Source organism: Vicia villosa, linkage group LG2 (genome assembly GCF_029867415.1).
Source record: "Vicia villosa cultivar HV-30 ecotype Madison, WI linkage group LG2, Vvil1.0, whole genome shotgun sequence".
Lineage (NCBI taxonomy): Eukaryota > Viridiplantae > Streptophyta > Magnoliopsida > Fabales > Fabaceae > Vicia > Vicia villosa.
The window spans coordinates 207,666,268-207,804,927 of NC_081181.1; the positions used below are offsets into that span (position 1 = coordinate 207,666,268).

At 32.9% G+C, this 138,660-nt stretch overlaps 5 protein-coding genes, 2 long non-coding RNA genes, 2 other non-coding genes and 1 pseudogene across 10 annotated transcripts; 7 read left to right on the forward strand and 3 right to left on the reverse strand.

The window, feature by feature from the left end:
- Positions 1-2,360: 2,360 nt before the first annotated feature.
- On the reverse strand, positions 2,361-2,448 carry TRNAY-GUA (transfer RNA tyrosine (anticodon GUA)). Its single transcript is given in 2 exon segments — positions 2,361-2,396; positions 2,412-2,448. It is a non-coding gene; the product is annotated as a tRNA-Tyr (tRNA).
- Positions 2,449-25,566: 23,118 nt separating this feature from the next.
- Positions 25,567-27,299, forward strand: LOC131648068 (scarecrow-like protein 32). The gene has a single exon (XM_058917860.1). It carries the CDS (start codon positions 25,692-25,694, stop codon positions 27,054-27,056), a length of 1,365 nt encoding a protein of 454 aa, XP_058773843.1. The 5' UTR covers positions 25,567-25,691; the 3' UTR covers positions 27,057-27,299.
- A 577-nt stretch (positions 27,300-27,876) lies between these two features.
- TRNAY-GUA (transfer RNA tyrosine (anticodon GUA)) lies at positions 27,877-27,965 on the reverse strand. Its single transcript is given in 2 exon segments — positions 27,877-27,912; positions 27,929-27,965. It is a non-coding gene; the product is annotated as a tRNA-Tyr (tRNA).
- A 27,172-nt stretch (positions 27,966-55,137) lies between these two features.
- LOC131648069 (probable terpene synthase 11) lies at positions 55,138-61,300 on the forward strand. Its single transcript, XM_058917861.1, has 6 exons — positions 55,138-55,306; positions 59,262-59,526; positions 59,673-60,267; positions 60,371-60,509; positions 60,606-60,854; positions 60,930-61,300. The coding sequence occupies exons 1-6, from the start codon at positions 55,142-55,144 to the stop codon at positions 61,221-61,223; spliced, it is 1,707 nt and encodes a 568-aa protein (XP_058773844.1). The 5' UTR covers positions 55,138-55,141; the 3' UTR covers positions 61,224-61,300.
- A 6,003-nt stretch (positions 61,301-67,303) lies between these two features.
- Positions 67,304-68,839, forward strand: LOC131651181 (uncharacterized). The gene is made up of 3 exons (XM_058920846.1): positions 67,304-67,363; positions 67,466-68,496; positions 68,647-68,839. Exons 1-3 carry the CDS (start codon positions 67,304-67,306, stop codon positions 68,837-68,839), a joined length of 1,284 nt encoding a protein of 427 aa, XP_058776829.1.
- An 8,922-nt stretch (positions 68,840-77,761) lies between these two features.
- On the forward strand, positions 77,762-79,847 carry LOC131653721 (probable terpene synthase 11; annotated as a pseudogene).
- A 7,647-nt stretch (positions 79,848-87,494) lies between these two features.
- On the forward strand, positions 87,495-89,901 carry LOC131653718 (probable terpene synthase 11). Its single transcript, XM_058923990.1, has 7 exons — positions 87,495-87,686; positions 87,804-88,068; positions 88,167-88,542; positions 88,633-88,851; positions 88,920-89,058; positions 89,145-89,393; positions 89,476-89,901. Exons 1-7 carry the CDS (start codon positions 87,495-87,497, stop codon positions 89,767-89,769), a joined length of 1,734 nt encoding a protein of 577 aa, XP_058779973.1. The 3' UTR covers positions 89,770-89,901.
- A 113-nt stretch (positions 89,902-90,014) lies between these two features.
- Positions 90,015-91,076, reverse strand: LOC131653722 (uncharacterized). The gene is made up of 3 exons (XR_009299134.1): positions 90,919-91,076; positions 90,502-90,807; positions 90,015-90,406 (listed from the first exon to the last, which is right to left on the reverse strand). It is a non-coding gene; the product is annotated as an uncharacterized LOC131653722 (long non-coding RNA).
- A 30,280-nt stretch (positions 91,077-121,356) lies between these two features.
- On the forward strand, positions 121,357-123,857 carry LOC131653719 (probable terpene synthase 11). 2 transcript variants are annotated; one of them, XM_058923991.1, is made up of 7 exons: positions 121,357-121,631; positions 121,708-121,972; positions 122,075-122,450; positions 122,540-122,758; positions 122,826-122,964; positions 123,046-123,294; positions 123,370-123,857. In XM_058923991.1, exons 1-7 carry the CDS (start codon positions 121,467-121,469, stop codon positions 123,661-123,663), a joined length of 1,707 nt encoding a protein of 568 aa, XP_058779974.1. In that variant the 5' UTR covers positions 121,357-121,466; the 3' UTR covers positions 123,664-123,857. The 2 variants fall into 2 exon arrangements, with proteins under 2 accessions (XP_058779974.1, XP_058779975.1); XM_058923992.1 differs by having other exon boundaries at positions 121,492-121,631; positions 121,715-121,972; positions 123,370-123,856.
- A 9,850-nt stretch (positions 123,858-133,707) lies between these two features.
- On the forward strand, positions 133,708-135,933 carry LOC131648070 (uncharacterized). Its single transcript, XR_009298041.1, has 5 exons — positions 133,708-134,005; positions 134,217-134,310; positions 134,498-134,557; positions 134,638-134,862; positions 134,990-135,933. It is a non-coding gene; the product is annotated as an uncharacterized LOC131648070 (long non-coding RNA).
- Positions 135,934-138,660: the final 2,727 nt, after the last annotated feature.

Genomic DNA, 138,660 nt, shown 5'->3' on the forward strand with positions numbered 1-138,660 from the left:
CGGATATTCGTACAATTCCCTGAAGTTTTAGATAATTATTTATAGTTTATAATATTAAGCTTTCATTTTATGTTAATACTGTGTTTTAGTTATGATTTTGTAGGTTTTAGCCAATTTTGGGGAAGTTTGGAGCTTGTTTTGAGCTTGACAAGAGAGTGCCTGGCAGAAGTTAGCGCGCGTCGCGCGGAGATGTGGGCGCGTCGCGCCCTGGGCAAGATATTTTGGAGCTTCAAAGCAGAGAGTTGCGCGCGTCACGCGCATGGGCGGTTTAAATTTCTTAAGTGTAATGGCGCGAAGCGCGCTGGAGGGCGCGACGCGCCCTGGACAGAAAATGGTTTTACTATATAAAGAGTAATTCTGATTTTTGGAAGGTGGACATTTATTCTTAAGAGCTCATAAACCCTAATCACTGTAGCAAACTAATAGTTGAAGATTGGAAGCTTTGATCGTCGATTAATCGCCTTTGATGCTTGTTGATCTTCATCCTTTACTTCTTGAGCAAGCTACCATTCTCATGGATAGCTAAATCTCTTTTGTATCAAGATAAGATGTAATCTTCCTAGCTTTTTGTATGTGTTCTTGTGAATATATTATGTATGAACAAGTGATGATCAATATAGATGGTTTAGTTTGTTTATTAAAGCTTTTTCTTTGGTATAAGTGTTTGAGACATCAATATTTGTATCTAGATCTAACTTTATCATCTATCAAACTATAAATTGCAGACATGGATTTAGCGTTTGATGTTTACTTAGTATCGGTTTTAAAACGTTATTTGTATTGTTTAAAGGATGGAGAAATCGTCGGTTAAACAATACGGTAAATCTAACTATATCATTGCGGACACGGATGATATAGGCATCGATACGTAATTATGTTGATCGTTACCATGTTCATATACGTATATTTATAAGGAGACATACAAATTTAGGTCGATGAAATCGAATCTTGATACATTTTCTTTAACTTAGAACTTTCATTAATTTACTCTTTGCTACTAAAAGAATTGAATGATCTTTTGCAAACCTAAAACTAAAGTAACATTAACTCAAGACAAAATAGGCTATAGAACGGCGGTGATATCGCAATAATCCCTGTGGATACGATAATAACGAAAAGTACACCACAATACTCTTTCAACATTAATCTCCCGGGATCATTAAAAATTAAAGTAATGAACATGAAGAAATATAATCTAGAAGAATCAAGAAAACAAGAGTTGTTAAACCTTATTGACTTGACTTCACAATATGTACCTTAGAGGATGATGCGATAAACCTCCAAGAAGATAGGTTGTCTTTGAATCTTGACTTATATGGTAGGAGGCCATAAATGAAGACATATATTCTCCTGAATCTAAAAAAACTTGGCACTTAGTAGACTCTCATAATGGATGCAAACCTATAGGTAGGTAGTAAATATACTTTGAAAAAGAAACTAAAGTATGATAGATCCGTTGAGAAATACAATGCTTTCATTGTAGCCAAATGATTTAGAAAACAATAAAATATAGATTTATTTGATGCCTTTTCATATATTAGAGGAATAACATCCATTAAGAAACTCATTTCACTTAATGTTGTTTAAAGCATAGATGTACATCAAATAGAAATTAAAATTTCTATTTTGAAAGGTGATTTTGAGAAAGAAATCTATAAGGAACGACCTAGAGGCTTTTTGGTTCATTGAAAGGAAATTAAGGTCTGTAAGTTGGATAAGTATTTATGGGGTCTTAAACAATGACATGAAAAGTTTGACAATCTGGTTATCTTAAATGAGTTTATAGTGAATGAAAGTGACAAATGTATTTACGATAAGTTTGAAAATAAAATTCGCATTATCATGTGTTTCTATATAGACGACTTACTTATCTTTAGTTCAAACATTAATATAGTAAATAATTTGAAATCATTATTGTGTAACAAATTTGATATGAAAGACCTCAAAAAAGTGAGTATAATCCTTTGTGTATAAGAAAGGTAGTTTGATATGCAGTACTATGGATGGAAATACCAAACAACAATTATATTTTGGTTTATATAGAGGTTATAATGATAAGACATATATTATTACATGAATGAAATTTAATATATACCCATTTATTCCTATAAAGGGCTCCAAATTTCATAGGTCACATATTTTTTTTGTGTAAAAACAAGATAAGAAAAATAATTTTAGGCTTAGAAATTATTTTCTTAAAAATTATTACAAAAATCCGACCTATTGGATTCAAACCTAATTCCTATAAAAGGGTCCAAATTTCATAGATCACATCTTCTGTGATTATTTTGTGTGTAAAAACAAGATAAGAAAAATAATTTTGGGCTTAGAAATTATATTCTTAAAAATTATTACAAAAATCCGACCTACCGGATTCGAACCAGTGACCTAAGGATTACTGGGGTTGCCCACTACAGTCCTCCGCTCTACCAACTGAGCTAAGGTCGGTTGGTGATAACAACATATGTTTTTCTGAAGATTACTTAATTATATTTGATTAAAACATTAATATTATAAATAATATGAAATTTTGGTTGTGTGACAACTTTTATATGAAGGACCTCAAAGAAGTAAGTATAGTCTTTGGTAAAAGAAAAGTAGTTTGATATTTAGTACTATGGATGAAAAGACATAACAAAAATTATATTTTAGTTTATATAAAGGTGATAATGATAAGTCATAAATTATTAGATGAATTCAATTTAATGCATATCCATTTATTCTAGTAAAAAGGTCCAGATTTCATAGGTCTTTTCATCTGTGGATTTTGTTTTGTGAAAACAAATAAGATAAGACAAAATATTTTGGCCTTGAAAAATATTTTATAAAATTTAGGGTTAAATATGCCAGAGGTCCCTATAAAAAAGCGACCCTGCAATTTTAGTCCCTCTAAAAATTTTCTTTAATAAATGATCCTCACAAACTTTTCCATCCCCAACATTGGTCCCTCCCGTTAGTTTCCACTAACGGAGGGTGACGTGACACGCCACGTGGAAGACAAATTGGCAAAAATCTGAAAACATATGAAATTGCGGGGGTTTTAAACCTCTACTAAACAAACAAAAAAAACAAAAATATTGGTTCTGAAATTTTCTCAAACACCTTGCAAGCATGTTCAGAACTAAGATTTTTGGGAAACACACTCAATTATGTGAAACTGCATCACCCACCAACATCTTACATTAACCAAACCTGCAAAACTCTATTGAACCGACCTGCAAAGCACATCAGTGAACAACACATATTCTCTAACTCAGCTTCACACCTTTGGCATAACTCACAAAATATAAACACATTTGCAAATACAACCACACAACTTGTAATGACATCACCAATCCACACAAGTTCACTCCGACGCGGAATAATTCGTATCGCAACAAATGGATCATGTACCTTACATTCATCTTCAATCCATCACAGATCCGTAATCACAACAGCTTCATACATCACTTATTACTTCTTCAAAAGATCCTTCAAGTTCTACGCATCATGCAACAACATCAACACAAAATTTTTAAACTTAAGCAATAACTCAACACCGATTAACATGTATATCTGATTCACAAAGCACCGTCACGAGCTACATTGTCCAAGCAGCTACACCTTCAGCAAATCACATCATCATCATCATCTTCTACGCAACAACGTCAACACCGCACCACAAACCACAATGGATTCACAACAAATGCAACACATCTACTTCAACTCAACAATTGCTAGCAACACACAACATTCATTCAACTCAACCGATCTACAATTTTGATGCAAGTAAAGCAAGCAAAAAACAGAGAGAGACAAATTGCCTGAGATTCCTTCAAGGTCATCATTGCTGGAGCCTTACCAGAGTTTCATTATGTGCGCTTCAAGGTTATATTTCTTCAGTTTGTGCTTAATAACATGATAATATTTTCTGTACGTTTCAATAGTGTGTGTTGCTCATGTTTAACATTTAGAACAATATTTTGAATCTTTGGTTGATTGAGTTTTGAATTTGTTGATTGTGTATAATGGTGGATGTCATTTTTGTTCAAGAAGTAATGTTGAGAGTTGAGGGGAGAATGTTTTTTAGATGTATGTATGAACAAAGGGAGTTTCTTGGTTTTGCACGAGAATTTAGGAGAAGTAGGTGGATTTTAGGTTAAAGCAAAGACGAGATTAGGGACAAATAGAAATTTGAAACAGAAGTGTGGAATAGAAAGTAAAAGAGTTTGAAAAGCTGTGAGAATTGGATATTGGATGAAGGTGTGTTGTTCACTGATGTAAGTTTTTTCAAACACACACTCAATGCAAAATCTTGCTTGCAAGGTGTTTGAGAAAAGTCATGAACCAAGATTTTTGTTTTTTTTGGGTTATTTTAGAGGAGGTTTAAAACCCCCGCAATTTCATATGTTTTCAGATTTTTGCTAATCTGTCTTCCACGTGGTGTGCCACGTCAGCCTCCGTTAGTGGAAACTAACGGGAGGGACCAATGTTGGGGACGGAAAAGTTTGTGAGGATCATTTACTAAAGAAAATTTTTAGAGGGACTAAAATTGCAGGGTCGCATATTTATAGGGACTAAAAACATAATTAACACTAAAATTTATTACAATAATCTGACCTATTAGATTCAAACCAAGGACATAGGAATCATTGGGGTTACACACTACAATCCTTCATTGTCAAAATAGCTGCAACATCCACAAGCGATCCACCTCGAGCACAAAAGCGAAGCCTCTATAGTCGAGGGTATGAGAAGGTGATAAAGAAGGAGTAAGGGCCGCCAAAGGAGAGAGGGTAGAAGAAGAAATCCTAGTACTTGTCATAGCCAAAATACCTTGAGCATCTGCAAGGTTGTAGAACATGTTCAACTTTCTTATTTTATCCATGCTATATGGAAAATGAAATCAAGCATGTCCAAAAACAAGCATGAAGATTATTCTCGCACCAAAAACAAGCATGAAATCACGCATGTCCAACTTGCTTATATATGCAAAATATTTAACTTTTTAAATTTATATATATTATATAATATATAATTATATAATTTTACATAAAAAATATTAATGTACCTAGAAAATGAAGAGTCACTAGTGGATCATTTTATTTTTATGTTTTACTGTATAATGTATTGTTTCACTACCCAAGTACTCAACCCTAGAAAAGTGCACTCAATACATACAATGTACACACCGTCTCCTTATTTTCTTTTCTCAATTATCTTTATCTCCTCCATTCATTTTCTCCTCTGTTCCCATCATCATTACAACAACCATTCTCCTTTGCTCATTATGCTTATGATAATTACTTTTCAAATTCACTTTACTTCCATTAGTAACATGTTTTTAATTCAATTAATAAATTAGTAGTTATGAATTTGACACACTCACATATATTCAACCACTTCCGCGAAACGACAATGGTACCGTGGTAGTAAATTAGCAGAAGCAAGGTAGCAACAAGTTCTTTTAATATTTTTTTTTTTACAGAAAAATATTTGCAACGACAAGTGTTTTTTTTTTTCTTATTGATGCAAGATGTATTTTTATTTTTAAAAAAGAAAGATGCAAAATATGTGTTTTTTAAATTAAAAAAAAATAACGAAATACTAGTGTCATAGTTTTGATTGAAAAGTATAAATTTTTTTTAAGATTGGATCTTCGTGGATCACTGTGAGGATGGGGAAGATATTCCCCCGTGCCAGGAATTGGGGACGGGGATGGGGAATATATTTGGGGGCGGGACGGAGTACAGGGAAGCGTCTTTCGAACATTTTCTGCCCCGTTGACATCCCTACTTAGGCTCCTATTAAACCACTTACGTTTTTTTAAAAGAATGTATCGATACATAGAATCTTGGTTTTGAAACATAAAGCCTTTCAAAGTATGTTTCAATACCAACATATGCATGGTTGGGACCACATATTCATTTTTGCAAAATTTTCCGAATTGCGGAAAACTTAGTTAATCCTTTGACAAAAATATTAGTTAGAAAGAAATTTCAAAACACATTCAAAAGGGTGAGACTATTGTCACTTGATCAATGAATCACTCATAATGATAACTGACTAAAAATACTTGAGAATCCAAGAATTAGGTGCAATCTATAATTAGGGATGTCAACGAGATAGAGAATGTTTGAAGGATGCTTCCCCGCTCACTGCCCCAACCCAAATTTATTCCTCATCCCCATCTCCAATCCCCGCCACAGGGAAATATTTGCCTCTATCCCAATCCCCACAGAGATCCACAGAGATCAGATCTTAAGAAATTTTGTATACTTTCCGATCAAAACTATGAGTATTTCATTATTTTTTCCTTTTAAAAAAAAACATATATTTTGCATCTTTAGTTTTTTAAAAATAAAAGTACATATATGAAAAACACAGTTATTAGGTGTGAGTGTGGCAAATCCATAACTACTAATTTATTAATTGAATGAAAAACATGTTACTAATGAACGTAAAGTGAATTTGAAGAGTAATTACCATAAGCACAATGAACAAAGGAAAATGGTTGTTGTGATGATGAGAATAGAGGAAATGATGAATGAATGAGACAAATATAATTGAGAAAATAAAAAGAGAAGATAATGTGTAGATTCTATGTATTGGGTGCACTTTTCTAATACATTAATATTTTTTATGTAAAATTATATAATTATATGTTATATAATATAAAATACAAAAGTTAAATAATATGATCGGAGTCGGGGAATCCATGGGGTGGAGGTTACTTTCTCAATTCCCGCCCAAAGTGTCATCGGGAGAATTTTTCCCTCCATCCCCATCCTCACAGGAGAAAAATTCCCAAATTCGATGCTCCAAACAGATAATTTCAACATAGATCACCATTAATAGATGCAAATTGACAACCATATGTATAATAAAAGTTAAGAAATTATATGAAAATGAATATGCTATTAAGTATGATTTAAGAAGAGGTTAGAGGTTGAGGTAATATATATGGTGTCCCAACCTCGACACAAATCACCCTTGCTATTACACAATCAATTTTTCAAAGTAGCACGTGCCAACTCAACTCTCTTGGTGGTTGTATTCCCAAGGTGTCGGACCTTATCCGTCCATGCATAAACAAACTTCTCCTTCACCTTGTCAAGAATGGTGCTTTCAACGTATTTCAATAAATCGGGATATTTTTCACATATTTTCCGAAATTGCAATACGGCATCGACATATAATTCTTTTGTCGACGAACTTGCAATACGAGCTCATGCATCCATTATTTGGTCAACGACCACTTCGGGCTTCACCGGTTTCCCACCTTCGGTCTTTACTTGTTTCGTCCTCACAACGGGTTTAACCTTACTTCTCACATTACATGATATGTGATATCGACAAAGTAATGCATCAGAAGAAGGAAATACCTTTGAAACCGCATTCATCAAAGTGGGGTCGCGGTCCGTAATAATCGCCTTAGGCATCTCAACTTGTTTCTTCAAAAGTAGGCGACACACCTCCAATGCCCACCTAAAATTATCTTCTTTTTCACACTCCAAAAAAGTAAAACCAACGGTAAATGTCTTCTCGGTGGATGTAACACCGACCATCTCAAATTATGAGAGTCGATACTTGTTGGTCTTGTAGGTAGAATCAAGAAGGAGCACTGTCAGGAAAGTGTTGAACAACTTTATTGAATCCGGATAAGTCCAAAAAATATCTCAGACCATAACCTCGTCATCGCAAGTTCTGTACTGCGACACACATTTGTTAGCATCCAACATTTTCAACAATTGTTGCATCTCACTCATATCTCCCCTAGTCGCCTTATTATTGCGGTACCGTTGATTATACACTTGCCTTATATTCGATACGTTGTCGGGTTCCTTCCTTTTCAATGTGGCAAGTATATTTTTCGGTTGGACAAGATTCAAGGACATGTCTTTAATAGATGTCATCTCTTCCAAATTGAGCACGCGAACACTAGGATGTCCTTGTAATTTTGCGCACAAATCATGGTTATGCAAACCACAAATAACAGAGAATCTCCACTTCTTGCTAGCCAACATGTAACAACGGATTCTAAATGGACAGTCACATTTTCTAGTACTCATGTCGTCTCTGTTAAAATTCTTTAGAGGAGGATGGTATTTCCCGCTTGTTTCGCACATCATTGTTACAAACGGGTTTCTTCTTGCCATACCAATATCCGATCTTCCTATTACCATACCAAAACCAAGGTTAGTTGCATTTTTATGATTCCATGTTAGCATACTTTCACGATCATCAAAGTCTTGCTTGCTGTAAGTTCTATGTTTTAGGATTCTTAATTTTTGTAAAACAAATAATAATAGCAGCAATATGTATCATAGGATGTAAAACTTGTAAACAGAAAACAGGAATAAAACACAACAGGTACAACAAGAAGATGTCCTATGAGATGTTGGAACATGTTCTGGAATAACATGTTCTATGGAATAACTGTTAACATCGCACCTGTTGAGCTGGATTAATGAGATTCAGTTTCAATTTAACAGATGTAGAATATTTTCTGAATATTATATATATATCATATATGGCGTTATATATTTAAAAGGTCTGAAGAATCAATCAGAATATTTGAAAATTATATAATTTCTAAATATGGAGATATTTTTGGAAACTAAAAGATTGAAGACCTTGTTTGTAGCAGAAGTTACTGCTATACTGTAACAACAAATTAGATATGATTGAAGGCCCAAATCCAGTTGGGTATAGGTTATAAATAGAAGGGTTTGTAACCTAGAAAGTAAGCCAGCCGAAATATATCAAGATGTAATCATCAGGGCTAGGTTAAGTGAACCTCCCAGGTTGTGGGAAGGTCACCGTAATCCTTGAAGCCTGTAGGCAAGAGGAGTACGTATTGTTCTTGGAGGAAGCTTTGAAGTAACTCCAAGTTGTTGTTCATAGTCAAGAGTCTTGGCTAGGGATTATCATGGAAGTGTGTCTTCCAAACTGTTTGTTTGTGTAATCAGAATGTTGGTGATTAGGTCGTTGTTATAGTTCCTGAGATGGAAACCTGTGCAACATCGCTGAGGTGATTGGAAGTGGGATGGGGATATTCCATATCTAGAGAGGATCTTGGTAGAAGAGTCATTTGGTAGAGATTAAGTGAAGGGTTGTAAACGGAGGAGTTTAACTATGAATTAATACTTCTTGTAAAAAAAAAACTATGAATTAATACTGCTGATAGTGGACTTCATTCCTGACTTGGTATGCCCCTAGAGTAGGTGTGTTTTTCACCGAACTGGGTCAACAATTACTGGTGTCATTTATCTTTCAGTTTGGCATAAATCTATGTATATACCTTGCTAATGTTTCTTGACAGATCAAATGTCTCGACATCTCCCAAGACATTTGGGTCTGTTACACCAGAATTTCACTTGCTACTAAAGTCACCTCCGACATCTACCATCTTTGCGACTATTCCATAAACACTCGTACAAACATCGACAAAAAGAGCTAATTCGCTTGAAGTATTATCGGGGTGCACCATACCTATTTGCAAACAATTGCCAAAATAACACAGAATTACAAAACTGCTGGAAAAAACAACTCAGGGATTATTTTGTAGATGCACCTACGTAAGTGTTCTTCCTCAACACATGCCGTAGATGCATCTACGGAAGCAACATAACTTTTTTTCACAAAAATTAGTTGCATAATGAGAACAATGTAGTGGTTGAAGATGAATATTTACCTAAAATTCAAACTCCTCCTGCTCCCTTCGATTTGTTGCACCAAAAAGTTTGAGTCTTGGAGTGAAATAAGGTATTGATGATGTGGGATTTTTAGGGTGTGAAATATGGAGAGTTTGAAGAAATGAAACAATGGGAGAGTGATCATGCTGGTTCAAACTATATCAGACACTTTCGTATATGCATCTACAAAATAATGTGGCGCTAAGCCATTCCGTAGATGCACCTACGGGAAAGTCCTTGAATTGATTTTATGTGTATTTTTCCCCATATATACTAGTTAATTATACTTCTGTAAATGTACCTACGGAAGAAGTTAATTTTTTGGATAAAAGAGTGCATCTACGCAAGCAGGAGGCAAAAATGGAATTTCACACGGTTTGTAAGAGATCTATGGGGTGCATTGATATATATATATATATATATATATATATATATATATATATATATATATATATATATGGGGACGTATCAAATGAGAACTTTGGGTATTATGAGAACTGAGAACTTTTAATAATAACCGTACGATTTAAAATCAATGATCAAATATGCATTTATGTGATATGTATTTAAGACAGAATCTATCTATTAATTATTGTCTCTTAAAATTTGAGTGAAATCTGAGGCATTGATTTTAAATCATACGATTATTATTAAAAGTTCTCAGTTCTCATTATAGCCAAAGTTCTCATTTGATACGTCCCTATATATATATATATATATATATATATATATATATATATATATATATATATATATATATTTTATATATATATTAAATTTATATATATGACCGTAAATTTAATTTGACTCTAAATATTGACCGTTAAAAGAATAGATCAAACGGTCATATAAATTTTTTTTTAAAGCAAAATAAATTGGTTATATATAATTTTATTACTTTGACACCTTGGCATATATGAGGAGGGATGAACCAATGATGAATTCAATAATTAATATTTATTCTTCCAATATCTCATAATAAAATGTTCTTACTACCGATATTGTTAAAAGAAATATTGTGAGCTATATAAACCGTCACTTTATTTCTGAACAAAACGATATGGACTTAAAGTGATAAATAAAACCCACTTAGACCATGTGCAATGGGTCTGTTGAGTTTGAACTCAACATGCAAAATCCCCTCCAATGGGTGTTGAGAGAGGTGTTGAGTGTGTGCTGGAAGAGAGAGGTGTTGAGAAAACTTAACACAATTGAGGCTGACGCAGGAGACACGTGACAGCAGATGAATGGCTGAGTGAAAAATAAAAATAAATTTTAAATAAGAATATGAAAATAAAAAGTGGTGGGGTAGGGTGTTGAGTGAAAAACCATTGGAGAGGGTAAAAGTTGAATGAGTGTTGAGTTATTAGGTGGAAGAAAGAGAAAATGATGTGGAGTGTTGAGAGTTGAAAAAGTGGGTGTTGAGTGTTGAAACCATTGTACATGGTCTTATGTTGGTGCACAATGAATAAAGATGGTGACAAAGAGAATAATAGAATAACGACCCAAAAGAGATGAGAGAATAAATGTTGTATTCTACTATTAATGATAGCTATTACAAGACTATTTATAAGAAAAGAAAATCTTGCCACATAAGCCTTAAAACAGTAAACTTAGTGAACAAGTCTAAGGTACAAACAGTACAGTACTACAAAAATACTAAAGTACCCTTACTACTAAACAGCTAAGCTAATGGGACCCAGATAACATCTTCTGGTCAATACTATCTTCTGAGTAACCATCAAAAGATCAGTCCATCTTCTGAATATTGAATTACTCTTCAATACCATCCCTTAATTCATATTCTTCACTCAAAGCTGACAACGCCAATTCCATCCCTCAAGAGCAGAAATTGATCCGTCTTGATCGCCTTTGTCAGAACATCTGCCACTTGCTTCTGAGTGCTACAGTGCACAACTTCTAATGTTCCATTCTGGACTTGGCTTCTCAAGAAATGATACTTAGTCTCAATATGCTTGCTTCTTCCGTGTAACACCGGATTCTTGGCAAGATTGATTGCAGACTTGTTATCAATCATCAGCTTCAGAGGCTTCTTCACCCTAATCTCTAGGTCTTCTAATAGATTCAGAAGCCACACACCTTGACATGCAGCTACAGCGCCTGCGATGTACTCAGCTTCACAGGTTGATAGAGCAACAACAGGTTGCTTCTTGGAACTCCAAGAGATAGGGCCTCCCAGAAACATGAACAAATATCCAGAAGTACTCCTTCTATCAACTCTGTCTCCACACCAATCAGAATCAGAATAACTCAATAACTCTGATTCTTCCTTTCTCCCAGAAGGAAACAATATGCCAAACTTCAGAGTTCCCTTGACATATCTCAAGACTCTGACAGCAGCTTGGTAATGGGACCACTTAGGTTTACTCATGAACCTACTAACCAATCCAACTGCATAGCATATATCAGGCCTGGTATTACACAAATACCTTAGAGAACCAACCAGCTGGTTGAATACCGTAGCATCAACATCTTCACCTTCAAAATCAGAGTCCAACTTCTGATTCACTTCTGACGGTGTAACAACAGCTTTGTAATTCTCCAACTTGAATTTCTTCAGAAGTTCTAACTCATACTTCAACTGATGCAGAATGATACCATATTCTGAGTACAGAATCTCCATCCCTAGAAAATATGACATTTTCCCAAGGTCTGTAATCTCAAACTCATTCATCAGCACCTTCTTGAACTTCATCAGATCTTCTGGACAACTCCCCGTAAGCAATATGTCATCAACATAAAGACACAACAGAATCATGTTGCTTCCAGAATGTTGCACATAAACTCCATATTCCATCTCACACTTCTGAAACCCTTGCTTCTTGAAAAATGAATCAATTTTCAAATTCCAAGCTCTGGGCGCTTGCTTCAATCCATACAGAGCTTTGTGTAATTTGTACACCATCCCTTCCTTATTCTTTTTCACAAAACCAGGGGGTTGTGACACGTATACCTCCTCTTGTAATAGACCGTTCAGAAATGCAGACTTTACATCCAGATGCATCAAGGACCAACCTCTGTTCGCAGCTAACGCAATCACCAGTCTGATTGTTTCATGTCTAGCTACAGGAGCAAACACCTCAAAGTAATCTAGTCTAGGTTTCTGAAGAAAACCTCTAGCCACTAGCCTTGCTTTGTGTTTACCAACTAATCCATCTGGCTTCAGCTTTACTTTGAAAACCCATCTGACGCTGATGGCTTTCTTCTTCTTTGGAAGTTCTGTCAGCTTCCAAGTTTTGTTTCTTTCTATAGCCTCAAGTTCTTCTTTCATGGCATTCAGCCAGACCTTCTTCTTGAGCGCTTCTTCTATACTCACTGGTTCAGAATCTACTAACATGGCGCACTGAATGACCTCTCCTTCTGAGTCAACTTCTGTGTCTTGCAACATGTCAAAATCTGCAAACCTTCTTGGTATAGTTCTGACTCTTTGTGGTCGCTGAGCTACTTCAGAGTCAGCTACTCCAGAGTCACCCCCTCCATGATCATCTCCAGAAGCTTGTCCTCCAGACCCTATGTCTTCAGAGTTTTCCCTTCCAGAATTATGACTACCACCAGACTCTGGATCATCATCAATATCTGGATCAGAATCAGATTCTCCATCTGACTCATCTTCAGAAGATGCTTCATCTTCTGACTCCTCTTCAGAAGATTCTTCATCTTCTGCCTCTAACTTTTCTTCAAAAGTTATCTCTACATCAGAAGTTGGTTGAGACTCTCTCCAATCCCAAACTTCTGATTCCTTCACAATGACGTCTCTGCTGACTTCAACTTTGTTAGTTTCTGGACAATAGAGCTTGTATGCACCTGTACTGTGATACCCCACTAATAACATCACTTTGCTCCTATCATCCAGCTTCTTCCTTCTAGCTTCTGGAACGTGTTTGTAACACACAGAACCAAAAACCTTCAGATGACTAACACTCTGCTTCTCCTTAGTCCACTTCTCTAAAGGAACAATTTCCTTCAGCCTCTTCGTTGGACACCTGTTGAGCACATATGCTGCAGTAGCAACAGCTTCTCCCCATAGATTATGAGGAAGCTTCTTCTCTTTTAGCATACTTCTCGTCATATCAATCAAAGTACGGTTTCTACGTTCAGCAAGACCATTGTGTTGAGGAGTATAGGGAGCAGTAACTTCATGCTCAATCCCATTATCATCACAGAACTTCTGGAATTCTGTAGAGTTATACTCGCCTCCACCATCCGTTCTGAGAATCTTTATCTTCTGACCACTCTGCTTTTCAGCCTTCACCTTGAACTTCTGGAATTCTGTAAACACCTCATTCTTAAACCTAATGAGAGTTACCCACGTCATTCTTGTGAACTCATCCACAAAAGACACAAAATACCTATTTCCTCCAAGTGAAGGTTCTGGAAATGGTCCACACACATCAGAGTGCACTACTCCCAGAGCATGCTTTGCTCTTGGAGCAACTTCTGATACAAATGGCAATCTGGGTTGTTTGCCTTTCATGCATACCTCACATGACTTCTCAGGCTTTACAATCTTAGGAATGCCACGTACGAGCTCCTTAGAACTTAGATGCCCCAGACTTCTATAGTTCAAGTGCCTCAACCTCTTGTGCCACAACTTACTATCACCTTCTGAGCCTTCAGCACTCAGACACTCTGTTTCAGCTGTTTCTACATTCACCTTGAATGTTCTGTTGGTTCCCTGTTCAGATTGGATAATCAACTTCTGATTGGAATCATACAACTTCAAGAGGTTGTTCTTCATAACAACTGAGAAACCTTTCTCAATGAGCTGACCCACACTCATCAGATTGCTTCTGATTCCAGGAACATACCAAACATCCTTGATTAGAACAGTCTTTCCATTCTTCACTTTGGCTTTGACATTTCCCATACCTTCTGCATATAGGTACTTATCATCAGCACATCTGATCTTTGTCCTCCTTTCAGAGTCAAAGTCTATCAGCCATTGTTTGTTTCCAGTCAAGTGATTTGAACACCCAGTGTCCATATACCACCATTCTGACGAACATCTCTTGTCTGACTCTGAAGCCATCAATAGCACAGTTTCATCATCTGATCCTCCTCTGGCTATATTTGCTTCTTCTGATCTCCTTCCTTTGTTTGCCAAATAGTCTCTAGCAAAATGGCCAAACTGTTTGCAACAGTAACATTGAACTTTCTTCTTATCCTTTCCCTTCTGATATCTCTTCTCATCAGAAGTTGAGGCTTCCTTCTGGAATCTATCACCACGTCTATGCTTCTGGTCCTTCTTGACAAAAAAAGCCTTCAGAGCTTGCTCAACTTCTCTCTCAGAAGTTCTCTCAGTCAGACGCAACTCTTTTGCTTCTAAACTGCTTTGCAACTCTTCTATTCTCATGGTTTCCAGATCTTTAGAATGTTCAATGGATACAACAATATAATCAAATTGAGGAGTAAGTGACCTCAATATCTTCTCTATGATTACTTGTTCAGAAAGAGTTTCTCCACAAGCCTTCATCTCATTAGTGATCACAATCACTCTAGAGATATACTCAGAGACTTTCTCATTGTTCTTCATGTTGAGATTCTCATATTGCTTTCTCAGGGATTGAAGCTTCACCTTCTTCACTGATACGTCACCACCGTAACACCTGACCAGTATATCCCACGCCTCCTTTGACGTCATAGAATCAGCAATCTTCTCAAACACATTCACATCCACACACTGATGGATGAAGAACAACGCCTTTTGGTCTATCTTCTTCGTCTCTCTGCGCTTCTCTTTGTTCTTCCGTTGCATCCGCTGCAACCGGAATATATCCTCCAGTGACAAGATCTAGAACATCTTGAGCACCAAGTAATACACGCATTTGAATCATCCATCTATTCCAGTTTTTACCATCAAGAACTGGAAGTTTGGTATTCAAGTTGCTTCCACTCATCTTTAAACTTGTGCAGACAAAAACAGATTTCACTCACACTCACACAGTGTTTCCCAACCCACAAACAATCAAGAAAAATGTGATTCAACACAACTTTGTTTCCCAGAAACAAAATCAATCATACAGTCACACAAACTCACGTTCACTCGTGTTTCCCTGTGTTTGGAACCGGAGCTCTAGATACCAATTGTTGGTGCACAATGAATAAAGATGGTGACAAAGAGAATAATAGAATAACGGCGCAAAAGAGATGAGAGAATAAATGTTGTATTCTACTATTAATGATAGCTATTACAAGGCTATTTATAAGAAAAGAAAATCTTGCCACATAAGCCCTAAAACAGCAAACTTAGTGAACAAGTCTAAGGTACAAACAGTACAGTACTACAAAAATACTAAAGTACCCTTACTACTAAACAGCTAAGCTAATGGGACCCAGATAACATCTTCTGGTCAATACTATCTTCTGAGTAACCATCAGAAGATCAGTCCATCTTCTGAATATTGAATTACTCTTCAATATTTTACACTACTAATGTTCTTTGAATGTGCAGTTCCATAGTCCCAAAAAAGAAGCTATCAAATGAATTATAGCTTTGGTATATGATTTCTATCTATCTAAAGTATGCCGTAAAACTGGGGAGTTTGAAAAAATTTCAAAATCTTTTAATAATGATTTCATTTGGTTTTTGATTATTCCAAAAGAAGAAGCTGGAGAGTAGAGCTTTGTGAGGCAGCTTCCCTTTCTGGGTTCGTACTAGCCATGCTTATACACATCATTGATGAATCCAATAATTAATATTTAGTTTTTAAATGCTGTTAGTGGATGGTTGTTACTACTAGCTCGCCTGAATGCTGTTAGTGAAGTGTGTACATGTGGATGCTATTAAGGCTAACTTATGGTGTAACCTGCATATATTCTTTTCTTAATATGAGACATGAGGATTTATGAAAGGTAGCAGTCGGTAGTAACCATTAAATTAAGAAGGATAATGTCAACCTTCTTGTTTTCCTTAGGAACAAACTCCTTTTGCAATAGCATCCTTTCACAAGCTTGGTAATCCCACATCACTTTTGTTAGAAATAATACAAGTGTTCATAAATTTGATTAACACTTAAGCTAATCTATTATTTATATTGGGCCTTTAAGGGATTAGAGTTTTGTAATAGTGGGATCAATTGTTGTGGGCTTTGGCTTGGTATTACTAAATTTTTTTAGCACTAGAAACTTTAGTTTTTTAATAAAAAAATTTAATTTAAAATTGATACGTCATCCTCTCCAAGAGACTTGGTTTGATTCACTATCTTTATAGTCAGTTTTGACTAAGTATATTGTGACCATTGAATATAGATAGATTTGACTGAGTTTGCACTTCTCAAAATCTCTCCCATATTTTTTCATCCAATCTTATATTTTTGTAACAGTCAAATGACACGATCCGTTCAGATTTTTCATCTGCCCACTTCTCAAATCGCACCAAAACAGCAAAACTCACATTTTTTTTCTCTCCTCATTCTCTTTTGTTCTTTGAGTTTTCACTTTTCATAACCTTTTGTTTTTCAATTCAGTTTGTTTAGGTTTTCAAGTATTTCTTTATTGCCTTTAAAAATACTAATTTTTTTTTGAAGAAAAGTTTCTTTTAGGGTCTGTTTGTTACTATGGAAGTTGTGAAGAGAGAGTTATTGAAGAGAGAAATACAAGAGAAATGTTTAACTTCTATTGCTTGGAATGCAGAGAAATTGAGAAGAAAGGAACAGTAATTGCTTTCATTTCCATTATTATCCATTTTCATTAACCCTATACAATAGTCATAATATTTTATAATCACTCTTAATTTTTCAAACAAAACTAATAGTTTAATTATTTAAATCTCTTAAAATTAAATTTATATAATTAATTAAATAATTAAACATATTAATAATATAATTTCTTTTGATTATAATTATAATATAATTTATTAATTAAAATCAAATAAAAATTAAATTGGTTTGTAAAAGTCCTTTTTTTATTTAAGGGCATATTTGTACTTTCACAAATAATTAACACTTCTTTCTTCTCTATTTCTCTTCTTTCTACTCTATACCAAACAATATATCAAATCTACTCTATTTCTCATCTCTTTCTCTCTTTTCATACTATTTCTTACCTTTTTCTCTCTTCTCATACTCTCTTCACAACCAAACATACCCTTAGAGAAATCTCTTTAGAGTTTTTTCCAAAAATTTCTCTTATAAAAAAAATTATCAAAGAATCTCTTAGAGCATATCTAACCGTGAACTTATTTTTAAATTTTTTATGAGATCTATTAAGCCACGTCAATTTGAAGCAACTCAATTAATTTTTTACTTAAATGTTACAACTCCTCCGAAAACTCATATTGGGTCCCACAATTTTACTTTATAAATTAATATTTTATTTATATTAAATTTTATTTTAATTTAAAATATTAATTTAAATGGTCACAATTTATAAATTAAATTATTAAATTTTAAAATAATTAATACAAAATTTTCAAAAATAATTAATACAATTATATTATTACATTTGAAATTGTTAAATTATTAAATTATTAAATTTTATTCATTTTAATACATATTTATGTTAACCGTACTGTTGTTTCAAAGACAAATTTGTTGTTTCAACAAGCATCGAAATGCCACCCTAGAAGTAGTGAAATGGTAATTTTATGGAAAATAAATTTGCCATGCTGGCGAATTAGGCTATAAAACCACCGCTGGAGCTGCTCTTAGTACCATATTTGATGGTGTATTCCAGAACCCCATCTACAATGCAATAGATTTCTTTACCGTAATACTGAATTATATTATCTTAAAATTTTTGTGGTTGGTAGTTTATTTACACAATTTTAGATTGTATAAAAAAATATCTTAAAAAGAGCTATCTAATATGAAACCTTTTTAGTAATCTCTTTGATGATATAAATTATTATTATTTTGAAAAGAAAAAAATATGTATTGACTTTAAAATAGTTTTATACTGTCAACCAATCACCACTATATATTATGTCAAATTATCTTGATATTTTTAAGTTAATTGTATAACATGACTATGAAACACTGTAAAAGAAATCAATAGGAAATGGGGAAACCTTTTGATTGAATGTAAAGATCAATCTCTAAGGAACAGAGGGATTGATTACAAGATGTGAAAATGAAAGAATTCAGAGGGAGAAAGTAATTGAACTCAACAATTCACATACCTAGAAAATGACCCCTAATTCTCTATAAGAAGATTCAAGATGTCAAGAATTCCTTCAGTGTGGTGTTGGTCTTGCGAATTCTGTTGCTTTTACGCACTCCCTGTAAACCCGGTTGCATTACAACAGCATTTCTCTCACGTATTTCTTGTGGGTCCCTCAGCTCTGCTGACTCAGCACCTTCTAGCCCCTTATTTTTTTATTTTCCTCATTACAATACCACCCCCTTTAAAGGCAACCTTGTCCTCAAGGTTGAAAGTTGGGAAATTGACTTGTATATCCTCCAGTACTTCCCATGTAGCCTCTTCAGTAGTCATATTAGTCCATTGGATAATAACTTGTGATATCTTCGTTTCCCCTTGTTGTATCACGCGTGCATCTAGGACTGCAGCTGGTAGTATAATAGGCCCCATCTCTGTCATGGTTAAAGGTAAGGGCATGTACTGTTCAGTGGTCCCTCCCTTGAAGGGTTTTAACTGTGACACATGAAAGACTGAATGAATTTTAGCTTCCTTTGGTAATTGTAATTTATAAGCTACTGCTCCCACCTTACCTATTATCATGAAAGGCCCAAAAAAACGCATTCCAAGCTTTTGGTTTTTTCTTAAAGCAGCAGATTGCTGTCTATAAGGCTGCAACCTTACTAGTACCAACTCTCCCACCTTGAACTCTATGTCTCTTCTTTTCTTATCTGCTTGGTTCTTCATGTATACTTGAGCCTTTTCCAAATTGATTTTCAGTTGTTGTAAAATGTTGTCCCTTTCTATCAATTGTTCTTGTACTGATATGGGGTCCGTAGACTGATGTCTATAACGAGTAACAGAGGGAGGGTCTCTCCCATATAATGCCTTAAATGGAGTCATGCCAATACTTGTATGGTGAGCTGTGTTATACCAATATTCAGCCCAAGTTAGAGCCTTATACCATGCCTTAGGATTCTCAAAAGTAAAGCATCTTAAAAACATCTCTAAACATTTATTTAGCACTTCAGATTGCCCATCTGACTGTGGATGATATGCTGAGCTCATTGCCAGTGTTGTACCTTGTAGTTCAAATAGCCTTTTCCAGAAATTGCTAGTAAACACCTTGTCTCTATCAGAAACAATGGACTTTGGTATGCCATGTAGTTTTGCTATTTGACTGAAGAATGCCTCTGCAACAATCTTGCTACTATAATCACTTTTTAGTGGAATAAAGTGAGCATATTTGGTCAGCCTATCAATAACCACCATAATAGTGGTATACCCAGCTGAAGGTGGTAATCCTGTGATGAAGTCCATGGCAATATCTTCCCAAACCTGAGTTGGAATGGGTAAGGGTTGTAGCAACCCAGCAGGTAAACTATGAGAAGTTTTGGCTTGCTGGCATATGACACATTTTTGCACAAATTCTTCAATATTTTTTTCATGTTGTGCCAAAAATATTGATAAGTAACCCTCGCCATGGTTCTAGCATTTCCTGAATGTCCTCCAATAGGAGAGCTATGGTTTTCCTTTAAAATCTTTTGGATCAATTCAGAATTTTCAGGAATCACTAGTCTATCTTTCCAGTACAGTAACCCATCTTTAGTGGTGTAATGAGGCTTCATTTGGGGTTGCTTAGTACACAACGCTATCAGTTCTTGCATCTTACCATTCTTCTGAATTTCTTCCAATAATTGTTGCATGAATTGTGTTTTGGGCTCCGACCACGACAACATAAACATTCTGGACAATGAATCTACAGCAATGTTATCTTTTCCCGGCTTGTATTCAATCACAAAATCATATCCCAAAAACTTGTGCAACCATTGTTGTTGTTCAGGTGTTTGTAAGCTCTGATCCAACAAGCTTTTCAGACTTTTTTGATCTGTCCTGATGGTGAATCTACTACCCAGCAAGTAGTGTCTAAACTTCGCTATAGCTTCAGACATAGCCAACATTTCTCTGAAATAGGCTGACTTCTTTTGATTTCTTGGCGCTAATTTCTTTGAAAAAAACGCTATGGGATGGCCATTTTGGTGGAGGACTGCACCTATTCCAATCCCTGATGCATCTGTCTCCAAAATGAAGGGTTGTTCAAAATTTGGCAGCGCTAGAACAGGGGCAGAAGTGACAGCCTGTTGCAATTCCTCAAAAGCTGTTTGTGTTGTCTCATTCCAACAAAAGGAGTCCTTCCTTAACAAGTCAGTTAAAGGTGCTGCTATCTTAGCATAAGACTTAACAAATCTTCTATAATACCCTGTCAAACCTAGAAACCCTCTTAATTGTTTCAGGTTAGTAGGTTTTGGCCACTTAAGAACTGCTTGTACTTTTGTTTGTTCCATCGTTACACCTTTTCCCGATACCACATGTCCCAAATACTCTATTTCTTCCACTCCAAAAGCACATTTAGACAGTTTTACATACAACACATTCTGTTGTAATATTTGTAACACCGATTCCAAGTGAATGAGGTGATCCTTCCAAGTAGCACTATATACTAGTATATCATCAAAAAATACTAATACATACTTTCTCAAGGCTTGTTGAAAAATATCGTTCATAAGAGATTGGAAGGTTGCTGGTGCATTAGTGAGTCCGAATGGCATCACTAGCCATTCATAGTGACCATGGTGAGTTCTAAAAGCAGTCTTGTACCTGTCTTCTGGGTGGACCAAAATCTGATGGTACCCCGATCGCAAATCCAGGTTTGAAAAGTACTTAGCACCAAATAACTCATCTAATAGTTCATCCACAGTAGGCATCGGAAAACTGTCTTTCACAGTTATAGCATTCAAGGCTCTATAGTCTGTACAAAATCTCCAACTTCCGTCCTTCTTCTTCACTAGCACAATGGGGGACGAAAAAGGGCTGTTACTGGCCTGTATTATACCCTGATCCAGCATCTCCAGAACCATTTTCTCAATTTGTTCTTTCTGACTGTGGGGGTATCTGTAAGGTTTAACCTTGACAGGATTTGAGCCTTCTTTAAGGGGAATGGCATGGTTGTGTAGTCTTTGAGGTGGCAAACCTTCTGGGGTACTAAAAATGTTTCGGTAATTGTATAAAATCATGGCAATTTCTGGTGTCATATCAGCTGGTATTTCGCCCCATATATCTGCCTTTGATGTTGACTGAACCCTTTCCACTGTGAACACCTCATCAATACTATTGGTATTTTGCATCCTCCTGAGTTGATGCAATTGTGCTGGGCCTGGTACTATGTTTGTGTCACCCTGTAGAGTTATAAATTTCCCTTCATGAAAAAATTTCAAAGTCAGTGCTGAGTAATCTGCCACATGGGGCCCTAATGTGGCTAACCAAGTCGTTCCTAATATCACATCTGCACCCGCAACTGGTAGTAAGTATGCAGTAATCAACATTTCATGGTTTTGAATTACTACTGGGAGTTTGGCAACTACTCCCTCTGCTGTCATGGTTTGTCCATTCCCCACCAGCATGCACCTTGAAACATGGAGCTGGTTCCACAGGTAGCTTCAAAAAATGAGCAATTCTTGGTTGCACAAAATTGTCAGAGCTTCCCCCATCAATGAGTATTTGCACCTGCAACTTACCGATTTTTCCCTGAAATCTCATTGTCCCTAAGCTGTTGGCTCCTTTCATGGCATTTAAGATAAATGGTGGTCTGTGTGGGGTTGAGGTAAGGTTGTTTGATTTTGGTCAGGTGGTTCAGATTCCATCTCCTCAGTTTCCGGTTCTTCTTCATATTGCAACAACATCAATTGTCGATTGGGACATTTGTGGTTAAAAGAGAATTTGTCATCACACCAATAACAAAGGCCTTTGTCTCTTCTCAATTGCATCTCTGCTGGTGAAATTCTTTTGATGTTCGATGGTGAGGGTTCATAGGTCTAGTGGGTGGTGTATGGAGTATTGGCGTTGTGTTTTTTTTGGGTATTTTCTGGTTTATTTGAATTGAAGGTTGCTCTGGAATTTGCAGGGTTATATTGATATTGGTTGGCTTTTTGTGGTTTACTGTTTGTGTTGTACTTTTCCTCATAAACTTTTGCTAGGGACACAACCTTGACAATAGAGATGGGAGTATGAATCAACACATCGCGTCGGATCTCAGGGTTAAGGCCACTGATGAAACAATCTATTAACGCATCGTTACTGATACCATAAACCCTGTTAGCTAGAGATGTGAATTTGAGATAATAATCAGCAACAGTACTCGTTTGGCTCAACTTAAACAGTGTTGCACGAGGACAATCATACACCGAAGGGCCAAAATCTAGCTCTAAAGCACGGGTAAGTTCATTCCATGAGTGAAATGGGTTCGATCGCTGAACCATTTGAAACCATGGTATAACATCTTTGTCAAAATGTACCGATGAAATGGTTAAACGATCGTGATCCGGTGTATCGTAATAATCAAAAAATTGCTCAGCTCTAAAAATCCATTCCAGAACATTATTACCATCAAATCTGGGAAATTCGAGCTTAACATTTCTCACCTGAAATGGTTGTTTGTTTGTGAGTCCCGCACCATGGGAAGACTTGGATGGTGTTTGTTGAATGAGTATATCAAGCGCCGCATGGATCTGATCGAATCTGCTATCTGCACTTGTTTGGATCTGTTCCATCTTCTCGAATCTTGCTGCATTCGCGAGCTCCATCCGTTCCAATCTTTCATAGAGATCCTCTTGTAGTTGTTTCAGAGCTTCTGCGTTGCGCTTGCCTTCTGCACTCATCCCCTTCGAATCTGCCATGGTGAGATGAAAGCACCAATGAAACACTGTAAAAGAAATCAATAGAAAATGGGGAAACCTTTTGATTGAATGTAAAGATCAATCTCTGAGGAACAGAGGGATTGATTACAAGATGTGAAAATGAAAGAATTCAGAGGGAGAAAGTAATTGAACTCAACAATTCACATACCTAGAAAATGACCCCTAATTCTCTATAAGAAGATTCAAGATGTCACGAATTCCTTCAGTGTGGTGTTGGTCTTGCGAATTCTGTTGCTTTTACGCACTCCCTGTAAACCCGGTTGCATTACAACATCATTTCTCTCACGTATTTCTTGTGGGTCCCTCAGCTCTGCTGACACAGCACCTTCTAGCCCCTTATTTTTTATTTTCCTCATTTAAGACTAATTGATGAATTTTTATTGAATAATAACGTAAAACTATTTTAAACTGCCTTTAATCTTTATTATTTTTTATTTATAACTTTTTGAAGTTAAAAAATAAGATTAAGAGGATAAGACTAAAAGTTAATCTTCACTTCAATGTATAATGATTTTAAATTCCATTCAAAAAAGTACTAACCTTAAATGAATAACATAATATACCTATTGTATATTTTTAATTTAACGAAACTATACTGACTGATTTATGAATTATAATACTTGAACAAATTCCATAACAACGTGCACTTGTCTAATTAGTGTGCATATTTTACTAATTATTATTCTAAAGTGGATTTCTTCAAACAAAAAGAAAGAGAGGAAGAATATATAAGTGGACGATAATGAGGAAGAAAACAGGAGAAAGAACGTTACATAAAAGTGACCCTAATAATATATCTTTGTACCAAGAGTTCTGATTTGTCTTTAGTTTTGGCATCTCATGAAAAAACTCACTAATTATTATAATTAACATAATATACTATATAGTATATTAATTAATATGTGCATTATTAAGTATAGTATGGGAATGAAGGCAAGAGGAAAATCAAATTAGTTGCGGTAAAGTTAATTTCGATCTTGTTTTAATTTCATGAAAACAAATTCGACAAGAGTGGGCCGGCTAGTACACCCTTTTTAACCTATTTGCGACCATGTGTTTTAATTAAGTTATAATTAGCATAATCATTACTACTAAACAACAAATAAAGCTTATATTAAATAAAGGTCCAAGATACTGCCAAAGTAGGTTTGCATGTATATGATCTTTTGCTCATTCTCAACTTATCCTCAAATTATTTTGAAGTTATATGGGCATGATTTGAGACTATAATTCTGACGGTAATATTATAATTTATATACGAAGAGAGAAAAATTGCTAGAATTCAAATATTTTTTGTGTGTTACTGCAAAACTCTTTTATGCGCACAATTACAAAAATTAATCTTTCGAGCAGAAGAGGATTATGATGGATGACAAATTTCTTCCCCAAAAAAATATAACATACCATATGTTCAAAGCTGAATTTAAGCACACGACTACCTATTAAACTAGAAGAGATATGTTAACCTCTTATCGAAGTGCTGTAAGATATATATGGATGGTAAACTGAGTTTACACATTTTGATTGTATATATTTTGAGAGAGAAAAAAAAAACCTTAAAAATAGATATGTCAGATTTAATATATATTATAAAATTTTGAAGTAATAAAAGAGAGATATAGTTCGTAAATCTTAATTAATTGATAAAAGTCGATATTAGTAGATTTTATATTATTATTGAGAATTGAATTTTGTCGCTCACAATTGTGTGTGTGAATTTCTAATAATAATAATTATTTTATCTGAGAAAAAATAAAAATAAAAATAAAAGAGAGATATAGATAAAATGAAGTATTGAATGAATGCTATAAAGTGTTTAAGCATTATTCTTGTAAAATTGTACTTACAGAAAACATTTTTCTATTGTCCAAAATAAAAAAGATACTGAGCAATCACACACTAGACAAGTTGAAGATAGCCATCTACTCTATACTTTAAGATACACTTTTGTAGTATCCAAACACACCCTAACATTATTTGGCTCAGTCTTCTACTATAAATAACGTTTGCAAGATTCTCAATCTGCAGCCTCTCTTCCATCATACCTAGCTTTCTATCCTATATCATGTCTCAAAATATAATAGCTTTTCTTACATAACAAAACCTAGTTATTATATCTTTCACTTCTCATTTCACTCAAAAACTTCAAGAAACCAACAAACACATGCACGTCCACATGAAAGCTGAGTTAAAAGCAACATCCATTTCCTTTCAAAACCCTTCACTCTTCACCACAATCACTTCCCCTCCACCACTTCCTCAACCAGAAGCACTTAAAGGCTGTCTTGGAAGCCTAGATGGAGCATGCATCGAAAAGCTCTTACTCCATTGTGCAAGTGCTTTGGAAAGCAACGACATAACCCTAGCTCAACAAGTCATGTGGGTCCTAAACAACGTTGCTTCACCATTAGGTGACACTAACCAAAGACTCACCTCATGGTTTCTAAGAGCTTTAATCTCTAGAGCTTCAAGAATTTGTCCAACTTCAATGAATTTCAAAGGAAGTGACATTATTCAAAGACGGTTGATGTCGGTCACCGAACTCGCCGGGTATGTTGATCTTATTCCTTGGCATAGGTTTGGATTTTGTGCTTCAAACAATGAAATTTTCAAAGCTATTAAGGGATTCAAAAGGGTGCATGTTTTAGATTTTAGCATAACTCCTTGTATGCAATGGCCTACTTTTATAGATTCTTTGGCTAAGTTACAAGAAGGCCCTCCTTCACTTAGAATCACAGTTCCATCTTTTAGGCCAATGGTTCCACCTTTGGTTAATATATCAATACATGAAGTTGGTCAACGTTTAGGTAATTTTGCAAAGTTTAAGGATGTCCCTTTTGAGTTTAATGTTATTGGAGATAATGTTCCGAATTCGATGGCATCGGAAGAATCGAGGAATATTGAATCAACTAGCTTTAATTTTGAATCAATGTTGAGTCTCTTGAATCCTAGTATGTTGAATCTTAGGGAAGATGAAGCTTTGGTTATAAATTGTCAAAATTGGCTACGTTATTTGTCGGACGATCGAAAGGGTCAAAATATTTCGATTCGAGACGTTTTTATGAATTTAGTTAAAGGACTTAACCCTCAAATTGTGCTATTGGTTGATGAGGATTGTGATCTTAGTTCATCAAGTTTAACATCAAGAATAACTGCTTCTTTTAACCATTTATGGATACCCTTTGATGCTTTGGACACTTTTTTGCCTAAAGATAGTTGTCAAAGGACAGAATTTGAATCTGACATAGGGCAGAAAATTGAGAACATTATAAGCTTTGAAGGGCACCAAAGGATAGAGAGATTGGAGTCAGGGATGCAAATGTCACAAAGAATGAAAAACGTTGGTTACTTTAGTGTTCCATTTTGTGATGAAACTGTTGTTGAAGTTAAGGGTTTGCTTGATGAACATGCTAGTGGATGGGGAATGAAAAGAGAAGAAAACATGTTGGTTCTTACATGGAAAGGAAATAGTTGCGTGTTTGCGACTGCTTGGGTCCCTAGTGAAATTAGGGATCATATCGGTATTTGATACATGCATATCTTAAATCATGAGTTTAGATATGCAGTCGCACAATCACACACATTCACACAGTCAGTAGTCTGAATCATCTAATCTGAATAACTTGTATTTTAATTTCAATAGGTCTGATCTAAATTAGTCAAGTTTCTCATGTCACAATAGAAAATTATGATGGTAGAAAATTTGAATCCCTTAGAAAGGCAAAAAGGAAGAAAGAAATGTATGTTGTCCTATGTATGAGAAAATGATGTCTCTTAGCAATGTTTATCCCTTTTATGCAGCCTTATTTTACTTTTTCTACTTATAGCTTTTGGTATATTACAAAAGTTTGTAAGAAAATATCTTATCTTATTATGTATTACCAAATTCTAATAATGTAACTTTTAAGATTAGCAACATGTGAATGAAACATAAGGATAAGCATATATAACAAGACTTGATTTTCATGTAACATAGAACTAAACACATTTGTATAGTTTTAAGTAGTTCAAATATTTTTGGTTGGTGGTGACAGTTTTATAGATCTGAGTACATACAAAAAAAATGGACCACTGAAAAATTGAATTGAATGAGTAGTCATACTCATATTCAATATTAAGATGTAGTACTATGGATGAAAAGGCGAAACTACAAATATATTTTGGTGTATATAATAAGGGTGATAATGATAAGTCATAGAATATTGCATGTATGTAATTTAATATATATACTCATTTGCTCCAGTAAATGGGTCCATATTTCAGAGGTCCCTCTTTTGTTTCGTGTGTAAACAAGATAAGACATTTAATTTGGCTTTGAAAATTCTAAAAAGAAAATAAGAAAAAATAAATCCGACCTACCGGATTCGAACCAGTGACCTAAGGATTACTGGGGTTGGCCCACTACAGTCCTCCGCTCTACCAACTGAGCTAAGGTCGGTTGTGCCAAATTCAGTCACAAAAATTATTAAAACAAAATTTTAAAACGCTAAGTTTCTGTTATAAATTAGTTTCTTGCGTTTATGGCATAAAATAAAAAATAAAAAATAAAAGACACTGTTTTGTTACAACATCTATATTGAAGCTTTCTAGTTCTGAGAATTTAAGTTGGTTCACCATGTATGACTTGTTTATAATTTTTTTTAATAATAATATCTAATAATATATTTTTTAATAAAAATATTTAAAATACTCAATCCTTCTAACCAAGTACGTTTAGCAAAGTTATTATATGAATTTCTCTAATAATTCTAAATCTTTATGTTTAAAACCAAAAATTAAGTTTAAGCTTATAAGGTTTTAAGACAAAATCAAAACGAAGTTAAGGTTTTGACACTGGCTAGGGAATAAAATAAATTAACGAGTTATGATAAGACATGAAATTTGTCTTTAGTTCATTATTAAATTTAATTGATGATATGGAAGTTAGAGATAAATTATAATTTTTCTTATAAAAGAAATTGAATTTTTTATTTGTTAATTCTATTTTTTAAAATATACAATAATTTATTTTCTATGCTAACTCATGCATAACTATTTGGTTATTATAATTCATGATAAAATAACACATTCATGTGGATATTCGTCTAATCCCGCTCTGAATATATAGAGGTTTAATTGACATCAGATATGAATTTGAATTTATTTAATTATAAAATATCAAATGAAATAGTAATGAAGACAATAGTATCTACCATGAAATTGTTTTTTAATCCACTTCGTTTATATGGGTTTGTAATTTATTATTTAGGTTTGTTGATTTAAAATGTTGATTTTGATAATTTATAATATTTGTTATATGGATAATGCATTGTTATTTAAAATGTAATTTTAATTTTTATATGGGTTTGTAATTTATTATTTAGGTTTGTTGATTTAAAATGTTGATTTTGATAATTTATAATATTAGTTATATGGATAATGCATTGTTATTTAAAATGTAATTTTAATTTTTTAAAAATTGTTTTACTTTTTTTATTTTCAATGTAAGTTATTGTTTTTTAGTATTACTGCGAAAAACACATATAATGACGGTTGTGAAATACATATAATGGCAGTTGTATATCTGTTGTTAAGTAGCGTGTGATTGTAAATATGATGCTTTCACTCTATGGGCGTGTGATCGTGGTGATAAACTAGGTAGCACGCTAACTATCACAATAGTTATATTAAACAACTGTTGTGATATATATATATATATATATATATATATATATATATATATATATATATATATATATATATATATAAGCCATGGGTTCGAAATCTAACCGTTGTGATATGTATACATGAGTTTCTTCAAAAATACGTGGACTTTGTTTTTCCTACCACTCACTAACCACATACAATCATTCAAATTGATGTAGAAAATAATAATCTGATAAATTAAATTATTCTTAAAAAAAACTTAAACAAACCACTATTTTTCAAATTCTATATGTTAAAGAGCAAGAGATAAATTACGAGATGCATGCAATTCAAAAAACATTGATTGATTTAAGTTGGCTTTCAAATATAACGTAATTTTTATATTATTATTTTCTAAATTAATTTAAATGAATGTATGTTTAGTGAAAGGTTAATGAAACAATCAATCTACATACGATATAATAAACTCAACTAAATCTTCTGTCAATCTACATAAGAAATTAATGCTGAAAGCTTCACAAAATTAAAACATTTCTAAGTAGCAAGAAGGTTTTTTCTTGTGACTTAGCAATGTTTTGTTCTTGTTCTGAGAAACATTAATCAACAACATTTATCAACAAAAAAACAACAACATATCAACTCATATTTCACGAACGTACCTTTTATTGAAAAGATTCGTGGAAAATGAAGACGAAAAAAATGATCTACTTGTCTAAAATTGAAGTTGAAATTGGTCTACTTTGTGTTGCTATGAAGAAAAAATACAAGGCAACTTCCACAATAGCTTCATTCTTGAACTAGATTTAAAAACATTATTCTTGAACCAGATGGAATGAATAGTTCGAAAAATGACGTACCTTGCAAGTTCTACAATGGTAATGAAAATTAGAGCCTATAGAAAGAGAAATGAAAGAAAGCCTATGAAGAAGAAGATAAAGAAAGACAATGAATAAACAACGTTGAATTTGATTACCTTTTACTAATAAGAAGAAGAATGACGATTTTCGTTTGTGGAATATGGATGAAGAAGACGAGAAAATATGTTAGGATTTTGCTCTGAGAGATACGGTGTCTATTCTGTCAAGAAGCAGGAGTTAAATTATCTAATATATAGGTAAAATATTTCACCCTGTATGTTGTACTATAAGAACCGTGAAAAAATATAATACCTTTCACAATAGTTTCTTTTACTCACTGTAGTTATATATATATATATATATATATATATATATATATATATATATATATATATATATATATATATATATATATATATATATATATATATATATATATATATATATATATATATATATATATATATATATATATATATATATATATATATATATATATATATATATATATATATACCTCTCATCTCTCATTATAAAATGCTCTCATTTGATATGCTCCATATATATATATATATATATATATATATATATATAAGGGCAACACTCTTTGTAATAAAAAATGTAAACACTTCATCTAAATTTAACTACGGTTATTTATAATGACTGTAATGAAATGTTTTTGGTAAATATAAAAAATACGTCCAAAAATAAAATATTACCACAATTTAACTAAACGATCATAACGATCATTGTGATATGGTATTTTTGTAGTAGTATAGAGTTTAGGTCATGTTCTTGACATATTAATTTGGAGAAATAGACAGTTTTTTTTTTTTTAGAAAATTCTCTTTATTATAGAGAAGAGTGTGAAACAAAAATCTTTAAATCTAATTCAAACATGTTTAAGACGAGTTTGAAAATGAACTATTAATATTTGCTAAAGATTGGAGTGGAAAATTTTATTAAAGAATTAAATTTAGGTAGAAAAAGATTTAAAAAAAATTGTCTCTATCGAATTTTCATGCTTATTTCTAACATATAAATTTAAAATGTGATGATTTAAGTGGAGTTGTGTTGACTTGGTTGTGCATAGTTAACTATTTGAATGAAGATGGGGTATGGTGGGAATACAATTAGGTGAAAGCTTATTTAGAACATCTGAAGTTTTTTGAGATGAATTGAAATGTTGTAATTTGATTCCTATATAATATTTTAAATTTGCAAATTAGTTTTTATAAAATTTCAAAATTTCACAAATTATTTTTTATAAATTTTTAAAAATTGTTAATTGATTACTATTATTTTTTAAATATTAGAAATTGTTGGATGCGATTATGGAATAGAGAAACAGTTTAATGTGAATAGATCCTAATTAAAAATTTGATCGATTTTTTCAAAAAAAAAATAGAATATGAAAGGTTTTTCAAAAACGCGCCAAAGTCTTAAAGCAAAAATAAAGATCTTATGCTTATATTGGAAGTCAACCACGCTTATAAATACTCAATTCACAAATCTCACATATGGTTCAAAGACAATGAAAATAGAAACGCGGGAAAGTCTTAAAGAGAAAATAAAGATCTTATGCTTGTATTGAAAGTCAACCACGATTACAAATACCCAATTCACAAATCTTATAGATTTTTATAAATTTTTAAAAATTGTTAATTGATCACTATTATTTTTTAAATATTATAAAGTGTTGGGTTAGAATATGGAGTAGAGAAACGATCTAGAGGTGATGAATAGACCCTAATTAAAAATTTGACTGATTTTCTAAAAAAAATGAGAATATGAAAGGTTTTTCAAAAACGCGCATAAGTCTTAAAGCGAATAGAGATCTTATTCTTGTATTGGAAGTCAACCATGTTTACAAATTCCCAATTCACAAGTTTCATAGATTATTCGAAGACAATGATTAATTGATTAATTGTACATTGCACGAGATGTGTCATGTACAATGATTCAAGGCTATTCCCAAAACGCTCGTCAACGTCTTTTTTCTTCACGTCCTTTCCAGAGAAGATGAAGGCTAGAGACCTGTATGATGTGTTCAAGGATTATGGGGAGATAGATGAGGTTATAATACCAGGGAAAAGGGACAAATCTGGCAAGAAGTTCGGCTTTGTTCGTTTTTTCGATGTTGTGGATGGTGACATTCTAGCAGTGAAGCTGGATAATATTTTCATTGGCAAACAGAAGCTGTTCGTCAACTTTCCTCGTTTCCATAGGGGTAAGGAGGTGAAACAAGGTACGTTAGCCAAAGAGACAATTACTGAGGAGAATCCAAGCAAGAGGTTCCATAGAGGAGTGAAGGAGGGAACTCGCGATGTGCAAGGTGTGTCCCAGGATAGATCCTATGCGGCGGTGACTCGTATTACGGCCGGTCCGGCCTTACCTCGTCAACAGTACCTGGAATATGTGTGTGATACGTCATTGGTGGAACAAAGATTCAACAGAGCCTTTGTTGGGAAGGTTAGAGAGGTGGGCATGACTTACAACATTCAGGATCTGTTTGATATGGAAGGATTCTTTGGGGTGAAAGTTACAGCTCTAGGAGCGAATTTGTGTCTTTTGGAAGATAGGGAGGTAGGAGCTGTGGGGAAACTATTGGAGTTTGATAGAACGTGGGTGGATAGATGGTTTTCGGAGATCAAGAAGTGGGACAAAGAGGTATTCGATGGTGAAAGGGTGGCGTGGGTGAGATTGTTTGGGCTTCCTTGTCTTTTCTGGAACAATTCTTTCTTTGAGTTTATCACAAAACCAGTTGGGGTGTTCATAAGACCAGATGCAAATACCTTGGATCAGTCACGTTTGGATGTGGCACGGTTTCTGATTCGAACTCGGTGTGCAGCTGGGATTGATGAGATCTTCAACGTGAAACTCAACGGTGTCCCTGTGAGATTGAAGATGGTAGAAGACGCACAGGGGCCGATTAGGGTTCTATCTTCATCTCTAGATCATCCTTCTTCTGAATCAGAAGAGGTTGCTTCTGATTTAGAGATGGATGGAGGTTCAGAGGGTGGTGTTCCGGTCAACTCGACGGAGCCAGAGATAGGAGGGGAAGAGTCGCTCGGAGAGGTGGCGTTGTCTGTTATGGCAGAAGGAGACAAAACAAATGCTTGCATGGAAATGGATTCGGCTGGTTTGGTGAGCAGAAAGGTAGAAGGGTTTTTACCAGCTTTGGTGAAGGATCAGGAGACAGCGATGGTACACAAGGCGGCAGAAATTCTGGACATAGGGGATTTTTCTGAAAAAAGCGGTAGGGATGTGACGGATAACGAGGTTTTTGACAAGGTGTTTCCCAATACCTGGGAGGAGGGGCCCACGGAGTTGACTAAGAAATTTTCTAAACGCACAAATTCCTGGCCTCTCATTCACGTGCCAACTTTTAATGATGACGTGGAGTTTAATTTGAATTCTAAAGCTAAATCTCATTCTGTTGATTTGGGCCCACTTGTTTGTTCTTCGTTGGGCCATCAGAGGGATTTGGGTAAAGCCCATTGTGAGGAGGTCCATTCCAGAACGGGTAGATTTTCACCTGGAGAGAGAACCCGTGTTTTTTCTCACCCAGAAGCAAAGCTTGTAGCAGAAAATTCTTCGGTGGGGGCACACTCTTCGTTCTCCTATGTCCCTTCCTCCATTTCAAAAAAAAGGCAAGTTGAGATCTATGGGTCAGCAGGAGCGACGACGTCTTCTTCTTCTTCCAACTTCGAAGGTTGCTCGTCAGAGGCAGATTCTCTTGCGGGAAAGGGTTTCTCTCCAAATCCGATTGCCATTAGGAACTCTTTTCTTCCTCTCCGAAAACCCAAAGCGGCGTTAGTGAAAGGTGGAGCGGGCAGAATAGATAAGGGTGGGGCGGCGGCAGCGGTTCAGGCTAACAGTGATTCGGATTCCAGATTTGGTGAAATTCCTGATGAAGATGTTACAAGGGGCAATAATAGATTTTTGGCAAGAGAAAATGAAGAGATAGCAATTAAATTATGGGAGAAGGCTTCTCTATTTGGAGCTCGAGGGTTAGCATCAGATTCGGTCATGGTGGATTCTATCATCTCTATGGAACAGAGGGACAAATTATTAAAAGAGCAGAAGGCAGGAATCAAAGGAGGTAAGTCATGAATTTCATCTCTTATAATCTCCGTGGGTTGGGTAGTCCTCTGAAACGTAGATCCTTTAGCAACTTGGTTCGTAAAGAGGGCTTCGATGTTTGCTTTATTCAGGAAACCAAAGCTGTGTCGGTTCCAGATAAATTCATTTTTGAGCTGTGGGGTGGGACAAATGTTGAATGGTCCTTTAAAGCTTCTGCTGGTAATTCTGGAGGCTTGTTAACTTTGTGGAGAAAGGGCTCTTTCGAATCTTGTTATAGCTTTCGGGGGGAAGGTTTTTTGGGTGTTTGTGGTTTATGGAATAGTGTTTTGGTGTATGTGGTCAATGTTTATTCTGCTTGTGTTCTGGATAAGAAGAGAAAGCTGTGGAGGGAGTTAGAATCTTTACAAAGGAGGTTTCCGAAAGGTGCTTGCTTATTGGGGGGGGGGGGGATTTTAATGCTGTTCGTGATGAAGCTGAACGGAAGAGTGTGAATGGGGTTGTGAACAGGGGTGAATTGGAGGGGTTCAATAAGTTCATTAATAGTATGGAACTGGTGGATCTTCCTGTTTTTGGCAAGAGATTTACGTGGTTCAGTGCCGATGGTAAAGCGATGAGCCGTTTGGATAGATTTCTTATGTCGGAGTGTTTGGTGGAGGAATGGAAAGTGGGCGGTCAAGTGGTAGGGATGAGGGAGCTATCTGATCACTGTCCGATTTGGCTCAAATCCGATTCTTTGGATTGGGGACCAAAACCATTCAAGTTCTTTTCTTGTTGGACCAAGCATGATGAGTTCTTCTCCTTCACCGAGAAGAGTTGGAATGAGATCCATGTTAATGGGAAAGCTTTATTTTGTTTCAAAGAGAAACTTAAAGTTTTAAGGACCGCTTTGAGGAAATGGAATAGAGAGGTTTTTGGCTTTTTTAATCTTGAAGTGGAAGAAGCTAGAAACGATCTTAATGCTCTAGATATCGTAGCTTCCGAAGGTAGTGGGGTGGATCTAGATGATTTGGCTTTAAGACGGTCGGTTGCTTCTTCCAAAATGTGGGAAACTCTTAATTTCAAGGAAAGCATTCTCCGTCAAAAGGCTAGGGTGTTATGGTTGGAAGAAGGGGATTCTAATTCCAAGTTTTTTCCACAAAATGGTTAACATTAGAACAAGGCGGAATTCTTTTTTGGGTTTAAACACTTCAAGAGGGTGGATTGACCAAGTTGATTTGGTGAAAGAGGAAATCAAGAACCATTTTCAAAATAGATTTGCGGAACCTTTGGTTTCCCGTCCGCGTTTGGATGGTATTATTTTTAACTCCATCTCGGAGGAAGATGTGTCCTTTTTAGAGAACCCTTTTACGGAAGAAGAGGTGTGGGATGTTATTTCAAAGTGTGATGGAGATAAGAGTCCCGGGCCCGATGGATTCACTATGGGTTTCTACAAAGCTTGTTGGCCTTTCTTAAAGAAAGAGATTCTTGATTTTGTCAAGGAGTTTCAAGTTTCTTCCACTCTTCCTAAAGCGGTTACCGCTTCTTTCTTGGCTTTAATTCCAAAGGTAAACAATCCCTTGTCCTTAGACGAATATAGACCTATTTGCCTCATTAATAGTATGTATCGGATTTTGGCTAAATTGTTGGCGTCAAGATTGAAGATGGTTTTGGGAAATCTCATTTCTCCTTGTCAATCCGCTTTTCTACCTAAGCGTAACATGTTGGATGGAGTGCTAGTCTTGAATGAATCTTTGGACTTTGCTAAGAGATACAACAAAAGGTGCATGATGCTAAAGGTTGATTTCGAAAAGGCGTATGATTGTGTGTCGTGGGATTTTCTTAGGTACATGCTTGTAAGGATGGGGTTTGGTGTTAAATGGAGAGGTTGGATCGAAGCGCTTGTCTTTAATAGTTCCATGTCTATTTTGGTGAATGGTAGCCCTACTAGTGATTTTGAGGTTTTTAAAGGTCTTAGACAAGGTGACCCACTATCACCTTTTCTTTTCTTATTGGTGGCGGAAGGATTGGCGGGCATGGTTAAAGTAGCTTCCTCTCTTGGTGAGTTTAGGGGTTTTTCGGTGGGGGTTGGTTCCAAATTGGAAATTCTTCAATTCGCGGATGACACGGTTCTCATAGGTGAGGATTCTTGGAATAATCTTTGGACGTTTAAGGCCATCCTTAGAGGTTTTGAACTTGCATCGGGTTTGAAGGTAAATTTATCCAAAAGTAGACTTTTTGGAGTTAACTTGGATCCTAATTTTATACAAGCCGCTTCATCTTTTTTTAATTGCGAGATTGGAGATCCTTCCTCTTTTATGTTTCTTGGGATTCCGGTGGCGATCAATCCTAGAAGATGTTCGACTTGGAGACCTATAGTGGACAAACTAAGGAAGAGATTAGGGGGATGGCATCACAAACACTTGTCGATAGGAGGGAGAGTGGTGCTCTTGAATTCCGTTTTATCTACTATACCGATCTTCTTCTTTTCTTTTTACAAAGCTCCTAAGGCTATTGTAAAGAAGCTCATTGATATACAACGATCGTTCTTATGGGGGGGTGAGGAGGGAAGGAAAAAGGTGTGTTGGGTTAGTTGGGACTTGGTGTGTCGGCCAAAGAAGGAGGGAGGTTTAGGGGTGAAGCATTGTGGAAGATTCAATCTTTCACTTCTTTGTAAATGGAAATGGAGGATCTTGGATGGAGGAAATTTTTTTTTGGACTAACTTTCTTTCTTGTAGGTACGGCGATATAAAGAGAGCTATGCTCATGGCTCCGTCTTTTAATTCAAGGAGTAAAGTTTCCCTTTGGTGGAGGGACCTTTGTTCTATCGGTGCGGATTCTTCGACCACATCTTCAAATTGGTTCGCTTCTTCTATATCCCCTAAGATTGGTTCGGGTTCATTTATTCTCTTTTGGATGGATCGTTGGTTGGGTAACATTCCGTTAAACACTATGTTTCCGGAGTTGTTTTTGTTAGCCAAAGACACTTGGTGCAAGGTAAAAGACATGGGGTTTTGGAATGGAGAATTTTGGAGTTGGCATTTGACATCTTTCATTAGACCCATGGATCGGGCAGCCGCGGCTCAGTTTGAAGAATTACAAATTCTTCTAGTTCCGGTACATCCCACTAGGGCGGAAGAGGATGGTTTCAAGTGGTGGCGTCATGCTTCCGGTTTTTCGGTTAGTAATGCTTATGATTCTTTATCCTTATGTGTTGTTCCGGCTTTTTCTTTGGAATCCTCTCTCCGTGTGGTTTTCTCTAGTCTTTGGAAAACAAAAGTTCCTAGTAGAATCCTCATTTTTGGTTGGAGATTGATTTGGAATCGGCTTCCAACCAAGGTTGATTTAGCTAAGAGGGGTATTTTGGTTAATCCAAGTGAACTTCGTTGCCCTTTTTGTCTTAATTTCGAAGAAGATCTCAACCATATCTTTTTTGAGTGTTCTTTTACTAATCGTTGGTGGAGGAATTTTCTTTATTGGTTACATTTGACCGACGATTCCGCGGTTGATTCGATAGTGGGTCGCCTTTGTTGGTTGGAGAAGCATTGTGATAAAGTGGGGGGCGTTGGTTTGAATTTGTTCCTTGGTCTTGTTTTTTGTTGGATTGTGTGGATTGGTAGGAATGAGGTAATTTTTAATGGTTTGGATGTAAAATCTTTCGATGGTTTAGCTCGCATGAAAGCTCTATCTTGGGATTGGTTTAGTGTTTTCTTCAAAGGTTTTTGTAATAGGTCCCGGGAGGATTGGTTCTTAGATCCCGGTTTTTTTACTTTTTGATTTTAGTTGGATTATGCGGTGATAGGTTGGTTAGTTTTGGTTATGCCGACCGGTTTTTGTATTCTTGTATTTGGGTTAAGCACCCCTAGTGCTTTTTAATTCCAATTTTGCTTATAAAAAAAAAATCAATATCGGATTCTAACAACACTAATTTTTTAAATTTTAATCAACACTAAAGCTCAATTAGGTATCAATTATAACAAAACCTAACCTTATGTAATAAATCTCTACCAACTAAATTGAATGAAAAACTACGCTAAGAAATGATAACCTAAGCATACAATATTCTACGAAAATTAAAATGCAAATGTGAGTGCGTGTGTGAGAGAGAGAGAGTACACATGGATATATAATGGTTTAGCTATATCATCCTTATATGAGCCTATTCCACTCTTCAATGGTTTCTCATTGGAATCTGTTTTCTTCCTTTATGTTTTGACAAATATTACAAAAGCTCATACAATCACCAATCCGCAATAATATGATGAGAAAAATAATCTCTTATTTGAATCTTGACTTGTATACAACTTAATGTCAAACTCTCAGCAATCCACAATAATATGATGAGAAAAATAATCTTCTATTTAGATCTTGACTTGTATACAGCTTAATGTCAAACTCTTCTATAAAATCTTTACTCAATTCTCGCTTATTAAATCTTCCCGCTTCACCAATCAGCTCATAGTCTTAGTGTGTGACAACCATCAAAGAGTACGTTTTAAAAAATTACTTCAAATTTTAACTCTTGATCTCCATTAATCTAATGATTTTAATTCATCATTTAATCTAATTATTTTTAAAAATATTTTTTTATATAAAAAATCAATTAAAGCGGTTAAATTAACGAAGATCAAAGATTAAGATTTATAATAACACTTTTAAACTTACTTTTGAAGTAAAAATATCTATCCTCTTATAAATTTTTTCTTGTAGGTTGTGCATCTTAAATTTCCACTTATATAATAAAATTGCGTACATAACATCATGTCATCATGCACACGCCACATATATACGCATAACGTAATTTCTCTCCCAGTCATCCTATGCAATTCGTTCTACGCACAACTTGGTGACTTGGTGTGGAGAATCAACTTTGCAAAAATCTTCCACAGGTGAGGGCGATTCTAGACTGGTCATATTTCAAAAGAGACATCTATTTAAGTGTATAAAATATTCATGATTCAAATATAAATAAATGGAATTGTGCTATTATTTTCATTCTTTATTATTATTATAATATCTTCCCGCTGTTGAATATATGTTAAATAAAATTCAACGTATAAGAACAATACGACAAATTAGCCTTAAAAAATAAATGTTGACTATTTTTCTTAGATTTGATTATTTTTCGAAAATTTATTTCCTCAGGACTATAAGCTATATCCAAAAAGTATTTCAGACTTGCCAATTTTTTTTTTTTTTAGCTCAAACTAATATTAGGTGATTAAAAAACTTTTAATAATTTTATCATATGAGTTTTTTCTAAACGTTTTTATAATCATACATTTTCTAACATTTTTTATTGTATTTTGAACATATTATTTTTCATCTATTTTTAATATATTTAAAAATATATTTATAAACTATAATATAAATATGATATCATAATCATACACTGCATATTATATTATGATAGTATATACAAATATGTCTTTAAATACACTAACATAGAATATTAGAGTTTAGTAAATATTTTATTCAACCGAAATAATCTATAACAAAGAACATATCTTATTTGTGCCCATTTTTAAAATATATCATACTTAATCATTGTAAAGTTTTTTTTTTAAATCTATTTCTACCATCAAATATTTTACATGAAAAATTAAAAAGATTAAAATAAAAAATTAGAAAGGGAAGATATTTGTGTTAATGAAAATATATTATTTTACAAATGTCTCGAAGAGAATAACTCAATATTTATATTAAATTTTATTTTCTTGTCTCTAAAATTTTTTAAATTTAACACTTTTAATTTACCATACTAAATATTTCATATCGAACTATCCCTGAAGAGCTGGTCTATTAACAAACCAACACACTAAGTTTAATAAAATTTTGTGTTTAATATCTATAATTTATGTTTGTTTGTAATAAATAAATTAATTGATTTTTTTTTAAAGTTATTGGTTTATAAATATGAAAAATCTGTTTAAATTAATGTATAAATATATATTAATGGTGTCGTCAGATATTGAACTCTAGACCAACAACTAGGGATAAGAATAGGTTGTGTCAAGTTAGACTTTTTCAAGCCTATGCTTGACGTGCTGAAATTTTCAAAACCTAAGTCTGACCTAACTTTAATATTTTTATGTTTGAGTATGACCTTTTCAAATGTATGATTGGCATGTTAGTCTACTTAGAAGCATATTTTATTTGAACAACTGGCGCATGGGACCTATCATGTCGGTGTCGATTGGCTTAGCCCATCCAATATCTTCTGGCCTGAAGAGATACCTCTAAGAAGTATTGAGCTTTTGGAGCTAATTGATGTGAGAAAGTATAGCTGGGTGTACTCTGAAATATTTAGAAACCTATCTACTTTAGATAATCCTACAGTTGTGAGAGAGACTAGTATAGAAGTGGGTTGTCACTTTGATTGGTTGGTTCTCTCTATGGAATCAGACAAAAGGATATGTAGCAGCTTTAGGGAGTGTTTTATTCCTTTCCATGAATGTCTATTTCCTAGATTAATTTGTGGTTGCCTTTCTCTGAGTTTGAAATGGGGGTGTTGACGTTTTTGAAGGTTTCCCTCTCGCAACTTCATACCAGTGCCTAGAATTTTATAATGGAGTTCCAACTATGGGAAATTTGTCGGTCTTGGAAGCCCTCATGTAGATTATTCTTTCTTCTATTTATCATGATACATGCCTCTCGAAATAATATCTAGGATCAAGGGATCATCTCACTACTGAGAGATGTGACGATTTCTGAGATCATTTCTTACTGGTAAAGCTTTGTACTATGGGGCCCCACTCCAAGTTCTTCCTTGTTCCTACCAAGTACCTTTTTCATGTCAGCTTTCAAGGGTTCCCTTCTCGTTTATACACACATAGATTTCAAAATTACTAGGATTGAGTCTATTTTAAATGTGAACCTCATGAGTATCCTATTCGTCTGGATTCTTTTACTCCCGACAAGATTAAGATGAAGAATGATCTTGATTCTTGACGCTTTTTATGAGGGTCTTGGTTATGAGAAATTTTTTGATCCTTCTGAGGTAAAGCCCAATCTATAAAGGAAGCGATCCATTGCCACATATAATAGTGTGAGCGCGACCAGTATTCTGGAGAGGAAGGAATTTTCGGTGATGATAAAGTCATTCCCTCGTAGGCTTTTTTTACGAGTGTGTTTGGACTTTGCAGATAAAATGAATTCCTGAAGAATGTCTTTGATATTGCTAAAGAGAGGGAGGTTAAAGGTGCTACCACCACTTCTTTAGCTCGTGCCCGTACTCATTCTCTAGTTGGTCGGGAATAACCTTTTTCTATAATCGCTAATTGAGTCCTTGAAGACCATGTTCTGACTTCTCCTACCAATAATAAAAGGTATCGGGACCAGGTTCAAAGTCCTCCTTTGGAGGGAGATTTGGCCAAACAGACTCGACTGTCTAGAGGTGCCTCTTCAGGGTCATCTACCCCTTTTCCCAAACTGTTGGCCATCCTGCAGTCATGGATTCCCCACACTTCTCAGAAGGCATTTTTCGTGAACTCTGAAGAGGATCTTTCCTATATTCAGAATCTTCTTGGAGGCCACTGTCTACATTTACCAGACTACTTCTCTATTTTCTCTGGTTGTTGTTGACTAGGGTGATGTTTTAGCTATGGGTAATCCTTTTGATCGGTCACCATTTCTACTTAATTTCGTCATACATTCGGCATAAGATCGCCATACTTGGTAACACTTTGTGGTTGTTTTTAAGTGTTTTTCTTTAATTCATCTAATTTTAGTTATTCTATGAGCAATGTATTTTTATGTCGTTTTCTTTGTCAATTAGGTGCTTTTGATCTCGTTTGGTAATGGTTTCAGGTTAGCTTCAGAGTGATGGAAGATCGCGTGGCCAAAAGATGTGAAGAAAGAAGCAAAAAGCTAGGAAAAAGCATATGGGCAGAGGCGGACACGGTCTGACCGTGTCACCTGACACGGCCGTGTCAGGCCTCAAGAAGAATTGATCTCCCAGACCAGAAGCGGACACGGTCTGCCCGTGTCAAGGGACACGGCCGTGTCAGCGGTGCGGGCAGAATTTCTGAATTTTGGTTTTTCCAATCTTTTTAAAGTTCAGGGGCAGTTTGGGTATTCCGGCTGAGATCTGAAAACCTAGAGGGATTAAAAGAGGATTGAGAGACAAGGAGAAGGGATTTCTTTTTGATCGTACGAAAGAATTCCAGAAGAGAGCAAGATAGCGTATTCAAGGTTGTGGAAGACGAAGAGATTCAACGGTGGAAGCCATTGAAGATCAGAGTTCTCCTAATCTTTTGTAAATGTCTAAACTTTCTGATTTTGGTTTCTTGAATATTATGAGAGGCTAAACCCCCCAATGCCAGGGGGGTGTCCCTGATTTGAATTGTAATGACTTTTGAATTCCGTATTTCTTTAATCAAGTATTAGTTTTATGCAATTTGATTGTTTAATGTTTTTATGCCTTCTTTGTCGGAAAAACAAAGATTGATCTACGGTTAACAATTTGTAGGACTACGGTTGTTAAGGTTTTTAAACAATTTGATCTAGTAGTTATCACCTAGGACTAGGGATACCGAAAGGTTATTTGAACATTCTTGATTATTTACATCTTTGGTTTATAAACCTTTGTTTCTAAGGACTTAGGCAATAGGATTGCAAACCAAAAGGCTTTCCACTAAGGACTTAGGGAAACACCCTTAAGAACAAATAGTTGCAGTCTATGAACTTGTTGAAGAGATCTTTTTACAGAGTCATTATAAGGAAGATTAAACACCTACCCTGGCATTACCTCAAATTACATCTAAAAAGTCAAACTTTAATTTCAGCTTATTTTTATTATTTCTTTTATTTAAATTTACTTATTGCATTATAACAAAACACCTATTTGCTCTTTTGTTTAATTGACTTAAGTAACTTGTGTTTCCTACGCAATCCTCGTGATCGATACTTGGGGTAAAACCCATTATTACTACATCGGTGAAAATAGTACACTTGCTATTTTTCCGATCAAGTTTTTGGCGCCGTTGCCGGGGATTGCCAAAATATAAGTTTTATTTTAGTCAGTTAAAATTTTATTGCTCTGCAATTAAAATTCTTTTTGCTGAAATTTTTATTTGCTTATTTTAATTTTTTTTTAACTTATCTACTAATCGATTTCTAATCTTGTATGCGAGGTAAAGCCTCAGCTGAACTTCTTTTTAACGCAGAACCAGAAAGACTATTGAGAGCACGACTCCGAGAAGTCAAGCGAAAAAGACTGGCATCGAAAGAAGACTCCCCTGTAGTTTCAGAATCAGAAGACGAAGAAGTAATATCTATTCAGTCCGAGCAGTCAGATTCTGAGCCTGAAACTATGGCAGCTGATCCACCTCCTCCAGAGAGACTTTTGGGTGATTATGGAAGGGCCAATGCACCGCTTGGAAGAATGACCATTGTAAACCAACCGGTCAATGTTGCACACTTCCAACTTCATCCTTCAACTATCCGACAGTTGGAGAGCAAGCCGTTTGCGGGACGAATCAATGAAGATGCAAATAAGCATCTACAAAGATTCCTCACCACGACAACGTCATTAAAGATTGAAGGTCATTCTGAAGAAGCTAAGAGACTTGTAATGTTTCCTTTTACCTTATCTGAAGATGCGGAAGAGTGGTTTTACTCACTTCCAGCTGGAAGCATCACAACATGGCAACAGATGGAAACCGCTTTCTTGAACGAATACTTCCCCGCATCAGTCTTCATTCGAAAAAGATATGACATAGTGAATTTTAAGCAGAAAGAAGGGGAATCGTTGGGAGATGCATATAAAAGGTTCAAGAGGTGTTTGGTTGCTTGTCCTACTCATAACATGGACCCAACCGAGCAAATGCAGACTTTTGTTAATGGTCTCCGACTTAAGACAAAACAGCTTATCGACACTGCTGCCGGTGGCTCAACTAACTTTGCAACAGCCACTGGTATCAAGAGAATCATAGAAGCGATTGCCGCCAATGAGCACATTGAGTTATATGACCGCGCTATGAGCCAACCAGAAGGTAAAATTGATTTGAAGCTTGCTGATCAAGTAGTTAAAATGGAAGACCAAATTGCAGCTGAAGTAGAAAGAAGACTGAAGAAGATGAATCTTAGTGAACAAAAGGTAGCACAAGTTGAACCAGCGAACTCAGTTGTATGTGAAATATGTAGTGGACCACATTTTGCTATGCATTGTGTGGCAACGCAGGAACAGGTGGAACAGATTCATATGTTGAGGCAAAATAATCCTTACGCCAATACTTATAATCCGGGTTGGAAAAATCATCCTAATTTCGCATGGAAGGACCAACAAGGAAACTTTCAAAAGCAAGGATCAACCCAATTTCAAACTCCAGCGCAATCACAACAACACAGACCTCCACAACAACAACTTCCATATCAACAACAATTCCAACATCATCCTCAACAATTTCAACAACAGGTACCAAAGAAAGAAGATTGGGAGATCGCTCTTGAAAAAGTGGCAACCCAAAACTCTCAGTTTCAAGAAGAGACAAGAGCCAACCTCAGGAACACCACGGCTTCAATCAAAAATCTTGAAGTTCAAATGGGTCAAATAGCACAACATCTCACTCTACAGGCACAAGGAAACTTTCCGAACGAAACTGTGAAAGATCAAAAGAATCTAGAGAAGATCAATGCTGTTACAACAAGGAGTAAAAAGGTGTTAGAATCGGAAAAAGAAAAAGAAGAGATAGATGACCCTATGGTGATAGAGGTAGATTTGGAAATAAGAGAGAACCCAAGAGAGCCAGAAGTGGTGATACCACCGGTTAAACCAGCTGAAGAAAAAATTAAAAAAGGTGCTGAACCGGAAATTAAACTACCCTTCCCTTCAAGAGTAACGAAGAAGAATTCAAAAGAGAAAGACTTTAAGAAGTTCACTAAATTGTTCAAAAGGTTAGAGGTGAATCTACCTTTTTTTGAAGCACTTGAGCACATGCCTTTGTATAAGAAATTTATGAAGGAGGTGTTGGCGAAAAAGAAATCACTAGGAGGAGAACCAAAAAGTGTAATCGAGAAGTGTGGTATAGTCTCTTCAGCAAGAAAGATCCCAATTAAGAGGAAAGACCCTGGGCCGGTGGCGATACCATGCACTATCAAGAATATAGCATTTAAAAAGGTACTCCTCGATTCTGGTTCTAGTGTGAGTTTAATGCCGTTATCCATTTTCAAAAAGCTTGAATTAGAAAAGATTAATGAAAGTAAGACACAGTTAAGGTTCGCCGATCACACCGTTAAGAAATCCTATGGGGTAGCTGAAGATGTACTAGTGGAAGTTGATAAGTTTGTTTTCCCTGTTGACTTCCACATCATGGACATTCCGGAAGATGAAGAAACTCCTATCCTTCTTGGGAGACCCTTTTTGTCGACAGGCCGTTGTAATTTTGACATTGAAAAAGGGACGCTAACGCTGAAATCATTTGATGAAGAAGTAACCTTGAAGATGTTAGGAGTCAGGAAACATAGGTCAGATGTGAATGAGAAAACTTCAACTGGTATGACGAAAGGTGAACAAGAAGACAAAAATCTTAAAAATCTCCAAGAAAAAGTTTTAAGCATAGCCTCTCTGTTGGAACCAACTTATGTAGCCGCCAAAAGTCCTAAGAAAGCTAAGGAAATCGAGAAAAATGTGGGAAGCAAATGGAAGAGAAAAGTTATCCAGGCTTTTCATCTTCATGAGTTCGCGGTTGCGGAAGTGGCAAGCAACAAGGTTTGGAAAAGGAAATACCCTCCATAAAAGAGGGTAATGGACCGTCGAGCCATGCGACGTTAAACGAAGCGCTTCGTGGGAGGCAACCCACGGTTTTAATAATAAATCTTTCTGGTTGTTTGTCTTATTTTCAGGAAATAAAAGAGAGCATCTCCAGTGGAATCTAGGAAGTGATCATTGGAATGCAATTCCTCTGTGAGCCACCTCTCTGAGGCTGATTCTAAAACATTGAGGACAATGTTTAGTTCAAGTGTGGGAGGGGTTCTTTGCATTTGCCTTTAGTTGTTTTCCATTTTTGTTTTTGTTTGTGTGTTATGTTGACATTGTGTTATAGATTGAGTGATGAATGCCAAATGAATGATGATTGGTAGTTAGTGGATGAAAGGTGCAACCTGAACTTAATCTCTCGAGGTACTTTGGAAGTGGACATAGCCGAAAGTGTCGGACGCAACTTGAAGAACAGGACTGAGAAGGTAAGTGGTGAAATCGAGCCGGAAAGGAAAGTCACATGACATAAAGGGTGTGTTGAAGCTGCAAACTTAGCCTACATGGTGAGGAACATAAAATGCCAAACACATGTAAAGATCATCATGAGAGTGAAATCAGGTATGACTTTATCTCTCTAATTTTGCGTTTGTCCTACCGACACAGTACAATTATGAAATCACACACTGAGGCACTTGTTTGTTCTCCCCAGAGCCTTTCCGTCCTTCATTTATTTTTGTTTTATCCCTCGTTAAACCCGTTGAGCCATTCCCCCTTGTTTGTTAAACCCACACATGTCATCCTTAACCATAATTCTATCATTTTTGTTTGGCACTTGTGTAATTATTGTTTCTTTTGAACTTGTGTGAAATTGTAAGTTTGGGGTGGTGCTTAAGAAAATAAAGGGCAAGTGATATATGAAAAAAAAAAAAGAAAAGTGTGTAAAGCACAAGAAAAAAAAAAAGGAAAAAAATAGTTTGAAACACTTGCCTAAAAAGATTTGAAAGACTCGAACGATGTTGATTACCCGGTAATTAGGTAAAAAGGAGAGTCTAAGAAGAAACCCACTCACACAAAATCGAACACAAAGACAAGAAAAATAACATAAGTGCTAGTTCATAAACCATTCGCATATCAATCTCTTGTTTATCCTTCCTTCCACCTCAGCCCCGTTACAACCTAAAAAGTCCTCAAAAGTGTGTGAATTCTCTTTGTGTAGTGAAAGTAGGATGCATGCAAAGTCAAGGGTTGATATTGCATATCGTGATGTTGAGCGAAAAACACTCTAACCCTGAGAGACAATGTGAGAAGTGTGAAAAGTTTGCAGGTGAAATACACTCTGTTGTGAAGTGTGATGGACAACAAGGTTCGATAAGTCCAAAAGCTTAATCAAGAAAGGGAAGTAAGTTGCGAAAGACATCGACTATGTTGTGGAAAAGAAAAGTTTAAGGTGACCTCTGTTTGATCTCTTGCATCACTTGAGGACAAGCAATGAGATAAGTTTGGGGTTGTGATCGGTCACCATTTCTACTTAATTTCGTCATACATTCGGCATAAGATCGCCATACTTGGTAACACTTTGTGGTTGTTTTTAAGTGTTTTTCTTTAATTCATCTAATTTTAGTTATTCTATGAGCAATGTATTTTTATGTCGTTTTCTTTGTCAATTAGGTGCTTTTGATCTCGTTTGGTAATGGTTTCAGGTTAGCTTCAGAGTGATGGAAGATCGCGTGGCCAAAAGATGTGAAGAAAGAAGCAAAAAGCTAGGAAAAAGCATATGGGCAGAGGCGGACACGGTCTGACCGTGTCATCTGACACGGCCGTGTCAGGCCTCAAGAAGAATTGATCTCCCAGACCAGAAGCGGACACGGTCTGCCCGTGTCAAGGGACACGGCCGTGTCAGCGGTGCGGGCAGAATTTCTGAATTTTGGTTTTTCCAATCTTTTTAAAGTTCAGGGGCAGTTTGGGTATTCCGGCTGAGATCTGAAAACCTAGAGGGATTAAAAGAGGATTGAGAGACAAGGAGAAGGGATTTCTTTTTGATCGTACGAAAGAATTCCAGAAGAGAGCAAGATAGCGTATTCAAGGTTGTGGAAGACGAAGAGATTCAACGGTGGAAGCCATTGAAGATCAGAGTTCTCCTAATCTTTTGTAAATGTCTAAACTTTCTGATTTTGGTTTCTTGAATATTAAGAGAGGCTAAACCCCCCAATGCCAGGGGGGTGTCCCTGATTTGAATTGTAATGACTTTTGAATTCCGTATTTCTTTAATCAAGTATTAGTTTTATGCAATTTGATTGTTTAATGTTTTTATGCCTTCTTTGTCGGAAAAACAAAGATTGATCTACGGTTAACAATTTGTAGGACTACGGTTGTTAAGGTTTTTAAACAATTTGATCTAGTAGTTATCACCTAGGACTAGGGATACCGAAAGGTTATTTGAACATTCTTGATTATTTACATCTTTGGTTTATAAACCTTTGTTTCTAAGGACTTAGGCAATAGGATTGCAAACCAAAAGGCTTTCCACTAAGGACTTAGGGAAACACCCTTAAGAACAAATAGTTGCAGTCTATGAACTTGTTGAAGAGATCTTTTTACAGAGTCATTATAAGGAAGATTAAACACCTACCCTGGCATTACCTCAAATTACATCTAAAAAGTCAAACTTTAATTTCAGCTTATTTTTATTATTTCTTTTATTTAAATTTACTTATTGCATTATAACAAAACACCTATTTGCTCTTTTGTTTAATTGACTTAAGTAACTTGTGTTTCCTACGCAATCCTCGTGATCGATACTTGGGGTAAAACCCATTATTACTACATCGGTGAAAATAGTACACTTGCTATTTTTCCGATCACCTTTCAAGGAAAAGGACACTTAGATAAATATGAGATGGTTGAGCAAAGAGAAATCTAAGCTTAAATAAGAAGTGTTGGCTCTTCGAGAAAAGGCGAGTCAAGATGAGTCTCTTTAAAACGATACAAAAGTTCATATATTCCATCCTCTATTGCTTCAAAATGAACGAGCTTGAATATTTTATAAAAACAAATAAGAAGTCTCGAAAGGAAGCCAAAGTTGTTGATACGACAATGAAATCCTTACTCGACAAGGCTATGAAGGCTCTTTGTATTGGTCAAAAAGCATAGGTGTGTGTGGTATCCCAAAGGATAAGGGATACTCAGAGGCCTTAGTAGGCTTATAAGAGTTAGGGAGGTTAGAGATTGCTTGCGGCAGCGAGAGCCCTATATGGTGATATTTATGGTGTTTATAGTGGTAAGAGAGGCTAAGTCACGTGAGGTGAGAGGGCTCTCTATTATGCGATATAACAATTAAGTTATGATCTGTCTTCTTGTGTTAGAGGAGAGGTATTTATAGAGGCCCTTGGGCCTAGGATTTCCTTGGGAGTGATAATTTCCTACTAGTCAACGGTGGATCATTGAATCCTTACTTTCGAGGAAGATGTGGATTATCTATTGAATCTTAGCTTCACTATGACCAAGGAACGTCTTTCTTAATGTTTCTCATAATTAGGAAAGTGGGAGGGCTTAGGGCGATGAAATTCCCTTAGGGGCGACATATGGATGTCGCCTCTTTTGAGGGTTATAACCCCCCTCCTGCCTTAGATAAGCCTTTTACAAATATAACATTACACAATCCCTCAATAATAAGGGCTTTGATAATGGGAGGAGTTCTTTTAGACTATAGAGCGCTGGAGCATCCTAAGGCCCTAAGTCCCTCAGGCGCAGTTATGTTGAGCCTGAATCATGAGATTTTAAGTCCCTCGATGTGAGGCGTTATACTTCTTGGGTGGGACTTCTATCGAGCCCTTAGATAAAACTTACGACTAAGACTCTTAGGCTAGACTTTAGTCGCACCCATTGACGCGAGATTTATATATTTCGTCTCGTCCTAGTAAATTTCATGTCTCTTAGGAGAAGTTATGATGACCCTGGATGATGAAACTATAAGTCCCTTAGGCGAATTTATGTTAAGCCTAGATGATGAGACTATAAGTACTTCAGGTGAGGCATTAGACCTCTCGGATGAGACTTTTATCAAGCCATCAAACAAACCTTAAGACTAAGTCTCTCTTGGATGAGATTTAAATGTTTGGTCCCGCCCTAGGAAACTCCAAGTTTCTAAAGAAAAGTTATGTCGAGCCTGGTTGATGAGACTATAAGTCCGTCAAACGGGGTGTTAGACCTCTCGGGTGGCCCTAAGACAAGACTAAGCCTCTTAGACTACACTTCAGTCCCACCACTTAGGTGAGATTTATATGTTTGGTCCCTCCCAAGGAAACTCTAAGTCTCTCTGGCAAAGTTATGTTGAGCTTGGTTCATGAGACTATAAGTCCCTCAGGCGAAGTTATTTTGAGACTTGTTGATGAGACTATAAGAACCCTCAGGAGAAGTTATTTTGAGCCTTGCTAATGAGACTATATGTCCCTTAGGCAAGACATTATACCTCTCAGGCGAGACTTCTATCAAGCCCTCAAACAAGACTTAAGACTAAGCCCCTTAGGGTAGACTTCAGTCGCGCCTCTTGGTAAATATTTATATGTTTGGTCCCGCCCGATGAAATTTCAAGCCTCTGAGGAAAATGTATATTGAGCTTGGATGATGAGATTGTAAGTCCCTCAGCGAGGAGTCAGACCTCTCGGACAGGGCTTTTATCAAGTCCTCAAACCAGGCTTAAAACTAACTTTCTTAAGCTATATTAAAGTCGTGCCTCTTGTGAGAGATTTACATGTTTGGTCCCTCCCGAGGAAACTCCAAGTCTCTTAGGCAGGGAGTTTGGATCGTTTATTTGTACTGACTTAAAGGTTGACAATGATTTTTACTAGGAGGTCCAACCCACAACATATTTCTTTAAGTGGCGGCAATGATCTTTGTCATGACGTCCAACATAAATAATATTTCCTTAAGAGACGACAATGACCTTCTTCCTGAAGTTCATCATACAATATATTACCTTAAGAGGCGGTAAAGATCTTCACCAAGAAGTCCAAACTACACCATATTGCCTTAAGAGGCGGTAAAGATCTTCACCAAGAAGTCCAAACTACACCATATTGCCTTAAGAGGCGGCAAGGATATTCATCATGAAGTCCAACATACAAACTAATCCCTTAAGAGGCGACAAGGATTTTCGTCATGAAGTCTGACATACAAACCATTTCCTTTAGAGACGACAAAGATCTTTGTCATGAAGTCCATCATACAAAATATTTCCTTAAGAGTCGGCCCAGATCTTTGTCATGAAGTCGAGAATACAAAATATTTCCTTAAGAGGCGACAAGGATCTTTGTCTTGAAGTCCATATACTAAATATTTCCTTAAGAGGCGACAAAGATCTTCTTCATGAAGTCCAACATACAAAATATAAGAAATTGTTCTTAATTGTCATAAACATTCAAGAAATTGTTCATCGACAAGTGATTATCTCTCTTAAGAAATTACAACAATATAACTGTAATAATATGTTAGATGGAGGGTGTTCCAAATTTTGGGTAGGAGCTCTCCATCTAGTTCCTTCAACTTGTACGCCCAGTGGGGAGATTGTGGAATATGTGATATGGTATTTCCCATTGGGTTGTAATTTCCACGCTGTGCGAGTAGAACTACTTGTTTTAATACCATATTGCCTTTTGACATTTCCCTCTGCATGACGTTGGAATTGTACCTTTTGGCGACTTTATGACTATCATAGAATTCTCGGACATGGGCGACTTCTCTCAATTCATTGATCAAATCCACCACACATTCCAATTCTGCATTATTTACCTCTTGAGCAAATTGGGAACATCGCCATGAGGGTGTGTCAATATCTATGGGTAGAATGGCATACGCTCCATACATCATGGTGAGTGGAGTTCTTTAATGGTACAATATGGGGTTGAGTGATATGACCATACTTTTTTGTCGAGCAGTTCCGTCCATTAGTTGTTGGCATCATAAAGATTCTTTTTGAGTCCTTTCAAAATCACCTTGTTCGTCGATTTAGATTTCCCATTGGCTTGCAGATGTACAAAAGATACGAAATTTGTTTGCACTCCTAAATCTTGGTAAAAATCGATGACCATGGCATTGGCAAACTAGGTTCCGTTGTCGGAAACAATGGCGCTGGGAATCCCAAACCTGCACATGATTTTCAACCAATAGAAGTGGAAAAAATTTTCTGCTTTAGTTTTAGCGACCACTTCCGCCTATACCCATTTTGTGAAGTTATCTATTCCTACTATCAAGAATTTTAGTTGCTTGGTGTCAGAGAAAACAAACCTAAGATGTCTACCCCCACTGTTTGAAAGATCGGGATGACGTCTTTGACTAAAGAAGCTCGGCTGGGGCGTGATGAAGGTCAACATGCCTCTAACACTGGTCAAACTTCTTGATAAAAACATTGTTATCCTTCATTTGGGTGGGCCAATAGTATCATGCCCTTAGCAATTTATGGGCGAAATCCTTCCTGCCAATATGACTATCGCCGACTCCTTTGTACACTTCACCAAGTACTAAGGTGATTTCATGTTCTCACAGGAGGCGTAGAATTTAAGATGCTCTCCCCATTTTATAAAATTTTCTTGCGAGAATGGAGTACTTGACATCCTGATTTTAGACTTTCCTCGCTTCCCCTTAATTAAGAGGGATTTTGTCCTCCTACAAGTAGTGCAGTATGGGTGACATCTAATTTGATTTGGGGATGATTTCTAGGAAGTAAACTTTTCCTCCTAAATGTTGGGGGAACGAGATCTCCCGTATCACTCTTCTGTTAAACCTTATTGTTTTTGAGTCGACAAGATTGGATAGAAGGCCTGCTTAGAATTTCTGTTCGCGGGGAACATATTCTTCTTCAAATGATGTAAATTGTGTAGATAGACTGTGTACCTTGTGTAGATATTTTATCAACTGAGGTTTTTTGGCCTGGTACTATTTAAATATAGCAAGAAATGCTGAAGGAAAATCTTGAGTTGTAATCATACCTGGTTATGAGAGATTGATGAAGCAGGAGGAATGAAAAGGGCGAAAACTTTAAATGGATCTCTGAATCACTTCTAGTCCTATTTGCATAAAAAAGAGACGAAGACGTATCTTTGGAAAGTAACTGTAATCTTGAAAGATAAGAGGTTGCGAAAACTTCTAAATATTCTACTCACTCTCTTTAAAAGAAATGTCAGTTGAAGGATCAAGATCAACTATGAACAAAAATCACAAGATAAACAACTAGATTTCCCCACATGGTTGCCAGCTCGAGTGCACTAAAGTACTCTCTAAATTGCGTCATACCCTAGTTGGCCACGTCATTGTACGTGACAAGAATGGACAGCAAAGTGTTTCGTCGATGGGACCGCATTAAATGTATTTGTTTTCCTTTACTACTTCAAAAAAAATATCCTAACAATTCAGTTCTATCTCACCTAATGATATTAAGGGCCCCCTAGCTCCTTTAGTTCCCGACAAAACCTTAGGGGCAACTATTCAAGACTGACAAAAGAACCAAATGATCAAGGCCCAGTCCATCTCAAATCCACTCTACTTGACCCAAAGCGTAAAACTAGTTCACATGTGAAGAACAAGGTTCAACCTCTGATCTCTACTTTCATTATACTCATAATAAATTTTAAACTAACTTGAGTGTTGGAGTGCTAACCATGCAGGTCCACCCCGCGCCGTCGAAAAGAAGAATGGAATCACCATTCAAGATCAACAATTATTCAACTCTATCCATTTATGTATCCTTCACGGAGTTAGAGCATCCACTTCCAATTCTTGAACACGTGAGAACACTTGTTTATTATGAGAAATAAGAATAATTTATCATAACTGTTAAATTTTGATTCAGTCAAATTAATCAATTAGATTAATTTTTGTTTTCATAGTCCTATCTTAATTGCAACTTATATAATTTATATCAAAACTTAATTTTTGTTATATTTTAAGAAAAAAATATTTATTGCATTTTTAGAATAATGTTAATCAGTTGAAATATTTTTTAAACTTTTTAAACATAAAACAAATTAATCCAAAAACCAGAAATTAAACTTGAATAAAACTTTACATATTTGTTAACCAAATTAATTAATATTTTATGACTCAATCCAAATTATAAAACAAAACAATCTTAATTTCCAATCTACATTGTATTAATGAAATATGTAAATATACATTCTTCAACAATATTAATGTTTTAGAAAATTCAAAACTTTTTTCACAACATTTTTGCTTACCTAATCACGAATAATAGAAGAAAGCCTTGTTATACTTCCAGCATAGCCAGGTTTATTTTACCAGCTTTAACTGTACAGGTTTATTTTATCAGCTTTAACTGTACATAGTGTTGGCTTTTAGTTTTTAGCAAAAGCATCTCCCTATTTACCAACATGCTATCAATTCCTTTCACGAGAATTTCTCAATAAACCCCGTAAATCTATTAGGTATCTGACGAAATTTCATTTGTATTTCCTATTTTCATAGATGTACTTTCGAAAATATTTTTGTAAATAAATAGTTTTTTTTCGTAGATGCATCTCCGGAAGCATTAAAACATAGTTAAACTTGGTATTTTTTCAAGTAATTAGGAAAATCTCAAGTTCATGAAATCTTCAATATCTACATTTACGGAAGAGTTTGAAAATAGAATGTTCCGTAAATGTACTTACGGAATATTCTGTTATATTTTAAATCAATTACATTTCGCTCCAAAATTCAATTTTTATAACAAAAATGAAACATCAAATTATAGCAAATCAAAATAGTGTAACTGAGGTTTTCCAATAACTTTGATTTACTATAATTGATGTTTCATTTTTGTTTAAAATATTGGAGTTTAGAAGTGAAATGTAATTCATTTGAAAATATAACAGAATGTTCCGTAAATACATCTACAGAAAACTTTATTTTCAAATCCTTTCGTAGATACATCTACAGAAAAAATCAAAATTTTAAAAAAAATACTTCTAGAAATACATGTACGAAAATAGGATTTTAATTTTACCGATTCGCAAGTGCGTGTGAAATTCATAGAATGGGATAAGAAAATTCATAGAATGGGATAAGAAATTCTATAGCAGAACTATTTATTAGAAAACTTTGACAAAATTAAATATATTGAGAGTGAATTGAAAACTTTCTTTAAAAATAAAAAATAAATTAGATGCATTAAAGGACATTAGATTAGATGCATTTAACAAAAAGAAAAGTTAGTCACACTAATAATTAAAACTTTCCACACATATGAAAGTCCAACAGGTGGCTTGGAAAGAATGGCTAGTCAATTATGTAAGGTAGATAGAGTCTATATAAGTGGGCAATATAAGGAAGAGAGACAAACAAGAGTACTAGTCCAATACAATGGCTGTTACTACTAATCTTAAAATTTCATATCTAACAAACACACTTCCTCGTAAATCTTGGATTTCCACTTATCATTCATGGAGCTTATCGCTACTAAATTCAAAATCTGGAAGCTTGCATCGTAAATTATCGATTATGTCCGTTGCTCTAAATGACAACAAGGTACACTCTTACTAATCTCTCTCATCATATATCATTTTCTGTTCTAAAATGTGTGATTTTATTAGTATTTTTTATACATTAAGAAGTGTGTGTAAATAAAAGAGAAAAAAAATAATATTTTTATTATAAATATATTTTAAAAGATATTGAATTGTCAAAGATCTAAGTAATATTGAGTAGAAAGTAAAATTGAAACAGAAAAATTGAATATTTTATTTTATTTTATTTTTTAAGTACTTATTTTACAAAATAGTTGACTCAATATACAATTATATTCTATGTTTAAGATAGAGACATTCAAATCAATTAAAATTATCTAACATTTGAAAATTCTATTTTGATTTTGCCCCCCTGAATTTTTTTTTTTTTGTAAACTGCCCCCTATAAAACACAGATTCTGTTTTCAGAAGCCCCTATCCCTTGTTTGGCTGACTGGACGTGGGACCAAGGATCGAACCCACCACTAGCATGTTAATGAGCAACTCCTCAACCAACTGAGCTACAACATTTCGTTGTAACTAAATATTGTTTATTAGCTTTTCTTATTAATGTTTTAACTGAATAAAAACTGAACATATTAATTACTAAATTTTTTATAAACTATTAATATATATACTTTTATATAAAATATATTTATATTAAAACTGTACATATAAAATGATTTTTTTTTTTAAAACTGTACATATAAAATGATTTATATAATATATATTAGAATCATTATAAAAAACTGTACATATAAAAAAACTATACATATTAATTTATAATTTTGTTTGTTTTATATAATATATATTAGAATCATTATAAAAATATATATAAATGATTTATAACACAATTACTTTAACACAATTAATTTTTATATATAACGTTTTATATTAATATACTAACTTTTATATATAACGTTTTAATATACTAACTTTTATATGTTAAACGTTTTAATATATATACTTTTATATAAAATATATTTATATTAAAACTGTACATATAAAATGAATTTTTTTTAAAAAAAACTGTACATATAAAATGATTTATATAATATATATTAGAATCATTATAAAAAACTGTACATATAAAAAAACTATATATTATAAAACTGTACATAATATAATATATACTAACAAAATAAATAAACTATACATATTAAAAAAACTGTACATATACTAACAAAATGTACATATAAAAAAACTGTACACAATTAATATATATTAGAATCATTATAAAAATATTTATAAATGATTTATAACACAATTAATTTAAAAGTATATATATATATATATATATATATAAGTATATATATTAAAAATTTAACACAATTAATTTTTATATATAACGTTTAATATTATAACACAATTAATTTAAGAATTTATAAATTTAAAATATTATATAAAACGTTTTATATTAATATACTAACTTTTTATGCTAATATAAATTTAAAATATTATATAAAACGTTTTATATTAATATACTAACTTTTTATGCTAATATAAAATACATTAATATGTTTAGTTTTTATTCAGTTAAACGATTAATAAGAAAAGCAAATAAAAAACATTTAGTTACAATGAAAACTCGTAGCTCAGTTGGTTGAGATGTTGCTCATTAACATACTTGTAGTGGGTTTGATCTTTGGTTGAGACAAAAATTTTAATTCATTTTTTGCTTATTAAACATGTTATACAATAAGTAAGCAAGTCCAGTCAGCCAAACAAGGACTTCAAATGCCAAGTCAGCCAGATCCCCCACGTCCAGTCAGCCAAACAAGGTCAGCCAGATCCCCACGTCCAGTCAGCCAAACAAGGGATAGGGGCAAGTCCAGTCAGCCAAACAAGGACTTCAAATGCCAAGTCAGCCAGATCCCCCACGTCCAGTCAGCCAAACAAGGTCAGCCAGATCCCCACGTCCAGTCAGCCAAACAAGGGATAGGGGCTTCTGAAAATAGAATCTGTGTTTTATAGGGGGCAGTTTACAAAAAAAAAACTTCAGGGGGGCAAAATCAAAACTTATACAATAAGTAAGCAAGTCCAGTCAGCCAAACAAGGACTTCAAATGCCAAGTCAGCCAGATCCCCACGTCCAGTCAGCCAAACAAGGGATAGGGGCTTCTGAAAATAGAATCTGTGTTTTATAGGGGGCAGTTTACAAAAAAAAAACTTCAAGGGGGCAAAATCAAAACTCGCCCTAGTGGCAGGGGGGCATCATATATTTAACCATATATATATATATATATATATATATATATATATATATATATATATATATATATATATATATATATTAAAACTAAATTATAAATAAATTAAACTACTCTTATCCGGATTACAACAAAGAATCCATATTCTTTTTTTTCTAATAGAATACCAATTTTAAATTTGTGTCATTATTTAAAACTATTTATTGGACAAGAATTGAGCAGAAAAGTCTATTTAAAATTTGAATTGTTTAATTCATTTACTAAAAGAGAAAATAAAGAAAGTAAGAATTTGTTTGTTTTAACTTTGAAAAAATAGGATTTTTTTATATGTTTAAATATTAAAAGGTATTAAAATTTATTGTTGATAAATTAAAAGATTAATTTTAATATCCTGAAATATAAATATAAATTATTGAAGATTAAAACATAGTAGAAATTACAATTTTTTTAAAAATAATTCTCTGAAAAATAATTTTAATGAAAAGCTATTTGGAATAGCGTTAAACTTAAATAATTTTTTCTATAAAAACTTAATATAAAAATTATAGTAAAATAATAAAATATCAAAATTAATATTTTAAGAATAACTATTTAAATTTATTTTAAATTTATAATTTTTTAAACAAAAATATATAACACTATAAAATCATTTTTTAAAATTGAAACAAAGGAGCTCTAAAATTCATCTAAAAATCCATTTTAATTTTTTGTGATAACCAATGTCAAAGAATGAAGTATTGTTGTGAGAAAAAGAGAGTTATCAAGAAAACCCTTCAATTCAAAGGGAAGAATTAGAGACATAATCAAAATAAGTTATACGGTTATTGTATTCACTTTTTCAATGGAAGTTAAGTGATTACAAGTGAAAACAAACTAACAATCAATCTCTCTCCTAACAAATGATAGAGCAACTATATGTATGTTATATATGATGATATATAATTCTGAAACATGACATACATAGCTACTAGCATAATATTTAAATAAACATCGACCACTGTTTGCTCGAACAGACTTCGGCTACTTTGACTACAGCATGTTTGGATAGACTTTGACTACAATATGCACAAACTATTCAGCCAATTCCAAAACTATCCTTCTCGAAACCGGAGATCGATCCATACTACATATCTCTCCTCGAAAATGAGGAAATTTGAAAAGAAGATATAATTTCTTTCACATTTGAATTAAAATGTCATTTTATTTAATGGCATCTTAAATACTACTCCCTCCGACCTTATTTATAAACAAAAATTCTTTTTTTAGGTTCATTGAGTAATGAATGTATTTGATATGCATAATAGACCAAATACATTCATTACTCAGAATCTTTCCTTATAAATAAGGTCGGAGTAATACAATCTAAGATAAGAAGAAATCACTATACATTTCCTTCATTATTTATTCATTGAATTCTCGTTTCTTTATTAGAACAATCATGCTACTCTTCTATAGAAAGGGCCGTATCTAACAAAATTGAAGCCTCCACCAACATTTTTATTTAACATTCCTCTTAAATGTTCATAGTTTTTCACAATAAAAAAATTATAACCGTGTGTCTAAAAAAATATTATAACTGTTATACTGTTAAAAATATTTTAGCTTTTATCATAACTAATTTTAAAATTATACACATGAATAAAAATGGTATAATGATCCAGTATAATATTTTAGTGACAGAGTATATATGAAAATTGAGTTAAAAATAATTCGGAATATTAGAATGAATTGCACCTACCTTAACTATGTTTCATGTTGTTGTTGTTAGTTGTCACCTTTACTAACAGATGACAAGACCAGCAGTTTGGATCAATGCAGAAGAAGAAGCCAAGAGGCACTGTTAAACTCGAGTGATCCTATTGAAACAATGAAGATGATTGACTCAATCCAAGGGTTAGGAATTAGCCACCATTTAGAAGATGAGATCAATATCCAACTTGAGAGAATATGTGATTGGGATGCTTCTAGAAATCTCTTTGCAACATCTCTTCAATTTCGTTTACTCCGACATAACGACCGGCCCACATCTTCTGGTATATTACATTTTCATTTTGTTAAATGTTGTCTGTTTGTCTTCTATTTCTGTACTGTTTGTCTTCTATTTCTTTACGATCTTTGTTATATAAAAAAAATGTTGCTAAATTGATTAAACTTACTTAATGTTGTTGTTTGGCTGTAGACGTTTTCAACAAGTTTTTGGACAAGAGTGGCAATTTCAAGGAGTCACTCACCAATGACATTTGGGGTATGTTAAGCCTATATGAGGCCTCATATTTAGGGACAGAAGATGAAGAAATATTAAAGAAAGCATTGGAATTTTCAAGGACTCATCTAAATGAGTTAATCTCACACATGAGTCCTCAAATAGGTTACAAGCACATTGTTAGATCCTTAACACTTCCAAAGCATCTAAGAATGGCAAGGTTAGAAGCTAGAAACTACATGGAAGAATATAGCCATGCAAGTAGCCAAATACCAGCTCTTTTGGAATTAGCAAATTTGGACTCTGACATGATTCAGTCACTGCATCAAAGAGAATTAGCAGAAATATGCAGGTGGTGGAAAGAGTTGGGACTTGTAGAAAGTCTTGGTTTTGCAAGAGATAGACCAACAGAGTGTTTTTTATGGACATTGGGGATTTTTCCAGATCCGTGTCATTCAAATTGTCGCGTTGAACTTACCAAAACAATATGCATTTTGCTAGTTATGGATGATATCTTCGACACTTATGGAAGATTCGATGAACTTGTTCTTTTCACAAAGGCAATTAAAAGGTATGCCTCTATAGAAATATGGATTGTTTGATATTGATCCAATGAAACTGACACGCTGATTACGAAATTATTAATAGAAATTTATACGGATTTTCTCTTGCAGGTGGGATCTTGATGCAGTAGAGGACCTTCCGGAATACATGAAGATATGTTACATGGCATTATATAATACCACTCATGAAATTGCATATAGAATTCAGAAGGACCGTGGATTAACCGCGGTCGCCTACTTGAAAAGAACAGTAAGAATCTGAAATAAACTATCAGTTAATTTAAAACAAAGTTGAATTAGAAGAGTAACTTGTTAATAATCACTTATTGTTGATTATTTGGTGTAGTGGATTGACATATTTGAAGCATTTCTTGAAGAAGCCAAGTGGTTCAATAATGGATATGTGCCAAGTTATAAGACATATTTGGATAATGGAGTGATTACTGCTGGATCATGCATGGCATTGGTGCATGCTACTTTCCTCATTGGTGATGATCTCTCAAAGGAAACTATTTCCATGATGAAACCATATCCCAGACTCTTCACTTGCTCCGGAGAAATTCTTCGGTTATGGGATGACTTAGGAACTTCAACGGTATTTCTCATATCACTACTAAACACTTCTAAGCTTAATTTAGATCAATAATATATTTCATATTTTGATGTTCAGGAGGAACAAGAAAGAGGAGATAATGCTAGCAGCATACAATGCTTGATGGGAGAGAATAATATTACAGATGAAAACGAAGGAAGGAAACACATAAGGCTGTTAATAGGGAACTTGTGGCGAGAACTCAATGGCCTTGCCATGACCAAAACCTTGCCCTTATCTGTTGTTAAAGCTTCCCTTAACATGGCTAGAACTGCGCAAGTTATTTATCAACATGGAGATGATAAAAGCACTTTTAGTGTTGATGATTATGTACAAACATTGATCTTCACATCATTACCTACTAGCAAATAAGAAGAAAATATATCAAATGTGAGTGGTATGAATCAAAATACTTGAATCAAAATTCCAGCCCTAACTGTTTTAACTAACTTATGTTACTAACTGTTTTATTCCTAACAGTCCCTAATAGCTTAAACTAACTTTTCCTAACTAACCATAACCTCTAACTAACAGTTAGTTACTAACTAAAACTCAAATGTTTGCTAAACTAATTCACAACTAACCTAGTCGGTTTCCCAATAATAACAACCTAGTTTAAAACAAATTAAACTAACTATAACAAATTGACTCACAAACTAACTCATTCAACCGAGTTTCTAACACATTAAATAAGAACCGTGGTTTTATGATATGACCACAGTTTAGAACTGAGGCGCAATATAAACCGTGACATTAATCTAAATACGTGAACCGTAGCCTATACAAGCCATGGATGTCTATAAAACGTGGCCCAAACAAGAAAACTGTGGTTTATACTTTAGGCCACGCCTGCATATCCCACAGTCTGATTTCCGTGGCCAACACGTTAAACCACGGTTATTTTGCATATAGCCGTGGTTTCGCGCGTGACCGTGGCAGATGACTTTTTTTTTTGTAACTAATACTAACATCGAACATTTCATTCTAACCTCCAACTACTAAAAGCTGACCCAAACTGATATAACTAACTGTAACTTAATAGAAAAACAAACCCCTAACAGCAACAGCAAAAAACCTATTCAGTAACCAACATATGATAGAATCATATAACTGATTCCATAAACCAACTCTAAGGCTATGTTTGAGAGTTTGGAGGGGAGGAGAGGGGAAGGCTTCCAAAAATGAAATTTTAAAAAAATATAGAAAAATATTTGACATTTTTAAAAAAAATGATTTTGTTTAGAATGATAAAAGAGTCATTATCATTACTAAATTTTTAATTTTCAGAATACTATAACAACCTAAAAGATATTTGAAAAATTTATGTAAGCCCTTCAAAGCCCTCCAAAACCCTCCTTCAATACAATTTTTGAGTTCCCCCATTTTATGGGGTTTTTGGTGTTAGGATTAAACTCAAACCCTCCAAAATCCTCCTACCCAAAATCTTTTTATCCTTTCACCCAATTCTTTTTATTTTTCAAAGCCCTTCCCTCCCTTCCCCTACAAACTCCCAAACATAGCCTAAGTAACCACTTGAATCCCAACCCTTGATTCCTCTATCTGCAAGCTTCCATCCAACAACTCAGAATCTCACAAGTATGCTAACTTCCTCTTCCTCTCAACTTATATAAGTCAATCATCACTACTCTTATCAGGGACACACACCATTTTCCCCCTTCATCACCCTCTCAATCCTCTCTCCCATATAATCTCACCCCCACTTCTTCATCTTCAACCATTCTCACCAACTCTCAATCCATCACCATTTCCATTCCTTCATCAACCTCACACTCTCATCTTCGCCTCTGTAACCTTCTTCACGTACGTTCAATATCCTCTGCAACTTCATCACTCACCTTCTTCCAATCTTCATCACACCTTCACCAACCTCTCACTCTCAATACCTTCTCCATAGCTTTATCTCTCACACTCAGAATCTCACAAAACAACAACTGTGCATCAACAAAAGCACAAACACTCTCATAAAAACAAACACAACAACTCACCAACAACAATCTTTCAGCGCCTTCAACTCACAACAACGACCACTAAAAACTACCAACAAAAAAACATTTTCTAGATGAACTATGGAGCTCTGATTTCTTCATTGCACTATAGAGATACTTAGGCACAAGGTTTAAACACTGAGGCGAGCATACTAATTTAAAATTTATTTCTTCCCCTAATTATATCCAACAATAACCCATTAGCAAGTAACCTTTAGATAACCAAACCTTTACACATAAAACGAGCAAAATGGTTCCCGTTGAGTACAACAAATGTGAGGGCTGCTAATACATTCCCCTTACATAATCGACTCCCGAACTTGAATTTGGTTGCGAGACCATTTTCTCCATCTTTTAGGGTTTTCTCGATGCTTCCCTTTCCCTTTGGGATAATTAAGGTTCGTTGGCGACTCTGTTTTTTTTTTGCGATGCGACACTAAGCACACCATTTAATAACAGAGCCTCTCACCTCATGTGAGCAGGATCTCGAAACCACCGTAAAACACCACCATACAAGACTTCTCATTATCTTGGTTAACCCCTAACCACTGTATAGTGTAATATACCTACTAAGGCCTCTAAGTCCCCTGCCCTTACAAGAGAAACATGTACTCCTTTACTTTTTTTACCAGTACATTACATTTATTAATTAAGGGTTAAATATATTTTTGGTCCCTATAAATATAGCCAATTTCATTTTTAGTCCCTAAAAAATTTTTCTTCACGGAATGGTCCTCCTAACAGAAACTGACAGGGCACGCCATGTGACAATGCCAATGTTGTAAGATTCTTACGTGTCATGCCACGTGGTCAAGATCAACATTACACTTGAACTCACAAAATTTTGTAGCAAATTTATTTCAAAAATTCTAGTTTTAGAAGAATGCAATATGCATGATCGATAGAAAAAGAAGGGACTTAAAGAAGGGAAATAGAAAAAGAAATTATTGTAAAGATTTCTACTTGCAATCTATGCATGATTGATATTCCTATAAACAATCAAATGTTAATAGTAAGCAATAAAATGTGCGGAACTTAATATAGAACAATAAACTCAAAACTCTCATAATAATGCCTAAAGATATAACAAGATGCAATAGCCTTGGAACTAGTAAGAAATCAATAATCACCGTTTTCAACAAGTTCATATTGAAATATTTGTTAGAACAAGATTTTCTTATGCAATAATACCTCTGAGTTTTGATGATAACAATGAGTGTGTTTGTACAAACAATTTTGGTACTCTAATGTTTGTTATTTTGAGTATTTAACAAGCAGGTTCTGAATCTGACGAAAGGCGCTGCCAAACCATCATAAGAAACCAATTTTCACTTCTACGCTACACAAGTTCTACAGAATAATAGTAAATCACTTCAGAAGGTTTTGAAGTTGTGACTCTGATACGCTATCAAAGAAACCAAGTTCTGAAGATCTGAAGACAAAGGTTCTGAGGAGCAGTCCAGATGCTGAAGACTTATGTTTTTGAAGATAAAGGGTACTGAAGACCAAGTGCTGAAGACTTTGTAGACAAAGCTCTAAAGAATCCGAAGACTTGAAATTCTGATGACCGAAGACTTATTTTCATTCTTTTAACTCATGATCATTAGAAGCCTCTGAAGTCCATAAGATAACGTTTACGTGGTACAAGGTACAAGGTACAAAACTAATGTTTCGCTCTACTACCATGAAAGAACGAACACGTCGTACTATCTTGCCCCCATGTTGTTTCAAGCTGCCAGCTTTTTAGAAATTTCAGAAAACGGAGATATTATTTTATTTAGCTATAAATAGTCTTGAAGACTTAAAGAGAAGGTTGCTCACGTTACACGCTCATTCATACATTCCTGAAAGACTGTTCATAAGCTCCTTATTCTTTTAGTCCATACTCTTGAATTACTGTTTACCATCAGCTTGTGTAGAAGCATTAATTTGTAAACAAACATCTAGGAGGGGGTGTGTTACGCTGGAACATGGGTGTTTAAAGAGAAATCATTGGGCTTTAAATGGGGTAAGCCCAAACAATTGAGAGCTGCCAAAGGGAGGTGTGACCCGCATGGGGTGGTGCAATATCAATGAACTGAAATGGGCTTCAAATAAACACCAGCCTGATGACTAACTTAACAAAACAAACCCTAAATATAAGCAAATGCAGTATGCCACCCCCAATAAAAAATTAACTCTGAGTTGAATAAGAGGTATCCGTGAACTCTAGGTTGAAAGGGAAAAGGAAAGTCAACACTGGGTTGAAAAGTAATAAACATAAACTCTGGTTGAAAATAAACTAGAAAGTTAACTCTGGGTTGAAAAAGAGATAATTGTCAACTCTGGGTTGAGAGGGAAAAAAATCAACCCTGGGTTGAAAAAGAGAAAGCCGTCAACTCTGGGTTGAGAGGTAAGGAAAATAATCTATGGTTTGAGAGAGATACTAGTCTGGGCTAAGTATAAAAATAGGAGATTCCAATATGACATGGACTAAGAAAAAGAAATTAGTCTGACCTGAATTTGGGAGAAGTTGAGAGAAGACTGCCAGTGTATCCTGGACTTGAAGCAAAAGATACTAGTTTATCTTGGATTAAGGAAAATAACACCATAATGGTAATTCTTAGTGAACCCAATGGAATATTAACTGAATTCTTTGTAGGGAACTCATATAATGAATATATACTCGGCTTAAGCTTCACATGCGTGTTTTAATGTAATAATTGTATGTAGTGTACTAATTGATTGGTCAGGGTTTCTACTTTTGTGGGGAATATGTTGAAAGGAGTTCCGACACTCTTTTTGGGGATCGGAGTAGAGAGGATGCCCCTGCATTAGTGATAAATGGATTATTGTGGGAGAAATGATAATGGAAATGAAATTTTACAAAGGATTGTACTTAATAAAAAAAAAGTAATACAATTGGAAAATGCTTGAGAAATCTAAATATAGCAAGATCGGCCTTGATTGAATGTAAATGAAAACTGGAAAAGCAACTTCTAAGAAATCTCCAATTCTCTGACAAACATAAAATCTTCAGGCTCCACTGATGGAAGTGCTAACACGAGGCGGCACGAGGTTGTTGATCACATTAGGATTTGTTGGTCCAAACTCAATTTCTTTGACATTAGTCAGATCCTGAACCTTGTCTTTCAGAACCATGCATTCCTCAGTGGTGTGACCTGTCCCTCCAGAATGAAACTCATATTTAGCACCGAGCTTATAGCCTTGAGGAATAAGATTGGGAGGAGGCCTAGCTTCCCCTAACTGTATCATGTTGAGTTTGAGAAAATGAACAAGGAGCTAGCTATAGGTCATAGGAATCAGATCATATACACTTTTCGGCTTGTCTTGTCTCTGCTGAGCCTGTTTCTATTAATAACCTCTATGGTGAGGAGCAAATTGCTGCTGTTGCTGTTGTTGAATATATTGTTGATAAGGCACCCAATGTTGTTGTCCGACTACAGCCACATAAGCTTGAGGAGCATAACCAATAGGAGCATAGCCATCAGGAGCAACTTGGTAGTAAGGAGCTTGATTCTAAGCAAAAACAACGCTAGTCTCACCTTCTTTCTTCTTGAAAAAACTTCCCTAAAGTTTCTTGTAACTTGACTGATTAACAACAACAGTGGTAGTAGGATTCTGAATCTTACCAATCTTCAAACCGTTCTCAATCCTTTCACCAATCTTGACCAAATATGAGAAGCCAGAAAAAATACTACCCACCATCCTTTCATAATATTTCCCCTGCAGGGTATTCATGATCATGTCGAGCAATTTAGACTCGAAAAGTGGTGGATGAACCTGAGCAGCCATTTCTTTCTACCTTTGGGCATATTCTTTGAACATCTCATCAGTCTCCTGTGCCTGATTCTATAGTTATAACCTAGTTGATGCCATGTCAATGTTGTACTAGTACTATTTGAGAAAAGGCAGCTGACAGGTCTTGCCAAGATCTGATCATGTTACGTTCCAGATTCATATACCAGTTCAAGAATGCTCCAGATAAGTTATCATGAAAGCAATGGATGAGAAATGAGTCATTGTGAATGTGCGAAGCCATCTTACGACAATATATGGCTCTTTGGACAACTCAACCCCTTGTACTTCTGAAAGTCAGGAGTCTTGAATTTGGGTGGAATAACCAGATTTGGCACTAAGCACATTTCTTCAGTATTCTTTCCATAGGCACTGAAACCTTCAATAGGTCGAATCTTTTCCTCAAGAATATGATATTTCTCAGCTGGTCCCTTAGTAGGTTGCACTCTTTTAAGAGTTGGCTTTGGGTGTATTTCTAGACCGGAAATTTGAGGACCATATAAAGAAGGATAAGGAATCTCTATATGGTGAGGTGGCGCAGGAATTAGGCGGATAGGTCCAGTCACATTCGACACTCTAGAAGTTACATGTATACGACCTCCTCGAAAAGGAAATCATGATCAAACTATTAGAGATAAAAAGCCCGGAATGTTAGAGTTGAATAATAGTGATGCTCTGTTAGCTCATAACAAGTTGCTAACATCACAGGTGTTGCTTTTAACACAACAAATGTCTAAACTACCATAAAAAATCAAGGAGCGGAATGGAGTCTCTAATTCCTATCAAGTTGATAAGTGTGAGTTATGCAAGAGAGATCATAATGAACAACAACCAAGGACAAAGGCAGAATCAATATCAAATCATCCTTCGTATCAACAAGGTTATCCACCAAGGAATAACAATCAGGGTTATCAACAAAGGCCTAATAATCAAGGGTATCAACAACAAGCCTTTCAACCTTACGCTCAACCGTCGTCACAACATCAAGGAGGACCGTCAAAGTTGGAAGAAACTATGACACAATTCATGCAGATGTCAGTGACAAACCAGAAGAATCAGGATGCAGCAATCAAAAATTTGGGAACTCAAGTGGGCCAACTTGCTAAGCAGATTGTAGCTAATCAATCTAATGCAACATTCTTCGCCAACACTCAAGAGAATCCAAAAGAACATTGCAAAGCAGTGGTGACAAGAACTGGTCAGAAAAGGAGTACTGATGAAGTTGAAAACAATGATGCTGAGAAGGAAGATGACAATCATGCTGTCGAAGATGAGGAAAATGAAATTATTATAGGTGAGACGGACCACAGAAAAATGAATAAAGAAGTTGAAAGAAGAGATAAATCAAAAAGAAAGAATGCAAGTGAAAAGATGGCAAACAACATGATACCGAGTCAACATCTGCCATATCCTCATGCGCCATCAAAGAAGGATAATGCTGGACAATATGCAAGGTTTATGGAAATTTTTAAGCAATTACAAATTAACATTCCATTCTCCAAAGCTATTGCTCAAATGCCAAAGTACGCGAAATTCATGAAGGATATCTTGACAAAGAAAAAGAGACCGGAAGAAAAAGAAGTTGTTGTTCTTGATGCACAATGTAGTGCTATAGTATCTCGTCTCCCTCAAAAGGCGAGAGATCCCGAAAGAGTCACACTACCGGTCACCATTGGTAGTCAGAATATTGGAAATGGATTGATCGATCTAGGTTCAAGTATTAATCTCATTCCTCTATCAATAGTGATGCGGTTAGGAAATATTGAGATGAAGTTAACAAGAACTACTTTACCATTAGCAGATAAATCAACCACTCTTCCCTACGGTGTTGCACAAGACATGTTAGTAAAGGTGGACAAATTTTTGTTCCTGGTGGATTTTTTTGTGATTGATATGGAAGAAGATAAAGAATCACCTATCATTCTTGAAAGACCATTCATGAAAACAGCCCGAATGATGATAGATATTGATGATGGTATAATGAAACTAAGAGTACAAGATGAAGAGGTATGCTTTAATCTCTTTGATGCCATGAAACAACCTAAGGACAAGAATGATTGTTTCCGCATAAATTTCACCGAAGAGGTTGCAATAGAAGTCGCCAACCAAATTCATCTTTCTAGCCCTTTAGAAAGATCTCTTGTTGATTCTTTTAATGTGCTTACTCAAGAAGAAGAAAAATAAATCGAGTTGTTCTTGAAAGAGTTAGAAAGGGGTGGAAACAAGAATACAAAGAAAGAGAAAGTAGAGGAATTGAAGCCGCAAAAAGAGGTGAAGGAGGCAAAGATGGAGTTAAAGCTACTCCCCGCTCATTTGAAATATGTCTTTTTAGATGAGGAGGGAAATAAACCGGTAGTTATTAGCTCAAAGCTGACTACACAAGAAGAGGCAAGACTCCTTCAAATCTTACAAAAGAATAAAGCTGCAATTGGATGGGTCTTGGCCGATTTAAAAGGTATAAGTCCTGCATATTGCATGCACAAGATCATGTTGGAAGAATTCAAACCGGTAGCTCAACCGCAAATAAGATTAAATCCAACTATGAAAGAGGTAGTAAGAAAAGAGGTGGTCAAACTCCTAGAAGCAGGGATGATTTACCCAATTTCAGATAGCGCATGGGTGAGTCCAGTGCAAGTTGTGCCGAAGAAGGGAGATATGACAGTAATCCATAATGAGAAGAATGAACTAATACCAACAAGAACCGTCACCGGGTGGAGAATGTGCATCGATTATCGTAGACTCAATAAAGCTACGAGAAAAAATCACTTTCCTCTACCATTCATGGATCAAATGCTTGAGAGGCTATCTGGACAAAATTATTATTGCTTCCTAGATGGGTACTCCGGATATAATCAGATTGTGGTAAACCCAGAAGATCATGAGAAGACAGCTTTCACATGTCCGTTTGGAATTTTCGCATATAGGAGAATGCCATTTGGATTATGTAATGCCCCAACAACCTTTCAATGGTGTATGAAAGCGATCTTCTCCGATCTCATTGAAAAAAGTATTGAAGTATTCATGGATGATTTTTCGGTATTTGGAAAATCATTCGACATCTGCTTGGATAATCTGGATGTAGCACTTGAAAGGTGCATTGAGACCAACCTAATTTTAAATTGGGAGAAGTGCCATTTCATGGTAAATGAAGACATTGTATTAGGACACAAGGTATCTTCAAGAGGACTTGAAGTGGACAAAGCCAAGGTGGAGGTAATCTCTAAACTTCCACCTCCAATAAACATCAAAGGAGTAAGAAGCTTTTTGGGTCATGCGGGATTCTATAGAAGGTTCGTAAATGATTTTTTGAAGATTGCCAAACCATTGAGTAACCTACTCAACAAAGGTACGTGTTTTACTTTCGATGAGTCATGTGTCCAAGCTTTTAATGACTTAAAAGAAAGGTTAGTTACCGCTCCTGTGATCGTAGTACCCGATTGGAAAAACCATTTTGAACTTATGTGTGATGCTAGCGATTATGCCATAGGTGCGGTACTAGGCCAAAGAAAGGAAAAAATATTTCATGTCATACACTATGCAAGCAAAGTCTTAAATGACGCTCAAGTCAACTATGCTACCACAGAAAAAGAGCTACTAGCTATAGTGTATGCCCTTGAAAAATTTAGATCCTATCTCATTGGGACAAAAGTGGTGATTTACACGGACCATGCGGCCATTAAATATCTTCTTACCAAACCGGATTTGAAGCAAAGACTCATTCGTTGGGTTCTCCTTTTACAAGAATTTGACATAGAAATCTGGGATAAAAAAATTTCAGAAAATGTGGTAGCAGATCATTTATCCCGTTTGGTCAATGTAAATGTCACCAACCAAGAAGCTGAAATAAATGATGAATTCCCGGATGAACAACTCTTTCAAATTCAAATAAGACCTTGGTTCGCCGATCTTGCTAATCATAAAGCAACCGGTATGATACTGGAGGACTTTGATTGGAACAAAAAGAAAAAGTTGTTATCCGATGCGAAGTACTATGTGTGGGATGACCCATATTTGTTCAAGATAGGTAAGGATGGCATACTAAGAAAGTGTGTTACTAAAGAAGAAGCCCAACAAATCTTGTGGCATTGTCATAATTCTCCGAGTGGTGGGCATTTCAACGGTTGGAGAATGGCAACAAAAGTTCTCCAATCTGGATTTTTTTGGCCAACTATTTTAAAAGACGCTCACCACCATGCTAAGAATTGTGACAAATGTCAAAGAGTTGGGGGAATAAGTAAACAAGATGAGATGCCACTTCAAACAATGATTGAAGTTGAAGTTTTTGATTGTTGGGGAATCGATTTCATGGGAACATTTCTTCCTTCTTTTACTAATGAATATATTCTAGTTGCAGTGGATTATGTATCCAAGTGGGTAGAAGCCATCGCCACATCAAAGGAGGATGCCAAAACGGTGCTAAAAATTTTAAACCGAAACATATTCACACGTTTTGGCATGCCTAGAGTGATAATAAGCGATGGAAGATCTCACTTTGTTAACGAGAAGGTAGCTAAAGTGCTGAATAAGTATCATATCAACCACAAGATTGCCTCACCATATCACCCCCAAACCAACGGGCAAGCAGAGATCTCAAACAGAGCAATCAAGAATATTCTAGAGAAAACTATATCAGAATCTCGTAAAGACTGATCGGTAAGGATTGATGATGCCTTGTGGGCATATATGACATCCTACAAAGCACCAACTGGTGCATCTCCTTTTCAAATGGTTTATGGTAAGGCATGCCACCTACCAGTGGAGGTGGAACACAAAGCATTATGGGCTCTACGATTCTTCAATCGGGATGATAGTCTAGCCTATAAGAAAAGGAAGAATCAACTCCATGAGCTCGAAGAATTCAGATACCTAGCATATGAATCCAATAAAATGTACAAGGAAAATATGAAAAGGTACCATGACAAGAAAATCAAGAAAAAAGAGTTAAACGTGGGAGACCTTGTGCTTCTGCTCAACTCAAGACTAAGACTCTTTCCAGGTAAACTAAAGTCTAAATGATCAGGACCGTTCATAATCAAGGAAGTCAAACCATATGGTGCTATCACCATTGAGGATAGTAAGACCAAGGAGAGTTGGACCGTTAATGGAGAACGGTCGAAAAACTATCTTGGGGGAGAGTTCGACAGAGAAGTGTGAACACTCTCACTTGCGAGCACTTAAGAAGAAGAGGTCGACCGTCGAGCTCTAACGACGTTAAACAAAGCGCTTGTTGGGAGGCAACCCAACGGAGTAAGTTCTTTTGTTTTTATTTTTATCATAAAATTAGTGTAATTAAGCATATGAAAAAAAAGTTGAATCAAACAATGGAGGGAAGTGCAACAAGTTGCTTTCAAAAGTTTTTTTCTTCACATTCCTGCGCCGCGGTACACTATGGCGCGTCGCGACCCTAAACAGAGGATATGGCGCGGCGCGGTGGCCAGTACGCGCGCCACGGGCACGTGAAACACAACCATTTATTTAGAAACAGTTGCACTTTTCCCCCATTATTTGTTTTCAAAACTCCACAACATCTTTCTGAGCGAAAACCAAAGGTTGCAATTTTGCACCGAAGATCTTCCTCTCTATCCACCTGTAACAGCAACAAGGTATGTACATCTTCTCCCAACTTTCCCGACCCGGGAAAGTTATTTCTCATATTGCGGTTGGCCGGAGTCCAACCCTTTTCCTGTTTGGGGGGGGGGGAGGCAGGTGCAGAGCCAATTGAGGAGCATCCAGAAGAGAATATGGAGGAGGATTCCGATTCTGATTTGATGTGGTGATAGTATGATTATGATAACTAATGTGATGATATTTTGTTATTTCATTTTGTTATTTCCATTCTAGTTTTTTTTTGTTATTTTATGCATTTATAACCTGTACTCTGGTGAACCTTAAGGTCACTATGACTTGATTTTCTTTAAATTCTGGTATTGAAGATTTATGTCAGTTTTGAAATTGTTTTTGTTGTGTATCTCAATTTAGAGTGAGTAGTACCGAAAACACAAAGAATAGCTCAAGTGAAGAGTAATGAAAATGACCAATAATGGAGAAACATGCGTTTGAATGGTAGTGATAGTTTTTTTGTCAAAAGCGACAAAATAGGTAAAATTCTAGAACTCCCGAACTTTTGATACGAGTATGAAACTTAAGTTTCTAGTAAACTCCATTGGAAGTTTCTTGATGATACATATTAATTGTTGGATCAGTTAGCCTTAACCATTGTGAGGAAAACCTTCCACTTTTTACTAAATGCAGGAGACCATCAATCGTGTTGACATTTTTGTATCATGCTAAACCATAGTATGCATTATCTTGTGAAAATCTGTTAAAGGGACTAAGGCAATTGTTTCAAATTGAGAGTTTGCTTAGCCCAATCTGTTCTTAATTCTTTATTGTGAGAGTGCGATCCTTTGCCAACCATTCTTTGAGCCTGAGATCAAGAGAAAAAAACAATGAATTCAAAAGAAAGAAAATTGAATCTTGATCTCAATGAAATTTTTGTTGCTAAAACATCAACCACAATCTCTGTTGACATCCAAGTTCGGGAGAGGAAATCCAAAAGAAGGAACAAGTTGAAAAAGGGCAAGAAAAGAGAAAAGCTCTACAGTTAAATGAAATGGAACAAGAAGAAGTTCCAAAGAAAAAGAATTTCATAAATCAAACTGTGAGAGTGGGTGAAAGTGGTTAGAAAAATGAACTGCCAAGGTAAATAGAAGCAAGAAGACAAAAGAGATGATTAGAATTCTTCCCTAGATAGGATAACCTTTGAACATCTTCTTATTCTTTGAATCTAAACCACATTACAACCCTAGAAAGACCTTTCGATTTTCAGATTTCACAAGATTGGATGCTACTTTTGGTAAACCTATGATATGAGTAATTGTTGATTTGATTGTTTGGATGAGCGTTCACCCCTTTTTCTATTCATCATATCTTTTGATGAGAGTGTTAGTGCTGGTCTAACTATTATGGTGTAGTGTTTTGAACTTTCCGGTGGTAATTTATTTGTGAAGTTTGTTTCATATGCGTATCTTGAGTTTATGGTGTGATGAATTGCTCTAGGATTGACCTTTGATGTGAACCATTCAAAAATTTTGTTAAAAAGAAAACTTGTTGCATGATTGTTGAGAAAGATCATTGTCTTCACTAAGGTGAGTACTTTTGTTTAGGGACAAACAAAACTCTAAGTTGGGGAGAGTTTGTTAGGGATGAATTTATGGTATTTTCATGGGTTATTATAACCAAGTTATGCGCCAAACTTAAGCAAAGTGTGCTAGTTTCATGTGTTTTTCAGTAAGAATTGAATTACATATGTATAGTTCTTGTTGCGAAGCAAATCAAATCACTTTGGGGACTATTGATGCAGGTTTGGAGCTTAAAAGGAGCTTTATAAGAGCATGAAGAGGAAAGGAAGCTGGAGGAATAAAAAGACAAACAAAAAGGAGAAATTTCCAGCAAGGCCGCGCCGCGAAGGATCCAAGCGCGCCGCCCCAAACCATCTGTCTTGGGTCGTGCCGCAAGACTACGTGTCGCGCCGCGGAGACGACGTGTCCAACCCAACTCTTATAAATAGAAACCTTAGCTACCAATAAAAGGGTGATTCTTTGGTGAACGAAATTAAGAGAGAAACCTGATCCAAAAGCACATAGCAACCATTGAAGAAAAATTCTACATCAATTGATGAGATTTTATTGATCATGATGAATTCCTCAATCAATCCTTGTGTGTTCTTCATATATATGGAGAGCTAATTCTCTTTTGTTGAGTTTAAGGTAGTAGTTAACCTATGATTATGCAATACCATTGATTAATTCTTGTGAACAATTGTTTGAATTTATTATCAATAAGAATCCTTGTTTTTATTATCGTTAAATCTTTGATCGAAAGAAAATGTTTAAACTTTTTCCCTAGGTTACTATATTGATTCATTCATAATTTGCAGAGATGGAATTGTGAATGAGTTTTCATTATTATCATGATCTATTACTTTTATCGATATTGATATTTTGAGAGATTGAATCTCATAATGGTAGAAATTCATCCAACTTGATCTGCAAACATGAGATTTAGTTTGAGGATAAATGAAGATGATAATTCAAATGATGGTTCACTTATGATTTAACTAATAAATTGCATAGGAATAGGTTGATGAACCCTAAAGCTTGATTTAACTAATAAATTGCATAGGAATAGGTTGATGAACCCTAAAGCTCAACATATCTCTTTTATTGTTAACCAAGTTTCAGTATTCTAGTTTTAATATTTGTTTAGATTTAATAGCATATTTAAAATAACAAAACAAACTCAACTATATTTACTCACTCAAAATACTTAATTATAGAACGACAGTGATATTAAACCAATCCCTGTGGATACGATATATAGAAAATATTTACCCACAAATACTTTCAACACCTACTCTACAGAAATCGAATACAGACACACAAGCAACATTACTTACTATTAACATTGGGTTATTTCTAGGAAATATCTATCATGTATAGACTTTAAGTAGAAATGTTTACAACAATGATTTTTCTATTTCTGTTCTTTCAGTCCCTTCTTATTCTATCTATCATGCATATTACATTCTAGTGCCTTCGTATTCTATCTACCATGCATATTACATTCTTCTAAATTAAACCAGACTTTTTAAATAAATTAGCTACAAATTAGCTACAATTTTAACTACCAATTAGTTACAAAATTTTATGAGTTCAAGTGTGATGTTGACTTTGGCTACGTGATATGACACGCCAATATCTTTTCACGCTGACATTGTCCTGTGGCGTGCCACGTCAGCTTCTTTTAACGGTGGTAGACATGAGAGACCAAAAATATGGACGAAAAATTTTAAGAGGACTATTTTTTTAAGAATATTTTAAAAGGATTAAAAACGAAATTGACTATATTTAGAGTGATAAAAACATATTTAACTCATAAATTGATACTAGAATGTATATTTAAAATACTTAAAATTATAAACAATAAAAATGAGTTTTAGTTAAAATAATAAAAATAAAAGTGAAAAAAATATAGTTGAAATGCTATATGAAATAACATATCTAAATAAACTATGAGTTGGTATTGAAAAAATTGTTATAAAAAATGTCTTATTGTCATATAAATACTTAGAAACTCTAAATCATAAATTTAAAAAATATCATGCGAAACAAGACCTAAATATACATGTTATATATAAATCATTTTCAACAAGCATCCATTCAGAATATTTTCTAATCATTAATATTATGTATGCATGCACAATTATATTCTAATTTTGTTACCATTCTAAAACCATCACTCAATGCATGAAAGAAGAAAACTAATCTAGCAATAAATAGAGTTTAAAAATAATTATGAAAATGGGAACAAAGTAAATGATAAAAACAAGTAAAAAACAAAAAAAAACCAAACTACACAAATTATAGAAAAAGGTTAGGCTTGTCATGTCCTCCTCAAAAACCAAACTACACTAATTATAGAAAAAAGTCAGGCTCATGTCCTCAAAAAGAAAACATTTGGTGTAAATAATGAAATTTCAGAAGGTGCATGCACTTCTTGTATATGCGGTTCAGCTCATGCGTGATAGAGACTAAATATGTGGTTGTTTGTTTGAGAATGATTCATCCTCTTCAACATGTTGTCTACATTATTGACGCTCATGCTTTTGGAAAATTTTGTACATGTTATTTTGTGTCTTTTATGTTTATGCATGATGTATTTGCAATGCACTTTGAATTGATTTTGAGATGAAAAAACAACTCATCCAATTCAAAAATTAGCTTACTTGCAATTAAATTTGATTTTATATGACTAATTAAAAAAATCCTATTCGATTCATTATTATACAAGTTAATTTGGATTGATTTTTCAAATATTTAAATTATAAATTATATATTTTTATTAATATTACAAAAATATTAAAAATATTATGTTTGATGAAATATATAATATATTAAAACTTAATATTAAAACATGAAAAAGTCTATTATAGTCAAAACAAATGAAAGAATAAAAAAATAGATTAAAATAAACTAATAAATAGTATAAAAAATCTAAGTTAACAAATAATAAATTAATGCAATATATAATTTTAAAGAAATATATATATATATATATATATATATATATATATATATATATATATATATATATATATATATATATATATATATATATATATATATATATATATATATATATATATATATATATATATATATATATATCGAATCAATTTAAATTTGTTTTGGAAAATAAATCTAAAATTCAACCTGAATTGAGCCATTTTCACAAAATAGAATCAAAATACGTCCAACTTGAATTTCAACCTCGAATCGACAGCTTACTTCAACGCTAATGATTTTGACAAAAAATAGACTATGTTGAATTGCTTTGACACACAAAATTACACTTTCAACCTAATTTAAACACAAGAAATAATAAGGATGCTAATGAAGCGGGGCAGGATACGTATTCGCCTTTGTCTTCGCTTCGATTCTATTCACTATTCTTAGTCCAAATCTCTGCTAATGGATGATTTTGTCCTTTTATCCTCATCCCCGCGTATCAGTATGATTCTTAAGTTGTTTTATAACCGTAGTATAAATTTTAAGAAATTATATTTCACTTGATTAAATTAATAGAAAAAATTTCAAACAATAATAAATTTTTTTAAAAAATATAATCTTTTAATATGAATTCATTATTTTGACAATTCTTAATTCAAGCTCATGTAAGTCTTAACCACCATAAATTCTTGAAGATAACTAAGATTTACTTTTGTATTTTATTTTAAAATATAAATAAAATATAATAATAATAATAATAATAATAATAATATATTTATTTTTGTTTATTTAAATAGGCCACCTAATAAGATTAAATTTTTTTTTATGATATGTGGTTTAGACTTTGTAATTAAATAGATTGATAAAAAAGACTAAAATTTTTTTATTTAAAAAAAGTCTGATTTGACCTAAATCAATATAGGCTAGATCGTACACTCCTGTTAATCGGCTTGGCCGATTCCCGCACCTATCGTTCTCTATATTTAAAACTCCAAAAACGACAATCTTCACATAGAATCACATTATCTTATGTAAATTGACATCCTTTTTATTGGAACTCTTTTATACATCAAAAAGAGAAAAGAAAAGAAAGTAAAAGAGTATAAATAAGTGTTAGATTGACAATAGTGTTTAATACAAGGAACTAAGATAAGAATATTAGTTCGTCCAAATAATCTATGCCTGCAAATACAATGGCTGCTACTACTCAACTTGGAGTTTCATCATATCTCACAACCTCACTTTCTTGTCGCAATTCTTGGACTTTCACTAATCAATCAAGGTTCTTATCACTTCAAAACTCAAATTCAAGGATTATACTTGGTAAATTATCTATCAAGCCTATTGTTTTTAAAGATAAGGACCATAAGGTAGTTTTAACTAATCTCTCAAAATAACTTTTAAATATTAGAGTGAATTGCACTTACCTTAACTATGTTTCATGTTGTTGTTGTTGGTGTTAGTTTCAATCTTTACAAAAAGATGACAAGAACAGAAGTTTGGAGCAAGTCAAAAGAAGAAGCCGGGAAGCATTGTTAAACTCGAGAGATCCTATTGAAACAATGAAGATGATTGACTCAATCCACGGGTTAGGAATTAGCCATCATTTGGAAGATGAGATCAATATGCAACTTGAAAGGATATGTGATTGGGATGCTTCTAGAAACCTCTTTGCTACATCCCTTAAATTTCGTTTACTTAGGCATAATGGTTGGCCTACATGTTCTGGTATATTCTACTAGCATCTAGGGTGAAATTTATGTATATATATCCCTTAAATTTTCTTATGTTTTGATTAATGTGATACCTTGATTGCATTTGCAGACATATTTAGAACATTTTTAGACAAGAGTGGTGGTGATTTCAAAGAGTCACTCACCAAAGATATTCATGGTATGATGAGCCTATATGAGGCATCATATTTAGGAACAGAAGATGAAGAAATATTAAAGCGAGCATTGAAATTTTCAAGGACTCGCTTAAACGAGTTAATCCCACACCTTAGTAGTGAAGTTGGTAAACACATTGATAGAGCTTTAACACTTCCAAAGCACCTAAGAATGGCAAGGTTAGAAGCTAAAAATTACATGGATGAATATAGCCAAACAAATAACCAAATACCAGCTCTTACGGAATTGGCAAAGTTAGACTTTGATATGACTCAATCACTACATCGAAGAGAATTAGCAGAAATATGCAGGTGACTTAATGCATAAAAGATTATACACCATATTGTAAACAATAAGTTTCGAGAAATGCCATTTATAAAAATTCTACTTGTTTTTCTTAGGTGGTGGAAAGAGTTGGGACTTATAGACAAACTAAGTTTTGCAAGAGATAGACCAACAGAGTGCTTCTTATGGACAGTGGGAACTTTTCCAGAACCATGTTATACAAATTGTCGTATTGAACTTACAAAAACCATATGCATTTTGGATGTTATTGATGATATTTTTGACAATTATGGCACATTAGATGAACTTGTTCTTTACACAGATGCAATCAAAAGGTAATTAAACATAATTAACTAGGGAATTATTTTGAAATTTATAATTAAAATGTTAAACTAATATATATTCTTTTGTAGATGGGACCTTGATTCAATGGAGCAACTTCCTGAGTATATGAAGATATGCTATATGGCATTATATAATACCACAAATGAAATTTCATATAGAATTCTGAAAGAACATGGGCTAACTGTTGTTTCTTACTTAAAAAAAACAGTAAGAATATGAATATCCAATTATCCATTACTTATTTATAGCATTATAGAATTTTATAACTAGATACTAGTGTTTAATTTATGTAGTGGATGGACATGTTTGATGCATATTTGGAAGAAGCTAAATGGTTCAATAATGGATATGTGCCAAGTTTTAGGACATATTTGGATAATGGAGCAATTTCTGTTGGATCATGTATGGCTATGGTGCATGCTGCTTTCCTCATTGGTGATGGTCTATCCAAGGAAACCATTTCCATGATGAGACCGTATCCTAGACTCTTCACTTGCGCCGGAGAAATTCTTAGGCTATGGGATGACTTAGGAACTTCAACGGTATTTCTCATATCACTACTTAAAAAAGAGTTGAGTTACATACAGAAGTTTTCATTTGGATCAAAACTTGGTTAACAAGTTTGTAGGTATGAATTTTGCTTCTTCTCTCCCTATTGTCCCATTCTGCATAAGCTAACAAAAGGCTTTGTTGATGCAGATTTTGCATTGCCATTTAGAGGAAAGTTTGGACTGCTTTGTGCAGGGACAACAACATAGGTTTGGACAGCAAATTTGGTGTATGTGTAGGGCCAGGGCAAGCAGGCCCACAGCCCAGGGCCTCAAAATAATGGGGCCTCAATTTTTGGGGTGGAGTTAATAAGTTATAATACTGAAACCATAAAATATATATGATTTAGAGAAAATAAATAACAACTTGTTGTGCGTAGCCCTGTGGTTTAACCATTGCGTTCGGTGCTTAGTGTTACCGGTTCGAGACTTTGAAATTCTTTGGGAGATTCTTCTTCATTTTGGAGGCGAATAAAACGTCACCTTTTTTTAGGGGTCCATTTATTTGTCTGCCCTGGAGCTTTAAAATTTCGGGACCGGCGTAACGGGGATGAGTGGAGGGAGTGCAAAACGAGTGATTTGGTGAGGAATGAAAAAATCGTGAACTTTTGTCTTTTAGTGAATTCTAAAAGATGTGAGATAGTGGAATTGAATTGAGGATTTTCACTGTGCAATCATGTGGACCCCAACAATTTGGCTTGAAAATTTTACATTATGGTTAATGGCTTGAAAATGACTTAGACCAACAAATAATTAAATGGGCTTTAGAATTTGGACACTTTGTAACAAATGAACCTCTCCTTTGATTTGCACTTGTAATGAAAACAATAATAAAAAATACAAAATAAAATATATACAAATGACTTAATAATTCTAATTTCAAAATTTAAATTAAATTGAATTCTAAAATTAAAATGCACTTATAATAAAAATAATAATAAAAAATACAAAATAAAATATATACAAATGACTTAATAATTCTAATTTCAAAATTCAAATGAAATTGAATTCTCAAATTAAAATTACTAATCAAAATGGTTAGTGACAAAAATATAAAATGAACCTATATTATACATTTTTTAATTTTCTGAGTGAACACAATTTTAAATGGACAAATGATGCGGTGCATATTTTTTTGATTTTTTCGAATGAATCCAATTTAAGTTAATATCCTAATGATAGGATGCAAATTGATTGTGAAGCAATAAACTAATTAAAAATAAAATCTGTAAAGAAAATTTTGGTTACAACAACAGCTCACCACTCTCACTATGAAATTTCAGTAACTTAACTGCAACTCATCTACTCCTTAATTTCCACAATTTCCTCGATCAAGCCATTACCAAAACTATCTCCAATCCTCCCACACTAAGTACAATTTCACTATATAACCACCCTGTTCAGAAGGAAAAGGATCCTGATAATACCTACTCTGTAGAAACCGAATACCGACTCACAACCAACATTACTTACTATTAACATTGGGTTATTTCTAGGTATATCTATCATGCAAATCTTTACAACAATGCTTTTTCTATTTCTCTTCTTTCAATCCTTTCTTATTCTATCTATCATGCATACTAAATTCTTCTAAAACCAGACTTTTTGAAATAAATTTGCTACAAATTAGATACAATTTTAACTACCGATTAGCTACGAAAATTTATGAGTTCAAGTGTGATGTTGAATCCGGCACCTGGTATTACATGTCATTTTCCATGCTGGCTTTGCCACGTGGCGTGCGACGTCAGCTTCTTTTAACAGTGTTAGACATGAGGGACAAAATATATGGACGGAAAATTTTAGAAGGACTATTTTTTGAAGAAATTTTTTTAAAGGATTAAAAATGAAATTGACTATATTTAGAGGAACCAAAAATATATTTAATTCATAAATTAATACTAAAATGTATATTTAAAATACTTAAAATTATAAAGAATAAAAATGAGTTTTAGTTAAAATAATAAAAATATAAGTGAAAAAAAATATAAGTTGAAATGCTATGTGAAATACCATATGAAAATAAACTATGAGTTGTTGGTATTTAAAAAATTGTTATAAAAAAAGTCTTATTGTCATATAAATACTTAGAAACTCTAAATCATAAATTTTAAAAATATCATGCGAAGCAAAACCTAAATATACATGTTATATATAAATCATTTTCAACAAGCATCCATTCAGAATATTTTATAATCATTAATATTAGGGGTGACAAAATGGATCGTCCGCCTCGTCCACCGCCCACCGCCCACCCCGCCTTATTCCCGTCAAAAAAACGAGCGGGGCGGACATGCCCGCCAAGTAAAATGGGCATAAAAGTCATGCCCGCCCCGCTAAGATGGCGGGTTGGCGGACGGCGGGCTTACCCGCCTATTTTTATTTATTTTTTTTAATAAATTAATATGCTTTTTTTACCTTTTAATTAAACTTTTTACTTTTTTTTTAAACAATTTTTTATAAAGGCAACTTTTTAACAAATTTACTTAAAATAAATAATTGTATAAAATAAACCATCAAGAATTACAATTACTTGAATTAATTAAAAAAAGAGTGAGTTTTGGAGGAGGGCGGACTTTGGCGGACGGCGAGTTTTAACGGGGCGGATATGGCGGGCGGCGGGTTTTGGCGAGCGGCGGGCCTAAAATCCCAACCCGCCATTTTTTGGCGGGTGCGCGGGCCGGCCCGACGGGCCACGGCCTATTTTACCACCCCTAATTGATATTATGTATGCATGCACAATTATATTCTAACTTTGTTACCATTCTAAAACCATCACTCAATGCATGAAAGAAGAAAACTAATCTAGCAATAAATAGAGTTTAAAAATAATTATGAAAATGGGAACAAAGTAAATGATAAAAACAAGTAAAAAACAAAAAAACCAAACTATACAAATTATAGAAAAAAGTTAGGCTTGTCATGTCTTCCTCAAAAACCAAACAACACTAATTATAGAAAAAGGTTAGGCTCATGTCCTCAAAAAGAAAACATTTGGTGTAAATAATGAAATTTCAGTGCATGCACTTCTTCATGTATAGGCGGATGCGTGATAGAGTCTTAATATGTGGTTGTCTGTTTGAGAACGATTCATCCTCTTCCACATGTTTTCTACATTATTGACGCTCATGCTTTTGGAAAAAATTTTACACGTTATTTTGTGTCTTTTATGTTTATGCATGATGTATTTGCAATGCACTTTGAATTGATTTTGAGATGAAAAAACAACTCATCCAATTCAAAAATTAGCTTACTTGCAATTCAATTTGATTTTATATGACTAATTAAAAGAATCCTATTTGATTCATTATTATACAAATTAATTTGGATTGATTTTTTAAATATTTAAATTATAATTTATATATTTTTATTAATACTACAAAAATACTAAAAATATTATGTTTGATGAAATTTATAATATATTAAAAATTAATATTCACTACAACACGGAAGGTCTTCTAAAGCGCTTATTTTGGGCTTTAAAAGTGCTTTAAAGCGCTGTCAAAGCCAGCGCTGGCGTAGGTAACAAAAGCGCTTTTGAAAGCGCTCTGGTAGACCCCCTCTATAAGAGCGCTTTTTTCAGAAAAGCGCTCTTGTAGACCCCCCTATAAGAGCGCTTTTCTGGAAAAAGCGCTCTGGTAGCACCCCCTATAAGAGCGCTTTTTCCAGAAAAGCGCTCTGATATCCCCCTATGAGAGCGCTTTTTCTGGAAAAAGCGCTCTGATAGCCCCCCTATAAGAGCGCTTTTCCAAAAGCGCTTTCGTAGGTTGCGTTTTTTTTATTTTTTATGCTTTTTATAATCTTTGGCAGCTCTTTTTGTAATAAAGCGCTTTCGTATGTGGCCCTTTAAGAGCTCTTTTTGTAATAAAGCGCTTTCGTATGTGGCCCTTTAAGAGCGCTTTTTAAAAACGTTGTCGTTGCTAAATGAGGTATTTTAAAGTGCAGCCTGTAATTTAAGCCTCCTAGTTCGACCTGTAATATTTTCGACCTGTAATATATTTTCGACGATATATTTTCAACCATAGGTAGGACAATATATATATATATATATATATATATATATATATATATATACTAATATAATACCATTATAATTAATATCCAAAATTATATATATACATCATTATAATTCCTGTCAAACAAACTAAATCTGTAACATCAACAATATTATACTTCAATCAATTCCAAACCGCATTGTCCAACATGTATAACTTCTATCAATTCCAAACCGTAGTAAATGCGATGCCAACTTATCCCTGTCAACCTTATCCCCATAACAGCAACCCAAGCAAGGACACGGCATTCGAATCGGGTCTTCGGAGTGCGCAACCGCAAACTTAACGAATTCCCATACCCCCTTTCTCGTATTCTTTCAACAATCGGTTTGAATTCATCCATGTCTTATCCATGTCTTAATTAAGCTAAACAAATGCTTCTTGGTTTCTCTATCAGGTACTAAGGAATTCTGTCAAGATAATAAATAGCTATCATCATTATGTCTTGATCAGAATACCTAATGAGATCTTATAAAGTGTGAATAATAGAATACCTAATCAGAATACCTAATAAGAATACCAAATTTCTTAAAGAAGACATTACCTTATTTCAAGGTAATATAAGTCCACAAACCAAAAAACTGATTGAGAGACACTAAATTGAAATTAAATAGAACCATAAACAATAAACTATAAGCAGAAAATTAAACAACAAACTATAAGCAAGAAGAAAGGGATAGTAACTTGAGTTAGACTTGATGTGGGAGATGGGTAGGTTTGAATCGGCGTTGTACAAGTAGAAACCAGAGACTTCAAAGTAACTGTAAAATTAAACACACACACGATGCAGTTAAATACACCACTACTAACAAATATCAAAATAAACCCAATCTAGAACTCAATTATTTAAAATGATATGAAATCAATTATCAATTAGCTAGTAACTACAAACAAGAGAAAGAACAGATGCATACATGTGTACCACGGCTTGTTCAACATACATTGGTTCGTAAATGAGAGGCTAGTCCATCAGTCCTAACAATTAACCTCAACTAACAGTCTAACTTTATAACTAACTTACAACATAACCACTAGTAGGATTAAGTGACTTAGACTTTTAAAAGTAAAACATGAAAATTGTATTATAAAAAGAATAGACAGGTGGATTCTATTGTAAGGTAACTCTATTATAAATGCTTAAATTTTTAATAATCGGATTTAGATAAAAGCATGGATAACTTATGAAGTTAAGTTGTGCAACCTACTTAGTTGTTATTTGTTGCTATCTTTTTAAAATAGAATCTTAATTTTTTTCATACATTACTTTTAATATGAAATGAAATAAATATCGAATTAGTAATGCTTTGAGATTATAAGAAATCAAATTACACAAAATACATATTATCACTTTCAAACATATATGCGTTTATACAATTAAACAAACTTTAGTAACAAAGGTCTCCATTTTTCAAAACTCTACTCCTTTAAAGAAATGAAAGAATCCTCGCTCATATTTTAGAATCAAGTAAAATCATAAAACATTAAAGTGAACACAGTTTCTCTTAATAATCATTTGGTGTAGACAAGTTAACCCTCAATTGAACTACCCATTACAATTCAAATAACTCAATGATATGAATTGGACTTGTTGAAGACATAACAATTGTTTAGTCTATCCTAAAGTCAAACCACCTTGGATTCTTTTAATAAGATTAGTATTATCAGATTGACTAATATGTGTTCTTGGCATGTGCAGATCAGTTCCACTTTGTAGAAAAAAATGCAGGCTACTTCTAAATCTAATATATCAAACAATTGACAAAGAAGAAATTATGCAGTAAGTAGTTCATATCATAACATAGCCAGTCGAACAAAAACAATTACAAATAAAGCAAAAGAAAACAAGTTGACATACATGAAGATGACGGCGGCGGCGGCGAGATGGTACACGGCGGCGACGGCGGTGAAGAGCTTTGATATACAGAGTTGTGGGAGACGAAGTGGGGGCGACGATGGTTTTTTGGGTGAATGGCTTTTGCAGATTTGAAGTTGAATTTGTGGAAGATTGGTTTTCTGGGCAGTTAGCGTCAATGGGAGAAAAAAGATGAATTAGGGATTCTGAAACGCGCAATATCAAATTTTGTTTTTAAAAATTTTAATTTAAAAAGGCTATGACAACGCTTTTGAAAAGCGTCTTAGTAGACATAGCTATACCAGCGCTTTTAAGGGAAAAGCGCTCTTGTACCCTACCCCCTGTAGCAGCGCTTTTGAAAGCGCTTTCATAAATCCACCTATAAGAGCGCTTTTGAGAAGCGCTTTCGTACCCCCCCGTATAAGAGCGCTTTTTGAAAGCGCTTTCGTACCCCCCTATAAGAGCGCTTTTTGAAAGCGCTTTCGTAACCCCCCTCTTTCAGAGCGTTTTTTTTGCATGTTTTTTTTAGCGAAACCTATACCAGCGCTTTTTCCTAAAAGCGCTTTAGTAGGGATGCTGCTAAAAGACAAATTTGGCATAGTGATTAAAACATGAAAAAATCTATTATAGTCAAAACAAATGAAAGAATAAAAAAATAGATTAAAATAAACTAATAAATAGTATAAAAAATCTAAGTTAACAAATAATAAATTAATGCAATATATAATTTTAAATATATCTATATATATATATATATATATATATATATATATATATATATATATATATATATATATATCGAATCAATTTAAATTTGTTTTGGAAAATACATCTAAAATTCAACCTGAATTGAGCCGTTTTCACAAAATAGAATCAAAATACCTCCAACTTGAATTTCAACCTCGAATCGACAGCTTACTTCAACGCTAATGATTTTGACAAAAAATAGACTATGTTGAATTGCTTTGACACAAAAAATTACACTTTCAACCTAATTTAAACACAAGTAATAATAAGGATGTTAATGAAGCGTGGCAGGCTACATATTCGCCTTTGTCTTCGCTTCGAATCCATTCACTATTCTTAGTCCAAATCTTTGCTAATGGATGATTTTGTCCTTTTATCCTCTCATCCCCGCGTATCAGTATGATTCTTAAGTTGTTTTATAACTGTAATATAAATTTTAAAAAATTGTATTTCACTTGATTAAATTAATAGAATAAATTTTAATATGAATTTATTATTTTGACAATTCTTAATTCAAGCTCATGTAAGTCTTAACCACCATAAATTCTCGAAGATAACTAAGATTTACTTTTGTATTTTATTTTAAAATATAAATAAAATATAATAATAATAATAATAATAATAATAATAAGAATAATATATTTATTTTTATTTATTTAAATAGGTAGACCTAATAAGATTAAAAGAATTTTTTTATGATATGTGGTTTAGACTTTGTAATTAAATAGATTGATAAAAAAGACTAAAATATTTTTATTTAAAAAAAGTCTGATTTGACGTGAATCAATGTAGGCTAGATCGTACGCTCCTGATAATCGGTTTGGCCGATTCCCGCACCTATCGTTCTCTATATTTAAAACTCCAAAAACGACAATCTTCACATAGAATCACATTATCTTATGTAAATTGACATCCTTTTTATTGGAACTCTTTTATACATCAAAAAGAGAAAAGAAAAGAAAGTAAAAGAGTATAAATAAGTGTTAGATTGACAATAGTGTTTAATACAAGGAACTAAGATAAGAACATTAGTTCGTCCAAATAATCTATGCCTGCAAATACAATGGCTGCTACTACTCAACTTGGAGTTTCATCATATCTCACAACCTCACTTTCTTGTCGCAATTCTTGGACTTTCACTAATCAATCAAGGTTCTTATCACTTCAAAACTCAAATTCAAGGATTATACTTGGTAATTTATCGATCAAGTCTATTGCTTTTAAAGATAAGGACCATAAGGTAGTTTTAACTAATCTCTCATGATCTATCCTCTTAATATCGTCAAAATAACTTCTAAATATTAGAGTGAATTGCACTTAACTTAACTATGTTTCATGTTGTTGTTGTTGGTGTTAGTTGCAATCTTTACAAAAAGATGACAAGAACAGAAGTTTGGAGCAAGTCAAAAGAAGAAGCCGGGAAGCATTGTTAAACTCGAGAGATCCTGTTGAAACAATGAAGATGATTGACTCAATCCAAGGGTTAGGAATTAGCCATCATTTGGAAGATGAGATCAATATGCAACTTGAAAGGATACGTGATTGGGATGCTTCTAGAAACCTCTTTGCTACATCCCTTAAATTTCGTTTACTTAGGCATAATGGTTGGCCTACATGTTCTGGTATATTCTACTAGCATCTAGGGTGAAATTTATGTATATATATATCCCTTAAATTTTCTTATGTTTTGATTAATGTGATACCTTGATTGCATTTGCAGACATATTTAGAACATTTTTAGACAAGAGTGATGGTGATTTCAAAGAGTCACTCACCAAAGATATTCATGGTATGATGAGCCTATATGAGGCATCATATTTAGGAACAGAAGATGAAGAAATATTAAAGCGAGCATTGAAATTTTCAAGGACTCGCTTAAACGAGTTAATCCCACACCTTAGTAGTGAGGTTGGTAAACACATTGATAGAGCTTTAACACTTCCAAAGCACCTAAGAATGGCAAGGTTAGAAGCTAAAAATTACATGGATGAATATAGCCAAACGAATAACCAAATACCAGCTCTTACGGAATTGGCAAAGTTAGACTTTGATATGACTCAATCACTACATCGAAGAGAATTAGCAGAAATATGCAGGTGACTTAATGCATACAAGATTATACACCATAATGTAAACAATATGTTTCGAGAAATGCCATTTATAAAAATTCTACTTGTTTTTCTTAGGTGGTGGAAAGAGTTGGGACTTATAGACAAACTAAGCTTTGCAAGAGATAGACCAACAGAGTGCTTCTTATGGACAGTGGGAACTTTTCCAGAACCATGTTATACAAATTGTCGTATTGAACTTACAAAAACCATATGCATTTTGGATGTTATTGACGAAATCTTTGACAATTATGGAACATTAGATGAACTTATTCTTTTCACAAATTCAATCAAAAGGTATGCATATATAATTGGCGTGTAATTGAACATAATTAACTAGGGAGCTAATAATTTTTTTTTGGCAGGTGGGACCTTGATTCAATGGAGCAACTTCCTCAGTATATGAAGATATCCTATATGGCATTATATAACACCACAAATGAAATTTCATATAGAATTCTGAAAGAACATGGGCTAACTGTTGTTTCTTACTTAAAAAAAACAGTAAGAATATGAATATCCAATTATCCATTACTTATTTATAGCATTATAGAATTTTATAATTAGATACTAGTGTTTAATTTATGTAGTGGATGGACATGTTTGATGCATATTTGGAAGAAGCGAAATGGTTCAATAATGGATATCTGCCAAGTTTTAGGACATATTTGGATAATGGAGCAATTTCTGTTGGATCATGTATGGCTATGGTGCATGCTGCTTTCCTCATTGGTGATGGTCTATCCAAGGAAACCATTTCCATGATGAGACCGTATCCTAGACTCTTCACTTGCGCCGGAGAAATTCTTAGGCTATGGGATGACTTAGGAACTTCAACGGTATTTCTCATATCACTACTTAAAAAAGAGTTGAGTTATAGACAAAAATTGTAAAATGTTGAATTTAAATTTTGATGTTCAGGAGGAACAAGAAAGAGGGGATAATGCTAGCAGCATACAATGCTTGATGGGAGAGAATAATATTAGAGATGAAAATGAAGGAAGGAAACATATAAGGCTGTTCATAGGGAACTTGTGGCGAGAACTCAATGGCCTTGCCATGACCAAAACGTTGCCCATATCTGTTGTCAAAGCTTCTCTTAACATGGCTAGAACTGCTCAAGTTATTTATCAACATGGAGATGATAAAAGCACTTTTACTGTTGATGATTATGTCCAAACATTGATCTTCACATCATTGCCTACTAGCCATTGAGATGAAAAAATTATATATCAATTGTGTGTTGTATAAAGTTGCATAAGATTGTGTAGTGACTAAAAAATGCATGAATATTTTTCTAGTAGATGCAATTCACAATACCAATTTGAAGGAAGATTTATTTGGTTATATATTGGTTGAATCTATCCAAGTGATATATGGTCTGTTAAACACATTGGACTTAGATGTGTTAGAGCACAAGCTTTTTTTCTATACCAGAAATGAGGGAAAGAGTGAAATAAAGAGAAAATATGAAGATCAAAATAGTGATTATATTCAATCGATTTGGAGTAACTATTCTACACTTACTCTTGGAGTAAGAATATCCCTCCTCAATGTTTTACCATGCTTTTTCACCATAATGACTAGTTGCACATAATCATCAACAGTAAAAGTGCTTTTATCATCTCCATGTTGATAAATAACTTGAGCAGTTCTAGCCATGTTAAAAGAAGCTTTAACAACAGATAAGGGCAAGGTTTTGGTCATGGCAAGGTCATTGAGTTCTCGCCACAAGTTCCCTATGAACAGCCTTATGTGTTTCCTTCCTTCATTTTCATCTGTAATATTATTTTCTCCCATCAAGCATTCTATTCTAGAAGCATTATCCCCTCTTTTCCGTTCCTCCTGATTCCTGAACATAAAAATCAGTAATATATTATTTATCTAAATTAAATTTATAAGTTTCGTTTGAGATTCAACTTTTTTTAGTAGTAATCAGCGAGATACCGTTGAAGTTCCTAAGTCATCCCATAATCGAAGAATTTCTCCAGAACAAGTGGGTCGGTCGTTATGTCTGAGTAAACGAAATTGAAGAGATGTTGCAAAGAGGTTTCTAGAAGCATCCCAATCACATATTCTCTCAAGTTGTATATTGATCTCATCCTCCAAATGGTGGCTAATTCCTAGCCCTTGGATTGAGTCAATCATCTTCGTTGTTTCAATAGGATCACTCGAGTTTTACAATGCTTCCCGGCTTCTTCTTTTGAGTTGCTCCAAATTTCTGGTCTTGTCATCTGTTTGTAAAGGTGGCAACTAACAGCAACAACAACAGGTAGTTAAGGTAGGTGCAATTCACTCTAATATTTAGAAGTTATTTTGACGAAATTAAGAGGATACATCAGGAGAAAGATTAGTTAAAACTACCTTTTCTTTAAAAGCAATGGACTTGATCGATAATTTACTATGCAGAATCCTTGAGTTTGAGTTTTGAAGCGATAAGATCCGTGAATGATTAGTGAAATATGATGAAACTCTAAGTTGAATAGTAGCGGCCATTGTATTTGCAAGCATAGATTATTTGGACGAATTAATACTCTTATTTATACTCTTAATTGTACTTTCTTTTCTTTTCTCTTTTCTGACAAAGATTTTTTTTTCCTTTTCGTACTCTGGTTCTTATTGAAATAAACCCTAATAATTTAGAATTCGTGTCGAGAGGTTGTGACATTGGCCAATTATTGTTTCCACTAGAAATCAAATTCGATATTCCCAAGCCTTCGTGCCAAAAGGTCATGACACTGGCCAAAGATAAATAATATATCCTTCATCATGCAGAGTCTCTGGTCCGTCTTAATTGCCATAAATTAAAATAAAAAATGATATAATTTTAAATTTATATTTCTTTTGTTTTTATGTTATAAAGATAAAATGTATATGTGATGTTAGGAAAAGAGAGAAATCTAAATTATTATTATAAATTTTTTGAAGTTTAAAAATCTTGGTGGTTAAGACTTTCATGATTATGAACTAAGGATTGTCAAAGTTGTAGATTCACATTTAAAGATTAGTTTTTATATTTTTGTGATAATTTATTAAATTTTTTCTATTAATTTAATCAAAAGAAATAAATTTATTTTTAATTTATTATGGTTATAGAACTCTCCGTCGTGGGATCTGCAAGGACGAGAATGAATGACAAAATCTTTTTGGGAGTGGAGTTCTAGAATGGAGATGGTGAATAGATTTCAAGGCGAGGACAAAGTGAATATGCATCTCGTCTCGCTCCATTAACATTCTTATAATTAGTTGTGTGTTCAGATTATAGCCGATCTAAATAAAAACTGTAAATAAATTCAGAATATCGAACACCACAAAAAAAAAACTCAAATATTGTTAACTGTATTTTGATTCTATTTTGTGAAAATGAACTATTCAAATCGAAATTTAGATTGATTTTTTAAAATAAGTTTAAAATGAATGGAGCTATATATATATATATATATATATATATATATATATATATATATATATATATATATATATATATATATATATATATATATATATATATATATATATATATATACATCGTGCATAGACTACACAAAATAAACATGTAAAAATTTTCAAAAACATGAGCATCAATAATGTAGATAACATGTGGAAGAGGACGAATCGTACTCAAACCAACAACCATGAGCTGAACCGCATATACAGGAGGGAGTGCACCTTCTGAAATTTCATTATTTACACCAAATGATTTCATTTTGATGAGGACATAACATGCCTAACTTTTTCTCTCTAATTATTGTAGTTTGGTTTTCTATTTTGTACTTTGTTTTATCATTTACTTTGTTCCCATTTTCATAATTATCTTTAAACTCTATTTATTGCTAGATTAGTTTTCCTCATTCATGCATTGAGTGATGGTTTTAGAATGATAACAAAATTAGAATATACACACACACATATATATATATATATATATATATATATATATATATATATATATATATATATATATATATATATATATATATATATATATATATATATATATATATATATATATATATATATATATATATGATAGAGTAAGGATTATGATTAATTAGAAGTAGAATATATTATTGTTATTTAATTTGTAATGCTTTTTAGAATATTCTTATGCTCTTAAAATATTATTGAGGTGGACTTTAATTAATTATTGGGCATTTAGTTACTATTCACTACTACTATATATGTACTCATTGAGAGATGACAAAAATTATTAATGAAATCAAAAGTTATCTTCTATCATTATTTTCTTAGTCTAGTTTTATTTGTCTTGTAGTTTTAGAGCTTTTATTAGCTTTGTTAGGGTTCTTGAATTTGCATCCTAACAATTGGTGCTTTCATCCATGTACTCAAATCCTCCTATGGATTATCCTTATCATGCACCTTCATATCATCCATGGAGAATTCCTTCTACCTATCCCACAAATCCTTCTTTTACATCTCCTACCACATCTTCATTTCCATCCTTTCCATGGGAACTTTTTAAACCTTGTTACACTCATGTTGGATCATCATCACCAAGTTTGTATCCAAATCATGGGTATTCACCACATCCACCTAATCCTAACCCATATTCATCCTATTCATCATCTCCTTATTCATATGACTACAATAATTATCATCAACATTTCCAACCAACAAACACCTCTTCCACAATTTGTCATCAATATCAAACTCATTCTAGAAATAGAAGAGATTTTGATAAGTATCTCCAAGTGACTCATCCTTCTTTTAAGAAAAGATCTCAAAAAAAGTCTCAAAACCTTTCCAATTTACAGTACCTCCGGATCTATTTTTCTTTCTTCTATAAACAAAAACCCTTAAATCCCCTTTTTCATTCAAGCTACGGACAAATCAAATCCATGGAAACTACTTTTCCCAAACCTTGTCTACCCCTTCTCTTCCAAACGACGATGGGAGATTCCCTCATCAGCCTCCACAACAAATCTCTGAGCGCAACTTCGTCAACCATCCCAATCGCATCAATGGCACTACCGTTTCAAAACTCTCTGATCCATTAATAGTTTCCCCAGATCCCTTCTGGAAAACTGCAAACAAAGCTCGCGGAGGAGCTATTCCGCTTTTAGTCTTCGGCGAGGAAGCAGAATTCGACCGTGACGAACCCGAAGAATCCAACAGAGCCACCAAATTCGACGGCGAAGGCTCCTCACACGGATGGCTGCCACTTGAACCAACTCACCATTTGTTTGATAAAATGTCGGATCGAAACGCTGCCAAATTCTTCTCTTTAGAGATGTTGAAACACAAAGGCCCTGATTGGAGCGATTTTCATTATTCTCACGATTATGAGGATGTTGATTCTAAGGAAATGCATTCTACTGAGACTGTGATTGGAACTGTTGATAAGGATAATGATAAGGATGCGAGTTTGAATGGTGATAATACTCGAAAATCTTCAAAAATCGATGAAGATGAGTCGACCCGGGCTGTCGAATTCCCATGCGCTGTTGGTAAATGCCAAAATCGGAAGCAATGTGGTTGTGCTTCGTTGAAACGAGCTTCTCTGTCGATGGTGTTTCCGGCTAGTATGGTTTCTAGAATTGAGCCTCTATGTCGTTTAAGGATGTTCCGAATGATACGATTGTAGTTGTTTCATACAATATACTTGGTGTTGAATATGCATCAAATCATATGGATTTGTATTCCAATATCCCACGATATTTTTTGGAGTTGGGAAGACGCAAGAGGCTTATACTTGATGAGATTAATAGCTATAATGCAAGTATACTCTATTTCTAGGAGGTTGATCATTTTGATGATTTAGACAATCTTTTTCAGAACAATGGTTTTAAAAGTGCTTACAAGGCTCGCACAGGAGAAGAAAACGATGGATGTGCTATATTTTGGAAAGACAAATTATTCAGTCTTTTGCATCAAGAAGATATCGAGTTCCAAAAGTTTGGTTTGCGCAACAATATTGATCAGCTTTGTATTTTAGAGGTAAACAATGATTCACAAAGGACTGCTACAAAGGATGCTGGAAGGATTGATGGCCTTGAAGTTCTTAGAATTATCTATGAACCAACTGCTACATCCATGAACCAATTGCTGGTTTTTGATTTAGAGCGACATGCAGAATGAGAAAGGACGCATGAACCTGCTTCTTCTACGTCTCATGTTGTTTATGCTCTTGTTGAATCTGATGCTACTTGTATTGGAACTATCGTTGTTAACTTGCAACGTGCACAAAAATTCTTCCACACACATACAAAGTTTGCAAAAATAGATGGCTTCTTTTAATTCTCATTGCCTTTCGATCCAGGTCCATTCTTACTGCTACCTTCAACCACGACAATGATTTAGGCTTTGTTTGCTTACAATTATTCTGTTCATGGGACTAATATCTTCAACACATATTGTCAAATGAATTACCTGAATAGTGCGAGCAAGGTGTTTGATCAAATGCCAAAAAAGGACTTCATTTTCCTCTATCTTCCCAAAGAAAATATTATTACTTTAAACACAAGTCTGCAACATGTTGGGAAGATGACTATGAACACATTCCCGGTAATGCTACTAACAAATTTCATGTTTATTTTCAATCCCGGTAGAACTCATGGGCTGGCAAATTTGCTTCTTAAGTACGACGAGGAGGTTATTATGCAGTTCTTTTTGTTACGATGGTCTTGCATTATCTTTGGAAAATGGTTTGGTTATATCATGTTTGGTTCACAAAAAGTGAGAGTTGCGTCATACAACGTTTGGTGGTCTCCGATTAATGGTGACGAGTGCTTTGATGCAGACATACTCGCAACTTTTGATATGGCAATCCATGAAGGGGTTGATGTTTTGTCTTTATCACTTGGTGGATCTGCTTCTAATTTTTTTAATGATAGTGGTTCTATTGGATCTTTCCATGTTGCGAAGAAAGGTATTGTTGTTGTTTGTTCTGCTGGAAATAATGGAAATGATATCATAGCTGATCCTCGTGTTCTTCCTGCTTCTCATATCAATTTCTTTGATGGATTAAAAGCCTTTAATCACGTCAATTCATCCAAGTCTCCAGTGGCTTATATTGCATATCCAACAACAAAATTGCATACTAAGCCGGCCCCATTTAATAACTTTGATGATTTGCTTTTGCTATCAAATGGAGAAAATGTTTATTCTGGAGAAACAAACATGACTCTAAAGTTTTTGGTGATACAGATGCCAGAAAACATCAAATTCAACAGATGGAATTATAAGAACTGCAGGTGCATTTTTTTTCTTCTTTTAGAACCTTGAGGACAATGTTCAATGTGAGTCGGGCAACAACGATATAGTAAGGATTATGATTAATTAGAAGTAGAATTTATATTATTGTTATTTAATTTGTAATGCTTTTTAGAATATTCTTAGGACCTTAAAATATTATTGAGGTGGGCTTTAATTAGTTATTGGGCCTTTAGCTACTGTCCATTACTACTATATATGTACTCATTGGGAGATGACAAAAATTATCAATGAAATCAAAATTTATCTTTTATCATTATTTTCTTAACCTAGTTTTATTTGTCTTGTAGTTTTAGAGCTTTTATTAGCTTTGTTAGAGTTCTTGAATTTGCATCCTAACAGCATACATAATATTAATGGCTAATAGTTATATGGTACTAAACTTTATGAATGGATGCCTATTGAAAATGGTTTTTATGGTTATGGATCCTCTTCAATTCTTAAGATGAATGGAAAATTTTATAACTTTTATACGTATAAAGTTAAATAATTATTAAATATGTGTCATATGTCTTAGATATGTGTACCATTAATAATGAAGAAAATGGAGAGAGAGAGAGAGAGAGAGAGAGAGATAGAGATAGAGAGAGAGGATCTTAACCTGATTTATATGTATCATGTATGTTTAATATCGAGAAAAACATCTAGTTGTTTTGTGTGTTGTGTTTGAACAACCTTTCTTTTTCTTTGCATGGATGCATTGTGGTAAACTACATCCCCTTCACAATGAGTCAATAATCTTCTTTAAGAACAATGGAAAGCTTTTGTGGGAAAATTTGAGCATAACATGACACTTTACTCTCAAGACGTATATTTATCACAAAGGTTGACCAAGCAAGGGATAAAAATCAAGGAATGTATTTCCCTTAGAGTTTGTTTTTGCAAAAGAAGATTTGTATATCTTCTCTGACCCTAGTTGTTCTAGACACATGACTGGAGTAAAAGAGTCATAAACTCGATGTATCACTCCATCTTCCATTTTTTATGATGTCAAAAGTGGAGACAATTGAAAAACTGGATGGAACAAGATTTTCTAGTCTTGACAAGATTCTTCTTGCTAAAAGAACTAGTGACTAGTAAGTTAGCTGTGTGACCAAGGTATGAAGAAAAGTTTCATTAAGGAAGATTGTCTAGTCACAAATAAGATGAATGAAGACTGACAAGGGAGCTAAGTTCAAAAACAGTTGTTATTTATGTAGTACCTCAAGAATCCACTTGCTCATCTACATGTTTAATGATCAAATCAAGATGAAACCCAAATGTCATACAAAAAATGGTAACATCAGATTGTTGACAAAGTTCTAGAACTTCCTATCCTAGCCAATTAGGCCAATACAAAGGGGAAGACTTGCCAAACAAAGGCCTGCCTTTAAGGCTATTAATGATTTTTCTAAAAAGAATCCCATGGTTATTCATATCTAAAAAAAATCAAAGATCTTCATCATCTCCTTCAAAGATACCAAAAGGATGTACTCTGCTGACGGAAAAATGGTTGTATGCTCCATAACCAAAGTCAATGGTTCAATTATGGAGAAAGGGACTGATGTCTAATCAGATTTTGGAACATCATCTAAACACATTGACACGCCGAAATTGAGACTGATTCTAAAAGGCCAGCAGGCACTAAATCAGATAACTTCCAAGTCAAAAATATTTTCTCCAGAGCTCATGGAATTCATTATTTGGATTTTGTATCACCTATTGGTTCAAAGATGAAAAATATGATTATGGGGAATTTAGGAGTAAAATTATTTGCCAAGTATGATAATATAAATAGAAAATGTTTTCTATTTAGGCATAACTTTTGTCCTTTGGATCAGCGATGAGCTAATTCTAATCTTCAACAAGGGCTAAGTATTATGTTGAAGGAGGTTTTTACTCCCAAATTGTTTTGGATGCAAAAGGAATACAATGTTCAACAAAATGTCTTAACATTGTACTGTAGAAAATGTCTTAAGTCCAAATATTTAAGGTTGTCAGCGTGCATAGCAGATTAAAGATCATTTTACTGATCATCTCCTTGTCAAGAGCCTTACTACATGCTATAATTTTTATCCTAATCTTGGATATATTTTTAAGTCCTTAGAGACTATCCACTTTGATAGTTTTCAAGGATAATTTGGGAATTGTGTACTGCTGAAGACTCAGAGCAATTGTTTTTCTGGAAAGTTCGCCAACAACATATCTTCCTTTTTCATCTAGTGATGCGTACAAATTCAGAGAAACATGTTCCGATGACATAGATAATGTCATTTCAAATTTTGGAACATTTGTTTTCACTAGTCAATGCTTGGAAAGAGAAAAGCTGAACAAGGGAAGTGTATGTCTCCTATGGTGAGTGGTGCACTGTTTCTAAGAAGGAGTTAGCGTTTTTCAAAAACACCCTCTCATTAACTAAGTTGTCTTTACAAGCAAGTAATCGTTACAATCAAGGTAACTATCTTTGCATTTAAAATACCTTGCTGGTTGTTCCTCCTCTAAAGTTGCACTCAACATGAGCAAATCAAACTAAATGTTGCGGATAAAAAGGATCTCTTGCTGAAAGCCAAGAAAGATGAGAATAATGATCCAAAGAAGATTGAGTCCAAAGTTGGAACATGTACTGGAGCATCAGTAACAAGGAAGAAATTTTTGTCAAAGACGAAGTCATTCAATAAAACTCATGTTCAAGACTCTTACTTAGATACTCATAAAGATTGGGTCCACTACAAGGACTCGGGTGGAAGAATTTGGTAGTTTTTCTATTTTATATTAAACTGAAAAGTACAAAAAAAATTGTTATTTTTTATTTCCAGTGTCTTTGTACACTCATTTTGTTTTGCCAATTTTTGGCTAAAAAGGGAAGTATATGTGTGTTAGTAGTTTTCAGTAGGTTTTGCAGTCTAGTTTGTTTCTTTTCCTTTTAGGAGTAAAGAGTGTTGCATGTCTTGGCATGCTAAGAGTTAGTGCTCTTTGTTGCTGCTTGCTGCTACTGCTGCTATTGGTGCTTCTGCTATTTTTGCTTCCGCTGATGTGTGAATGATGTGCTAACATCTTAACTGTTGAGGTTTATGGAGAACCTTGGCTACTGTGCTATGAGTTATTTATGCTGCTTCTACTGCATGATTTTCTAAAGAGTTAAACTTTGATAGTTCATGCTTGAGTTCAGGTGGGTTTTCTTATGCTCCAGGAAAAGTTTTTTCTTTCGATTGAGGGGGAGAATTAGTTCTCTGTGACAAGAATTATTTCTGTAAGACAGGGGGAGTATTCGAGGATAGATCTGAAACAACATGATATCCCTGATATATGTTTCTATGTTTCTGTCTGATTGTATAAGCTATTAAGTTGTGTTAAAAAAATTGTCTGACTGTACACGCAACTGAGATGTGTTAATATATTAAAATGATGATGTAATTATGAGATTATAGAATTTACAAATTTTCCATGAAACTTGTGTTTGTGGTTTTATTCCTATCTCCATAATTGAATGTGATTTAGTTGTTTTAGCCAAAATTTGTCAAAGGAAGAGATTGTTAGTACCATGATTTTAGGATTGACAACAATTTTTCTAAAACATAGTTCATGACAGATGTTGAGTAAGATGTCATAACATCTTGATCAAGCTGGTGCTGCAGAATGAGAAGGTTGCATTGAGGAAAGTTGTTCTTAAAAACATATTAAATTGGAAAATTCTCCATGAAGCCTCAGATGGATCAATATATCTAAAATCGAGGTACTCTTTTATTTCGTCACGAAATTGCTTTGGAGTTCCTGAATTGTTATTACAATTTTCTATATTAGAGATGATTGTTGTAACTCGATCAGGACCTTTATTGATATATTTAAATAGAATTTTATTAAAAGATGTCAATTGTATGGGACGACATAACGACTATCCAATTCGATGGCATTCTTCAAAAATGTTGTGACTGTCATTTCCCCCCTTATATATAGGGAAACCATCATCATTCATTGATGTTTTATCATGAATCTTTTTAGGATAACGATTTCCACATTTTCCATTAACCATACACAGTGATTTCTTGTTTAAAATACCACATGGTCCATGAATCATAAAGCTCTCCACGACACTAAAAGAAAGGGGAATAACTTCTTTATCTGGAATTTCTGCTGATATGATCTCATCAATTTTAGATGCTGTCAGAATTTTATTTCGGTGTGCAAGAATACTAATATATGAGCATGAGGAAGTCCTCTTTTTTGAAATTCAACAGTGTACACAACAAGTTACAAAAATAAAATTCCAAGTTAAAAGGAATATCCTAATTAAAATCATGAAAAAAATATAATATTAGAACCCCATGGAAAAAAATCATATTACCATTTATTCATTTCTAAGTTAAATGTTTCTCTAACAAAACAGGTAAGGCATATTATTTGATATATTGATTTTAAAACAAACAAAAAAATAATAGTTTAAAAATATTGTTTCCTAAAATATTACTTACTTTGACTTTACCGAATATGTCTTGACGGTTAATGTTATTGATTAGTTCCCATAACTTGATAGAGAACACACGTCTGATGATGTTAGGTCTGTCATTACTCTTTTATCCTCCAATAGTTTCAAGGAAATACTCTCTCTGTCTCATAATAAATGTTTTATTTGCACTTTTTCTATGTCTGAAAATAAGTGTTTCTTTAGAATATCAATACAACATTTATTATTTTTCCACTACTATACCCCTTTTTATTAACTTTCAAGTTTTTCAACTACTCCATTACCTATGATAAATAAGGATATTTTAGTAAATGATACTAATTTTATCATTAAAACCAACACATCTAATCATTTTCTTAAGAACCGCGTAAGTTTCAAATAAGACACTTATTATGAGACGGAAGAAATATTGAATTTCTGGCCATTTTGGATTGCATGTGAATTTATGGCCATTCGACTAACAGAATTGGTCATACAATCTCCCTGATTAATAGCATCTCTTAACCCATTATATAATTTAGTGCGTAATTATTTTTAGTTATTCCTAATACAATTGATTCTTCCTTCTTCAATTGAAGCATAATCACAATGTATTGTTGGAACAAACGACCACCTTGTTAAAATGTTTACGCCTCTCTACTTCGTTGTTCTGATTTATTTGAAACGTCATCTCCTCCATAATCAAGCAAATTGTGGAGCAAAGTAGGAGGAGATTTCAACAATGGAAGTTATACTCGTCCTTTCATGCAACATGTGGAAAATTTTGGATGGTTAGATTTTTTATTTTTTACTATTCTTTCTTCATAACATTGAAGAGCTCCACAAAACTCAAACACATGTTGGCCTTCCGAAATTCCAAGTCTCAATAATTGTAACTGTTTTAGAAAATAGAATACATATAAATTAATGAGAATCATATATCAATAAACATAGTAAGTCATTTGTTAAAAGAATATTAAAAACATATTAACATTAATCTCTTTGATTGGTAGGTTTTCATTGAAATGCTTATATGAATTCAAAAAATGTTCTACATGAACATGAAACTCAATGTACAAAATGAAAAGCTTGAGTAATTTGGTTGCTAAGATTAATAAATTTGGGTATAAAAAACGAAAATCTTTTGCACATATCTGTACATCCAACAAAGCTAGAAGTCCTTTTCAATTGTTTTCTTTTCAACCCGCACATCGATATTGGGCAAGTTTTTGCAAGTGTTCTTGATCAACTCCTTCAAATATGTTTAGTTACAAAACGAAACAAACTAAATTTCAAAAAAATATTTATAAGAGGACAAATAATAACAAAAATCAAAGTGATTTTGATCATATAGTATAAAGGCTTTGGCAACCTTCCCTACAACTACTTAAGGAATGATAAGCATTGATAGTGCATTTTAATTTATAACATTGACTTGTGTGTTATTCTAAAATAATAAATTAAATAAAGTTATTTTTTGATAATGAAATCATAAATTATACAAATGAATTAGAGTAATCGAAAACAAATACAATTCATTGTATTTTTTTTATAGAGAAGGAAGAATCCTTTTTATTGTTAATGAATTGTTTCCTTCGAAGTCTAGCTTGTTGAAATTTTAATTGAGTTTGGATACTATGTTCTTGGGTTCCTAAAATTATAACAACAAACCATCATACAATATAATAAATCAAGATGAGTTCTTTGACAAGTTTGCCAAGTGTCATCTTTTTATAATGCTTACCATTTTAAAATTTACTATTAATAGTAACATTTCTATAGTTATTTTTAATTAGTTTTTTATTATTTTATTTGTATAATAACTTGGAAATAGGAAATAAAAAACTGATCAACTTTCTTAGTAAATAATTTATTTCTTTTTAATTATTAAACATAATTAATAATTAGCTTGGAAATGTTCAATTTTTTTTGTTTAATTGAGATTCATTACGAATAGCCGCTTCAATGCAAACTCTTGAATTCTAACCATTGATTTCTAATTTATCTTCTTCCATACTCTAATCATCATCACATCATCAATGTTATTTCTCTCCTCCCAATATAGTTTCTCTTCTCCAAATCTCTCATCATCAATTATTTCTTCACCCAATTCAAATACAACGGAATCATCACTCCTATTTTTCAGATGATTTATTTCAAATTTTGTTGCTTTTATCTATATAAATAGGAAAGAAGGGGACAAAGGAAACTTTAGCAGAGCTTCGTCGCCACAGGCACAGCACTACAACATACATGTAACATCAAAATCAACAATTAAAAAGCATCCACCACACAGAACAAAATCTGATCTGCTACAATACCCACGCGAATCTGAGTCGCACACCGCCTTTGCTTCACGCACGATCACCGCATCCGACGGGACCAACAATCCCTCCTCGTTGCATGCATCACCACCAACACAGTCGATCCACACCAGAACCAGTTGCGTCCACCTGTTCCGACGGCTAGCTGACGATGCCTTCGCCTTCCCGCCTCCGCGTCGGACGCCACCACGCAACCTCGATACATCCTGTCGCGACTTCGTTCTCCTCTGGTTTATTTCCATTTTGTTTTCATCTTTGTTGTGGAGAAGTAAAAATCTCATTAAGTTTGTTGTATAAATTAATGTTATTACTACACCTTTGATTCATCATGGCTGTCTGGTTTTTGTTCATAATATTTTCTTTCTTGGTACTATGTGAGAGAGTTAGAAATAAGAAAACAAAGAATGAAGTCTTTTGTTTGTCTTATGTCTATTTCCAGTTGGATCCAGATTAATTTGGGCTTCGACAAAAATCAAGTTAAAAATGGTTTGGAAAAAGGAATGGACGACTGTAACTATTTTTCTTCTTGATTCTTGTGTGCTTTTTTTCTATTTTTGCTTAACTTTATAATTATTCTATCTTTAATTAGTTTTGTTTCTTATGCTTAATTAAACCTTATTTAATTGAGAAATCATATAATTTTACTTGCTTTATTCTTTTAACTATTTATCTTTTGACAGACACATTCTAAAGGAGGAAAGTGTTTTGTTTTCACTCTATCCAAATGTGGTGTTGATTGATTATAATGCGACTGTCATATTTCATTAGATTATTGAAAATTTATTATGTAGAAAATAATTCATGATTTAATTTCTTTCTATTGCAATATGCTAAAAATTTACTATGCATAAAATAATTTATGATTTAGTCTAACAGTTAGACTAAATATCATAAATTATTTTATGCATAATAAATTTATAATATAGGATTTAAATGGAATTTATAATATAATAGTTGTAAGTTTTTTAAAGGGAGTCATGACTTATTATAATTGGAACAATTATACAATGAATTCAACATGCTTTGTTGCCATTAATTTTTTATAACTTTTGACACTTATAAAATTAAATCAAGTAGGTGAAATGAATCATATTGGTAATCAATTGTTATATATTTTTGTTTAGAGAATAATGATATGGAATATCAATGTGGTAATCAATTGTTTGATGAGTCAATAGTTATAAAAGATGAAAATGTCTAATGATTTAGAAATGATGTACTGGAACGATTGATAAACATTTCACATGTCTATTATAAAAGATGAAAATGTTAATGGTTTGATGAATTAATTATTAGTCGTCAGAGCTTATAATAATAGCCACTGGAATATTGAAAGCATCTTGGATAATTGAACATTATCATTCTCTTCTTAAGGTATGTCATTTTTCCAATAAAAGTATTCTAACTCTACTATGAGTTTATCAGTTTCTGAAACATAAATAAAAGTCTATCTCAATTGGACAAATGAATAAAAAGTGTGTCTCAACTATCTATCAAATTTAATGAAGAAAAATAGAAAGCTTGGAGAAATTAACCCAATTGTGGTACATATTTCAATTGAAATACATATTTCACAAAAATAGATTATAATGTTACCATAGTTTCATTTGTAAATCGTAAATAATTATAAAACAATTTTTTTAGAATAAGTAATTTTAACTCGTGCCTCGCACGCACGGGTATACACACTAGTATATATGTATAAGGATTATTGAAACTTAAAGAAATGAATGCAAATGAAATAAATAAAGGTGATAAAAAGCATCACACGAATGTTATAAAGCATCTCTTGAAGAAACATCACTTGCATCTCTCCTCTATTTACATTCATTTTGATACGTCGTTCTAGCCTAGCTATTTTGTTCAAAAGTTTGTGATGGAAATGATTATTAAAGGAATATATAGGGGTGATAATTGAATCCATTAAAACAAAATTCATCCATCACATAAAAAATAAGTTAATTGATGGATTAAATACATCCATTTATATATATGATTGAATCAAATCCATCCAAGACATTTTGATGATCCAACGGATTATTTTTACTTTATACTTTAAATCCATTAAATTATTTTAAAAAAATATTTTTTCGAATATACAAAAAAATCAAGTTTTTCGGAAAACAAAAATTCAAGTTTTTCAGCAATTGGATATACGAAAAAATAGAGTTTTTTTAAAAACAAAAAATTGAGTTTTCGGAAATACCGAAAATTGAGTTTTTTTCAAAAAAAAAAGGGAGTTATCGGAAACACGAAAAAATTGAATTTTTTCAAAAAATCTGATTTTACTGTATTTTAAAAAACTCAATTTTACTGTTTTTCAAAAAACCATGATTTTATAGTAATTTCAAAAAACTCGATTTTACTGTAAGTTCATAAAACTCGATTTTACTGTATTTTCATAAAAATCATTTTTATTGTATTTAAAAAAATCTGATTCTACCGTATTTTTGGAAAAACTCAATTTTACTGTATTTATAAAAAACCCGATTTTAGTATATTTTAAAAAATCGATTTTACTAAATATAACAAACGATTTTACTATATTTTCAAAAAACTCGAATTTACTGTATTTTCAAGAAACTTAATTTTACTGTATTTAAAAAAATCTGATTTATTGTATTTTTTGGAGAAATCCGATTTAACTGTATTTTTGTAAAACTCAATTTTACTATATTTTTTAAAAAACTCGATTTGACAGTATTTTAAAAAACTTGATTCTACTGTATTTAAAACAAAAGATTTTACAGTTTTAAAAAAACTTGATTTTACTTTATTTTCAAAAAACCTGATTTAGCAGCATCTTCTAAAAACTGATTTTACTGTATTTGTCAAAAAACAAAATTACTGTATTTTAAAAAAAACCAAATTTTAGTGTCTTTTAAAAAAAATACTATTTTACTGTATTTTTCTAATAATGTGGTTTGTCTATATTTTCAAAACATTTGATATTACTTTGTTTTAAAAAAACTAGTTTACAGTATTTTCTAAACACCGATTTTACTGTATTTTAAAAAAATTAACATTAATTTATTTTAAGCAAAACCCGATTAAACTGTATTTTAAAAAAACCCGATTTTATCGTATTTTTTAAAAACTTGAATTTATCATTTTTTTTTAAATATCGTGATTTTACAGTATTTTCAAAAAACTTAATTTTACTTTGTTTTAAAAAAAATTAATTTTACTATATTTTGAAATAAACTCGTTTTTACGTTATTTTACAATAACTTGAGTTTTTGAAAACAGTAAAATCGTATTTTTTTCAAAATATAGTAAAATTAATTTTTCTAAAAATAGAAAAGATCGAGTTTTTCTAAAAATACAGTAAAATCATGTTTTTTGAAATTACTGTTAAATCAGGTTTTTTTAAAAATACATTTTAATCGATTTTTTCAGAAAATACATTAAGACCGAGTATAATGAAAATACAGTAAAACATGGTTTTCTAAAAATACAGTAAAATCGAGTTTTTTCAAAAATACAGAAAATATCGAGTTTTTTTATCAAAAATACAATAAAATCGATTTTTTCGAAAATACATTAAAAATCGAGTTTTTTCTTTTAAATTAAAAAAAAACTTGATTTGTTTCGTAAATAACGTAAAATCGGATTTTTCAAAAATACAATAAGATCGGATTTTTTAAAATACTGTAAAATCTATTTTTTTGAAATTACAAAAGATCGAGTTTTCCAAAAATACGATAAAATAGGATTTTCTGAAAATACAGTGAAATCAAGTTTTTCCAAAATTACAGTAAAATTAAGTTTTTTGAAAATATTGTAAAATCAACTTTTTTGAAAATACAGTAAAATCTAGTTTTTTTAAATTTAAAAAAACTCGAGTTTTTATGTAAATACTTTAAAATCGAGTTTTTAACGAAAATACAGTAAAATTGAGTTTTCTTGAAATACGAAAAAAATTAGGTTTTTTCGAAAATATAGTAAAAAAATCTAGTGTTTTTTCAGAAATACGAAATATTGATTATATTTCTGAAAACGTAAAACAAATATTCTATACAAAATATTTATTAAAAAATGAATATATTTAAGTTAATTTTTTGGATGGATGGATATCTATCCATTAAAATGATCTAAATGGATGGATTGGATGAATTTCATTCTTATTGGATGGATTGGATTGAATATTTTTAAGGAAGTTTAAGTAGATTATTAATGGATTAATGGATTATTTTAATCCATCCATTAACAATTTAATCCATATCTATCTAATCCATCCATTTTTCCACCCCTAAGAATATTTATTAAGTTGTTTCTTAAAATTCTCATGACAATATGACAAAACAAATATAGATTTTCAAAGTAATTATTCTAACTTATTGTGTCTGAATTTAAAGAAATATTAATAAAATATTTCACTTGTAGAATTATATTTTTTTTTAACGGCTAATTGGTTATAATTTTATTTTAATAATATATTTGTAATAATTATATAATATTTAATTAGATAATTGAAATTAGGGGTGTTTGCGGTGCGGTTTGGGCGGTTTTGATGAAAAAAATATCTGAACTGCAAGAGAAAAAATCGTGCGGTTTGGTTTGGTTCGGTTGGCTTTAAAAAAAATCCGAACCAAACCAAACCAAATTAATGCGGTTTGGTTCGGTTCGGTTGGTTTGGTTTTTTACAAATATTTTATTGAGCCATATATACACATATTGATGACAACATAATTTTATATTTAAACATTCATACACTATCAAATAACAACAAAACTCGATATTTTGACAACAATTTTCCATTTAATTTGTAAAAATTAAATTAGACAAAAGTGAAATATTAAACATAAAATAATAGCATAAAACAATATAATAATTATTATAATGAAACAAAATAATAGAAGAGACTAGAGATTAGTGAAGGTGAAAAAAAAAAGAGTTGAGAGATTAGAGAAGATGTGCGATAAAAACGAAACTGAAATACAGAATATTTACATAAAAATGAGAAGGTAAAAAAGAAAGAATATAAGAGAGTAGAGAAATAAGAGGGAAGATGTATGTGGCAAAGAAGGTGCGATAATGTTATTAGAGATTCGAGAAAATTAAGGTGCGATAATGTTATTAGAGATTCGAGAAAATTGGGACTGAAATTATGTGTAAGGATGAGAAAATTGTTCGTAATCATAAGGCTAAGGTATAATAGGTTTAAGTTTATGTTGGATGTGAGTTAAGCAAAAGTTAAGTTGTAACATAATGCGGTTTGATTCGGTTTGATTCGGTTTACAAAATACAAACCGCAAACCGAACCGAACCGTGCGATTTTGTTAAAAGATGACCCAAACTAATCCGAACACAATGCGGTTTTTTGCAGTTTCGATTTGGTTTAGTTTGGTTTGGTTTGCGGTTTTCTATTGGGTTGGTTTGATTTTGAACACCCCTAATTGAAAGTGACATTAAAATATTAAAATAAATAGTTATTTAATAAAATATTTGTAACAATTATGTAATATTTAAGTGGATAATTGAAAGTGACATTAAAATATAAAAATAAATAATTGTAGACAAAATAAATTAAAAAAGAATCATGTAACAAAAATACTTGAATTTTAATGGATGAAAATTAGGAGGTGAGAATCCAATCATTAGTTGATCTAGTGATGATTGACGCTAGACTTGGTAGGACTAAACTAATAATTTAATTTGTACTTGTCTTTGCCATAATGGCTGAAGTGTTTCTTTCTAGTTTTTATTTTCATTTACATACATTGTATACATGTGTTACTATATATTTTATTAAAGCATCAGTAGATGTTATTCATAAATTAATGTATGTTTGACGTACATATCATGTGGAAAATAAAAGAATGATTTAATTAACCAATCGTTAGTTGTTTCAGTGGTGATTGGCGCTGGATTTGGTAGGTCGAACCACGGTTCGATCCCCCGCAACTGCAATCGGGAGGGGGATGGAACCACATGATGCCACCTGATTTAATTGGATACATGGTGGTAATTGGTTGACGGTGTAAAAAAATTTTGGATACATGGTGGTAATTGGAACCACATGATGCCAGAACTCAGTGCATCACCTGATTTAATTGGATACATGGTGGTAATTGGTTGACGGTGTAAAAAAATTTTGGATACATGGTGGTAATTGGTTGACGGTGTAAAAAATTTTACACTATCAGTGCATCACTTATTTTTCTTAGGTATATTGCTTCATGATCCTCACCATACATGGTGGTAATTGGTTGACGGTATTTTACACTATCAGTGCATCACCTATTCAACTTTTAAATAAAATGTTACTTTTAAATATTAATGTTAATGTTTTCGTGTACAACCTCATAATTTTTATATCAATCTCATATATTTCTTTGATAAAATTTGAAGTTTTAAATCTCATTAAAAAGTTTTAATTTATATACTTTGAAGTTTTAAATATCATTAAAAAGTTTTAATATATATATATATATATATATATATATATATATATATATATATATATATATATATATATATATATATATATATATATATATATATATATATATATATATTACGCTTATATTTTAAAATTATATAATTTTCAGCTTAAATACATTTTTGTCCTCCTTTTTCGACGATTTTTATCTTTTAATTCCTTCATTTTAAAATCCACCTTTTTTATCCTCCTCCAATTTTACAGACGTGGCAGTAATGATTAGGACAAAAAAACTTATTTTTAATGAATTAGCAATATTGACTAGGATAATTAATTTATTAATATTATTTTAAATAAGATGTGTTAGAAATTTATTTGAAAATTAACTAGTTCAAATTTCAAAATAGATTTTTTGGGCTTATGCCGATATATTTGCAACATTCAACAAAACAATTAAAACACAAGTGTTTGGTAGTGTGAGCTTTATGAACACTTAAACTGCAAGTAAACCAAATGATGTGGGTTGGTTTAAAACGATTTCTTCAATGTCTCCCTCTAGAATGTAATGCAGCATTTTGTTGGTTTGTTATTCAATAATCCCACATCGATTGGTTTACTTGTAGTTTAAGTGTTTATAAAACACACACTACCAAATGCTTTTGTTAACTTGTGTGTTGTTGGAATGTTGCAAATATATATGTCTAAGCCAAACACGATCTATTTAAAAATTTGAACTAATTAATTTTCAAATAAATTTTTTAAAAGAACTTAATTAAATATAACTTTTTTTCTAATCATCACTGTCACGTCTTTAAATTGGAGAGAACGCAGGGACTAAGAGTTAAAAATGATCGAAATATGGAGACCTAAAATGTATTTTATTGAAAGGACATGAATTGTATCCCTTAAAGTTATTTGAATTGGATTGGTTCGTGATATATGAAAGGAATCAAATTGATGAATAACTTGTGACCGTCATAGTCTAATCATTTTAGTTCGTTAAAGATAATGACTTGGTGATTTCAATGAATCGTGCATAATTATGGTATAAGATTGAAATATCAAGTTGCCACATGAGTCAAGTGGAAGACTGTTGGATTATTTTATTAATCTATTAAATATGACTCATGTAATTAAAAGTTGATTTTTTCTTTACCCACCTCCCTATGGGGGGTCACCCCCAGCGAAAAACCCAAACTACCCCTGCTTCGGAAATGAACTTCCGAAGCGCTTTTTTTTTTAAAAAAATTTCCTTTATTCGGAAGTTCATCTCCGAAAACACCTCATGGGGGGTGCGTTCGGAGATGAACATCCGAAAACACCTCATGGGGGGTGAATTCGGAAGCTCATTTCCGAATTATGCTGTGTTTTTTTTTTTTTTATGTCTTTTCTTAAACAGTCTCGCATTTTAATTAAACGCAAACGCCAAATAAAATATGCGACATATAATTTGGTTGCCATTTTTTTCAATCACATCCGAATCATTTTCCATCTTTACTCTTTTTCTATACTCACACATTTTATTTCTGTTCTCTTTGAGTTCGGCCCTGATCTTCATCGAGAGCCTTACTGCCGAAGTTACGAATTGGGAAGGAAAATTCAAGTTCGTGCTAATCATTTTCAGTTACGGTCAATTGGGAAGATAAAAGTGGTGTAGATCCTTATCAGCCACTCGCAACTGAATATGATTAGCACAAACTTGAATTTCCCTGTCTGATTCGTGCTGGTTGGTTGCCATTTTTTTTCAATCACATCCGAATCATTCTCCATCTTTACTCTTTTTCTATACTCACACATTTTATTTCTGTTCTCTTTGAGTTCGGCTCTGATCTTCATCGAGAGCCTTACTGCCGAAGTTACGAATTGGGAAGGAAAATTCAAGTTCGTGCTAATCATTTTCAGTTACGGTCAATTGGGAAGATAAAAGTGGTGTAGATCCTTATCAGCCACTCGCAACTGAATATGATTAGCACAAACTTGAATTTCCCTGTCTGATTCGTGCTGGTTGGTTGCCTGACATGTTCCTGTAAACAATTGAAATCGATTAATATGCGAGACAAAATAAAAAACAAAAAAATTTGAACTTCTGATACATTTCGGAAGTTCATTTCCGAAAATTGGGATGGAGGTGTTTTCGGAAATGAACTTCCGAAACACCCCTTCGCAGAACTTCTCTGCAGCCTCCAATGGCAGACCCCTAAACCAAACATCAAACTTATTTCTACACATTCTAAACATCCTAAATATCAGTATAAACCTAACCTAATACAATTTTTGCTATTTGTAAACACCCTAATATACATTTTAATCATAGATCTAAAAATCAAAATGCTTACCAATTGAATGGATTGGAGGACTTTTGAATGTAATAGAGCAAGTAGATGGAGGCTTTGAGGTAGCTTGGAACTGGTTTGCACAAAAATCTCTTGGGGTGTGAGTTTGGAAGAAGTTTAGGGTAAATGATTTGGGGGAGGGGGTTGTTTTGCTTAATCTGAAAAACGCAGAATATTTCGGAAATGAACTTCCGAAATGGTGTTTTCGGAAGTGTATTTCCGAAATAAGTCAAATTTTAAAAAAAAAAAGACGCTTTCGGAGATGCATCTCCGAAAACACCTTTTCCTTGCATTTCGGAAGTTCATTTCCGAAGTCAGGGGTATTCTGGGTTTTTCACCAGAGGTGAGCTAGAAGGTTGGGAGGTGGCCAAAGAATTTTCCTTAAAAGTTTGGCTTTAAATAAAAGACACCTTAAATGTGATGATTATTTAAGTTGATGGATAACTAAGTCAATGGAATTTTGAATTTTTCAAAATAAAAATTAAATCTCTTTTCTCTCTTTATGACTATAATTGGACATGACTCTTGAGAATGAGTTGTGACTTTTGGAATTAAATTCCTATAAGAGGACACCTTTAGGCAAGCAACACCAACTTTTCTCATTTCTTCTCATTTCTCACAAATATACAAAATTATCTTCATCATTAGAAATACACGAAAGGAAGAAGAAAGAACAATTGGAATCAAGAATTGAGAAACAAGAATCACCGATATAAATCAGGGTATTTGTTTACAGTTTATTATAAAAATTAGAACACCGTGAAACTCATGATATTAATATCCTAAACATAAAAATTTCTAAGATTATTATAAGCTTTTATATAATTTATAATATAAGAAAATTTGTTGTTCTGGAAATCACAAAAATACATTTTTATTAGCTTAAACTAAATTAATAATTTGGGGAAATTTTTGTTTTTTGTTTTTTATAACTTTTCACTTTTCACTTTTTTGAATTCAAATCCTTCTTTCCTCCTCTTTTTTCACTTCTCATTTTTTGTTTATATAAAAGTACATAGAAAATAAAACATAGAATAATAATTCAACAATAACAATTAAAATGATTTTTAAAAAAATGCTAATAACAATACATCAATATAAAAAATTCAATATGAAAACAAATTGTGCTTAACATCAATATATATATATATATATATATATATATATATATATATATATATATATATATATATATATATATATATATATATATATATATATATATATATATATAAAAATTTAATAAAAATATTATTATAATCATTTTAAATGATTGGTTAATTTAAATTTAAAATAGTATTTAATTTTTAAAAATTAACTTTAGTAAATGAATATTAATAACAAAGAAATATAATTTGAAATAATTTTATTTTAAGATACAATATTATTTAAGAAAATAATAATAATTTTAGTTTAAAAAATTATTTCAATTAAAATAAATTTTAAATTATACTTGAAAATGTGTGTTATATATATGAGGAGGGATATATTTACTCCAAGAGTAAGTGTTAAACACTTACTCCAAATCTTAACCATTGATTATCATTAATCTAACGGCTGTAATTAATTTTTTATGTAGAAAAATATTTTCAAAAATAATTAGATTAAATCATCAATTAAAACCGTTAGATTAATGAAAATCAATGGTTAAGATTTGGAGTAAGTCTTATAAACTTACTCTTGGAGTAAATATATCCCTCCTCATATATATATATATATATATATATATATATATATATATATATATATATATATATATATATATATATATATATATATATATATATATATATACCAACTTAGGTGTCCGAGTTCAAAAGTCAAGTCCGTCCCGTTTACTTACGAGTTGGCAGGCCGGCCCGCTAATTTTTTATTTTATTTTACAATTTGATTTGCTACATAATTTACAAATGTTTTAATTATTACCAAAGAGGTCGATAAATTTTTTTTTAACAATGTACAATAGAACTTCAACATGTCTTAAAGATCAATTACAACAAAAAAATGAAATAAACCCAAACACAATAAAAAAAGTATCAAAATAAATAAACAATACATATCATCCTAATCCTATTTAAAAACTAACTACTAAAAGAACTCAATTAAGAATTATCACAAGACAAAAGATAACAACAATTACATTGCATAATACATCACAATGAATAAAATAGTAGTGCATAAAATATCAACACATGACTTTCTCATTGTTTACATCATATAGACTCTTATATTAACCGATTTCTTAATAGTTAAATCCTAAATTGGTCACACGTTTACACTAATCAAGTTCTTCATTTTCTTAAAATCAACATCTATTTCTAAGGTACCGAGCCGAAAACCTTAGCATTGCCCGCCCAAAATGGCTTTTTTAAGTGTATTACTTATTCAACTGTAACATACTTCTATTATTTATAGTCAAATTCTATTGATTTAGATATTTTTCCTAAACAAAAATAATATTTGTATACCAGAAAAAATATATCATTGATCTAAATATTTTTATATACAAAAAAATGGTATTTATGATCCCAAAAAAATGTATTCAAAAAAGGTATACGGGAAAAAAATTATTATTGATCTAAATATTTTTATATACGAAAATCTATAGTTGATTCAGATATTTTTATAAATGATACCTAAACATAAATAATATTTGTATATGGAAAAATATATTAATGTTCTAAATATTTTTATATATGAAAAATGATATTTGTTATCCAAAGAAATTTGATTTTAAAATGGTATACGGGAAAAAATATATTATTTATTTAAATATTTTTATATACGAAAATTTACTTTTGATCCAGATATTTTTCTAAATAATACCTAAACATAAATAATATTTGTATACAGGAAAAAATCTATTATTAATTTAAATATTTTTATATACGAAAATTTACAATTGATTCAGATATTTTTGTAAACGATACCTAAACAAATAATATTTGTATATGGGAAAAATCTATTAATGATCTAAATATTTTTATATATGAAAAATGGTATTTGTGATCCAAAAAATTTTGATTCAAAAAATGGTATATGGGGAAAAAATCTATTATTGATTTAAATATTTTTATATATGAAAATTTACCATTGATCTAGATATTTTTCTAAATGATACTTAAACATAAATAATATTTGTATACGAAAAAAATCTATTATTAATTTAAATATTTTTATATACGAAAGATGATATTTATAATCTAATAATGATATATGGGAAAAATATTATTATTTATTTAAATATTTTATATACGAAAAAATCTATTATTAGTTTAAATCTCTTTTCTTTTTTAATCTTCTATTGAAAATAAATATATTATGTAAACAAATGCGCGTATCAAAACGTGCATATGCACGGATTTATTAGTAGTATCTCTTTGAAAATAAGTGGACTCAAGCTTATAATGAAGGTTGACGATGAAGTATGACAACTGACCTTTATGAATTAAAGAAATTAATGCTTAAAAGCACTTATAACCGCCGACTACACATTAGAGCATCTCCAATGGTGCAACCCATTTTTGGGTTCTTTATGGGTCCCACTAGCCACATCATCTTAAAATAATTTTTATAATTTTTATTTTAATTGTATAATTCTAAAAAGTTATTATTGGGCCCACAACTTTACCTTATAAACTAATTTGATTGGGTACCACAATTTTTTCATAGTTGCATTGCAATGCAATGGTACTATGATGTGGCATGTCTAGGTGGAGAACTTATTAGAAGGAACTACCATTGGAGATGGTCTTAGGACCACTGCTTGGGAAGAGAGATAATATGAATAGGGAACAACGTTAATTAGGCTTGTCATGTCCGCCTCAATCAGGAAACATTTAATTTGGTGGCAATCATAAAATTTGAGGAGGTGCAGTTGCACTCCTCATGTATATATGTGGCTCCGCTCATGCAAGTGATAGAGTTTAAAAATGTGGTTGTTGGTTTGAGTATAATTCTTCCTCTACCACAGGTTTTCCACTTGGTTGGTTTATGCTGATGTTTTTGGAAGTTTTTACTTCACGTGTTTATTATGCGACTTGATGTGCTTCTGCTCCTTTCTATATCAAAAAGAAAAGAAAAAATAAAGAGTATAAATAAGTGTTAGTGTGACGTTTAATAGAAGGAACTGAGATAAGACTATTAATACGTCCAATACGATGGGTGTCACTTCTCAATTAATAGTTTCATTTCTAACAAACTCACTTGCTCGTCTCAATTCTTCGTCTTCTACTTATCAATCATGGATCTTATCGCTTCAAAATCCAAAACAAAGGATTATCCTTGTAAATTATAGATTAAGTCCATTGCTTTTAATGATAAGGTAACATTTACTAATCTTTCTCATCATATACCCTCTTAATAATAGCTGAGTTCAGTGCTCTTCTATCAACTTTTTTAAACATATTTTCATATTTAATTTTAATATTGTTTAAAATTATTTATTTGATTAAGCATGTGATATTTATTCATGCATATATTTAGATATTTAGATATTTAGATATGTAGTAATTATGATTAAGCAAATAATATATTTATAAAATAGATATAGACCCAAATATATAATTTAAAATATAAGCTTAAGTAGTCTCTTGATTACTAAAAATTAGCGATGTATTTTTACCCGAGAAAAAGGTTGAACCCAAGACCTTTGTATTCATATAGACATCTTTATCTACTAGGTCAATTCTAACTATTACATTGCAACAATAATATATACTTCATATATACTTCAGTATTTAATATTAATATTTATTTAAATAATTGAAATAAATTATTTAATGAAAAAATTAACTTTTTTTTTTTTTTTTGGAGAATAGATAACTTTTTATTCCTCAAAAAACAGTTTCACATACAAGTCGACCTCTCAGGTCCAGACATCCAAACTTTCAAATTACCTAACAGCCAAACACTCCTAATACAGTTTACTTGATGCTAAGAGTTTCTATACATACATGCTCACGAGTGCTCCTATGTAACTTGCTCCGTACTGCAACCATATACTTGATAGCGGTTGTCAAGTCTTGTATCATCAGATTGTTATTAAAAACAGCTTCATTTCGTGCTCTCCATACTGCATAAGTTGTTTCTGCAAGAGTAATTTTAAGTAGTTGCCGTTTCCAGCCTTTCTTCTTTAGTTCCTGCACAAGCCACTTCTTTTCCCTACTCCATCCTTGCCCTTCATGGTTGTATTCAAGCCATCTAAGCATGTCGTGCCAGACCCCTTTAGTTATTCTGCAGTTGAAATATAAATGATCAATGGATTCCGGTTCAGGACAGAACACACACGACTGTTCAACATTTAAGCCAAAGCGCCTCAGCCTATCTCGAGTAGCAAGCCTTCCCAAGAATAGCATCCATAACTGAAATTTTGCTCTAGGTCTCGCCATGTTACTGAAAAAGACAACATTCCAGTCTACTTTTTGTTTCTCTCCCCTCAAATGCTTGTACACTTTCGCAAAACAAAATTTTCTTTCTCCAAGCCTATCCTCCCAGTCTTGCTGATCTATAAGGCCTCTACTTTTCATTATCTGCCTTATTATCCATGAGCAGTCTTGGGGTGGGATCCATTCTTGGACATTCCTGCCCTTCACATAATACGTGTCCAGCCACTTAACCCATAGCTTGTCCTTCTTACCCTGTATATTCCACAAGAGTTTTAACATAGTGGCCTGATTCCATTCCATCAGCGATGTGATGTTCAAACCTCCAGCATTTCTCGGATTGCATACGGTTTCCCATGCCACTGGTGCTTTATTGCTGTTGGTTTGTTTACCACTCCATAGAAAGACCCTGCAGATGCTCTCTACCTGTTTTATGATCTTCTTTGGGAGAGGGAATACCTGCATCCAATACAATGTGACTGAGAATAACACGCTCTTAACCAACTGGCTCCTTCCAGCCGCACTCAACAGATGAGACGTCCAGTGCTGAATTCGTGTGACTATTTTATCCACCAAAGGTTGACATTGCGTTATAATAAGTCTCCTGCTAGAGAGAGGGACACCTAAGTATTTGAAAGGTAAAATGCCCTCTTCATAGCCGGTTATTCTCAGGATGGCTTCTTTTTCTTCTCCATTGGTTCCACCAAAGTAAACCTTACACTTGTTAGGGTTAGCTTTCAGCCCAGTGGAGTTAGAAAAATTGTTGAAGACCTGCATCATCAGATTTATAGACATGGGATCAGCTCTAGCAAATAATAATAAATCATCTGCAAAGCATATGTTAGTAATCTTTAATCTAGCACACTTCGGGTGGTATTTGTACTGTGGATTATCTTGCAGTTTTGCTAAGCACCGATGCAAGTATTCCATAATTAACTTATTTATGGTTGAATATTAAATAGTTGAAATAAATTATTAATATTAAAATTAATTTAAATAATTTAAATAAAATATTTAATAAACTAAATAATCTATTTATAGTTGAAATATTTAATACACTAATATTTGAATATTATTTAAAAAAACTAATTTTAATTTGATATTATTTCATACTATTTAATAATTATCATTATATATTTTTATTTTAATTTTATTAAAATTATTAAATGATAATAATGTTATTTAATATTTTACTAAATATTTCAACTATTATATATTAAATATTTATTTAAAAATATTTCAATTATTTAATATTTCAATTATTTAATATTTCAATTATTAGTACTTCAACTATTAATATTTCAACTATTTAGTTTATTAAATATTTTGTCTATTAAATATTTTAACTATTTAGTATATTAAGTATTTAGTCTATTAAATATTTCAACTATTTAATATTTTAACTATTACGATTTAATCAAAATTTAATATTTTAATTATTAATGATTAAACTGTTTGTTAAGTATTAAATAAATATTTTATATTATTTCAACTATTTATTATTTAAATTATTAATATTTTAATTATTTATTTTAACAAATAATTTGTTTATTAAATATTTAAACTATTTAATGTGTCAACCATAAATAAATTATTTAAAGTTTCAATTATATTTATTAATTGAAACTAAATTTAGTACCGAAGTATATAAGAAACATATACTACTGTTGAAATATAATAGTCAGAAGTCAGAATGGATGTTTGGCCTAGTGGATAGAGATGACTATATGGATATAAGGGTTAAATAGAAAAAAAGTGGTTAGGAGAAATTAATGTTATTAAAAACATGAAAAATAAAAAAAATTGGTTGTCACGTCAACAACGTTTGTCATATCAGCATTTTTGCAACAGAACTTTGATGTCAGAGTCCAAAATTAATAAGAAAGTGAGATATATGAACTTAGACAAAAAAAAAATATATATAGAGATCAAATTCAAAAACTCGCTAACTTACAAGGATCAAGAGACTATTTAAATTTAAAATATATAATGTGTGAAAAAATATAAATAAATTGGACCTTAAGCTAATAATAAATAAGTGTCTCTCACAATTTATGAAATAAGAAAATATAAACTCTAACTATGTTTATTTTATTTCTAATGATAGTGCTTAATAGGAAGTTCAAACATAAAATATGGAAAGTTTCTCAACCCACACCATGGTTATCTTACACACCATATAAAATTCCAATTTTGCCCTCTGTTTCCCTAGATGCACATCCGGAAGCACCCCATATTTTGAAAAAATTTGCTTCCTTCCGGATGCATCTATAGAAGCGTATAAAACATAGTGAAACTTGGGATTTTCCTAATTAATTGGGAAAATCTCAAATTCCGTAGATGCATCTACGAAACTCTCTATTGGCAAAACTCATCAAACCTTTCCGTAGATGTAACTACGGAAGATTTTTCCCAATTAAGTTGCGATGAGCATATTTTGACAGTAGGTGGGACCAACCCTAGACAACTGGATCAAATCGAACAAACCTTGTTCATTAAAAAACGGCGCTTCCTCCGATTCCACCTCGTTTAGCCATTGGATGTAATCATTTTGCTTGACGTAAGGTGCGATGCGAAACATGTGACAAGATCAGCTCTCATGAAGCTTAAATCACAAGGTTGATTTAAGCAAACACGAGGTTTGGTGCGATAATAACACAAAAATATTTCCTCTACTTTCTTAGTGTTTGCAGTAGGGTCAAGGAGTGAACCCAAAAATGCATGTATTTTATCAGAAATAGAGAAAGGAATGAGTAGCAGGGATTTCAAGATCCGACCTTTTTCTTCCTCTATGGGTGGCTCGGGAAGATAAACTTGATTTCTAACAGGAATGGGAACTTTGATAGTTGCCACAAGGGGTAATGTGTTCTTTGGGTATGGTGAGAATGCCATTGATGCATAATTCATAAATAACTTTGAAGAAGATGAAGTCTATAAATATTTTTTTAGATGTCTTCTGAAACATTAGAGGGTTGAAGCATAAGTGGAAGAAAAAGAAAAATAGTGAAAAAAATGATGTATTTATAACCGTTTGAGGAAGGCTATTCATTTCTTTATTGATATAGATAGTTTGCGCTCCCTATGCGGACAAGTGTTTCTTAATTTTTATTATATTTAATCTGAAATTGGAATGGAAAGGGTTAAAGTTTTGCGTGGCCCTTGATCTACCTGGAAAAGCGGAGCCATGATGGAAATCCTTTGGTGCACATCTCAAAAAGACGTTTTGCTAATGTAGTTATGATGACGATGACGTCATTGCACTTCTTTGAACACTCATGGAAGTTTCAAAAGCGCCACATGTCTCTCAAATGGTTGTAGATAGCATTTTCGGGTGACAATTTGTTAGCAAGGAATTCTCGTTGTGATAAGTTTGACAAATGAATATGGTATTGAGATAATACTTAGTGAAAAGAATTGATGATGTGTTCGACAAGAGTGATCTTCGCCCATTGATGTCAAGTTCGCCACATTAACCCTAAGAGTTAGGGACTTAACATATTTTTCAGATTTATGAGAATATTGTTCTTATGAGCTCGACATGATGAATTATCGACAGCGATTGTTGAGACAAGACAAAGAGATTAGAAGGTTGGGACCCATGCAGTAGGTTACGTGTCGAATGTTGAAAACATAGTCGTTGCGGATAATTATTTCTATAGTAGTATATATAGTGGTTCTAGCGTTAGAACTCGGGTGGCGATATCATTGTAAAATCTCCGTAAAACACAAAGTACCCACGTCAAAGCAAAAAACGAGTTTGTGAGAACTATCTATGATTCTGTACACCAACTTTTATATATTTAAGCAAAGTATTTTTATTTATGTATGATTCTGTACACCAACTTTTATATATTTAAGCAAAGTATTTTTATTTACTTTACAATTACTTTTTTCCAGCCTTTACCTTTACATTATATAGTTTCTTTAATATTAGACTTCGACATAGTCGAAACCCTCCATTTCCTTTCATTTTCAAACTCTTTTCTTCTTACTCTATTAGTCGAATTCAAACAGTTTTTTCTTAGAAATATGCATAAATTTTCTTAGGATTTTTTTAGTTTGGTAGGTAAGTAACTATTCAAAACTAAGTGATTATTTACCAAAGTCACCGGTAAACACTCCCTTACCTAGCAAAGATAGTGAGCTTGACAAGAGAACATTATTAATTCAAATATATATATTTTAAAATTTTATCAAATTTGAATTATTTTTCATCAATTAGTTTATAAAACTAAGCGAAAAAATGAAGAATACATCTCAAATAGTGGAAGGATATACATCTTCTGTTCTCTTCCTCATTTCAGTTTAAATAAGTAAAGTACATTTGAATTTTTTGTAATACAAATATAGCAAGGTCCTTCTAAGTTAAAATGAGGATAGGATTGGCTCGAATCTCTTGAGTTAATTTGGTTAAAAGAAATTGAAGGTACAAAACTCAAGTTCTATCGAAAAAAAAGGAAATATATACTAACAAGAGAAAAAAGTTAAGCTTGTCATATCCACCTCAAAAAGAAAACATTTAGTGTAATTTTGGTGAAATATCAAGAGATGCTGTTGCACTTCCTCCCACATATGTGGGTCTGCTCATCCGTATAGAGTCTAATTATGTGGTTGTTGGTTTGAGTACCACTATTTCTCTACCACATGTCTTCCAGTTGGTTGATGCTGATGTTTTGTAAGTTTCCGGCCAGTTCATGTTTGTTTTGTGTGTTGATGTGCTTCTACTCCTTTTTATATTAAAAAGAAAAAAAGAAAAGAAAGAGTATGATAAATAGTGTTGCAATAGCTCCTAATAGAAGGAACTGAGATAAGAGTTTAAATTCCTCCAATACAATGGCTGTTACTACTCAACTTAGAGTTTCATATCTCACAAACTCACTTGCTCGTCGCAATTCTCCGACATTCGCTAATCATTCACGGATCTCATCGCTTCAAAATCCGAATCCAAAGATTACGCTTAGTAAATTATCGACTAAGTCCGTTGCTTTTAATGATAAGGTAGCTTTTACTAATCTCTCTCAACATATATGCTCTTAATAATAGTAATAATAATAACTCATGTTGTTTGTGTTAGTTGCCAGCTTTACAGAAAAATGACAAGACCACAAGTTTGGAGCAAGTCAAAAGAAGAAGCCGGGAAGCATTGTTAAACTCGAGTGATCCTATTGAAACAATGAAGATGATTGACTCAATACAAGGGCTGGGAATTAGCCACCATTTGGAAGATGAGATCTATATGCAACTTGAGAGGATATGTGATTGGGATGCTTCTACAAACCTCTTTGCAGCATCGCTTCAATTTCGCTTACTTAGGCACAATGGTTGGCCTACATGTTCTGGTACATTATATGGTTTGAATTTTCTGATGCTAATTAGGTGTTTTTGTTATGTGTTGCTAATATAAATTTCCTGATTTGATTAGTGTGGTTCTTTGAATGTAGACATATTTAGGAACTTTTTGGACAAAAGTGGCAATTTCAAAGAGTCACTCACCAAAGACATTTCTGGTATGTTGAGCCTATATGAGGCATCATATTTAGGGACTCAAGATGAAGAAATATTAAAGCAAGCACTGAAATTTTCAAGGACTCGTTTAAGCGAGTTAATCTCACACACGAGTCCTGAAATCAGTTCTAGGCACATTGTTAGATCCTTAACACTTCCAAGGCATCTAAGGATGGCAAGGTTAGAAGCTAGAAACTACATGGAAGAATATAGCCATGCAAGTAACCAAATACCAGATCTTTTGGAATTGGCAAAGTTGGACTCTGACATGATTCAGTCACTACATCAAAGAGAATTAGCAGAAATATGCAGGTGACTTAATGCTCACAAGATTATACCATAATATAAACAATATGTTTTTGAGAAATGCTATTTATAGAAATTTTATATGATTTTCCTAGGTGGTGGAAAGAGTTGGGACTTATAGACAAACTAAGTTTTGCAAGAGATAGACCAACAGAGTGCTTCTTATGGACAGTGGGAATTTTTCCAGAACCATGTTATACAAATTGTCGTATCGAACTCACAAAAACCATATGCATTTTAGATGTTATTGATGACATCTTTGACAATTATGGAACATTAGATGAACTTATTCTTTTCACAGATGCAGTCAAAAGGTATGCCTCTAAATAATTTGTAAGTAATTAATAAACAAAATGTTAAACTATTTTTTTTTCTTTTCAGATGGGACCTTGATTCAATGGAGCAACTTCCTGAGTATATGAAGATATGCTATATGGCATTATATAACACCACAAATGAAATTTCGTATAGAATTTTGAAAGAACATGGACTAAATGTTGTTTCTTACTTAAAAAGACCAGTAAGAATATGAATATGAATATCCATTACCTATTTATAACATTTTAGAATTTTATAACTAAGTTTTGTTTAATTTATGTAGTGGATGGACATGTTTGACGCATATTTGGAAGAAGCGAAATGGTTCAATAGTGGATATGTGCCAAGTTTTAGGACATATTTGGATAATGGAGCAATTTCGGTTGGTTCGTGTATGGCTATGGTGCATGCTACTTTCCTCATCGGTGATGGTCTATCCAAGGAAACCATTTCCATGATGAACCCATATCCTAGACTCTTCACTTGCTCCGGAGAAATTCTTCGATTATGGGATGACTTAGGAACTTCAACGGTATCTCTCTGATCGATAATAAAAACTTCTAAGTTTAATTTAGATCAATAATATATTTCATATTTTGATGTTCAGGAGGAACAAGAAAGAGGGGACAATGCTAGCAGCATACAATGCTTGATGGGAGAGAATAATATTAGAGATGAAAATGAAGGAAGGAAACACATAAGGCTGTTCATAGGGAACTTGTGGCGAGAACTCAACGGCCTTGCCATGACTAAAACGTTGCCCTTATCTGTTGTTAAAGCTTCTTTTAACATGGCTAGAACTGCTCAAGTTATTTATCAACATGGAGATGATAAAAGCACTTTTAGTGTTGATGATTATGTGCAATCGTTGATCTTCACATCATTACCTACTAGTCATTAAGATGAAAAAATATTAATTAACTTAGTAGCATTAATGTTTAATTTATCTGTATTCTCTTATTTAAGATAAGCATTCAAAATGGAGTTAGTTATTTTCTGTTTAAACTGATTAATGGATGTCTATGAGAAAATGGCAAAGGAACCATTGAAGCTCCACCCTCGAATCATCCTCGATTGCTTGCATGCTGTAGAAATGAAAATATTGTTGCATGGCTGATCCTTATTTCAATTTTAGAGGAGATCAAAGCTTTTGTGATTTATTAAAATTCTATACATGTGATTTGGGACGACAGGGCCGTCTTTGAGGGCGTGCAAGGCGGGCTACCGCACAGGGCCTCAAATTTTTTACGATTAAATCCTAACTAAATAGGGCCTCGTAAATTTTTGCCACTATTAAAATGGAGGTAAATAGGGCCTCTAATTATTTTGTCATGGTTGAAACATAACTAATCTACACAGGGCCTCTAAAAAGTTGAGACGGCCTTGAGGGACGATCTTCACATACAATTTAGAATGATTTTAGCTCAAAAATGATCTTCGATCTTGGAATCAAGGTTATTACTTATTAGGTTGATGTTTGCACCTAATTTCTATACCTGAATTATATATATATATATATATATATATATATATATATATATATATATATATATATATATATATATATATATATATATATATATATATATATATATATATATATATATATATATATATATATATATATATATATATCATCATTCTTAGTAAACACTCATTCTAAAAACATATTTGAAACTTTGTCGGTATCATGGATATACTTCACAATTGGTTCCATGAAGATGATTCAGTCAATTTTTTTGTTGTTTATACACTTATAGATATAGTGTTTTCTTTGTGACTTATGAGTTATGCCAATATAACGAAGGAAGTATATAGCATTTGGCATTTGCTTTAATAAAACTATAATGATTGCATTTCAAGGAGACTAAAATTATAGATACATTTAATAGAAAGTGATAAATTATTTAAAAGAGTATTTTTAAATAGTAAATATTTCCCATAATTCTTGTTTTTCTCTTTTAGATAGTCTCTGTTTCTAGTATATTGTTTTTGGAATTATTGTAGTCGGGGATAACAGTATCTGCACATGGTTGTGGGGATCTCATAGATAGGGATGGCAATTTGGCCCATCAGTGGGTACCCACAAAAAACTCCATATTGGATAGGGTAAATATCCATAAAAATGGGTATGGGCACGGACACGGGTAATTGCCCATTAAAATATGCGGGTATGGGCGCGGGCACGGGTACCTTACTACTCAACCCGCCCCATACCCACACTACATATTTCTATAATGTCATTTATATTGTTATATAAAAATGCATGATTCTAAATTTTTTTAAAAATATATCGCTATTAAATCATTACACATTTTAATAAAAGTGTTTATTTGTTTCTTAACTCAACAATAACATACATAATTTTTTTAATATTGTTAAAAAGACTTAAATTATATGATATTTTGTAATTAAACGATTTAATTTTACTATAAATGCGGGTAAACGGGTACGGGTATGGGCATTGAGGTACTCATAGGGTACGGATACGGGCATTAATATTGATACCCACGCGGGTTTGGGCTCGGGTACGGGGATTTTTTTAAACTGCGGGTATGGGGACGGGTACTATAGTACCCTGCCCAAACCCTGCCCATTGCCATCCCTACTCATAGAGTAAGTTGTGGGGATGAAGAAAGACTATTAGAGTAATAAATTGACTATTCTATATAATTTTATAAATTTATTCTTAGGAGAGATAAATAGTTAATGTGTATGTAACGTATTTATTTTATATTATAGAAAAATTTGTAATATAATTAGAGATATGTTTGAAAAAAATAATTAATGTACTTTGAGAGTTGAAAAAGATTTTATAAAAAGGGACAAGAATAAAATTCAAAAGGTCTTATAATTAGAGATAGTATTGTTTTAGACACTACGAATAAAAAGCATTGTCTTATGATACACAATATAAACTATAAATTATAAATAAATAAAATTGTGCTAAGTAGTCATCTAATCCCATGATTTTTAGGGATTATGATCCTCTTCAATTTTTTAACACCTCCTGCTCATTCTACTTTGGTTTCAGCCATTCAATTAATATTATGATGAAAATATATAAAAAAAAATGTATTAAATAATTTAGAATATCAAACCTTTCATTTTTAATCCAATGGTCAGAAACTACACGAGAGAGGTGAGCATTAGGTACACAACAGGAGGGAATCTGTTTCCTGATTTTTAGGCCCTTGGACAAGATACTTAGAGCATGATTATTTGCTTAACAATATAAGTCCACCCAATGTCAGAAAATAATAATATTTAAATGTAATAGTTCAGTTATCAATAAACCACCGTTGCCTTTTGTGGCACCGTGACTTTGGCAGGTTTTGACAAACTTTTTCCCTTTTAACCAATTACAAATTGAATTGAAGTATGTTGTAGTATAAGTTGGACCCAATTTAAGATTTTAAATGAGTGGTATGAATATTTGAAAAATATATTCTAATCAGTTAAATAATTGAAAACTATAAATAATACAATATATTAAGTAGGGTCCATTTATACCATCAAATTAAGTGGTATGGATGTGGATGCTCTTAATCATCTATGCTAAAGCGTCTCGGCTAATATATCTCACATATTTAATAATATTTTAAAAAATCACAAAATATAAACACGCTTATATTTATGGTTTTTTTTTCAAACAATGAACTAGTGTTTTAAAGATTGAACTGATCATTAAACTTTTGTGGATAGTGGGTCAATGGGTCATTGGTCGAATCACTAGATCATTGGTCAAACCGCATAATTAAATCGAATAACTTAGTTTGAATAAATCGGCTTTATAATAAAACTATATACTTATTAAATCAGTTGAACCGGATGACGCGGTGTCTAAAAAATATCAATTCACCTATAAAATTTCAAAAGATCTTAATTTCACATGTTATTTTTTAAATTCAAATTCTAAATATAATTATCACTCGTAACAAAATAATACAAAATACAGATTAAAATAAATTTTGAATCAAGTCTAATTGTTTGAAATAAGTTTTAATTGAGGTCTAAATATACTTTAATTTTATATTTCAAAATAAACATTATTAAAACAACATCATTTTGTCCAAGAAAAAAAAGCATGCATTTGACCCCGGTTCATTAGTTTTTATCGGTTTTGGCTGGTTCCCATCAGTTTAACAGCATATCCGATTCAATAATCAGAACAGACCGATGACCCCTCCAATTTCTGATTCAAATGTTCCAATCGACCGATTCTCTAATTTTTAGAACACTGCAGTGAACAGTTTTTTTCACATGTATATAAGCAGATGTTTTTGCACACTTATACTTTAATAACTTAATAAATAAAGAAATATGATCTTTTTTTCAATAACGGTTTAATGTTGGTTTCTTATTTTACCTTATTAATTTCTTTTTATTACATGCCTACATAAACCGATGGCAACTACTTTAATAACTTATCATCAATCCAAAGTACCTCAAATGATCAATGATCAATTGGAAGGTAGATTTGAAATGATGAAAGTTCATCAAGCATCAATCTAAATTCATGAAAAAGATGGACTTCTAGCCATCCATTTGATCAAAAAAGAAAAAGAAGAAGAAAGAGATGAAGATGGAGAGAGAAACCAAATTGAATCAAGACATTGATCAAGTCATCATCAAGATCAACCACATCTCTTGGTGGATTAAGATAACAAACCTATCATCAACAGAAAGTACCAAAAATGATTCAATTAATCATTTAATGGTAGATCATTGTCCAAAAAGTTGGACTCACATCCAATCAAAATTGATGGAAAATTAAATCAAGGAAGTAACTAAAATGAAATTAAAGAGAAAAATAAAATCAAATATCATATAATCAAATAAATGATCAAGAAAATTATTGAAGGTCAAGAAAAGCCCAAGGATCATTGTTCAAAAAGTTGAACTAAAAAAAGTTTCAAAATGGTGAAAATAAAAAATGTTTAAAGCCAATTAAAAGTAAAACAAACAGAAAAATATAAAATATTTGAAAAAATATTTTATAAATTTGAAAAAATCACAAAAGGTAAAAAATATTTTTAGAAAATTATAGAAATAAATTGGAATGAAAAATCATTTTGGAACTATTTTTTATGAATTTTAAAAGAAAATGAAATAAAAAGGAATTTAAAAAAATGAAACGGATAGGAAGGCAAGGCGCAACCTGATTGTTCAGGAAATTCAAATTCCCCACCCTTGTGTGTGAACGCCTTCATCTTCAACCTCCGTTTATGTGATTTTGTAGGTCATGGATTTAGAGTTTTTAAGCTATCAAACCACATGGTCTAGCTTTGTCTCATGTCATCATTCATGTCTCTCTTCATCAGAGCAATTTATTTGCTATGAGAAGATATAATTTGCAGAAATACGAAGAACCCTAGCTAGCTTCAAAGTAAAATTAAATGATGAATATGATGAATAAATTTCAGTTATGTTAAGGCTTTTGATCAGTGGAACAAGACGAAGAGTGTGGTATCTCGTTTGAGTGAAATTGGAACTTATAACTACTTGTTCCAAGTGAGCTTTGAAGGTCCAACAATGGAGAAATGGTGAAGGTACTTGCATAAGGTTTTGAACTTCTTTAAGGCTTCGGTTAGCTTCAGATGAAGACGATGAAGCTTTTTGGACAAAGATTTGAAGTTAAAATCAAAGGAAAATGAGGATTCGAACTTCTAGTTTTTTGGTGTTTCAGGCTTGATTGTTGCAGAGTTTCTTTGGCTCTCTAAGCTTTCAAATGAATGTAAAAGGCTCCTCTATTTATAGGGAATAGAATGAGCTTATCATACCTGCATTTTTCAGCTTCGATCGTGTGAATCAAACTTGGAAAATTCTAGATCCAAAGCGTGTGAAATGAAGCATGGTATGTGTGATTTGTTGAGCTATTCCAGTCATTTTGTGTAGCATCAGATATGTTTCATCATAACAAACAAGTTTGCACATGTGTAATGTGGTCCCAAGTGAATTCAGGTCATTTTGCAATTACAAGTCACGACTTAGTACAAAGCTCATGGTGCCATGTTCATCCCAAGGCCTAATAGAAATGGCTCGTGCGTTTTGTGATTTTATTTTTGTCAAATGATCCTCTCTTGGAAAAGAATTGAATTCAAAAATAATGAACTTGAATGGATGCTTGATGTGAAAATGGCATGAGTTGAAAGTTGAATAAAAACCACTAAAAACTTTGTTTGGCACTAGGTCAACCATGTAATGAACATGGTTTTGTGCATAAGTGGTCTTTAAATTTTGTGGTACTTAGAGCTTGAATCAAAGTTTAGCCTTCAAATGAAGTTGTAGAGGACATCATTTGTGACATTTGGCAAATAGAATCCCCCATAAATTGTTAAAAATGAAGGAGTTATGATATTTTGAACTTTAACTTGAGAAGTTGACTTTTTAGGTCAAACAACTTTATACAATCTTGAAAACTTTGAATTTTCTTGAAATTCAAGGTACATTGATGATCATATGAACTCAACATGATGAACTATTGAATGTCCTTTGATCAAACTTGCAATGACTTGAGTAAACTTGTTAAACAAGGCATGGAAATAAACACATGAACCTTTGAAGTTTCTTGAGAAATAAGTTACCAAACCTTAAGTTATCTATGATCCATTGAAGTTGAATGATACTTGAAGATCATATACTTTGAGATTAGAGGTCATTTCTTGATGGATTAGCCCTTGAGAATCAATGGTTGATGACACTTTGACCTTGAGGAAGCAAACCCAAGCCGAGGGAACCATGCTTGAGGCTCTTGATTCAAAACCTACCTTGCACAATAAACTAAAGGAAACAAGGATTTTTTTTTTTTTGGTATTTTGATTAGTGGTTAGTGAAATATAAAACATATAAATACAAATGAAAAAGATACACAAAGTAGTGACAGATGTGATGAAGTCACACTTTATTTTAAGATCTTCCTCCTAGTCATCATTGTTGTCTTCCTTTCCTTTAAACTTGCTAACGGCCTCTATAGTTTTCTTTTGGGACCATTTCCCTCGGAGATGAGATCATTTTTCTTGGGTGTTTCATCTCACCACTTATAGTTTTTCTTTCTATCTCGATCCTCCTACTGGCCTCCCTCTTGGGTATACTAGACAAGTCATCCCTTCTTGATTAGCTCATAAATTGCATCCTTCAGGTGAATGCTTTATTCAGTGTTGTGATTGTAACTTTTTTGGAAACAAAACTGCTTTGATTTATCCATCCTAGATGACTCTCTGACCTGATAAGGGTTAATAATTCCAACTTCTTTAAAGTCGATGTTTGCATATGTTCCCAGTTTTCTCCTTCGATGTATTCTAGGGAGTGTATGATGAGAGCCAGACCCTTGATCTCCTTCGATCCAGCAATTATAGGAGTATTTGTCAATCGCTCAGTTGTGTTCAGGCTTCTTGCTCCTTGTCCTCTCTTTACTTATTTTGATATGTGTACTTCCTCATAATTAATGTAGGTTTAAGATAATTCCAACATGTCATTCAAGCTACATGTTCCCTCCAACCCCTGATTTTCACGAAACATAAAGTTTGACCTCAACCCTTTCCCGAATATCCAACATTTTAGGCTAATGTATGTCCCCTACTTCTATAGCTACCTTTTTGAATTAAGTATTCTCACAAGGTTTATTTTGTTTTCTACTAGATTCAACTAGGTATGACTATGTGGTGGGTTTTCACTTTTGTGTTGTGAATTGAGCCGTCAAAAGGTCACATAACCCTTTATAGGAACTTATGCTTCTGTCTATGGGGGTCTTGAACCACACCATTATGGATTCCTTAAGGGATAAAATGAACAACTTGCATTTTATAGCTCCCTGAGCGTGAAAATAGTCCAACCTAGAATTTATATGCTCAATATGTTCATCTGGATTCCCCTTTCCATCATAACTCTCCAACTTCAAGGGGTTTAAAGAGATATGCGGATCGTACTATTGAGGATTCATCTTGGGAATGGGTCACTCTTTCGATTACTAGATTTTGCTTCAACGCCACGTTGCTCGTCCCTTACAGAGTTGTGTGATGGTGATTGGTGATGATGATAGTCATTTGACGGCATGTGGCTCCTGCCTCTTCCTTCAGAACCATGAGGAGGAGTCTGGTGTCCTCGACGTAGATTGCGGCCATGAAATCTAAGGACACACTATGTCTTGAAATTTTGGACGAGGATAGGGCCTGGTATAACTCTCTATTCTCTGCATGAAATAGTCACATGCATGGGATTGAGCATAAGTGAAGCAAAGTGCAAGTTTTCTTCGATCCGAAGTATCCTTTCAATGAGGAAGTGTGAATTATATTGATGCACTAGGTTGTAGACACTATTTAGCGTATCATTTTCCCCTTGCATGCCTAAACAAGCTTGCAGTTGTTTGAGACTGTGGATAATTTCATGCCCAAGAATAATAGCTTGGACGAAGGTTGTTTCAAAGTTTGACCTTTTCGAGCAGCCCTATAGAAAGTTAAAAGTTTTGAATATCTTGAAAGGTTCCCTGACCAATTGTTGAAGGTGTTAGATCATGCATCGTTGGAACTATAAGAGGAGTAACTAAGAGTGAAACGTCATCAATCGACTTCCCTCACCGAATCAGGAGCGTTGGTTACATGAGTAGTCGTGGTGGTGACATTACGTGTGACGGCCGAGCGAGTTTCTTTCAATGCAACCATGATAACAACAGATGGATCGACGATCTGTAAGAGAAAGAGAACGAACTTTTGAAAAAGGAAAGATCGATTATTTGAAAGTGGAAAGATCGGCAATCATGAATCATATCAAAGAGATGGTGGTTCTTTGTGAAAATTCGCGAAAATTTAAAGTTGATTTCCACGTTAGAGGTTAGTGTTTTGTACATGAACAAGAAATAGGTGATAACCAAATGAAACAGTTCTGATGTGGGGGAGTAGAGTCTGAGTTGGCCTACAAAATTAAGTCTCCATTGCTGAAAACAATGAATGATTAAGAGAGTAATTTGATTCTGAATAAGAAACTATTTGAAATGGTGTGTGTTTAATTTTTATTTAAGTGTATCAGTTAATTTTAAAAAATCATAAAAAAGAAAATAATAAATTTTTTAACTTAAAAAAAATATAAAATTAGCATAAGATATCAGTAACAATCACTTCAAATTGATTAATCGACGCATATTTATTATTAAGAGATTTACTGATGAATTTTAAAGTAATTGGTAACACACTTTTAAACTAACCTAATTAATAACACAATTTTTCAATCAAACACATCTTTCATAAGATAAACACTTTTTTCTTCTCAATATGTTCTTTTCAATCAAACACAACCTTGATCTAAAATCATTAGTAAAACTCAACATGATTAATGATTTTTAATAAAAAAATAAAAATACTTGATTTAAAATATCATTAGGAAACATAAATTACACTGTATTTCTCTGTTTTATGATAGTGTAAGAATAAATATAATTTAAAAAATTATAAATTTATTACTAATTATTATTTAATATTCAAAAATTTGTAAAATGAGTTCAATAATAAAGAATAGAGATGATAAGTAAATAAGAACAATGTCTCAAAAAATGTGAGATTAAAAGTGAAGAATTATAAAATTATAGGAAGCACCCACTTTTTACTTCCATTCTAGATTCCTCTTTTATTTCCTCCCTCATTATTAGGATCTTAATAGGCTATTGGTGATTGAAGAAAATGGATTGTGGTTAAATTAATTTAAAATTCTTTTTTAAAAAAAACTATTATCTTTTATTAAAATTTTTTATCTAATATAAGAAAATATTTTTACATTAGAGCATTTTTTCTGAGCAAATTATCTTATGAAATTTATTCAAAATTTTAAAGTAATTGATATTCAGATTCTTTCACTTATAAAATTTTTAATTTTTATTTTTCTAATTGTTAGAATTTTCTAACATTAATGTTACCAAAAGAAATGAAACATTCAATTATTAAATTTTATGTGTATATATATCACATGTCTTACATATATGTGTCATATGTATATAAAATTAAGGTGTCTTTAACTAATATCCTCAAGATACTCTTTAAGGGGTCAGGTTGATGTGCACAAGATATATTCTTATGTACGGTGCATAAGTTTCGTACGAGTAATATTTAAACTGTTTCGAGTAACATTTTAGTTAGAAATGAGTAATAATATCATAATCCACGAATAATATATGCATTATTTGTACACATCTATTAATTATGAGTAATTATTAATTGTGAGTAATGAGTACACTATTGTGAGTAATATTTACACAATTCTGAGTAATATCAAATTTTAACTATTTTGAGTAATATATTAATTGTTCTGAGTAATATTTATACTATTTTGAGTAATCTATATATTATTTTGAGTAATAAATATAATACTTTGAGTAATATAAACAATATTTTAGTATTTATGCACCGTGCATAAGGATATACCTTATGCACATCAACACATCCCCTCTTTAAGCATATTAAATAAAAATTTTAATTTTTTTATAAAAATTATTATTCTAATTTCTAATGCATTTTCAATACATTAAATACACACATTTTTAAAAAAATTTATCATTTTAATCACTTAAAAAGTGTCCCAAAGATACTGGTTGGTATTTCTAATAAAATTATAATAATAAAGTAAATGAAGAGGGAGAAAATTGAGTGAATCCTAATCCCTAAATTTCAACGTTAATGTTCCAAATTTCAAGACAATTTTCTATTTTTTATCAACTATCTACCCAATACTAAAGTGTTGCCCAAACTGACTTTTTTGCCCTTCCAACAAAATATTTTTGCCCTTGCTAAAGGTTATTAAAGTAATTAACAAAATAAAAATTACTCCATGCCAAGCGTTGTGTTCTCATTGGTCAGTTTAATCATTTGTTGTACTTGCATAGCTATTTTTCCCTTCTCTCTTCCGGTAACCTTTCCCTTCTCTCTCACTATTTTCTCTTTTCTCCTTTCCGTTTTCCTTTCAAACCCTAACCAACGCCACAAGTGGATTGCCGAACAAACCCATGCTCATCGTGAACACCGAACTGAAGAGGTTGCTCTTAAGGCAAGTAGCTTTCCTGCTTCCTCTTCCCCTTTCAGGCGATAAAATTAGAATTCCAATTCCGTAACCCTCTCATTGCATTTTGTATTTTGTTCCTAATTTAAACTTTGTATTTTGAAGGAAGATCTACAAATTTGTTTGTCAGTAACTTGCAGATCTACGCTTGTCCGACCTCACTCCATCGTTTCTGCTCTCCTTTCATCACTTTTGTTTTCAAGGTTGGTGGTTTTGATTCAGTTTTATTTTTGAGTTGTTAGATTTTGATGTTTAGGGTTTCTAATACCCATTTTGGTTTTGATTCAAATATTGCAGTTGACCCTTTTAATCTTTGTACTTAATATGGATGTAAGATTATTTGAGTGACCCTTTTTGTTTTTGTTAAAGTTCATGAATAAAGATTGATGAGTCATTTTTGTTTTTTATTGATAGGAATATTGGAAGAGAAGTGGTCAAATACTAGCTCTTAGAGTAAATGCTAGAACTGAACCTGATGCAGATCTTGGTCCGGTTATCAGATCTTAGAGTAAGTACAATCTAATTTTCACACCAATTGTTTGGAGTTTGGACTGTTAAGTTAGTTGGACGGAGGTTAAAATTAGTTATACTGACTTTTAGCTGTATAAATGTTAGTGTTGGTTGAATGTAGTAATTGAATATGTGTTTGACAACTATTGGTTATGTTTAGATTGATACGTGCTTTGTTTGTGCAGACCCGGAACATATTTCATGGCCAAATGTGGATTAACTGCAAGTCTTAAGTTCTTCTTTGGGTGAGGTTTTTTCCTGTTATTGATGTGCTTTCTTCTCTATGTATTTATATCTATTAGTAGTCTAACAAGATCTTCTATAGGGACCAAATGCAGAAGATCCTTCTCACGTAGAGACGTGGTTTCGTTAACGAGCAACCTGAGGGCTGAAAGAGGCAATGACAACCATTCTGCTGCTTCATCTAGATCATCACTATTCAACTCAGCCTTGATGCATAAGTCTTCCAATCTCGTGGAACCTTCTGATGATGATGGTCTTCTAGAGTGTATATTGGGCATTGATTTCTGATTTTTTATGTGTGTTGCAGGTAGGTGGGTTTTGAACTGGTTTGAAAGTCTAATTACGAATGAATATGCTCTTGTGCAGTATGTTGTAGGGTTTTTTTTGTCTCCAGGCTTTTGCTTGTGATGATGAAGATTTGAATTGGTTTACAGGGCTGGCAGTGCAGTTGGTAATTAGTGAATCTGATAAGTTGTGCTTGTGCATTGAATATAATATGTCATGGGCTGGCTATTTGGTAAGTGTATGAATATAATGTCATTGAACTAAAGACATCAACATCGGATTTCTTTTCTGTTATGGTGCTACGGGAGTTGAAAAAGCATACAATGCTAGGCATTGTGGATAATACAATACATGGATTTAAATAAACTTAATTTATAGCATTGAAGAATCACTTGATTTTTATGTTCAATTTAATACACTTATGTTTTGTCCTCTATTCATTGCTACTTATTCATAATGCTGAATTTAAATACTTATTTATTTATTGTTGTATTGCTCATTTAAATACTTATTCAACGAAATACACTTATCTCTTTCTGCTCACAGAGTATGTGCATCTTATTCATTTTCTACATTAGCATTTACTGCATATTATTAACGTTTGATTTGATCTATGTTGTTGATATTTTAGTAGAAAGAGATCCAAAGCACGTTACAGATTATCTTTGAACGTTAGATTTGTTCAATATTTTGTGAGCTCCAAGACTCATCTCATAGGAATAAAAATAAATAAAAGAGTGAAAGTGGAAAATTGTATGACAGAAAAAGACCCCACTTGCTATTCCTGAATGTTAGTGCAAAGTGTGGCTGGATGGAGAAAGCTTATGCGGACTAATAGTGATTTTAGAGTCAACAACCTCAACAATGTAGTCTTTTGTGTTTAATATTTTTACAAATTTGTAGTACTTAATAGTTATAGTAAATTGAGTTTCAATTTGTGTTTTGATAGGGGAAGTTCTATGAGAGATGCAGCTTCTTCTAAGGCTTATACACGAATATTTAATTCATCTACAAGGGAGAAAGTGGTGTGTTTGTGTACATCGGGGCAATTGTGATCATTTGTTTGTTTTTAATACATGAGCCTAATCTATTTGTTTGTTATTAATACTTGAGCCTAATCTAGGCAACCATTGCATATTTGTATTGTTGTTATTTTCTTATTTATCTTTTATATTAATAATATTAATATGAAAATTAATACTACCTACTTTTATTTTTGGGTCAAATATATTTTTGGCTACTTAATTGGTGATGTTTTTATTGTAGAATATGACAGCCTAGAAATTTTTAATTAAGTTATTTAATTAAGACATGAACAAATTTTTTTCTATGCGGAATCACAAATCTTCTACTACATGATTGACATTAATTATATCTAAATATCTAAATATTGTTATAAATCTTGACAAATGATATTTTTTACGGGTCACTATCACCATAATTTTTTATTTATTTTAATCAACATAATATTTGTAAACAGATCTAAAATACGAATGAACTTACTTGTGTTGACCTATTTTGAACTTTTTTTGTGGATCACTATTTTAATTTATAATATAATTTTCACACTACTATACTAATATTTGATTATTAATTTTTTTTTAATTTTTAAAATGGTTAATTTCCATTTTATAAATGCAATTTGATCAATTTTTTTTACTTCACATTTTTCGTATCATTCAAAAAATATTACACTACAAATAATACACCCGGGCGACAGCACGGGTCTATGACTAGTTTTCTATTTTAAAAATATTGATTTCATAACATAGACTGCATTAGGGGTGGACAAATTTTATCCGCCTGATTTAAATCGACCGATCAGTTAATTATTTTGTACAATCAAATCGGATTGGATTGGATGTCGGATTGATTTAGTTGTTTATTTTAAGTATTATAGAGTTGTTTTGGTCGAGTTCAAATGAACATTTCAAATTTGTCAAAAATCAAATCGGAACAAACTCAATTAATATTTGTTTTATTTATTTTTATAACTATAAGACTAACATATTATAAAAATAAAATTCACAATATTATCAGATATTATCAGGTTATTCTCATTTTTAGAGTTAAAATGATAATGTTGTGTTATCAAAATAATATAAGAATATGCACTATAAAATTTTGAATGTTATTTAGCTTGTAGTTTAAAGTGTGATAGTATCAAAATAATGTCAATAATATTATAAATGTTATCACATAATAATAATCAATAATAAAAATAGTTATTCTTTAATTATTCTAAAATTTCATTTATTTTTTATAATTAAAAAATGGATATGTGAAATTTTATTAAAAAAAATAATTTTATGAGTTTATTTCAATAAATATTAAATAGATAAAATTCACCTGACTTACTCGCTTAACCGAATTCGACAAAAAATTAAAATTTTTTGAATTGAAATTGAGTCATTAAAATAAAATCGCAGTTCACACCAGATTTCAGATTTAAGTTTTATGTCCGATACCGATCCACCTCTGAACCGGAGTGCATGCACTAAAAATTCACAATATTTATTCTCATTTTTAATGTTTAACGATAACGTTGTGTTATCAAAATAATATAAGAATATGCACTAAAAAATTTTGAATGTTATTAAACTTGTAGTTTAAAGTGTGATAATAATCAAAATAATGTCAATAATATTATAAATATTATCACATAATAATCAATTAGTTATTCTTTAATTATTCTAAAATTTTATCCTTTTTAAAATTAAAAAATGGATATGTGAAATTTTATAAAAAAATAATAATTTTAATGAGTTTATATCAATAAATATTAAATAGATAAAATTCACCCGACTTATTCGCTTAACCGAATACGACGAAAAATCAAAATATTTTCAATTAAAAGTGAGTCATTAAAATAAAATAGCAGTTCACATTGGATTAAATTTTATGCCCGATATCGATCCAAACTTTGTCCACCCTGGACTGGACTGCATGATTTAAATTCAACGATTAGAAAAAGGCTTATTGTGTGAATGATTACATAGAATTCTGGTCCCATTAAAGAACATATATTGGCCACTTGCTTACGATTCCCAATTCCATTTGTGTGCGTGGCTAGGAAATGTGACAGGGAACAAGATTGGGTGGGATAAGGTAGATAGAACATGCCACCAAAAACACACGACAACATTGAAGAGGATATTCATGTATCGTTGACGTAAGAATCACGTGCCACAAGTGGACTTCAATATTGTAATGAAATGACATATTTCACGTGCCATTTCTGCACCATTCTCACATTACCACAGTGCCACTAGTAGCAATCTTGGTCACTAGTAGTCACTAAACATTTGTAGATCACAGCATACGTCTTCAACCACAGCCTGAGACAGTGTGTCATCCGATCATAACACATGTTTTCAGTTCTAATATCATTGTGCATTCTATTTCATCTTCTCTTCGATTTCAATTGTTTCCGTATCTTATTTGGAGATCCTCCCTATTTCACGATGAAGAATGAGAAATATAGTATAATATAGAGAAGTCTCTTCAATTTTAATTAATACTACTTCTTTCTATAAACATAAGGCAAAGTTATTACTTCAATCCTCTAAGTTTTAATTTTATTGACTTAGTTGGTAATAGAATGAGATAGAGTTTAACTCGATTGAAGTAAAGCTTTCAAAATGGATTAGCTTATATTAGATCGGTATGTCAAACTCGATAAATTATAAGGTGTGGACTCTGCGTTGCATAGATACGGGTGCATACACAGTACCCTGTACGGGTACCGGTACGGAGTACGGTATTTTTAGAAAAACTAAAGTACGGATACATTAGTATTTAGTATAATGCTTTAAAAATA

Coding starts and splice junctions, on each gene's coding strand:
- LOC131648068 (XM_058917860.1), top strand. CDS start 25,692: ATGCACGTCCACATGAAAGCTGAGTTAAAAGCAACATCCATTTCCTTT.
- LOC131653718 (XM_058923990.1), top strand. CDS start 87,495: ATGCCTGCAAATACAATGGCTGCTACTACTCAACTTGGAGTTTCATCA. Junction 87,687..87,803: donor TTAAAGATAAGGACCATAAG/GTAGTTTTAACT, acceptor TGTTGGTGTTAG/TTGCAATCTTTACAAAAAGA. Junction 88,543..88,632: donor GAATTAGCAGAAATATGCAG/GTGACTTAATGC, acceptor TGTTTTTCTTAG/GTGGTGGAAAGAGTTGGGAC.
- LOC131653719 (XM_058923991.1), top strand. CDS start 121,467: ATGGCTGTTACTACTCAACTTAGAGTTTCATATCTCACAAACTCACTT. Junction 122,451..122,539: donor GAATTAGCAGAAATATGCAG/GTGACTTAATGC, acceptor TGATTTTCCTAG/GTGGTGGAAAGAGTTGGGAC. Junction 122,965..123,045: donor TTTCTTACTTAAAAAGACCA/GTAAGAATATGA, acceptor TAATTTATGTAG/TGGATGGACATGTTTGACGC.
- LOC131648069 (XM_058917861.1), top strand. CDS start 55,142: ATGGCTGTTACTACTAATCTTAAAATTTCATATCTAACAAACACACTT. Junction 59,527..59,672: donor CGACCGGCCCACATCTTCTG/GTATATTACATT, acceptor GTTTGGCTGTAG/ACGTTTTCAACAAGTTTTTG. Junction 60,855..60,929: donor ATGACTTAGGAACTTCAACG/GTATTTCTCATA, acceptor TTTGATGTTCAG/GAGGAACAAGAAAGAGGAGA.
- LOC131651181 (XM_058920846.1), top strand. CDS start 67,304: ATGTTAGAGTTGAATAATAGTGATGCTCTGTTAGCTCATAACAAGTTG. Junction 67,364..67,465: donor ACAAGTTGCTAACATCACAG/GTGTTGCTTTTA, acceptor GAGTTATGCAAG/AGAGATCATAATGAACAACA. Junction 68,497..68,646: donor TACGGTGTTGCACAAGACAT/GTTAGTAAAGGT, acceptor AATGAAACTAAG/AGTACAAGATGAAGAGGTAT.